At 40.8% G+C, this 143,399-nt stretch overlaps 4 protein-coding genes across 10 annotated transcripts; 1 reads left to right on the top strand and 3 right to left on the bottom strand.

Annotated features, from left to right (window-relative positions):
• Window positions 1-2,919: 2,919 nt before the first annotated feature.
• EBAG9 (estrogen receptor binding site associated antigen 9) lies at window positions 2,920-21,915 on the bottom strand. Of its 4 annotated transcripts, none has more exons than XM_048068723.2 (8): window positions 21,760-21,909; window positions 19,781-19,832; window positions 15,304-15,401; window positions 11,581-11,659; window positions 11,294-11,452; window positions 9,335-9,442; window positions 8,260-8,351; window positions 2,920-3,474 (listed from the first exon to the last, which is right to left on the bottom strand). In XM_048068723.2, the coding sequence occupies exons 1-8, from the start codon at window positions 21,822-21,824 to the stop codon at window positions 3,354-3,356; spliced, it is 774 nt and encodes a 257-aa protein (XP_047924680.1). In that variant the 5' UTR covers window positions 21,825-21,909; the 3' UTR covers window positions 2,920-3,353. The 4 variants fall into 4 exon arrangements, with proteins under 4 accessions (XP_047924680.1, XP_047924682.1, XP_047924681.1 ...); XM_048068725.2 differs by lacking the exon at window positions 19,781-19,832 and adding an exon at window positions 16,310-16,485 and having other exon boundaries at window positions 21,760-21,904; XM_048068724.2 differs by lacking the exon at window positions 19,781-19,832 and having other exon boundaries at window positions 21,760-21,915.
• Window positions 21,916-35,041: 13,126 nt separating this feature from the next.
• Window positions 35,042-41,253, bottom strand: ENY2 (ENY2 transcription and export complex 2 subunit). Of its 2 annotated transcripts, none has more exons than XM_048068746.2 (5): window positions 41,100-41,253; window positions 40,732-40,813; window positions 38,699-38,769; window positions 36,734-36,808; window positions 35,042-35,294 (listed from the first exon to the last, which is right to left on the bottom strand). In XM_048068746.2, the coding sequence occupies exons 2-5, from the start codon at window positions 40,797-40,799 to the stop codon at window positions 35,218-35,220; spliced, it is 291 nt and encodes a 96-aa protein (XP_047924703.1). In that variant the 5' UTR covers window positions 40,800-40,813; window positions 41,100-41,253; the 3' UTR covers window positions 35,042-35,217. The 2 variants fall into 2 exon arrangements, with proteins under 2 accessions (XP_047924703.1, XP_066846765.1); XM_066990664.1 differs by having other exon boundaries at window positions 41,161-41,184.
• A 64-nt stretch (window positions 41,254-41,317) lies between these two features.
• NUDCD1 (NudC domain containing 1) lies at window positions 41,318-78,156 on the top strand. 3 transcript variants are annotated; one of them, XM_048068744.2, is made up of 11 exons: window positions 41,349-41,477; window positions 44,074-44,160; window positions 49,590-49,744; window positions 56,514-56,699; window positions 59,682-59,865; window positions 61,476-61,661; window positions 65,732-65,939; window positions 69,212-69,356; window positions 70,623-70,748; window positions 72,715-72,874; window positions 75,250-78,156. In XM_048068744.2, the coding sequence occupies exons 3-11, from the start codon at window positions 49,637-49,639 to the stop codon at window positions 75,540-75,542; spliced, it is 1,596 nt and encodes a 531-aa protein (XP_047924701.1). In that variant the 5' UTR covers window positions 41,349-41,477; window positions 44,074-44,160; window positions 49,590-49,636; the 3' UTR covers window positions 75,543-78,156. The 3 variants fall into 3 exon arrangements, with proteins under 3 accessions (XP_047924700.1, XP_047924701.1, XP_047924702.1); XM_048068743.2 differs by lacking the exon at window positions 44,074-44,160 and having other exon boundaries at window positions 41,318-41,477; XM_048068745.2 differs by lacking the exons at window positions 41,349-41,477; window positions 44,074-44,160 and adding an exon at window positions 46,969-46,985.
• A 44,311-nt stretch (window positions 78,157-122,467) lies between these two features.
• On the bottom strand, window positions 122,468-136,927 carry TRHR (thyrotropin releasing hormone receptor). Its single transcript, XM_013179937.3, has 3 exons — window positions 135,661-136,927; window positions 123,427-123,840; window positions 122,468-122,628 (listed from the first exon to the last, which is right to left on the bottom strand). The coding sequence occupies exons 1-2, from the start codon at window positions 136,459-136,461 to the stop codon at window positions 123,433-123,435; spliced, it is 1,209 nt and encodes a 402-aa protein (XP_013035391.2). The 5' UTR covers window positions 136,462-136,927; the 3' UTR covers window positions 122,468-122,628; window positions 123,427-123,432.
• Between the last annotated feature and the right edge of the window lie 6,472 nt (window positions 136,928-143,399).

Here is a 143,399-nt window from a genome sequence, read left to right as displayed (position 1 = left end):
TTTTGGGCAGGCTCCATATAGCAGCAGTGTTTTAAAACAGGTTGTTTAAAAGGTAGGAGGCACGAACATTAGAATAATATCAAAGTTGCTTCCTGCCCTTAAAAAAGTCTTTGCTCAGCTCAGAAAGCATTCAGCTATGCTCAGCGAGAGGCTGCAGAGTTCCCATCACCTACCTGAAGAAAATCCTTGCTGCGCTCTCCGCCCAAAATTCAGCTCGCTTCCAAGTCTCCATCTTTCCTCTGCCGTGCCACCAGGAGATGAACAGCTCATGGTGCCTTTTGTAAGAGGCCTGCAGTACCAAGATAAATGCTGTAATCCCAGACCGGGGAAATGGCCATTGTTACCCTATCCACAGGGGACAGGGCAGCTGAGCTGCAGACATGCCGTCTTCATTTGCTTTCCCCTCTAATACTCGGCTTTGATCTTTGACATGTCTGAGCTGCGTTCCCCTGGTGCTGCACAGAGCAGCTAGGAGGACCATCAGCCTGCAGACAGGTCACTGCAAACTCCTTTTGTCCTCAGTTAGAAAGAATTCGCGCCCATACCAGTACAGCAAAGGGCTGTTAGGCAGTGCAATGGGCTGCCCAGGGAAGTGGTTGAGTCACTGTCCCTGGAGGTCTTTAAAAGACGTTTAGATTTAGAGCTTAGCGATATGGTTTAGTGGAGGACTTGTTAGTGTTAGGTCAGAGGTTGGACTGGGTGATCTTGGAGGTCTCTTCCGACGTCGACGATTCTGTGATCTTTGCCTCAAATCACACACCTGGGGAGGACAAGCAGCTCACCAGCAAGAGGTAAAGCAGCAGGGGGCTGCCCAGCTTCAGGCTCTCAGGATAGCACGGGAACAGCAGCTCCTTCTCAGGCTGAAGGGACACCTGCTGATAACCCCATCACACACTTTCCTTCCTAACCCAAGAAGAGGTAAGCCTTTCTTTAACGTCCAGCTGAGAGGCACCTGCCCTGCCCCTAAACTGCACTCTTACTGTGCCTGCACTCACGAGGCTGTTCTTAGCTCCTGACCATCCAGTTGTTTCTCTCCTTCCCCCCCCAAGCAGCCACCTCCTCCAAATTCCAGACTGCAGCAATACACTCAAATCAAAGTCCTGCTTTAGTTGTGTCGTGTCCCACACGAGCAAACAAGTATTTTGTTCCAAAACCCTTCAGGCAAACGAACACGTGGCATTTCAGATACGAACACTACAGCAGAGCCAAGGAAAGGAGGATTTTCCAGCCCTCCCAGCAGGTCAGTCCTCCAGAGTCAACAGTAACAGGGAAAGCTCGGCTCCCAGCGACAGGAAAATAAAGGGCATGGCCAAGAGGCTGCGTGGAGGGGAAGGAGGAGCCTATGGCAGCCAGAGGGAAAGAAACCGAGCACATCTAGAGGGCGTCTCACAGCTCCGTTCTGGGAGGTGTGAAAAAGTTACGACACTTACGGCCTCGCTTCACCAGCGTGGTTAAAAGTACAGACACGGGGTTTTTATTAAATCTTATTCCCAGCCGTTCCCGTTATCTCCCATTCGCCAGCCAGGTGCTTTACCAGTGCTTGCTCTAAGATTTACTTGCCACGCGGCTGTTTAGTCTGCGGAGCACGTAGCCGTCTGTTCTGCTCCAGCCAGAGCACTTGTACAGAAAAAATGAGCATGAAAGTGAATATTGTTGCCTTCTAAAATGCATTTTGAAATTGGACAGTTCCCAAGGACTTACTTCACATTTGAGATTTCTGTCAAATCAGTCAACTTGTGCAAGACTTTAAGGAACACAACAAGCAGAATAAACATTTTTGTAAAGAACTTTCCAGTCACTAAGGCCTTACCACCTTGCTATCTTAATTATCTTTCAAGCAAAACCCGTGTCAGAACCTGCAACTTAGTTAGAAATTCTGTTTTTCTGAGCACACCATAGGCAAACCCCCAACCAGTCCCATTCTTTTACAACTTCCTTGTTCCCTGTATGTGTGGGGAACAAGCCTCAGGCACGGAAGTGAGAATTCACTTACCTGTCACAAGATAAAAACCCATACACCTGAACCATGAGTTCAGAGATAACAGCGTAGGATCACAGAACGGTTTGGGTTGGAAGGGACCATAAAGATCAATCCAGTTCCACCCCCCTGCCATGGGCAGGGACACCTCCCACCAGACCAGGCTGCCCAAAGCCCCATCCAGCCTGGCCCTGAGCACCTCCAGGGATGGGGCAGCCACAGCTTCTCTGGGCAGCCTGTGCCAGGGCCACCTACCACTGAAGTCTACCTGTACATAAATGGAATCCAAGGAGTGCTGGTAACTGAACTGAGGATTTCTAAACTAAATTTATTAATATGAAGATTTTTTTTCAACTATACTATACTACCTATGCAATGGATAGGAAATGTCAGGATTTTTTTCCTAACTGTAGGAAGTAACAGTTTATGCAAGAAATACAAATTTACCAATACAAAGAAACAATTAAATCACTCCCCTGCACTCAGTAAGCAGAACACGCCCCTGTTGTGCAGCGATACGGTTGCCTGTAGCCACCGCAGTGTTGTAAATGGGTGCGGTAACCCAGGAAGCTGCAAGAGACGAAGTGATGAGAAACCCAGCGAAGCGTTCAGCTGTAAGCTGTCCTCTACCACAGCACACCAGGAGTACACGTAGAGCCACAGGTCGCCCATAACAAGTCATCTTCTTCTGCATGATGTTGTGCTGGGTCTGGCTGGGATGGAGTCACCTTTCCCTGCAGCAGCCCGTACAGTGCTGTGCTCTGCACGTGTAGCTAGAACAGCAGTGGTATCACAGCGGGGTTGTGTCTGCTGCTGCACAATACTGGCACCGCATCAGGACTCCCTCCAAAACCTCTCCAACGGAAAACTCTGAGGTATTTATAGATACTTTTATAAAAAGGCAAAAGCAGACATTTTGATATCAGGTAGGAAGCAAAGGGTTATTTAAAACTGTTTAATTACATGTTTCAGGTAAGCACAGACAATACAGTAGGTTCCCCACCACTGAATATTTACATTCTTTTTGCTAGGCTTGAGCTGTTCATTAGGAGTCTCTCTCAATCAACATCTTGCTCAATCACTTTTGCTGCAAAGAAGGGTACTGGAATAGAACTATTGTAGGAAACTTCATTTCACCAAGGCATGATTTTGTGTGTGTTTTGTTTTTTGTGATTTTTTTTCCTCCTTAAAGAATCATCTACTAGCAGTTCAAGATACTTTGGGAGAATTCTGGCTTCCAAGAATGACCTGAAGAATGCATTGAAATTGAGCAGTGTGTTGAAGTCCTGGAAATACTTAAATCAATACCAATACGCATGTTGTAGAGCTGGAATTCTCTTTTCCCACTGGCACTGCCATCGATGCGTCGTTTCTGTTAGGACAGTTTTACACCAATTTTGTTTTGTTCTTTTTTCATTAGCCTTTGGGCCTCTTTCTCCATCTTCTTTCGCTGTTGTTCTGCTGCTCTTTTTTCCCTTTCTGCTATCTTCTGTTGCCTGTAATTAGAGAAAAAATGAACTGCTTAAAAAAACAGGAGTCCAATTTTCAGCATAGTCAATAACTAGCTTATTATAACTAACAGAAAACAGAGCCTCAGTCGACTGTAGTTAGGTTCAGAACAGTTACTCTTTGGTCATGCTAAAGGTCTTTTCTCAGGTTAATCTAGTCTTAGGCAGTAATATTCCTTCAAATATCAGAGATTCATAAAGGTTGGAAAAGACCTCCAAGATCATCTGGTCCAACCACCCCCTAAGATTTACAATCTGAAAGTCACTCAGTTCTCAAAGATTCAGGATAATTAGTGCAAGTATTGGGCAATTGTAAGGCCCAACACTAATTAGAAAAAAAAATAATCTAGTGCTACAACAACAAGATGACCTGTCTGTTCAAATTCAGACCAACACAATTTGACTCATCTAGAACACGGAGTTCTGCCCCTCCTTTTCCTCAGCAGAGGCATCAGTAGCTGTCCTCCTTATAATGCAAGTGCTCTGAACATTTTCCATGTAACCAAGTGAGATGGTAACTTTTAACATTCCTTTTCACTTGCTCAGGATCCGTGCTGTACTCTATTGCTCAGGGACACATTATAGTGCTCATATTCCAAGTGACACATGGCAGCTCGCTCCTGTACTTCATAATCAGCAATAGAAAAGTGTTCAGAGGCCACTCCTGCTTTGCATTCAGCTTACTAGGTATTTAAAAAAAAATTGCCATGCTGCCTGCAAGCTGACTTAAAAATAAAAAATGGAGCCTCATTAATTTGAAAAGGAGAAATTTAACAGGTTCAGTAAGAATAAAGAATAGCTCATTATAAGAGAATAAAGAAGTCTAATTGGCAAGAGAATAAGGAGTTAACTTTCAACACATGTTATTTGTGCATGTCCACTCGAGTCTGTAAAACATTCAGAATTAAAAACTATCATAGAATCATAAAGGTTGGAAAAGACCTCCAAGATCACCTGGTCCAACCATCCCCCTACCACCAACATCACCCACCAAACCACGTCCCTAAGCACCACGTCCAACCTTTCCTTGAACACCCCCAGGGACGGTGACTCCACCACCACCCTGGGCAACCTGTCCCAATGCCTGACTGCTCTTTCTGAGAAGAAATGTCTCCTCATTTCCACCTGAACCTCCCCTGAAAAAGAATCCTCACCTGAGGCAACTTTCTTTGGTAAATTGTCAACTATGGGCAAACTGTGCACATAAAGCAAAATATTTGAGGTACAAGACTACACATTATCTTTGTATTGGACGGTGGTAGGAGATGAACTGTACTTAATACCTCCACAGTTTCATTTGACAGATTATTAATGGCTAGAAGTTTCGCTATCCTCTAATACACCGCTCTGCTGTCATGGAAGAATGAAATCAATCATTTACATCAGAATCTACCTCCCATTTCTACTGAAGTTAATGGAAGCCCAAATTTATTTTATTTTGTACTTTTTTTTTTTTCCCATACCTCTGAACTGACGCAGAAGAGGGTAAAAAGCACAGAGAGACAGTGCAGTTCCAAAAAGATTCAGTGGAGTTAAAAAAAAAAAAAGGCCACAAGAGGTGTTAAGCAATTTTGCTATTCACTTGCTATTGTGAAATAAGGAAATTTATAGCAGATCATGTTTCTTCCCCCTGTATAAGCTGTACAACACAGAACACTGCACAGTGAAGATTCCTGTAAGTGGTTTCCATGCCCTCTACTGGCTGAGTGATTTTATTGGACATAAGTCCAAATGAGAAGAGATCTTTGTGTCATCTCAGACAGAGGTACTGAAGTCACCAGAAAATACATACAAGTAGCTCACCACAGAAGTGATTACCTTTTACTGCTCTTTTACTTGGTCATTCTTCAAAACACTGGTATCTATTCCAAACTTTTTACTTATTTTCAATATAAAGTTACTACAACCTTTCGAGCTCAGAAAGGTTCAATTTCTCAATAAAGAGCCTATGACAAACTACAGCCACATCTGACTCACTTATTCTGGGCTCCAACGCAAGGAGTTCAGCAGAGTTTGGATGGAACGATACCAGTCATTTAAACCAGAAAAGTATTCATTATTGATGCCAGTCTTGCTTTGCACTGCTAACACTAGTTACGTCCAAAAAAACCTAAACCTCTCTCATTGGTTAGCAGAACACTAATTATAACCAGAACAGTTAGCAGACATTCCACTGGTTGTGTGTGTTTGTTTTTTTCTTACTGTATGCATTTTGAAAAACTATGAAGAATGATTTCATTTCACTTTTTTTTTTTAATTTCCTTCAACACAGTTAAAGAGTACAAAAAATACTCTCACACACTGGATATTTTACACTTAGCTACTTACTAAAGCAAGGACCATTTATGTTAACTGTTCCCATTGGGGAAAAAAAAAAAACCCGAACACTTCATTGGTATTAGAAAGTCTAAAGGTACATACAGGTATCTACAATTTGCAGCAGCGAAGTTCTACCTAACTTCAATTAATTGTAAAGAAAAATGAAAATCCAGCTTTCATCCACCAGGCTGATTTGTCACTGACTGGAAGATTTCAGCGCTACCAGCCCAGAACTTGCTGGGGAGCGGGCAAGAAACAGACTCCAGGAACTGCTCAGACAACGGTGGCTTACTCCTCAGCACTGTCTTCCAGCACGCTTGGATTTCCAGGAAGCATTTGGCTTACTACACATGCTTATTTCAACTGTTGTGGTGAACATTAAGTCACCAGGGAGAACACAGGATACAGTCTGCCCTGCTATTAAGAGGCCACAGCCCGTTTTTGCATGATTGAGCAGCACTCCATTGCTACAGAAAAATTATTCCAGTCTGAGACACTGCTGAATACTGACTGAGCACCAACAGGTACCCAGACACAGCTGGCTGAGGGAGATTCTTACTTTTTCTACACACACCATCCTCAGTAAGCGCTGCTGGAGCAGAATCAGCATCAGCATTCTGGAGAATCAGGGAGGCTGCCCACCAACTAGCATCTGAAATCTTCAGATTATTTTGTAGATCATGCTGCAGTCTCTACAGCACTAAGAACAGACACCAGATCACTCCCTTACTACACAATCTGCTGAAAAAACAGAGCCAGGCCTATCAAGTACTATACTGAAGTTTTATGTCAAAAGTTAGATGTTAATCCCACCACAGATACCTACTGCAAGAGAGACTGTAAGCCCGGAAGGCGTTTCCTACCAATCTTGCTAAGTATCAGCCAGCATTTTCCACAGTTAAAGAAAACCACTGTAATTTGATGCGTCCTGAATAAAACAAAGGTTTTACTTCACACAGCTGGGGTACAACTCAGACAATGATCAGTTGTGCTGAGGTTGCCATTCATAGTAGGCCAAGAGATATGTAATACAGACAGTTACAGTTCTAACCGTGCTCTGTTCACTTGAAATATTTGGACACATTCATCCCTACTAAAGCAAGTAAAGTTCAACACTTTTTAGTGGGGCAGAGGAGGAAGCCTCTGAAAATTAACCGCTTGAGCTGAAGTCTTTCCATAGTAAAAATATGTCAGGCCAAAAGCTTCAGAACAGCTTCTACCAAATAAGATAATTTGAAAAACAGAGCTGAAGGAAAACTCCACTGCTATTCCTATGTAAGTGACTCCTCTCACTAAGTATTCTAAAGCACAAAACTGACAATTGGCAGAAAATATACCTTTGACCATCCCAAGAAAATCCACTGCACAGGCAATTTCACACTCCAGAAATAAACATACATGCACTCCCTAGATTACTACTACCTAATTTCTGTAAGACAAGTCCACGCTCGGGAAAGCTTCAGTACTTGTTTTTATAGTCTTAAAAACAAGATCTTTAATGGAATGTGGTAAGGGTTCAGTAAAACACAATGCAGCCTCTGCAGTTAGCAAAAGCAGTGGCATTTCCCAATTCAAAATAAGCAGGATTTTTCATTGTCTTTCATTTTCTTTGTCTGGTGCATCACAGGTTGAATCTCAATAGATTGCACTTCTGAGATTAAAGATCTTACTGAGTCTACTGATGTTCTTTAAAGGCACTATCCTTGGAACAAAAACAACCCAAAGAAACAACATTCAGATATATCACATAGCTTCTGTGATACAGACTTGAAACAGTTTCAGTAATAACGCTAAAAACAAAAAACAACTAATCAGATATTAACCAGAATGTCAATGTAAGTTTGACAGCATTAGTATTGGTTGAATTTATCATCCACCACTAACGCATCAAAATTATGCTTCTGATGTATGACTTCCCTCTTGTCTTACTCTACTGTTGGAAAGTACATTTTCCCAAATAATGGTACAATAAATAGCTCTACAGAATCTCCTTTCTGGAAAAAAATACCTTTTTTCTTTAAAGAATTCACAGGCTTAGAATGATTTTTAAAAACGTCATGTCTTTATTTCCCACTGTCACTATTGTCTCACTGAAGCCATAGATTTGTGATTTTCTGAGTAGAATGAGAGCAGGTTAGGAAGCTGGAGCAATCTGAGGCAGGTTATCTGATCATGCAGCAAGCACCTAAAGTTTGATAAAACCTTGAAATGAAACAGGTTAACGTAAGTCACTGCCAACTCAAATCATTGCATGCAATTAGCTTCAACTCAACCAGCACCTTGCTACCATTTGTACTTCTTCAACTTCTTAAAATGAAAAAGAAGAACAAAACAGATGAGGTATTCACACTAATTTTGTGAGGCACTGAGAATGACAGAAGTGCTACAGGAAACAAACCTGCACTTGATTCTTTTGCATAAAAGTTTTTGTAGTGCTACGTTATTTTCATTTACCTAAGAACTTCTTCTGCCTGCCAGGCAGCATCTTCTTCTTCTTCCCAGGCATTAGTATTTTCTTGCCAAGTATCCAAGTCTCCCAGTTCAGGCTGGAACAAAACAAGAAAAACTCTACTCATGTGGAAAAAAAAAATAGATAAAAACACTTATTTTTAACCCTGGTACTTCAGACTTCCAGAAACATCTGAGATATGACAGTACTTCTCAGTTTATTGTTCATGTTCTAATACTGACTTTTTGCCTTTATATTGTTAGTATAGATTTTCAAATCCTGTTGCTGGAGAACAAAGGAAAGAAGGAAGTACTACAGTGCATTTTTAGGAAGGAGAAGACAAGCCGAGCAGGTGAACTGAGTAGACTGTATTAAAAATTTCTGGAAGTAGCATGGACAGACCAACGTTATTCCCTGAATGCTGTTTTTACTCACTAGAGCCCTTTCCCAAATTATTTTCATTATGACAGTCTAAGGAAGTGTTATGACCATTCTGTACTGCTCTCTGCCTAGACCACTTTGTGCAGTACATTAAACAAAGCACCGTTAAAGAAGGCAAAAAGGAAGAAAAAATTAGCATCTCCCTCTAACAGCCAGGCTGTTGCATAGCCAGGCAATTTAGCAAGGACTAAAGAGCAAAAATTAGGAGACTCTTAGAAGACAAGCTCTATGCAAAGAGGAGGGAGAAGCAGAAAGTTAAATATGGGTTCAAGATTACAAAGCAAAGAAAACCCACAGACTTCCTAGAAAAAAAACAAAAAAAAACTTTTGTTAGGAACTTACTGTGTAGAGTCCAAAACACATGTAAGCCATTGGCTTACAAGATTTGCTAGTATACAGGTGCTTGGAAGCTTCCTACCTTTTAACCACTGATCTGTTAAGCTTCACAGTCAAATAAATAAACTAGAATTAGATCAATTACTTCATTACTTTGAACCACACACTCAATTTTAAAATAATTTATGTTATTCCACAACTATTGCTCTTGCTCTCCACAACATATATCTTAGGCAGATTATTCCTTCTCCTAAGGAACTCATTTATCTGTCAAATAAAGATCAATACTTAGAGCATACTTACAGACTGATGAATAAAAGGAATATCTTGTGTAGCTGCTAATCTGCTAGAGAATCCCGTGTTTCCCTCTGGAATCCCAAAATTTAAAGGTTCTCGTTTTTTAATAACTATCTGAAAATATTCAAAAAAGGAACAAAAAGAGAGGTCAAAGCACTGTGACAACCTATGACTGTATCAAAACACAGAAAGGGCACAAAAAATGAGAGATCCAATAGCCACATCTCCCAGTATTCACCTGAGCTACCAATTACATGAGGTATTCCTTGGAGAAACCCTGCTTCCATGAGAGGAAAGTAAGATACTACTCCTGAAGGTAGCGCTGTCTGGACAGCTGTACTGCTTTGGAACACGAGCTATTCCAGGTACTTCAACAGCACAGCTGTGCAGATAACCTAAGCTTCAGTAGTTGAAATGCAACTCACTGTCACATCAACTGATAAAGCTCTGTGCTAATTTGGCTGAAAAACGTGCACTAATACTTCTCCTGAAAGGCAAGTTAACAGGCTTAACACAGTAGCTAAGATCGTGTATCCCTTATCTGTCTTGACCTCAAGACATGAGCTTACTCAGTTGTTTTGTTTAGCCTACTTTAAGCCCCTGCTGCTTCCAAAAGACGTAGATCCCCCATTTCACTGACTGTATGAACACTAGCAGCAATGCAAAACAGCAAACAGGACTAGACCGTCTCGTTTGGCAATGGCAGGTGTGGTTATTTGACTGAAATTCCATTTGCACACACTGTAGATATGAGCAGGAACACAAAAGGATTCCACCTCAGATCTTGGAGTTCATATTGAGCCCCGACACTGTGGAACTGCAAATACAAATTTGTATTTACAGGTTGGTAACACGGCCAAGTTAGCAGCAATGGTCTTTATGGTGCCTGCAGTCAACCCTAGAGTTGTGTTTACACTAAACCAGTACAGCAGTATTCAAGCAGCACGGATTCTTCCTGAGTGTTATGCTATACCAGAAGCTCAATCCATTAAGAGAAAACGCCATTAGAAACAAAGGAGAAATCCACCTCTCCCCCAGTCCTCCTCTGCCCCCCAGATTTTGTGAGACTCTAATCCACACAATCTTGCAGACCCCAAATTTACACAAAATTGAACCCACTAACATCTCCAGTTCATAGGAGCACCAGAGAATTAAGGTTGGAAGGGGCCTCAAGGGTGTCCAGATGAATCTCTGGCTCAAAGCACAGTCAGCTCTGAGGCTGACAAAGGTACGCAGGGGTCTTGATGGAGACTGGACTACTCTGGGCAACCTGTTCCAGTCCTTGACTACTTTCATGGTGCAAAAGGTTTTCCAATCGACTCAAAGCCCTGTAGGTATCCAACTGGAATATTTCCACATGGAAACAAAACTTGCAATTACCAGAAGTTTAATTAGAAAAAGTTCACGGATTTAAAACTACTGTGGAGATACCCATCTGTTTTTTCTCCAAATATCTGATCTTTGAAAAGCAAGCTATTTTGAAATATCAGCTCCCTAATACCACTCACCCCAACACAGCTTGGTAAAACAAGTACCCACTGCTTTCTGAGGCAGCAGTGTTGCTACATCAAACATCAGTACGGGCAGGACAACGAATGTCTCTGTTCAAATAACAAAGAGGTACGAGCACAAGTGTCTTAGTGCAATGGTTCTATTTTCAGAATTAAAAGTGAGGTGAGGGTTCTCACATTTATACTTCCTAGAACATTTAGACTATGAAGTTCACCATAAATTTCCAAGAACTGTAAGACTAACGATGTAAACACGAACCAGTATCACATTTGGTAAGGTCTGAAAGTCACCATTTTAATCAGCCAGGTTAGACTAGACATCAGCATCTATTCTCATTTCAACAGGACAGCATAATTTTGCCTGAAGCACTATCTGTAGGTTGCCAATTTACTTATAACCTATATTAAAGCATAGAAAGCCCTCAGTAAGTATAGTTGAAAGCTCAATACCTACTTTTTGAGTTTTTCTTATAGTTGGTGTCATATCTTTGAAATAATCAGGTTCCATTTGTTCCAAAGGGTTTTGCTGAGCTGCCACATTACCATTGCCACCTTCAATCTTTACACTGGTGGGCGCATCCTCATCCCATGAAGACCAGTCTTCTACTTCTGGCTATAGAAGTGAATGGTACAAATTAATTTCACATAAAAATGTGTCTTACTGTATCTTGCTACGACAAGATAACTGGTATGATCACTCTGTTAAGTAATTATTAAGTTACCTACCACTGAAGCAATTACCTGTTTGGGAACAGATGAATAATCCACTGTGGTTGGCAAAGTTATTTGGTCTCCACTTAACTTTCGCCCTCTTCCAGACCTGAAAGAAAAACGTAGGATTCCTCCAAGCTCTGAAAACATGACCACTAAGTTTAAAAAAAAAAAAAAAAAGGAAGTCTGAGAACAGCACTGCTGCAAGTAGTCTGGCTAAAACATTAAGTGCTTAAACTACCTCAGCACTGTCTACTGCTAGTAAGAGAGCCTGCTAAACAAAGGACTCTCATCATGAATTTAAAGCGGGGTTCACACGAATTTCAAAGCACCATTTACTGTTCACGTTTCTTAAAGAGTTGCTCCTCCTCGGTTTCTATGCCAGTTTGAAAAGCATGAATTAAATCAGCTATTTGCATATAGTCAGTTACAGTTTTTAGATTCTCAATTCTAAAGAAGCAAACACTACCGATCTCTATTAGCTCAAAGATAACCATTTCCACTGGAAACCGAGAAATTCTGCTATTGGCCTGAGGCGTTAAGCTGCGTTTAACAAATCGTTTGTTGAGCTGTTCGATTTGAAAGCCCCTCAAAGCATTTTTCCTTTGAAGTCTAAAGAGAGGTAGCACAAGATTATGCAAGTCAACAGCTTCTGCTCAATACATGCTTCTACTTAAAGAACAGTGTTGCAGTGAAAGTGTTCCAGCAACTGTATCAATTTTAATTGAAGACAAACACTATTGCATTGCTAATAATGCAAATATTTACTTAATGACATTAAAAAAAATCACAATAACAATTAAAATATTTTTAGCTGACATTTGCTGTATCTTAAAAGCTTTTAACACAAGAGAATGAATTTGAGACTGACACTCGTGTTCTCCCCACGTCAGCTCCTATATCAAGACAGTCACCTAACTGACCTTGGACCTTGATAGCTTGGAAGAACAAAGACATGTTTATTGATACTGATGAGAATGCCACAGGGAACTGCCACTTGGAGTTCACGTCCATTATTTTTATTATTATAGAACATTCCACCACCACATCAGAACAGCTGAATTGCTTGTAATACAAGGTCCATTGCACACTGGTGAGTGACTAGGTTATTTTTTTCCTACTTTTGGCCCAAATGATACCTCCTTAGGAAAGATCAGGTGCTATCATCAAATTTTCACTTCATATAATCAACTCTAGCCCATTTAGAAACTGTTCCTTTAAAAACAACATAGTTTAGTTCACTTGCAAGAAGTCTTCAAGAGAAAGCAAATCTTAGTTGCTTCAGATTTTTAAGACTGAAACTTACAGCTGTCTAAGTCTGGAAGTCTCTACAATGTTAAGAAATTAAAATAAATGTAGCTCAGAAAAAGCTATTACTAAGTACAAGGTAACCAAGATAGGGGACAGAATTCTAAATTCTATCCTATGTAGTACATATGCATAGGTGCAATCTTCAAGCAGGTTCCGTTATAAAAGACTACTTAGGCAACCAAATTTAAGCACAATTTTCAGATTATATCCTTGAAAAAAATGAAGTCTTCATACAAAAGGTAATCTACTACTGCGGTGTCAACAATGACAAAAATGTCATTGTTGTAGGCCTGTTTGACTTACATATGCAGTCATATGAGACCTGTTTTAATCTTCCCTTCACATAAAAATATTTAACGAACTTGACGCTAGGTTCTGTAACAGGCAAAAAGAAAAACAAAGCCCCCTCAAACACATTAGAAACTTCTGATACTTGGGCTGACTAGATTTTGTTGATGTCTCTAACAGAAACCCAAGCCTGGAAACAGCTGCTTCCCAACCATCATTAGACAGACACTGATCACTGCTCTGAAGGCCAAATGTCTCAATGCTTCTTGGTTTTGTTTATCTATAATAATTAGCAGCATCCAGATTTGTCAGCAGGATGAAGGTTGTAAACGGAATGAAATTTCACCTTATTTTGTATTTATACCTGTTGTTTGCTGGAAACAGTGGATTCAAGCAGGCTGCTGTTCATCAAAAAAGAAACTTAACTGAAAAATGCCAAGTGCTATGCATAGGCTTTATGCTGACTGGAGAGATGCACAGTCTCTACAGGCACTTGTTTAAATTAAAAACTGAAATGTGTAATCCAAATAAGTACCAGCTCATATCCATCAAATTAAAATGCACATTTAATTAAATCACATTTGCTGGTTACCAAGCTTACTCATATGCAGGGGTGCATTATAAGAAAACAAAATTTATTAAACTATGCTTTGCAGCTGACATTAAAATGAAGAACTCTCTGTGGTTAACGGACCGAACTAACTTGATCAACTCACTTGCTTATGTGAAAGTTTTAAAATTTTCATTCCTTCGACTAACTGTTATTAAGAGAAGAAAAATTCTCCTACTTTTTGCTCCCAACCAGTTCCTCGCCTGTTCACTGCAATGATTTAGTTCATTCAGAAATTGAAAAAGAAGAAAATTGTTTATTAGGTGCAGTGACAGTACTGTTTATAAAAGATACCTTAACACTTTGATTAAGGGTCCACATATTACAGAAACTTATATAAAAATATATATTACAGAAATCATACCAACTCAGTGTTTTGACTTCTTTAAGAACTTGAATGGCAAGTATTCTTAATTTAATTTAGTATTCAAATCACAAAACTAAAGCTGACAGCTATTAAGTTGTATGCAGCATTAAAATGCATCTTTTTAAAACTTCAACAAATGTGGAGTGAATTTACCAACAACGAACTGAAAGCTTCCTCTTATTCATACAATGAGCAAAGGTGAACAGGACAAAAAACAATTCAGATGCTATTTTGTGTCTACCACATACTCTGCATATGCTTTAATCTCAGTGGCAAGGTAGTAGTTATCATACACAAAAGAAGAATACATTTCTTCAGACTGCTAATTGTTTAAATAAAACAACATCCTGTAAGGGTGATGAGAAGAAAAAGTAGTCCAGAAGATGGCACAGTATCTGAGAAGATCAGCATCAGGTACTGTTGAATCCTACTAATATATAACCATAAATCTGGATATATAGATAGATAGATACAGATGTGTGGGGTTTTTTTGTCCTTTTTTTTTTGTAATGCTTCTGGATACTACCCCTGTGTTCATGAATTTACAACTCAAAAGAACACTGAGTGTTTTTGCTTTCTCTTGTAAGTTGTACGATGTTCATTAAAAAAAAAAAGGGAAAAAAAAGCAGTTCTCTGAAACTAATCACTGTCCTCTAAACATTTGTATGAACCTTTAGCAGGCAGAAGAACCTAGTCTCAAGCATCTCAAGCAACTGTTTCTTGACCAAGCAGGACGAGAATGAGTTATATTTACAATGAAAGCCTACTGACTGATGACTGGGTGGATGCTGCCATTAAGTGAACCTCTTAAAAACAAAATATCACTTGCCAAATCCTTTTTAAAAAAATCGTGAACAGTTTTTAGTCACTTGACAGAGGATAACGTTAAAAGGCAATTTTTAAACCCTGTCATAGCTGTTCAGAAAACAATCCCCACTAGAGCTATCATAACACAAAAATACACGGACTCACAATTGCACTACACAGACTTTTGAACTCCGCAGGAATATGCAGATTAAAGAGTGAATTTGACTTATTTTGTATCCTTCTTGATTGTTTTGCAATCAGTAGCAAAACCAGAATTAGGAAAAGAGGTGGGTATGTGTTGGGGAGAAAGAAAAAAGAGAAAAAACTTGTAATTAAACCAGAAAAGGTAACCAAATTAAGACATGTTTACCTGCATATTAACTTTTTAATAAAAGAAAGCACAGCTGCCAGGCAAGTACAGATTTTAAACAGCCGAAACTGTGTTATGGCCATGATGAGAAACCCTTCCTGCAAAAGAAAAAAAAAAAAGTTAGATGTAGAGCATCATATATCTTTATAGCCCTTAAGGCCAATTTCCTTAGTTGCTCATAAACAGGGAGCATTCTGTGAAGCTACATTCATGCAAGAAAAGAGAAGAGGTACCTGGAGCAGAGACTCTACCTGCCTACTATCTGGACATTTCACTGATGTAAAAAATGCAAGCACCTCATGTGTACAGCCTTTAAAAAAAAACAGCACATAATCATAGATAAAGACACAATTAAAAGCACTTTTAAAGTGCCAATCAGTTGTGGTGACTGATCTATTTTAGACGCTAACAATGCAAGGAGAAAGGAATTATGACCGGTAAGAAGCTCACACCTCCTTGCGCAAACCTTGCATATGCAAATTATCAATGTACATGAAATCAGCATTAAGTCAAAACCTAAAAGTGGTTGTTTGAAGTTTCCAGTGATTTTAATTGGAGATGTGTGATGAGAACCAACATTTTATTTTAGTGACCAATGTCACTGAAAGATCATCAGGGAAGAAGGATCCTGTTCACACTACGTGCGCTACAGGACAAGTTAATCCCCTGGATACATCAATGCTCCTGTGACAGCCCAGATCATGCTAACAAACCCAGATAAGCAAAAATTGATCTTCAGCTGAAACCACCAATGCTGGTTGCTATTTTTCAGCGTCAGTTAGAGAATTTAGGTAATTCATATTCAACATATCACATTTATTCCAACAGGTCCCCTCAAATAGGTACAGACCCAGTTTGAATAATAAACTGTAATTCAAGGATCCCTTTTCTTTCTTCTATAGGTGAACATCTCAGAGTAAGGAAGAAGAGGTTAGGCTTCACAACTAGCTTTTAATTATATACAGCTACACTTGTAACAACATTTTCTGATGCCAGTTTAACATACCTCCTGGTGAGAAGAGAAGGCAGCCCTGTGACATTTTCCTCAGGCCATGAGTATTCCATGGAAGGACAGCTTGATTTCAAATATGCTATGGCATTTAAATCACTTTTTATATTCCAGGCTTTAAGTTAGGAAGAGTCAGGAAGGTGGGTCATTAGGTAGGCTGCTCCAATACTGCCCTGAGGATTTTATTAAAAAGTACATCATGGGATTTGTGAGCTTCACGGAGCTTAGATTTACTTTACTGGTGCTCATTTACTAGATAACTAGTATTAAACATAGTAACATGGTGCTGGAAATACTACTTCACGTACAGTCCAGAAAAGGAATTTTTGCTACTGAAAAGTTGTGCAGGGTTACTACTAAGCAAGTGGGTCCTTTTATTGAAAAAAAAAAAAAAAAAAAAGGAAGGCTTAAGCCTTTGCATAACCACCAAAATAATTACACCAAATATATAATATAACCACCAAATTACAGGCCATGCTACCAAGCTGTAGCTCAGGAGAAAGGCCCTGTGGGACACACTTCACCTCTACCTCGATGCTGGCCTTGTCTTAATCTCATTTCACAGGAGACTCTTTGTAGAAGAGTGGGTATCAAACGGGCTTTTTACCTAACAGGAACAGGAAACAGTCAAACTTCCCACAAAAAGTAGTGACATCAGACACCAGCCAACACACTTAGCTTTCCGATTTAAAAACAGAACTATCATTTGGTATTGTACTCATGCACTTCCTCACCTTCTGGCATAAGCGATTTGGACAATATCTATGTGACAGGATAATACATCAGTCAAAAATGTGAAGGATTTAGGAACAGTGGAAGCTAGTGAAAAAAACAGCAGACGGCAACTGGATGGATAGCTCTCTATTCTAAAGGTAAAGATTACTGCAAAGGAGCACTTAATTGGCAAAAGAAATTGTTACATTAAAGAGATGCAGCTAAAAGCCATCTACCTGGGATTTCAGGAATGAAGAGCAGGTGACCTGCTGAAATAAGAATAAAGGTATGTCTTTTCTGAAAGGAAGGTTATTTAGAAGCTCATTCCATTCTTCTCCATCAGAATTCACTCTTTTATTGGCTTAGGGGTCAGAGGGAGTTAGTAGAAAGATACTCAACACTTCAAAGAATAAAGCAACTTTCCTACTTTCCTACTGTTTAGCCTACTGAACTGCCAAACCAGACAGTCCAGGCAGATCCTAAATTTAAAAACAAAACAAAACACCCTACTGATTGAAAAGATTGTTTTAGGAAGCACTATTACTCAAAAATTTCTAGACTCAATATTATTTTTCCCTAAGTTTTAAGAAAAAAGAAAAAAAACCACAATCCACAAGGACAGTCTAGCTCACAATTTCTTGAAGTTCACTGCTGACAAGTGTTTGTTAGTCACCAGAAATTATTGCATTTTCCCCAGGGCATTCCTATACCTGGCAGCACACACTTCCAATATCACCCACACGCCTGTTCAGCAGGGTTCAACAGCTCCCTTCATTCCCCACACCGCTCAGGTGACTCCTTGCTCCACTTCCTATGTGCCACGCAGGAACTGCAGCGTTATATTGAAGGAGGGCGAGACACAGCCACATGCTGCACGCGTGTGTTTGAGCTGCGTTCCACTTTAACTACGGCAGCATCAAGCCCTTCAAGACAGCAAGTATCATTTTGCTTTCTTCTGCTCTAAGCTTTGATTGTGACCTCCCCAATTAAGTTAAGCCCTGTGCTCAAAGTCGTCAGATCCGCAGCCAGAGTTTTGGCAACAGCAAGGAATCACTAGACATTGTACTGCCAGCAATCATCCAGCTTTAAAAGGTACTTTTATCAGTGTATCTAGTTTTTCTACAGCTAATTAAGATGTGAAGCAATGCATATGCATTAATTTTGGCAATATGCTAAATGTTAGGTAAAAAGAATCTTAAACCAAGTACTTGGTTCAAGATTAGGGCACGTCAAGCATTCCCTGCCAGACATCTAAAACAGCACTTGGAGCATTTGTGTTACTGCATTTTCTGAGTTTAGTGCAAACTGAATTCACCTGACAACATGACACGAGACTTGTTAGGTAAAACAAGGTGTCCCTTCTATTTCTGTTGTCAGTCCTTTTCCAGCCGAGGGAAGAAGAGATGCACAGCCACGTAGAGCACTGAGACAGAACACAGAGTGGCAGTGCTCCAGCAAGAATACTCGAACATTTCTTAACAGATGGAGGCAGAGGTGAAACACTGGACTAGAATTCAAAAAATCTGATAACCTGTCAGCCTGACACAGCTTTGCATGTATCATGCCCCATGCCTCAGCTTCCCATTTGCAACATGTAATAGTTTTCCTTCTCCCATTAACACTGCCTCAAATGTATAACATTTATCAGACTTTCTGTCAACTAACTTTTAAGCTCCATTGCAATAGATAGAAGTAAGTGAATCAGGACATGAACCCTAATTAATCTAATTTTAGCAGTCAGTGCAACAATTTTGTAAAAGTTACCACATCTAGCAAGAGTTTGACTCATGTAGCTCATCCTGCTTTCTACTGGTAAGAAGTTACGGCAATTGCTCACATGGAAGTTGTGTACCAAAAAGATTAGAGCATGGTAGCAGCAAGACATTGAACACAGAGACAAGTGAGAAGCCCAAGGCAACTTAGCCCTGGAAACATTTTATGGATCAATAAAGGAAATATAGGGAAGGCAGGGAAAGTTCAGAAATGTATTGAAACACTTTTACACTGCGCTCAGCTTGCAGCGGCGTTAGAGCTCCTGGCAACTCGGACCTCGCTGGCACCAGCCTGCAGCACACACCGACCAGCTGAGTATGTGAACTAAGGTGCAAGAGACAAAATGCTCACTGGCCATCACCGTGCAACGAGCACCTCGTCGTCTGCAGGAGCACTTCCTCTTTTATACCTAATTGCACACACAAACACTACTTAAGCAATATCTCAAGAGACAGAGCCAATTCTAAAACAAAGTCACTTTCTGGCACTCAAATGGTTTTAAAGACTTAAGTTTTTTTTCCTCTTACTGAACTCACGTCCTTCCAACAGTTAAAACGATGTCAGAAGATTAATATTAAAGGACACCTATCCTCTCCTCTGTTGCTCCCATGTTCTACTTGTAATGCTGACTGATTTGTGCTGTGTCGTTTTCTTCAGATATCATCACCTTCTGAATGGAATTTCTGTCTTGAATTACCACTGCTTTGTGAGTTGATTGCACATTCTTTCACATCAGCTCATCTGTGACTCTGCAATGAATACATGAAGACACCTTGGAAACAGTGGCTTTTCCTTGCATTAAATACAGCTAATTAAATAGCCAAGGGAAGAAGTCTAAATCAAAATTAAAAATAACTTGACTGAAACTGATCGTTTCCCCACCAACAACATGTTTACATGAGTAACCACAAAAAACCTCCTAAGGCAAAATGAGACATCCATTTCCTGGTACAGAAGACTACCGTGCCCTTTGGTACTCACACGTGTCAGCCCCAAAACTCCACAAGAGCACCAGCGAACCAGCATGTCTGCGCTAGAACAAACAGATGATAAAAATCAAAAAGCACCATATGATTAGTCCGAAGTTTAAGTGGCAACGATAAGGTTTCTTAGAAGTTCATTTTACATAAAATTTTAAACAAGCAGTGCTACCACATTAGTCTGAAGATGACCAGAGATTTACAGGGAGATGGAACCTTATGAAGATTAGTAAAAAGAGATAAAAAAAAGTGTTTCTTTACAAGCACAAAACCCCTCCTCCAAATCGTGTACATTAAAAGATGTACAAAGACATTGACTTTTTAAAACAGCAACGTAATGATTCAGGAGCAGCATTCAGCCAGGTACTGAAAGCCAAAACCAGCATCTCCTGCACTTCAGAGAGTAACCGTGATTCTGTAACCTAATGAAGATGTTCCACTCCCCTCTTCCAGTATGATTTGATCCTTCTTTATTTTTTTTAATTGCTTTACGTAGAAACATAATATTGGGAGCACTGAGGCAGGAGGAAAAAAACAACTAGGCCAACATCTTTACCATTGATTTTGATAAATGGATAGATGAAATGGCAGCATTACGACATTTTGTAGTAGCCATGCTACTACGGCATTAGAAGAGTAGAATCTGTCTACATGCGGGTGGTTACGGGGATGTCCTTAAGGAACTGTAGTTTCAACACTGATGTTCTAAGTTTCAGTGTAAGAACCCTAAATAAGACGTTACGAGGCAGCTGGGAGAAAAGACTACTTTGCCTATGACTTGCGGGAGTGAGACAAGTCATCCAAGGTGTTCAAATGCAAGAAGAGATTTTAAGACAATCTTTTGCAGAGGATGCCAAAATTTAAGAAAGAATGTATTTGTCTCTATAAGTAAACACAGAAACTAGCCCTACCTAAATCATTCCTAGACACCTAACTGTTTACAGACTGGAGCTTAAACTTTTCCTTTTTAAACCTACTATCCTGGAGTTGTAAAACTTCTAGACTAGTATCACCTCATCTCACCCCTTCCTCTCAAAGAAGCTGAGTATAGTTCCAATCTTGTTAACGCAAGCTCTTGAAGCTTTCTGTTCTGAACTAGAATGCATCCTGTCTTTTGAGGTAGTATTAGTGAAAACAGAAAATATAAGCCCACTGACTAGGTACAGTCATTCTTTGATAATTTGTTATCTATATGTGCTACTGTCTTCTAAAAACAGACACAGAATATAAAGATGGAATCTGTGCAATCCCATGATACTACACTGGTCATATAGGAAGTAACTTTGGTCATATAGGAAACCTTTGACACAGTGCACTACTTCACATATCTCCCTATGCAGCACTGGAGTTCTCAGACACAGACTTCATGATATCCCAGTTGTGCCACAGTCTTTACTGGTCATCCTGGACTTAAGTTATCTGTATTCACACTGAAAGCCATAAACATAAATTAATGTACTCTTGTTACTACCACAAAATCATCTTGCAAAATCTGGTGTCTCAACAAGCCGCAATACTTCACAGTCGTGATACACTATAGGTTGTGTTGTGTCGAGACAGCTTGAAGAAGTCCCTACACAGCTCGCCAGTATTCCCAGAGTAGCCAGGAGGACCATAAAGCAGAACGCTGTGCTATTTTTCATTAGACGTGCCACGGAGGCAGCACGAATCGCTGACCACGAAGCAGCACCCCAGCACCCCAGCACCGGCCCAGGGCTGAGCTTTCCGAGGACCGCACAGACACCAGAGGAAGCCGTCCACCTTTGGACTACAGGATCCGGACCCTTTAGAGCTGCACTGCCCAACTTCCACACGGCTCGTTATGCACGCCTGCTGTCAGCACGACCCAAGACTGCGCCCCCGACTCCTCCCGTTTGTCCCAGCCTCTAGGACCCCCCCCCCGGCCCCTTTCCCCGGCCCGGCGGTGCCCGAGGTGGAAGCGGGCACCCCTCCGCCAAATGGCGGCCCCCTCCCGCTCACCTGCCCCGGCCGGGGGGCCGCCGGGCGCCGAAGCGGCCAAAGCGCAGCCTCCGGCCGCCCCTCATTCAAAGCCTGGCGCTCGCCGCCGCCTCCCGCGCCGCCATCTCGGCCTCCTGTCACCGGGGCGACTGGGCCGCCCCTTCCGGCCGCGCCGCTTCCCCCGGCCCCGCCAACCAGCGCCGCCCGGGCCGCCCGGCTCACGCCGCCCGCGGCTGCTGGAGGAGCGGGGCGGGGCGGGGCGGGTTGACGTGGCCGCCCTGCGGCGCGGAGCCGTGGGGTTGTCCCGGCAGCCGCCCGACCTCGCGGGGTCTGCAGCCCCCTCAGGAGTTTTAGCGGGGTTTTTGTGGCGTCAGGAAGTGTGATAAATAACCCTTATCTGCGTGCCGCCTGTGTGGTCCTAGAGATAGTCCTAGGCGGTTGGCTAGGCTGCTGTAAATGTGGAAGGTGCTAAAAATTTGGCTGAAGTAGCTTCCCGCTGGGTGTTTCTTCAGCTGGCGTTAGCTCAGCTGGGTTGCTCACCTAGAGCTTCAAAAACGGTGTGTGTCTGCCAGCCTGACCCAGATGCAGTTAGTGGTTCGCTGTTGATGTGCAGGATTTGGGTGGAGGAAGATGTTGAGTAACGTAATGGGAGGTTTTCCAGAGCTCTGTGCACCTCTGGTTGTGTTATATTTGGTAGGACCAGCAGACCAGGTGAAGGGAGGCCTTGGCCCTTCTCACCAGTACAGTGTCCTTCTGGGAACACACCGCTACAAAGCACCTCCAGCCCTGAACCACACCACCCGCTTTCTTCTGCTCCCATTAAATGTCTTTCCTCACAGCCTTCCTGTTCTGCAAATAGACATAACCTGCATTTTTGCCTTTCCTTACAGCATAGGAAACACTTCAGTGATCTCTAACTAAATGCCTTCTTTGCTTCAGTCTTTACTACCAAGGCCAGCTCTCAGGAATCCTAAATGCTGGAGACGAGAGAAAGTCTGGAGAAAGAAAGACTTTGCCTTAGTTGAGGAGGATCATGTTAGAGATCATTTACACAAACTCACAGATCCGTGGGTCTACATGAGATGCACCCACGAGTGCTGAGGGAGCTGGTGGATGATATTGCTAAGACACTCTCCATCATCTTTGAAAGGTCACAGAGAGGTGCCTGAGGACTGGAAGAAAGCCAATGTCACTCCAGTCTTCAAAAAGGGTGAAAAAGAGGACCCAGGAAACTACAGGCCAGTCAGCCTCACCTCCATCCCTGGAAAGATGATGGAACAGTGCATCCTGGATGTCATCTAAGCATGTGGAGGAAAAGAAGGTGACCAGTAGTAGTCAGCATGGTTTCACCAAGGGGAAATCGTGCTTCACCAATCTGATATCCTTCTATGTTGGGATGACTGGCTGGATAGATGAGGGGAGAGCAGTGGATGTTGTCTACCTGGACTTCAGCAAGGCTTTTGACACTGCCTTCCCCCAAATCCTCATAGCTAATCTCAGGAATTGTGAGTTACTTTTGAGAACTGACTGGATGGCAGAGCTCAGAGGGTTGTGATCAGCAGCACAGTCTATTTGGAAGCCTTTAGCTAACGATGTCCCTCAGGGGTAAGTACTGGACCCAATCTTGTTCAACTTACTCATTGATGACCTGGATGAAGGGACAAAGCGCACTCTCAGCAAGTTTGCTGGTGGCACAAAATGAGGAGGGGTGGCTGATCCGCCAGAAAGCTGTGCTGCCATTCAGAGAGACCTGGACAGGCTGGGGAGTTGGGCCGAGAGGAACCTCATGAAGTTCAACAAGGGCAAGTGCAGGGTCCTGCACGTAGGGAGGAATAACCTCGTGCACCAGTACAGGCTGGGGGCTGACCTGCTGGAGAGCAGATCTGCAGAGAGGGACCTGGGAATCCTGGTGGACAGCAGGCTGACTGTGAGCCAGCAGTGTGCCCTTGTGGCCAAGAAAGCCAATGGGATCCTGGGGAGCATTAGGAAGAGTGTGGCCAGCAGGCCGAGGGAGGCGATCTTGTCCCTCTTCTCAGCCCTGGAGAGATCTTACCTGCAGTGCTGTGTCCAGGTCTGGGCTCCCCAGTACTGGAGCTCCTGGAGTGAGTCCAGTGTAGGACTGTGAAGATGGTCAGAGAATTGGAGCATCTCTTTTTGTGAGGAGAGGCTGAGAGGGCTGGGCCTGTTTAGCATGGAGAAGAGATGGCTGAGAGGGGATGTTTCCATTGTGTATATAAATATCTTAAGAGAGGGTGTTGAGATGATGGGACTGGATTTTTTTTTGGTGGTGCCCAGTGATAGGACAAGAAGCAATGGACACAAACTGAAACAAAGGTATTTCCATTTGAATATGAGGAAAAACTTCTTTACTCTGTGGGTGACAGAGCACTGGAACATGTTGCCCAGAGAGGTTGTGGAGACTGCTTCTCTGGAGATATTCAAAACCCACCTGGATGTGATCCTGTGCAACATGCTCTAGGTGACCCTGCTTGAGCAGGGCTGTTGGACTAGATGATGTCTAGAGGTCTCTTCCAATCACTGTGATTCTGTGATCTTATGCCTAACTTAGCTGACCCTGGTCAACATGCTCATTGTTATACAGACATTCAGGGATTTATCTGTCACAACCACCAGGATACCCCGCTCACCATGTGACAGTGGTTTTCACTCTTTGGCGAAGTGATTAGATTTTCAAATACTCTTTTTGAGGCATGTGGGACTAACATTTACATCACTTATCATTCTAAGCTTTTTTACCAACTCACTGTTCTCATTTGTTTACCTGAGCTCACATTTAACTTTGTAATTCTGTAGTCCAGGAGAATGTACCAAAATTGTTCTGACTCCATTCTTACAATTTTTTCATTCCAAGAACTGAATAAGTGTTCTTTTGAATGGAAAAGATCAGCTTTAAAGTTAAGAAACACTTTTATGAATCCCTGAAGCGGAGCTTGCATGAGATTGCAGAAAGACCATTCCATCAAAAAGGCTAGTTGCTGTAACATTGAGTGTTGTAACATTTAGTTGCTATCTAATCAAATCGCCGTTATTATACAGTTCTGGTGAAAATTTGGGTACTAACGAACAGGATCTTTAAAATCCTGCTAAACGTGTAATATATCAGGAAACACTGAAGCATAGTGCACTTAGAGGAAGCATTGCATCTCTTCACATTTCTTGGTCATTTGGATGATCTTGCTTTTAAAGGTAAATGAGTTCAATTCCTCATTCTGCTTGAATTTGTGTTTCCTACTTTCTGGCTAATAGCTGCAAGGCTTCAAAACATGTTCAGACCCATCTCCATGTTCTCCATATTTTCCTTTGTATGGTGTAGATCAAGACTTAGGCCAAAGAAAAAGAACGGCAGAGTATCCTAGTGTATCACTGGGGATCAGGGAGATGTGGTATTTAGTTCTTGCTGCAATCTATTTTAAACCACTCAGTAGAACTATAAAGTTATTTTCACTCACATCCTTCACCAGTAAATGTTAAAGTTTTATATTCAGAGAGGAACAGCTTCAACAGAAGTACCTGACAAGTGCTTAGTGATCAGAGGGGGAGCTACCATTTTGGTACTGCAAGGCAAAGGACAAAATTAAGTGCTCCTCTGCTGTGTACTGAGTATGTTCTCTGGTAACAGAGGTCCTCAGCAAACATGCAGCATCTCCTCTTAGTTGTTTTGTGCACTGAGGGAGGATTTATTTGCTAGATCCATGATGAGGGAGGTGTTGACCCACGCGTTGCTTGGGGAGGGGTGGATGCGTGCCCTGCTGGTTGCTTTTTCTATGCCATTGCTTCAGACAGCAAGGAGCTGGATGCAAGTGGGATGGCCTTTGTTAGGCTCCTTCATCTCCCTCCTCCCACATCGTGGCAGACATTGGAACTCCATTTCCCCAACCTTCCATCAGGGAGCAGCTCCCTGGGGGCTGAGGAGCCAAGCACAATGTGGCTGGGCAAGGCCAGCCGGGGCCCGAGCAGGGCAGGCCGGGGCCAGCACCCAGTCCTGGCTGTTGGGCAGGGTCCTGATGATGAGACCGATTCGAGGACAATCTGGGGAGTCAGTCCACTGGTCCAGGATCAGTAGAGCCTGTAGCAAGGCCTGGCACAGTGGTGGCCAAGCTGAAGAGCAGCGCTCCTGTGATAGGGACTGGGGTCATGGGCAGGGGGCTGGTGGAGGCCCCAGGTGAGGCTGGTCAGGGCCACTAAGGCCAGTTGGTGTCCTCAGGGGCCCATAACCCTTACGCCTGTAGCACCTGCATTCAGTAAAAGGTACTTAATATATGCAACACTGTGTTTAATTTAAGCACCATTTCAAAACCATTTATGTGGCAAAGATTACATCTTTCAGTATAAATTTCTGTCTAAAGAAGTAGAAGTTGGAAAGCAATCATCACCTGTGTTTACACATAAAAGCAAAACCACCAGCATGGCACACTGGGAGAGGCCAGGTTATGAAAATAGCCAATGACATTTCCTTAGAGAATATGTTCCATTTTTGAGCATTACAATTTATATACTCAATAGTGAATAAGCCACACTGAGAATGAAACATTTTGAAATATGCATATAAACGCCCACACTTAATATTAAACTGCCAGAATGGCTCACCCACACTATCCTCCTAAATGCACAACAGACCTATGTGTGACTGTTGCATTAATGGGAAAAAAAATCCCAGAAATTGGCAGACTGCTAACGAAGAATAACTGTCTTCATAAAAACATAATTATGCAACTTCAAATTCAAGAAAAATATAAACAAAACTTCATTTCTAGAATAAATGTTTGCTGGGATTAATACTTCTCAGTTCAAAAATGTCATTGACCCTTAGCTCTTTAAGTTTTTAACTAAGAAAATTCCTCTCGGTCCATTAGTTTTCCCAAAGAGATCTTGAATTTTACATATTTCATTGCCACAGCAATGTAGTATGGCTGCAGTAAACATAAAGTTTTTAAGGGAATTCAAATTAATGCTTTAATTTTATTTTTTTTAGATACTAGAGATTAAATGTACCAATCGCATCACCTGACAGTTTGCAAGATTGCTAGTGTCTCTTCTTTACATCTAAAAAGATTTCCATCACTTCATGGATGGTTGTTCCACAGCCTCTTGATAGATGCCATCCTGATACTCAACATTCATATTTACATTTAGTAGGCTCATTCTGTCTATAAAAGAGATATAGCCTCTCTTTTGGTATGAATTCTCTTTTGTATGGTGTATATGCTTTATGTACTTGTGTGCCCTCTCTCGCTCTTCAGTCATCTATTAAAGCTATGAATAGCTAGTTTTTTTTATCTCAGTGTACCTTTCCACAGTTACAGTACTGTTGAACTATGCGGTAACTCAAATTTTAAATTTGTGGAAGAGATTTTACCCTCAACAAATGCTTGATTCTAATTAGAGTTTTTATAGTTTCAAACACAGAAAATTGCAGATTTTTGCTATCAAATTCAGAAGTAAATTTCTGTACTGCTGCTATAAAATTCTGTTCTACTCTTTGAAAATTCATCATTAACTGTCTTGAAACTCTAGATGAGAAGGAGCAGTTCCATCATTACATACATTTTCCATTCCTTCGTACTACTCCTGAGCATATATTTTTGGTAAAATCTAAGTACTGTCCAAGGATTTTGCCTACGTTTAGGCAAGGGCATATTCTACTGTATTTGAAAATCAGTCCCTTTTCCGAGGCAAGTAGGCAAGTAATCATGAAAGCCTCTTTTCTTTCCTAGAGCTGAACTCTTCACTCCCTCTGCCAGCATATCTTAAATTCCTTCCGTTGTGCCTGTTAAAGCTTGATATGCCTTGTAAAGGAAATTTCTATCTTGGTAAGAGGCCTTGTTGGGAAAATTCAACAAACTTTTAACAAGCATGTGGTGTATATAAAATCATAGTTAAAACTGTAAAAAGGCACACGCACCCAAAGTTTTATTTGGAAGCAGTGGCCAAGAGAGGCCAAAGAGATGCAGTGTCTGCCCGGGTCTTCCTGAGGTTAGAGCAGGCAGGAGAAGATTAGTCTTCTGCTGAACTGGGTAGTTTTATTTGCTTCCCTGAGAAAGATCCAGGGGGTTGACTCCTTTTGGCATCTCTCTTCTTGGCCTTCAAACTGGAGCTTGACCAGCCAGCAGGACCTTCCTGGTTTTAAAGGAATATGCCCTTCAGGTTGAAAACTGTTGGTTGGTTTCAGTGCTATAAAGATCTTAAAGATTCTTTAAAGATAAAGAATGTGTGACTTTAGCCTGATGCTTAGAAATTTCCTGGAAAAAAAGATCCTGAGTTTTCTCTGTGGGTGGCACAAGCTCCTCCTTTCTTAGGATAATTCACACTTGCTGGTTTAATATACAGAATAAACGCTGGGAGTAGGTACCAGAATCCAGTTTTCTCTCTCCCTGCCAGGCAAGTGAGATAATCACTGGGCTACAGAGCCAGGCTTCCTCTTGCTCTTTCAATTAGTATTTTTTTATGGTAGTGCAGGCGAACACAAGTAACAAGTTCCACATCTCCTTCTCATGAGTTTTGACAGAAAAGACTGTAGCCTGTTGATAAGACCATTCTCCCAGAAGTTAGATTTAAAATGAGGCATTACTCACATTTTGGAGTGTCAGGAAGGGGGTGATCAATCAACCCATCTCTTCTCTTTCTCAAATAACGAATCCACCTGCTATGTAGATCTCAACCGTCATCTAATTATTAGACTCCCTGTATAAGTTATCTCAGAGGGGAGTTATTTCCTCTTCATTCTGCCACATCACAAAAGAAGCAGTGGCTGCTGCTGCTCTTTTGGCAGGAAGCAAATCTCATCAATAAATACTCCGTGTGCTGTGCTTGGGATTCAGATCTCGTGGGGATTTAAGCATTCTGTTCTGTCATCTAGGTGCCAGCTACCTCTAGGTGCCGGTTGGATGCTTCTGCATACATTTAGCTGCAGACAATGGGGTAACTCCAGCATGTACAGAGACAAAATTAGGAATAGATTTAACTCTAGAATCCATAAATGTATCTACAGTTACAATACCTAAGAAGTTCTGTAACTGCCACTTGGCTGCAGTTGAGCAGCTTTTAAATACCAAATGTGGATATTGGCGCTTAAATTCCACTTAAAATGTATTGTAGATGATTATGCTGTATATTGGCTCTAGTTTTCACTGCTGATTTTAATAGAGAAAACAGGTACATAGATCAAACTAGAAAAGAACATTAGGATTGTCAAGAAAAAAAATAATTCACTAGCTTTTTTATATTGAAAGAAAACTTATGCTTTGTATTCTTTATGGTTCTCCTATTCAACAACTGCAAATTAGGGAGAGGTTAATAGGACCTTTATACAACCAATATATCACCTCATTACTAAATAGAAACACTTTCTTTCTGTCCTGTAGTATTTAGCCATTAAGTAGCCTTGCTTGACTTACATGCACAGCCTGCCTTGCGTTTCTCGTTAAGGAAAAAAATAATTCTGTGCACACTATTCAAGTTATTTGAAGATGGATCCTAGGCATAGTGTTTGCATTTGAATTCATATCCTCTAAACACGTAATACCTAGCATGTTGCTTTATAAAGTTAGCTATGTACATGGGTACATGGGTGTGCAGGCCTGCGTGAGTATGTATGTTCCACTGATTTGCGTGTAGGGAAATAGAAGAGATATTGCATAGCATGGAAAGACAAGGTTGCAAAGCTTTCTTGGGGAGAGCAGTTAGGAAAGCAAAATATTTTAATTCTAGGGTTTGGGTTTGGGTTTTGGTTTGGGGGGGCGGTTCATGAAGGTGTTCTTTTTTTCTTCATACTTCAACATTTGGTATAAGAATTTGTACCTATTGATCAGATGCAAGTTTCTCTTCTTTTTATAAAAAATGAAACAATATTTTACTGTAATAGTAAGGAAGAGAGAATTTTACACTTTGCATACACTGGAATAGATTCATTATGACACTGGATAGTGGCAGATTATGGAAATGGGGATTTTTCCTCATGAAAATGCTGGGAAAAGTTTATGCCCTCTGCCAGATGTAATTGCATCTTTTCAATAAGAATTATTCTAGAGCTGGGGAAAGAAGTTAGCAGAAAAAAAATAATCATGAATCCTCCCTTTTCCCATTTTAAAACAAAACAATGCCATAAAAAGACCTGTGCTCATAGATCAGAAACTTCAAAACTCAGGTTCTTACCTGAGCACCAGCGTGCCAAGCCTAAGCAGCTGTTGGAAGTGTTGCGCTCCCAAAATCTGGCTAAAATCAAGGTGAGCTTCAGAAAAACTTCACTGTGTCAGTTAAATTTGAGTTGCGCTAACTAGTCCGCAGTTCTGGTGGTGGTGAGGAAACAAGTGGATTTGAATGTAACTGTGTGATCTCGTAGATGCAGGCTAGGGGAGACAGCAATCAAAGAGAGGAAAATAGGAAATGAAATAAATACATTTTTCAGTCTTTATCAAGTTTTTCTGTTTACCTCATGACAGTGAGGAAGTATTTTAAGCTATCTGTATCATTGCAGCAGTCAACGGCCAAAAACTAGGCATAGATAATACTTCTCTTTCTGATCTTTACTCAGTGGAGGGAGAAGAGACCTCTTCCATCCATTGACTATTTGCTTAACACCCTCTTGCAAAAAATATGTCAACTGGTATTTTGAAACCTAATCTGAACTACTCAAATATTAGCAATCTGATCTAGGATTGGGGCAGAAACTTATCTCAGAATGAAATGCGCTTGAAAAAGTTAACAAACAGGTTAGCTAGATGAGCGAATATTTCAATCTAAGTTAACAGAAAGATTTTGCAATGCCCAACTGCTACTGACAGTTCCGTTGTAGATTCCTAGGTCATTACATTCTACCCAATTACACCTGTATTGTGACTAACTAATTCTGCTTGTGTTCAGCTAGAGCAGTATTTCTCATTATGGAAACTGCAGTCCTTAGGATTCATTAAAGTCTGATCCTGGAAAGTGCTAGAAAATAACATTGGAGGTGCTGCTCAGCTTTTCCAGAACAGAAGAGTTGAAAAGTGAGGAAGACAAGTGAGTCTTGTCTACAAGTGAGCGAACTGCTCTGGACTTTAACTTTTTGGGGATACCTCTGTTTCTTTTGCAGGGAAGAATGAGTGTAAACATGGAATATTTCAGCTGGTTTTCCTTTCTCAGCTGAAAGAAACTGAGCTGCTGCTGGCCGCTCCAGGGAACACTCCTAGGTGAGTCCTGAACTTGCAGAAAGTTTGAGTAACTGTGGGCTAAAGCAGCTCTTCCAGAAAGGCATCTAGTATCCAGGAAAGCACTGAAAAATGAAAGCCCCACCATCTTTCTTCATAGTTTGTTCCAGTGATTAAGCAGTTGTAATTCTGCATATGCCATCTTCTTATTTTAAATTGGAATTTGTCTGACTTCTATTTCCATTTACTACCTTCTCTGTGAGATTAAAGTACCCTTTGTTTCGTATTTTCTCCCTATGGAGGTTCTGATACACCACAATGGTATTTTCTATTGGTTTTCTTTTCAACAAACTAATACTGGAAGATGTAAAAAGCTTAACTAGCAGTGCATGCCCTCAATAATTCCCTTTTCCCTTCTCAGCACTCCATTTTTTCTACTTCCTTTCAAAAATGAGAATCGTACATCATGAGTGTCAGTCTCATCCATACAGCACACAAAGATAACGTGATGTGATGCTCATCTTTGCTCAAATGTATTGAAAGATCACACAGAAGCAGATGATGAGTTTTTCACTATGATTTCCAGTATCATTGCTTTCCAGGGAATTAAGTGCTGCTTTCGCCCTCTGCAGCTAGATGTAAAAACTCAGCACCGAGTCGAATTTGTATGCAGATACTTGAGCAGAGCCAGCCAGCGGAACAGGACAGGGTGCTCTGCCCTTGTCAGCACTCCCCGACAGGTGTGCCAACTGCAGATTTTATCAGCAGCAGCTTGATACTTTACCTCCAAATCAATAATTGAATGAATGAATAACCTCTCTCCTAGTAACTCCAACAAACAGAAATCAGCAGGGATTCCCTACAGGGACTTGTTTTTGTTATGATCTACTAGTAAATCACTTAATTACTTATAAGGTAAGCGTGAAGAACATTTTGAGAGTACAGTTCAGATGCAAAATGCCACAGTAAATGTGAAATACACTAAAGTGAGTCTAGACCTTTTCTTATCCCAAGCAGAATGCTGATTAACCTATTCATTACACTAAAGCAGTGAACTATAAATTATTTATGAGGAAAGGATTTTTTTTTCTTCCTCATTTTGGGCTCCAGTCATTGCAGATTTGTCTCTGTAGCCACAGCTGTTTCTTTCAGAAACTGAATAGCTGAGAAAAACAGGCCAAGTAGAAAACAACTCTGATTTCAATTGCAAATGTTTAGAAATTTAAAGAGAGACAACAGGTAAAAGCATTGCATTCCTCATTGCTGCAGTGAAAACTCAATCACTAAATAAGTTAGAGCCAAGCAGGAAGGTGCCGCAATCACTGCAATTAAACACATTCAGCTATGTGAAAGAAAGGACGAAGGCACAGGCTAAGCAGCGTGGAGCTGTCACCCCAAAGGATCTGCCGGAAAGATCATTCTTAGCTGTCTAGTCCTGGGTGCTGCCAAAAACCTTGGTAAGGAACAGATACATTTCATGACACTGGAAATGCAGAAATTTGGGGGTAAAGAAGTTAACATATCTGTCTGTGTGTGTTATAGGCACAGAATCTTCAGCAGTGCAGGACATCTTATTTTTCAGTGAGTAAAAAAAAAAAATACAAAAAAAAACAAAAACACACATCAGGACAATAATTTTCTGTCTGAATCCTGAATGTTACCAACTGTTTTCAATATTCAACCAAATGAGTAGAAACAGATTGTGCATACAACAGTTTGCAAAACAAAGCCATCCTGTGCATCTGAGAATGAAACCTGCAATTAAAACAAAAACGGGAGGTCACTAAGGGGGGCTATTTATTTCTCAAGAAAACATCTCCCATTATCAATAGCAACCTAAACCTAACCTCATTCTTTGAAGGTCTATCAAGAAGGTATCTGACCAGTCCACTCTGGTGTGTTTTGGATTTGTACATGCAGTCAAACATGCTTTTTACCTAGGTAAGCCATAGAGGCTGCACTGTCCTGATGAACAGACCTCACTGCCGCTCTCAGTTTTGGCACCCGACAGCAGCCCCGGGGCCACCCTGAGATGAGCTGTTGATGTGTGTCTGGTCGGCAGCACTTCTCTCTTCTTCCTTCTGAATGCTCTTACATTTAAAGCCAGTCTGGGCAAAACATTACAACTTATTTTTGGAAGCATGTGAGAGAGTTATTTGTCCAGCTTTTAAGTTCAGATTGGTCAGCACAATTTTCTGAAAATTCATAGGGCGCTCAGTCTTTATTCTCTGCCAAGCGTGAGCTGCTTACAGAAGAGAACTACAGAGCACTCACAGCAGCTTACTGATGTATTTACAGAACTGCCATGTTCTAGATGAAATCTCAAATGGTTATTAATCAGACAACAAGCCTTACACAGTTGGGTAGATGAATACTTTAAGTCTGGCTCTCTCCCACTGCTGGAGATGTAAAATGAGGGAAATCAGTGGAAGCTCTGGAGCAAGTTCGAGACACACTACAGCCATTCATCAAGCAAAGACCTGTAAAGTCATGCGGAAAATATTGCAGAGCATCAGGAAAGACCTCCAAGAACAAGAGAGTAAGAATATGGAAGATATTTTACAGCCTTGCCATATATTAAACAGACACTTAGGTAGCCTGCATTCTGCTGGATTATGTAGAGAAACATTCTGTATTCTACCAGTTACCCTTGGGTAAATCAAACCTAGAATGAAAAGCTCAGAATGAATGTCCATAGATGCAATTCAAACAGAACACACTCATTGCAAATAAGCTTTTTACCAAATAAGTCCATGGACCTTTAAATAGAAGAAAGAATTTTCTTCTTTCCAGCATCTACCATTATTTAATAGTGTAGAGACAACAACCTACAGCAAGTATAATCAAGCTGGCATGATTTAAAGCAGCACAGCCCAGGGGCTTGAAAGGAGCATCTGTATCATGCAGCAGATCCCTGATCTTGGCTCATGCCACGCTCCAGTCTTGGCAGGAACGTGGTTTCATATGGAGAAAAGGCGTTTGTGGTCAGATAGATCTTGTCTCACTGAGCATCAGTATCGCCTAGCCCATACCGATTTGTGTCTAGCGCCATACTTAACCTGCAGTTTCTGGTCGATGCTGCTCTCCTGTTCACCAGTTGGTAGCTGGAGCAGGTAATTTCACTGAACACTCACACTCCAGCATTGACTGAGCCCAAACTGGGGACGCGGGTGCCACCTCCTGGGCTTCTCCTGCAACCTCTCCTCGCCAATCACTCGGAAAGAGAGGCAAAAACCCCTCTGCAAGAAGCACACTCGTCTAAGCAACTGCATGTCTAAGTAACAGCGCTGTGTGACAGCTTTCTGAGTATTCTAATCAGGAGTATCAAGATTTAGGATCAGTCAATTCATTTTTCATCGTAGCCAAGTCAGTAGCATGCAATCGCTGTTTCTGCTTATGCTTTTCTACAATTCATAACCTGTTAAGACACTTACCTCACGTTGAGGTTCCCTAGAAATAAACATTCTCACTTCAAAGCCACTTTCCAGATCCTCTATTCATTATTCTTTCCATTATTTATAGACTTGGCTGATGCTGCAGTTGCAGATATAATAGTTTAAAATCTATCATCTTGAGGCTTATGTTGCCATATTATTGTATCGCACTTAAATTTCAAAAGGCCCAAACATCCACAAAATTCCGTTACCAGTGATGTGGGCAAAGCTAGACGACATTTTTGTTGATCAGAATAGTGACTCTTTCTAATTGAAGTAAATGGGAGAAGAATTACTGATGAAAGATACAGTTGCCTTTGTTTGAATAATTCAACCTTTGACCAGTTACTGAGGGTTTGCAACACAAGTTAGAGACTTCTAACCACTCGCTCCCCAGCAACAAAGCACTACAGAGGAAGGGCACCAGGAGCTTCATACAGGCTTTTAATTTCTTCAACCTATCAGGGTACTTAGGGAAAATGAGAAAGACTATGCTCAGTAGTATGTCATATTCCGCCTTCCACCAAATTCTTTCCCTTCTGCATTTCTAGTTAACATACTTGTTGGTGGTTTTTTTTGTTTGTTTTGTTGTGTGTGTGTATGTGAGAAGAATCTGAACAGCTCAACACAACCGTATAGAATTGGATTATTAAAAACCAAAAAAACATTGAAATAGATGATACCATGTTACAGTATATTGATAAAGAGCCATAGAACCACAAGTCCACGTTTTTTTTTTTTTATTAAAATAACACCAAGAAATTGATGCAGTGCAAGGAAATTTCAACTCACACATAAAAAAAATGAATTTCAATCATTAAGCATGGAAACTGCGTTCCAATCCTGACACGACCGACATGATGCAGAAACAAATACTGTATCCAAGACGACTGCTGAAGTTAAAGGTTGGCATGCTGGGCGAGGAAGGTTCTTATTCTTTGTAAGAGTTCTTTCTTCACACTGTCTGGTACCAAGGCTGAAACACATAAAGCAAGAAGTGAAAAAGACAAAAGGGAAAATATGCTAATACCAAGCAGGTTTCTGCATGACCATAGTCGAGAAAATTGGAGAATTTGAGCAAAATGATTATTCAACAGTAAAAAGGATATAATGACCAGAAACTGCTTTGATCATCCTGGGTACTTCTTTCATTCACAAATTTAAGAGCAAAGATCTCAGCCATGATGACTGAGTGAAGGTATTAAGCACGTTATTTTGAATATCTACTTTTTAAGACTGAATGAAGTTTCACCCATTAACACCAAAGCTTATTAGAGAGTCCAAGAAAAACTATATAAACAAACATGTTTCCTGGATCTACGTCCCAGTGGAGGCTGGTGATGACTATTTGCTGTTAGCTGGTGTCCCTCAGGGGTCTGTCCTGGGACCAGTATTGATTAATATCTATCAGTGACATAGACAGTGGGATTGAGTGCACCCTCAGCAACTTTGCAGATGACACCAAGCTGAGTGGTGCAGCTGATCCACCAGAAGGAAGGGATGCCATCCAAAGGGACCTGGGCAAACTTGAGAATTGGGCCCATGAGAGACTAATGAGGTTCAACAAGGCCAAGTGCAAGGTACTGCACCTGGCTCAGGGCAATCCCAGACATAGCACAGACTGGGAGAAGAACTCATTGAGAGTTCTCATTGCAGCCTTTCAGAACTTAAACGGGACTTACACAAAAGACGAAGAGTGACTTACATTTACATAGGCAGATAGGGATAGCACAAGGGGGAATGGCTTTTAACTAAAAGAGGGGAGATTTAGATTAGATGTTACGAGAAAATTCTTTACTACGAGGGTGGTGAGACACTGGAACAGGTTGCCTTATGAAGTTGTGGATCCCCCATCTCTGGGGGTGTTCAAGGTCAAGATGGATGGGCTTTTGGGAAACCTGATCTAGTTGAAGGTGGCAGGGGGTTGGAACTAGATGATCTTTCAAGTCCCTTCCACCCTAGGCCGTTTGATGATTCCATGAAAAAAGACTGCCTTGTTTCTTTACAAGATTCCATTTGTTCTATATTTATATGCTCTGTTCTTTGCTCTCCCTACTTTCCTTTATGTTAGAACTGTTAATCCACATTTTACATCTAAGAGAGAAATTAATTTTAAAATATTTCTGCCTCATGCCCAAAGTTTTGTTGGGAGCATCAAACCAATCATAAAGATGAATACAGACTCATGACTAAATAACAATCTGCAGAAGCAGCATAAACACACAGCTCTTTACAGATTTTGAGTGGCTATTACCTCATACCCATTTATTATATGTCTTATTCATAGTTAATATCAATATATTAACATTTTTCTGTGCATCCAACCTAGACAAGTTCATAGTTTCAAAATATTCTTGCAATACAGGTAGGTATGTTCATTAACGTATTATCACATCCATTTTTGTATTTTCTTACCTCTACCTTTGGGAGTGATTTCTGCCACCAGGTCGTCAACGGTGACATGCTCTAATCCTTTTTCTTTGATGACATCTGGGGAAGACCAAGACAGACATTTGAAGTCTTAATTCTTTCAGTAGAAGACAAAACCTCTGTCAATGATTAAGATACAAAACCTGCAGGCATCGGAGAAGCCTACAGATTCTGATCTAGATGCACTACCTACTGCATTGCTCAGTGAATTTAGTCTCCAATTTGTGCCATAGGCTTCAGGATGGAAACTTACTACTACTGATGTATCTCAGTCAGCTCATAGTTTAAAATCAAATATCAGAAAGTTTATCTGAGCATTACCAGATGATGTGCATATTACTGGAGCATTTTGTAGTTTGCAAGCTAGCCTAAACATCTCTTCAAAATCATTATTTACATAATAGCGAGAAAAAGATGCAACTGGAAGAAGATTTTTACTGCACAGAGGCAGTAAACACAACTCTTCCTAAGTAGATTAAGCAACATAGCTCTATAAACTCCAGCACAGTAAAAAAGCAAGTTTGAAAGGTATAAATCTACCGCAAAATAAAAGCGGTGCTTAAGATATCCCATATACTTACCTGCATTTTAACAAATTGCCTACTTATACTGCCCATAAGGCTTCTGAAAAAATGCAAAGTCAATGCTGAAAAGCCTCAATTCAGAAGCATAAACCCAACTTATTTTGTTTAAACATATATGTTTTAACTGTATGTCAGTACATATAAGAATTGGGGAGTCCTAGTCTCCAAGGTACCAAATATGTTTTCTGAATTGACAACGCAGGAACTATTTGTCAACTAATTTTTGGGGTTAAATTCCTGTAGAAATTTATCTTGGATTGCTCAATTATTGGCCCTTATCCACAAGGGTGAGAGGTTGTGGATGCCCCCTCCCTGAAAGTATTCCAGGCCAGGTTGGACGGGACTTTGAGCAACCTGGTCTGGTGGGAGGTTCCCCTGCCTGTGGCAGGGGGGTTGGAACTGGATTGTCTTTAAGGTCACTTCCAACCCAAACCATTCCATGATCTAGATCAAGCTACCAAAACAAACAAAAACCCTCTGTCTCTTCTGTTGGAGGTTATTATGCCCTTAGTAAGGACAACTGAACTTATGTTTGCCTTCTCAGCAGCTGCAGTTACAGTTCAAAATACAAACGTAAATTCAACAATTCCAAATAACTTTACTACAGCAGATTATAAAATGTATAGTCAAAAAGGCAGATATACATTCCCTTTATTAACTGTACTATTGAAATGGGTAATCTCTGGCAGTGGCATCAGGCAGACAGTCATTTCAGCCTTCTCTGCGAATTCATCTATGAAAACAATGTCATCCATAGCCCCATAAAAACTTTGATTGATAGACTAAAATAAAAGCCCAAAGGATGTTATTTACACTAAGCAAATTTGATCATATAATAATACTTCTGGAGGCTGAAATACTATTTATAAAATAACAGTTTCATACAAGTCAGTAAATTGTAGTAACGATAGTTAATTCAACACTAGAAACGTGGGTATATAGAGGTTCATCAGCTTGTTTTCTCTCAGTTAGGCAGGTGATCTTATTGTCACAAACTGTATTCAAAAGTAGTAAAAATTCATGTTTTTCTCTCCTGTATGCAAGTGACACAATTCTTCTATATTAAGTTGTGTAAGAATTCATCTTTCTCAACACAAAAAGCCGTATGGTCATGAATATTTAAGGAACCAATCCCAATACTTTTCTCAGGAGCTTACTGAGTTTCAGATCAGAGAAGTTTCAAGATTTTTTTTTGGCAAAGATTGCAAGATGCTTTCTTGCACATGAAAACAACTGCCAGGGACATTTTCGCTTCCCTAAATACAATTTAAATTGACTGTTAGACAGTACAAGTTTTCATATGGGACCTTTATTTGGCCACAACCTCAGTTGACTACAAAGGATTATTTATTTGACCACCAATTACCTTTGCAATGTGCCTTCAACTGATCCTTCCAGCCACATTCAATTAACTTGGCTCTCAGCAAATCTTTAAGGCTATTAAGACAATAAACAAACTTATTAGGAACAGCAAACATTCCCAGCAAGCTCAAATATGCTTCAGCACGAAAAGTAAGCCCATGGCTACTACTCATAGCAGAATTTCCAGACCAGCAACAGAAATAGCTGAATGGCATGTGAATCCCATCCTGATTGAGTACCAATTTCAGTGTACAATGTTTGGACTAGGTGAAGGAGTTGGCTCAGAAGCTAATTCAATCTTTCTTAAGGTAGCACTGATGCTGCAGCCACAGAAAAGAGGTAGAAGCCCATGAGTCACATGAACTACCTGAGACTATTCTGTTCCAAATGTATGCTGACATTCAAAGCTGGAATATTTAGTTTGAAACAAGGCTTTCAACATAAATAAAGCCTTCTCCCCTCCTTTCTGAAACAAGAATTTGGTGCTACTTTTGGCTTCAGCTGTCTCCCCAGTTATGCTTTGTTTTGGGTATGTTTACTTTGTTTTGGGTGAAGAATAAGGGGAAGGAATCTTACATCTTGTAGTAGCATAGTAAGAATAAAAGAAATTTCGATGTATATAATGCAATTGCAGAAGTAGCATCTGCTTCTTTTATTTGAGAAAAGTGTTTTGGCACTTCAAATTCAAATTGGAACTGAGAAACCTGACCAATTAAACAACAGAAATCTACTTGTTATATATATATATATAAGGAATCTTTTCTACTTAATTTTATCAATTAAACTAAAACAAGCCCTGTACTGCTTCCTAAGTGTGGCTAGGAACTATATGAGTAAGAAACAATGATACACTTACTACATATATTGAAAGAGAATACTGAAGGGAAACTAAACAAGTGAAGGTTATTAATGAAAAACAGAAGATGTGAAAATGAAAGTAATAACTTCACCTTTTATTTCATCAACTAGCAAGCTGTCTTACCTTGTACCATCCTAAACTACCCTAGCAAAGCTCTTTTTTTCTGAATAAATAGACTGCAGCAAGAAGCTGAACTTGGTACTTCTAATCCTTTTTACTCCATGAATTGTGTAGAGGGAATGCAAACTGCTAAGAAAAAGCAAAATAACAATACAGGTGAAATTCACTGCTTTTGGGTATTTCTTAAGTCAAGAAATCTGAGTGCATTGTCTCTGGTCAAGTTTGTTGACAACACAGCTTTTGACATTCCATCAAAACTCTGCTTACTCTTTTCCTAGAATAAAATTGGTCCCAGCACCATCTCAAGAAAGGGGCTGGTCACAGCCAGGTGGGAAGGAGAGCACAGGCACCGTGTCAGTCTACACGAGGTTACGGTAGGTACGTGGCTGTGTAATGAATGACCTAGGAAAAAGGCTCCTTCTTATACAGGCCTAGACAATGAAGGAAATTGAGCTTTCGGGGTATGGTGTTACACCTACGCTGAAGTGAGGCGTGGAACATTAAAAGCATGCTGATGTTGCATGAATACAATGGAAACAGAACAGAGTGAGGAGACAACAAAAGGCTGAAAACCAGCTGCCACAATACACCGCATAGTTTACTTGTTGGCCTTTATTGGGCTCTGTATTATGAATTCTACGGGTGCTGTTTTATTCTACTATATATTTCTTTCCCTGGCAAAGGAAGACATAGGAACACAGAAGAAGACTCCACAAGCAGAAAAGAAAGGGTTGTCTCATAGTCTTTATCAGGAAATAAAAAGATTTTACTGCAAAAAAATGTATATTAACAAGTTGTGCATGAGCCAAGAGTTCTCCAACACAACCTACTGGACAAAGAAGCTTTGGAGTTCTCAGGCCAGCCACCCCATCCTTTATTTGAAGGGTAAAATTAGAACAGCATTCAGACGATAATGTTTTTATATAGCTTTACATACTAGATAAGACCTTCACATTGAGCCATTTAAAAAAATTGGCATTTTCTTGGTGTCCTGACTGAGGCACTGCTCACGCTTGGCAGTGCTTGAAGCCTGGCAGCAGCACCCAACGCCCACTTACCGCTCCCGCTCCCCCGTTTCTATCAGCTTCTGGTTGATGGTGGCTCTCATCTGGGCGTCCTTATTCATCTTGCAAAGCTGACCTACGAGGGGAAGAAGAAAGTTACGAGGCCACCGACAGGAACAGGGCTGAAAGAAGACACCAGAGAAGCTGTGGGCGCCCCATCCCTGAGGTACCCAAGGCCAGGCTGGATGGGGCTGGGGGCACCCTGGGCTGGCAGGAGGCGTCCCTGCCCATGGCAGGGCTGGAATTAGGGTTCAGGTCCCTTCCCACCAGGCCGTTGCGTGGCTCCACGCCCTCCCCCTGCCACCGCTCGCCCCGCGCCCCCCAGCTCCCCCCTCAGCCCTGCCGCATCCCCCCCACCCCACCTCCCCGGGCCGAGCCGAGCCGAGCCGAGCCGGGCCGGGCCGAGCCGAGCCGGGCGCTCACAACCCGCTCCCTCCTCGCAATGCCCGCCGGGAAATGTAGTTGGTGTGACCGCGCCGGGCTGGGCGCCCGCAGCTCCCAGCGTGCTCTAGGACCGAGGGCTCCTCCCGGCGGCGGCTTTTGGGGCGGAACTACAGCTCCCAGCGTGCCCCGCGGCGGCGGCGTTGGCGGGCGGTGCTGAGGGGCCCCGCGCAGCCCCGACATGGCGGCCGCCACCAGCTGCTCGCTGCGCGCCAAGCGGCTGCTGCTGGAGCCCCGCTTCGAGGGCTACAAGCTGTCCCTGGAGCCGCTGGCCTGCTACCGCCTCGGGCTGGCCGACGGTGAGCGGCAGCGCTGCGGGCGGGCATCCCTTCCCCTCCCCTCGCCTTCCCTCCCCTCCGCACTGTGACAGGGCCCCGGCATGGCGGCGGCCCCGGTCCCGCTCGCTTGGCGGACACGGAGCCTCCCAAACCCACTGGGGGCTGCGGGGAGGGCCGGTGGTGGGTGAGGCGGCTCGGGGCGGTGTGAGTCGGAGGGATCGGGGGTATTGCGTCCGGTTCTGGTTCAAGAAGGACAGGGAGCTGCTGGAGAGAGCCCAGCGCAGGGGCACGAGGGTGGTTAACGGAGTGGAGCATCTCCCTCACGGGGAGAGGCTGAGGGGGCTGGGTCTTGTAGTTTGGGGAGGAGGACACCGAGGGGTGACCTTATTAACATTTATAAATACTTAAAGGGTGACTGGCAGGAGAACAGAGCCAGGCTCTTCTCAGTGACATCCAATGACAGGACAAGGGGCAATGGGTGCAGTATAGCTGAACCTATATATAAGATGAAATGTCAGAAGGTTCTGCTTAAACGTGAGAAGAAACCTTTTCACAGTGAGGGTGACAGAGCACTGGAACAGGCTGCCCAGGGGCGCTGTGGATTCTCCTTCTCTGGAGACATTCAAAACCCACCTGGACGCGTTCCTCTGTGACCTGATCCGGGTGTTCCTGCTCTGGCAGGGGATTTGGACTAGATGGTCCTTCGAGGTCCATTCCAATCCCTAACATTCTGTGATTCAATTAGCGTAGTATTACACAATTTCCAGCAAACTGCTATTTTTCTTTGCTTGTTGTTCACAGGTGGATGTTCAGGCTGTTCACTCCACGCTCTGTTTTTTCTGCTAAGCGATATTAGCGTTTGAGGTGCTGCTCTGTTAGTGGGTTAATCACCTGAGTTCTCAAGTCACTGAGCAGTACATTAACACAGAGCCATGTGGGGTCTGGGTCCACATCCATACCCGTGCCCCCTGAAATCTCAGCATTCTAGCTTTATTGATGTGTGAAATTAGGGTCTGTTGTAAGCTAGATAAAGTAGCTGCTTTTTTTTTTCCTCTCTCTCTTTTTTTTTTTTATTAAAAGACCAGACAGCGATTATAGTATTTGGGCAAGCTGATCTATGTCTATATATGTACCAGACGATATACCTGTCTTCTGAGTTATCCGTTATTAAGCAATTCTGCTTTTACTTTTGTGTTGAGTACATTATATTAATAGCAGGGCAAAAGATGTGTTGTATATGAATTGTGTATCAAAGTATAAGGGAATGAAAGTTAGGCAATACTATATGTAGACCTATGACAGGACTGGAAAACTTAATGAGAGTGCCATTTTTGTTATGTAGCTTAGCATTTCCACTCTAAGACTTTACTGTAAGGTGGAGGTGCTGTCTTTTAAAACACCATCCAAACGTAAGACAGTGTGTGTGTGTGTTAGGAGCGTGCTACAGCTCTGTCAAAAGTAGCAACAACTAATGTAACGTAAGTACAACTTCTTAGTTTTCTGTCTTGGTTTTGAGATTAAAGTTTTGCAAAGCTGGTTTTTAAGATATTTTTGGACTGTCTCACTAAGATATGAATGTTCTTTTTGAACAAGTGAGGTGTTTCATGTAGGAATTAACTTGTCCATTTTAATTCTACGCAGCTTTATCCTTACTATGATGTTCTGTCAGTAAAAAGGTCAAGCAAGCTTTGTGGTTCTCAGATAAGTCTACTGCATACCTCTTCTAAACAGATGAGGATTACAGAATTTGATTAGAATATTTGGCTGATGTGAGTTCCTAACGGATCTCTTCACTGAGATATTTTCCATAATAGTTGCAGTAACCTGTGTGACAGAAGTCGGTGTGTCCGTGTTCTTTTCTTTATCTGCTTCCCACAGCACAAATACCCTGACTCATTTTCAGTCCAACTTATTTGGCTGTCCTACTAAATCATTAATACTAAATTGCCGTCATTAATCATTAATAATACATTCTGTTGTGTGCACATATATATAGCTATCGGTGTACTGGAGGGTAGAAAGCCATTTTCCTTCCCCCCCCCCCCCCCCCCCCCCCCCCCTTTAATTAGTAATCTGAAATCTAAACCAATCCAGGTCCTATATCTGTCTTCTAGATGTTTTGTTCATCTCTTTCAGCTTGTCCTTGGGCCATGCAGCTGGCTCTTTCTCCCTGTTGTTTTTTTCTGCTTACTTCAAGGCAGTTTTCTTATACTACAGAGGTGGCCTGTACCTGAACTTTGTATTTCCTGTTCTCTGTGGTCTCCATTTGTGTTACACTGAAGGCATCTTCCTGTAACTGGGCTTGCATGTTGGGCAGAAGTAATGGGTTGAGTTGTAGAGACCACGGGTGGCCTGTAGGCCCTGGCTTTTTCGAATCACTGCACAGGAAATTAACGCACAAATTAACGTTGTGTGAGAGGGCCAGGGAGTTTGCTTTTATTTCCTCGAATTGGGAGTGAATAATAAAAGATAACAGCTGAAGAAAATGTCAAATAATTAAGAACGCTGTCAGCATGACTAATTTATGATTTAATTTACATCTGTGCGCAAAAATGTGGCGGTAGAATCTGGAAGATTAATGGAAAAATGGATGCTGAATTTTGTCTTTGTTTTCCAGGAAACTGCTTCAGCTTGCCTCAAATGACCAGGGATTTGGAGTTCTGCCTGTGTGGCATCCCAAATTTTGTGGCAGTGAGATGAGCACGTAGGTTTCGGAGTACTTGGAATATGTGACAATAAATAGGTCTTGTTCTTAAGTAGAACTGAATTACCCCTGCTGTAGCTGACATATGTGCAATGTTATGACAAACTTGAGCATTAAACGTTACCTTCTTTGCTCATTAAAAGAAGTATTTTTTTTTATTTCTTTGCTCATAAAAAGAATGGCACATTTGTTGGTTTTTAAGTTGATCCGTTTTTGTGAATTTCACTGCCACCTTTACAATCAAATGAGAAAAAAACTTGGTGCGTGGAATCGATGCAGACTTGTACTCTTGGAACAGGTGGCCAGCAGCATGTGGTATGGCTGGGCACCTTGTAGTGTTGTCGTGCTCGTGGCTACAGCAAGCCTCAGTGTCTGACCATCGTGTCAAACTGAGTTGCAGGCAGACTGGCAGTGAATACTCTCAGGCTCTGGTTGCCATGAATGTGCTGGTCAGGTGTGCAGCTGAAGCTGAAAGAAATGTGAAAGCCCTGTTAATTTGTTGGATCTAATGGGAGAGGGCAATTTCAAAGTGAATTTCTTAAATATATGCTAACAGTGGGAAAGAATGGTGAAATTCTGTTACAGGATTTTCGCTTTTAAATACTGTGATCAGTTTGTTCTTTGTCTTCCTTACTGGCCACCCCTTCTGGCCTAGTTCATCTCAACTTTCACTGGCTGTTCTCTTTTCTCACCTCACCCTGGTAATATGTTTCAACTAGGAATGAGTCACGCAGTGGTATGCCTTTAATGCCCAACTCTTCATCCTAAATTTTGTATATTTTTCTCCTTATTCTCCTTAGTTTGTGTCCATAACTTTTATTCAGGTGCTACCCTTGCACTGAGTTTTGTAATGGCCTTCTTTTTCACTCTTCAGAAAAGGTGTTAATAAGGTACTGCCCTGCTCGCAGTCTGCTTAGACTAGAAGTTCTGTGCTTCAGTGAAAAGTAGTTCCCCATTCACTGCATTTCACTGGAAAGTACCTGCCCCTTAGTAATGCTACAAGGAAAAATGCATTTTTGTCTTCTTAAGAAGCCAAGGACAATGAGAGGTTTAAAACGTTTATAGAGATTTCCTTTTGCAGTATACTAGAAAACTGAAAAATTACATGTAGAAAGAAAAGCATCTTTTAAGTTATGTTTGGGAAATATTAAGAAAGTGCGAGGCATGACTTTTCAGGCTTTTGACAACTGTAGATCAGAAATCTAGGTTTAGATCTCAGGGACATGTAACTGTTCTTACATTGTACTTCAACTTGTTGAGACAGAGCTCACCTGTACATTATTTTTTTTTTCTGCTGTACAACTGCTGTTAATGAAAATGGCAACACCTCAATTTATAAGCTGACTTGTGCCCATTGTGAGAACCAAAGTGACACTTTGACATTTGCCTTGCTAGTTTTTGCAGCTTCTTCGGTTTTTATGTTCACTTTAGTGTGCAATAGAGCACGTACATTTCATACCTGTGTAAGCAATTTGATCTGACGAAAATACCTCCTGACATGATGCCTATAATGAAAGCATGCGTGTTTGCAGCAAGCTGTGTGTGTGTTAAACATTAAACGTGTGTGTTCTGACTCTTAGTATTTACTGCAGTAGACAAAGCAAGCCTTTTACTCAGCAACAACACAACGATGCTGCCATTAACAATAAAAACAGATTTTTTAATCTTAAAAGAAAAATAACTGATGCTGGGTTAGAAAGATCTCTGCATGCTGACCACTGATACTAGAAAATAAATTAATGGAGTATTTTCCACTAGTGTGAAGCATATATGAAATACTAAATTGCTTCCACTGGGTGGCACTGCAAAACAAAGAATGACATGGAAGCATGTAGCATTTGATGCCCCCAAAGAATATGTTAGTATAATTATTTTACATATTTTCCAGTATTTTAAAGTCATTGTGATATATTCAACAATGAACAGTGTGGATTTTTTATTTCACACATTTTCTTCACTTTTTTTCCAATTTTGCTTTATGGTGTTTGATGACAGATGCAAGACTCAAGTATTCAGATAAAGAATAAATCCTTGCTAGTGTTTTTTATTCAGAGGAGATGTTTTGCAGTGCAGAGGAATAATTATAAGGTGATTCCATTAGGTTAGGAACATCTTGCTTCTTTTGATTCTTACGAGTTGCTTTGTGTTAGTGCTTCTACTTTTAGGTAAATTAAGCCAAGATTATCATTAATATCTAATTAGTTTGGACATATTTTGAGTGAAATTACTTTTTTTAAGCATAGCGCTGGAAACATACAATGCTAGACAAGTGGTGTAATTTTCTTCATGCCAGCCCAAAGTGTCACACCTCCCTGCAGTTGTATAGTAATATTGAAAGCTGAGATTTAACGTATACATTCTGTACATTCTTTCTCATTACTGGTGTGACAATTTGAATCAATGTTCTTGGGTTTCAGCAGTGCAGATTTGTCTATCAGAAACTTGAGTAAGACTGTGTGTCATTCTGGGAATAGCTGTCATAAACTGCTGCTTGGTATTGAACCCCAAAGGCTGGAGCTACTGAACTAGTCTGTGTTCTAGATCCAGTTCCTTAGGGCTGTCTTTTTCCTATGTGACTGAATCATATGATGATCTGATTGAAATATTTATTTTCCCTTTATATTAGCTTCTATTTTGCCAGATTTTTTTTTTTTTTTAATTCTTAGTTTCTTCATTTTGTTCTTTCCTTTTGCACTCAGCTCTGTTGGCTTTCTCCTCACTTTTTCCAAGGACCATCAAGAAAAGTTGAACTTGGAAGGCCATAGAAAGGAAAGAATGTAACTTCATCCTAGTGTAAAATCTCCTATAAACTGCCTGAGCACATGGTATGTGATAGCAGATGGCATTTGTGTGCAGATTGCGCTTGATCACAGAATGAGTTTCAATTAATTAAGGGCAGGATAGTTGCTCTAATTATTTCTTCTTGGCGTAGGGATGTATACACAGGGTACATGCTGTGAGCATTTGGTAACTGTATTTGAAGCGTTACATGACAGTACAGTACACGCTTGATTTCCTGGTTTAAAATCACACATTGTATAGTTTCTGACTTGTATTTATGAAGAATTAATTACATAATGCATCTTAAGGGATTTGGATCTCATTTAACTGACGCCTTTATTCAGGGCTTGTCAGAACTGCAGCTGGAAAACTTCATCTTCTTTCAGCTTTTACAAAGCTTCTCACTTACCATCAGCTAATCAATGGTACATTGTTCCAAATTTTTTTTGAAAGTTACACATTTGTTTAGGAAGCTTCCAGTTTGGACTGTCTTCAACATTAGTGTATATTTTAGTTAAAATTCTGCCCATAGCAATGTGCTAAGGGGGGTGGAGGGGAGAAGCGGGGAAACATTTTCTGTAAAGTTCTTTACAAAGTGAGCCAATTTTAGTTTTTCTGCTAAACACGCTGAACGCTTTACATGCTTCAGCGTGTGAATTGTAATTTCAGAAGATCAGGAAATGGATCTACATAGAAAGTAGATGATACCTACTTGGCTTCACCGAAAATAATTGTCTTGGGTTAGGTTTGTTTTTGTCTTTAATTGTTTACAGAATATTCACGTCACCTCTCGTCGTGCTGGGAAAAATATCTCTGTGATAAAGCTTGATTGTCCAAACAGCTTTAAAACGCATTTTCAAAATGCAGCCTTTTAATTTCTTTTACTGTGTAATTTACGGTGAAATATTCTAATTAGTTAAAGTAGAAATCGGAATGGGTAACATCTTCCCCATTATGACGGGTATGTTTTCTTCCCGCTCCTTTTTTGCTATTCTGGCTCTTTGTGGAGGGCCGTGCTTCGTGGAACAGCAATCTATTAATTGCAGAGGTGCTGAAATCTCTCTGGCATGCTGGATGTGAATAACGATGTGAGCTGAGTGGAATTAATGCTGTCGGTTTGCAAATATCAGCAGTGATTAGGAAACTAATTTTAGGAAACGTCATTTTACAAACGTTTTATATGCTATGACTGGATTTTTTTTTTTTTTTAATCAAGCAGGATATCTTGCATGGTTTCCTATGAAAAGAATACTGCTTCTTCAGTAGGTTTTAAATAGATGCTAAAGAATAGTGTAAGAAATCATAGTGTAAAAAGTGTAAGATGAGGACTGCTGGATGGAGTTGTGAATGGTCCTTGCTATGGTAAAGAAACACTTTACCATAGCAACGATAAATTTACAATTGCCAGAAACACTGGCAATTTCTTTGGTCTGTTTCTGAGCAGAAAAGAAGAAAGTATGGAAGCTGGAAAAGTAGAAACTAGAATAACTATTGGGATGAGAAGGTCGCTTTGTTAGCCTTGAGGTGCTCTTCCCGTGCTGGGGGTTTGAAGCCATCTCATCAGGTTGACAGAGTTTCCTTCTCCTAACTTTCTGAAGGACTTTTCTTTGCTTATGCAGTGTGAGAGAAACTTCCCGCAGGGAAATGGAGGATCCTGGGCTGACTCTGGGGGTGGCTGAGTAGCTGCAATCTGTCTGAGACTATTTGAGAAGGATGGGCTAGACGCTTGCTGATGTCTTTGCTAGAACTTGAAGATTTTCTGCACTTGGATACAATGGGACCAGAGCTGTTCAGTTTCTGTATAGTCGTGGGATAGCAGGAAGGAGCTGCAGCTAGTTTAAACAACTTGTTTAGTCTTGCAAAGATAATTCCAGCTGAGATTACTCTCAGCTGAGGGGAGGTTTCTAGTTGGAAACATTTTGATCAAGGATGATTTAAAGTAGCACAATTCCTGTCCGGAAGGAGGCATTGTCATTAGTGAGCAGCCGTTCTTTGCAGCCTCCTTCAGACAAAACTTACACCGTAATTTTGGTGGTGGTATCCTGGAGATTTCTGAAGATTTCTTCAACCTCAGTGGAAGTGCTAGAAACATATTTTTTCAGTAATGACCATGTACTAATTCTGCTTTGTACTGTCCTAATCTTTTGCTTTGCAACTGTTGATAGCGTGGTTCAGAATTTGAGATTATAAAATTCACATAGGTGGATGGGTTTTATGTTCAGTGATTTCTTTGAGTTACAGTAGAGCAGAATTGTTTTACTTTACTGTAATACCACGTGTTCATCAAGAATGATTTTTCCTCTTTACAAGTAGACTTAAAAGTGAGTTTCACTTGGTTTCTTGCGTGTTTCCATGTTGTGAAGGTTATTGACAAATTGGAGAGGTCTCAACACATGTTGGAATAGGCAGTATGGGACACCTTGAGTGGTGGTAGTTGATCCATTATCACGGTGAGTGATTGTGGTGACCTTCGGTGTGGAAGGCTTGCTTTCCAAATTTATGGTGAAATTTTAAACTATGTCTACATAATGTATTTGTCTTCCAATAAACCAGGCCTGTGGGCTAAGGATGGACAAATTATTTTAAAATTCTTAATTTGAACTTTATTAAATTATAAATTTAAAAATATTGTTGTTCTTTTTTCTCAGCTGTAGCAGAAGTGAAACTCCGTGATGATCAATATACCCTTGACCACATGCGTGCTTTTGGCATGTATAATTACCTTCACCTTGACTCCTGGTCCCAGGATAATGTCTACTATGTTGATCAGTCTGGAAGGGTTATGAATTTGTCAGTGACTCTGGTAAGAACAAACTTCTTTTTAAAATAACTGAATTTGAAAAGGTAGGGGTAGAAAAATAAAGTAGAAAATAGGTCGAGGAGGATCTGGATGCAAAATCAGAGGGGAAGCTATTGCCAGAAAGAAGTAGATTTGACAAGAATGGTGTTTACCAGGGAGGATGAAGGGGTTTAAGTGAAATGTCTGACATCTTTCATTAACGGTACTTTACTAGCACTGCGCTGCGTTGATATTGCAGTCGTACGGCATCTTACTCCGTGATGGGGAAGGCAGACATATGGTGACAAGCTGAAGAAGAGAGCAGACGCTGCTTTTCCAGTTGCCAGCTGTTCTTCCTCTATTTTGTTTGATGTTTGTCTGTCTGCTAATTTGAAAATCCAATCGTTGTAGATATAATTCTAAACTGCACAGCTTCTTTCTCCCGTTATAAATGAAAGCGTGCATAGGCTAATAACTTGATCTGGGCATCACTTGTTGCAAGCAAAAAGATGCCAGTGGCTCTGGGTAAACTTGAAATAGAGTGTAAGCTAGACCAAGTCTGGAAAACATGACAGTTCTCTGTTCTTATACTGATGTTCTTACACAGTTGTAAGTTGTTTTCTATTTCTTTTGAGGCATTTTGATGCATAGATGTGCTAATTGCTACTGCAAAGCCATTCTTTATTCTGAAGGGGAAGGAACATGGATGTATGGACACTAGGTTTCTGGTATGTGCAGTTGTAGTACTTGTTTGTGAAGGAATAAGAGACTTACTGGTGGTAATTTTGCAGCTATCACAAGGTCTCCTTAGCTTTGAGTGTATAATTTAGAGTAAGATTGTATCTCTGATAATTATGACTTGTACCCCGTTGAGAAATAAAGGTGTGCTTACAGTTTTTCACTACAAAGTAGGGTTTTGTTTGGTTTTGTGATGACTTTGACTCAATCCTTCTGACTCATCAAGTATAGTTTCTTAAATGTTCATCTATGCAGAAAGGGAAGTAAGAAGTCCATAATTGTAGACACTTGTTAGCCAATTTAAATAACAATATTTCATTCATCACCAGTTATTTGGTTAACATTTTATGTTGAGAAAGCTCATAACATGTAGGTACTTCATTCTCATCCTAAGATGTGTTCTGGCACTAATTGATTCAGAGCTGCTGTTTGATTTTTTTTTTTTTTTTTAAAAAAAGCTAATTTTATATAACAAGTCAGTTGAGATCTGCTGTGGGTTTAATATAATTCTAGAAAATACAGCATGCATCACATTAGTACTCCCCTCCTTCGTACAGCTGTTCCTGTTCCATTCATGTACGTTGGCGTGGCAGCCTCTTCCAGTTTCTGTATTCTGACTTTTGGAATCACGTTAGTTGACATAAAGTTAAATAGATTGAGAGAGTGTCAAATAGAAGGTATCTTTGCATTAGTTAGGAGGAAGAGAACACATTTAACCTCTTGTTAATCAAATTACTCGTGGTAGCTGTATACTGCTGTGTTATTTAAAGTTTGTGGAGTCTGTTCATGTGGTTCTCTCTAGACTCTACAGAACAGTTTGCTTTGAGTCCTGGCCTAAGCTTACTTCCTTGCTGTAGTTGGCTATATGTAATTTTCACATTTGAAAAAATATCCATTGTCATGCTACCAAGGAGTTTGAGTGTAACTCTGTGGGACAAAAGAAAACACATGGTGCTGCCTGGTTTTTAAGAGAACGGGGCTTGTTCTGTGCAGGGTTCTAGGGGAAGAATGACAAGGTCAAGGCTAAGCTGAGAGAAATCCTGAAATGGTGGTTGTAGAGTTGCTGGGAAATACAGATCTCCGGAATATGGTAGGCTGAGAACTGGAGCTGCAAAATAGCTCCTTCACTTTTCAGAGAATGTACAAGCAGTTTGTGTGTTTGGCAGACTCTCATTGAGATAAAATAATCTGTGACTTTTTCCAAATCTTTGGAAATCATCTGGATTCCCAGCAGGAACATCCAAAAGAAAGAAGCTTATCAGGGAAAGCCTCCTGTGATCGGTGCCTTATCACAATCTCATTTTTCCTGCTTTTTTCCATGTGGTTGGCTAACCTTGTCTGCCTGCCATGTGCCCACTGCACTACCCTCTCACTTCTCAGCAGGTCAGGGGGAGAAAGTAAGGTGGAAAAGCTCATCGGTTGTTGGGCTTCACGGGCTGCAGGGGGAGAGCCTGCTTCACCGTGGTCTCCTCCACGGGCTGCGTGGGCATCTGTGCTCTGGTGCCTGGAGCACCTGCTCTCCCTTCCTCAGTGACCTGCAGGGCTGTTTCACGATGTTCTCACTCCTCTCTCACTGCTGCTGTGCAACACTTTTTACCAATTCCTAAGTATGTTTTCCCAGAGATGCCCCCAGCCTGGGTGATGGGCTCAGCTGTGTCCTGTGGGGGTCTGTTACAGAGGCAGCTGGAACCCGCTGTCCCTGACATGGGGCAGCCACTGGCCTCTTCTCACAGAGACCACTCCTCGTGCTGCCAACACCTGCACGTATAAACCCAACACATCCCGTTATTAGGAGGGAACTGCATCTGTGCATTTCATTCTTAGCACATAAAACCAGGTAAAGGATTTTACAACAGGCAACAACTTGCATTTCTTTGTGTAATACCTTTAAATAGACATTCTTGCAGCTAGAAATCCCTTGGACTGGAGGGTCCCTTGAAGTCTTCAAGAAAATGGCGTTTTGTTAATGTACTATTGCAGGTTTTAGTTATAGCAGACTGTCAAATAAATTGCCACTGTCTTTTGTCCTAATATGCAGCGAAGTGCTGTTTTGCAGAGGATATGTATCTGCGTATGTATAAAGAGGAACTTGTGTTCAGAAACATCAACAAGGTCTCTCATTACAAATGTGCCTGCCCATATATTAGTCAAATGTGTATCATAAATATCGTTACAGCCAAGCGTAGCTTACAAGTTAGCGAAGGCCACAATTCAACTGAATTTCAGTATTCTCTTTAACAGAAGATTCACCGTGTTAGCACGCTTATCCTAAATCCTAACCCAAAGAACGCGTGGGCTCTTTTAACAAGTAATTATTTATAGTTCTGATTGCTATTTCTGTTGCAACTTCGGTTTTTGTTTGGAGGCGTGTTGCAGTTACCCTTAGATGACAAATTATCCCTGCAACTGAAGTATTTAGAAAGATGTCATCCCTGAATGCAGGAGGTACAGATAAGACTGTCACTTGCTCAGAATCAAACATAAATTGAAAAAGAAAAGTGAGGAACATGAGCAGATTTCGTAAGTTGATGAATGAGTATTCAGATGTTATTTATATCAAGTTGAGAAAGTTGTTACCCTAACTCAGCTAGAAATGTATTGCTAGCGTTAACGCTCATCTGTTCCAGCTATCAGACTTTCACTCAGTAAGCCAGTATTGATGCTTTGATTTAAAGACCTAATGGCTAGTGCAGTGACAGAATTATTGGGCTTGGGGAGGTTTGTTCGTTTTTGTTAGCTTTTTTGTTTGTTTTTGCATCTGACTTTGCAAACATCACACAACTTAAAAAGTAATACTGGAATTGAACTGGAAAATAATTCAGAGTTTTCTCCTATAGCAGGCAAATATTTGGAGTTGTTTTCTTGACTGTCAGGTCTTCTTGCAAAGAAGACTTTCTTTCTATATCAATATAATGGAATTGAGATATTGTAGCAACAGTAACTCGTAATGGCACCATTAATCATAGGATCACAGAATGGTTTGGGTTGGAAGGCACCTTAAAACCCACCCAGTTCCAACCCCTTGCCATGGGCAGGGACACCTCCCACCAGACCAGGTTGCCCAAAGCCCCATCCAGCCTGGCCTTGAGCACCTCCAGGGATGGGGCATCCACAGCTTCTCTGCGCAGCCTGTGCCACTGCCTCACCACCCTCTGAGTGAAGAATTTCCACCTAATATCTATTCCCCCTTCTCTTGTCACTCCACCCCCTGACATAGAGTCCCTCCCCAGCTTTCCTCTAGCTCCGTTTAGGTACTGGAAGGCCGCTGCAAGGTCTACCTGGAGCCTTCTCTTCACGCTGAACAGCCCCAACTCCCTCAGCCTGTCTTCATAAGAGAGGTGCTCCAGCCCCTTGATCATCTTCATGGCCTCTTCTGGACCCACTCCAACAGGCCCATGTCCTTCTTGTGCTGGGGGCCCCAGAGCTGAGCGCAGCACGCCAGGCGGGGTCTCACAAGAGCAGAGCAGAGGGGGAGAATCGCAATATAACTCATGGCTGATTTTTTTTCACTTTTTTTTTATGTCTTGTCTCTTCTCATTCCTGTTCTACTCCTTGGAAAAAAACATTCTTATTTTAAATTTCTTATGTAATATTGTTTATTTTTACATTACGGAAACTGTTGGTAACAATGCAACTTCTTCATAAAACTTACAGAATTTAAATCTTACAGGCACGCTGAAGAACGTACGTAAAATTTCACTGCGTGACTGTATGAGCTGGCATATGCTCACTTAAGCGGAGACTGGGTGGGGAGGTGTCAGGAAGAGTAGAGGGAATTTTTAAGCTTTTATTTTATAGTTCTTTCTTAAAGGAACTGTGGTTTTTTTTTTGTTTTTGTCATTTAAATCTAATTCCAGTGAGTACATCTGACTGTAGTATCTCAGCATCCCCTTGTACTTCTGAAGCAGGGAATCGCTGTTAGTCCCTGTTGGTCACTTGGTGCACAGAGAAACAGCGAGGCAGAAGGCAAAGCTGATACCGAAAGGCTTTAAGGACGGGTTTTGATTCAACTTCAAACAAGGCAATTCAATTCATTGTCAGACTAAAGTTAGAGGCTCTTCTAATAAATTGCTAAATTTAAATTGCTGAACAGCAAATGAAGAATATTCTAAGAGCATTTGCTTTCATGCCTTCTGAGGGGAGGCTTTGTGATTTAGATTTTTTTAATATTTTTTTTTATTTTCCAGATATATTGAGTCCTGACATTCTTCCTCAGTGCTGATAACCTAACGTGGGCTTTAGAGGATTAAATGGCTGATAGCCAATAGTTTTTAAAAACAGAATTGCATCCAGAACTATTTGAAGCTTATTGTCCTGATTCCCTTGAAGGCTGACAAAAGCATGGTCCTCTGTAATGTTATATAGTACAGCCCTGTAAATCACTGTCCAGGGCTGATGCTTTTTCTTTCTCTGATTTAAGTTTCTTTTTCCTAGACGCAGTAGTCATACAACTTGTTAGTTACAGTGGAACACTTCTATTGCAGAAAATACTGCCTTTCAGTAAAACCTTTAAGAAATTGAGTAAAAGATGAGGACGCCAAGAGGCTTTGTTCCTAGTGTTTGGGTTTGGGGTAGCTTTTGTTTGTTTATTTTTAATTTTCATCCTCTCCTCCTGAATGTGTTCTAAATTAGTCAAATAATTGAAGGAGTATTGTGATGCAACTGAATCCAGAGGGTGAACCTGAATGCTTCTGGTCATTAAAAATCTAATTTGCATCTTTTCCATTGCAGGTTTCATAATTGCCCTTGTGCCTTCTTGTAGTGCAACTGTAATCTCTAATATGAATTCAAGTAGGCGCAAAAGGCAAGCAGGCTATCGGTTTGTCATCTGGTCTTTTTTGCTCTTGCTTATTAAAGTGGTACTTACCCAAATCTAATTTATCTTGCCTACTTTTGGACATGTTCTAAATGCACATCTGATTTTAAATACACCTGGAAAAATATGAAGGATTTGAAGTTGTCTTAAATACAGTATTATCAAAAAATGAGGCTGTGTCGTGATTGTACATGCAAATGTGCTCTTTCTGTGTTACATATACACGCACAAGTGCAAAGAACTATTCTAAAGATGTTGCTTTGTATTTTTCCGTGCCTTATTTCATGTACCAGGAGTGGGTTTCTTTTACTAGAAGTAGACATGTATATGCATGATCTCCCCCCCACCTCTATTGTGTGCTGCCCATTGCTTGAGTGAACATTTTGTGGCTGAAATGCCAGGGTCTGTAACGAGACAACGTTTTAATCTGATGCTTTTACACTGCTATTTCTTAGTCCCGTTCTCACACTTACTCTAATAGAAGGTGCATTTGGTATGGCACATAATAGGTAGGTAGTTGGTTCCCTTCCCAGGTTTTCAATATTGGCATAAAAGACAAAAATAAGGTTTCAGTGTGCCACTGACATGGTATGCTAAATAAATGTATCTATCCTGATACATAGTGTAATCATAATGCGATAGAAAAGTTATTTGCAAATATGATGTGAATACAGCTTTTTAGGATTTTTTGCTAGCTAATCACAGTCATTATATCCCTAATTTTCTGAGTGAACTAACCACTCTAGGAAAGCTTAGAAATGTTTTATCAACTTGAATGTGCCAGTTGAGTAAGAGAGTGGGGTAAAATTTGTTTTAATTAGAAGTGAGTGTAAATGAACAATTCTCTGGTTTTCATTTCACTTACAGTCTTCAGGATTTGAATGGGGCTGGAATTGAGGTAAACGTTTGATTATACAGGAATGCTTGGGGAGAAGAAGTGAAAAATCTTTTTTAATGCAAAACATAACTAGTGCTATAAAATTGAAGGAAAAAAATGGAATGCTGAAATATCAATTACAAAACACTTCTGTTTTCAGTAAACAAACTAAATCAGTACGGAAATTCCCTTACGTTTTCCACATATGTGGATGTGGTTCTTGCTACCCACTGATTTTGAAATACGCTCAACTGCACAAAGAAATAGGTGAATTGCCATTGAGATTTGTTAGGCTTAACTTGTAATACTTACTAGAATTAATAAGTACTTCCTAAAGTCTTGATACATGACTTTGCTTGTAGGACACTGCTCTACAAAAGCCACGAGAAGTTTTCAGGCTCCCTGCAGACTTGACAGCTTGTGATAATCGCCTTTGTGCCTCCATATACTTCCCATCTTCCACGTGGGTTACCCTTTCTGATGGAACAGGAAGACTCTATTTAATCAAAACAGGCAAGCGTGGAGACAGTGCATCAGAAAAGTGGGAGGTAAGTCTTACAGTAACATTTTTTGAATTGTACATATACAAAATAATTCTTATTCCTGCCTTTCTTATGGTAATTGCACATATATGCAATTATGAAAAATTAAGCTTTAAATCTGAACTCTGTTATGTTGATATATGGTTGTGCCAAGCATAAAATGATTTTAATGATTTCTTTATGTGTAAAATATCTATAAAATTCAAATGGTTGAATGGAAATAGCTTCTTGATTGAAAGAGAATCTGTCTAAATAAAAGTGAGTGTTTCTAAATTGGTGGCTAAGCTCTTGTCAAGCTGAACTTCCAAGAACTGTTTCCCCTTTGCAGTTTGTATGGATCTGCCTAGGTTTTTTTTCCCACCATCATTTATTGTTTGTTCTTTCAACTGACTTGTGGAATAATATATATTTTTTTAAAAGTCCAAAATTATCATCAGTCAAGCTAATAGCTGCTTTTGTTTTTAAGTTAAGAGACTTCTGAATTGCTTGTGCTGATGTAATTCTGCTTGAAATATTCACCATTTAATTTGCCCCATCTTAAAAGTGTGTCCAGGGAGACTAGAATAAACCTTAAACAAAATTGCTCATTAAAAAGCTTTGATAAGTAGCCCTGAGGGTTACCTGCAGAGTAGACAGAGTGTAAACAGTAGTATTTCCACATCTCTGGTAGAGAAAATCTTCACATTGTGCACTTAGTTCTGGCAAATATCGGTGCTTAATATTTTTTACTTAAAATTGTTGGTTGTAACTGAAGTTTGTTTTTGTGTTTCTCATGATGAAATAGTTTACAAAACAGATTATTTTAAACAGCCTTGATAAGAACCCTTTTTGGTATCCACATCACTGTGGTGTTACAATACTAATATTGGTATCGGTTATCTTGCTTGGACACCACAAACGTAGTTGTTAAATTTCTACCTCAGCTGCTGTGAGCTTATTAGTCTGTCTTCTCTTAGTGTGAGAATATTGATCCATAAATAAGTTACATCAGAGTTGTCAGTGTACCAAAACATCCAATTTCTATGCTGAGAGTTTGCCACCATTTAAATTCACCTTTTGAGTGTTTAGACCACCCTGTGGTTTACAGTGACTTTAACATCTCAACCTTACAAATCCTCAAACATTATCAGGTTTCAGTAACAGCGAGAGTGAGCCTATGCTCATTTATCCACTGCAGCATAAATTCATTTTCCTTTATTCTCTGTGGCTGGCTGAATGGCAGAGCTCAGAAGGTTGTGATCAGCGGCGCAGTCTGTTTGGAAGTCTTTAGCTAGTGGTGTCCCTCAGGGGTCAGTAGTGGGCCCAGTCTTGTTCAACTTACTCTTCAGTGACCTGTTTGAAAGGGCACAGCGCACCCTCAGCAAGTTTGCTGACGACACTAAACCGGGAGGAGTGGCTGATCCACCAGAAAGCTGTGCTGCCATTCAGAGAGACCTGGACAGGCTGGGAAGTTGGGCCAAGAGGAACCTCATGAAGTTCAACAAGGGCAAGTGCAGGGTCCTGCACGTAGGGAGGAATAACCTCGTGCACCAGTACAGGCTGGGGGCTGACCTGCTGGAGAGCAGATCTGCAGAGAGGGACCTGGGAATCCTGGTGGACAGCAGGCTGACCATGAGCCAGCAATGTGCCATTGTGGCCAAGAAGGCCAATGAGATCCTGGGGAGCATTAGGAAGAGTGTGGCCAGCAGGTTGAGGGAGGCGATCTTGTCCCTCTTCTCAGCCCTGGAGAAATCTTACCTGCAGTGCTGCGTCCAGGTCTGGGCTCCCCAGTGCAAGACAGACCTGGAGCTCCTGGGGCGAGTCCAGTGTGGGGCTGCGAAGATGATCAGGGGACTGGAGCATCTCTTTTTGTGAGCAGAGGCTGAGAGGGCTGGGTGTGTTTAGGTGATCCTGCTTGAGCAGGGCGGTTGGACTAGATGATCCCTAGAGGTCTCTTCTAATGTCAACCACTCTGTGACTATGACTTTGATTTTAATGTATTAATGTTCTAGAAAATAATGTTTTATTTCTTATTTGTTGTTTGGATTTATTTTGTTTTTCACCTTCTTATGATTTATGCTGAATAAGCACCTTTTTATGAAAAGCTGTAACACACAGTCTCTAGAATTAAAACTTCCCGCTGTAGGTAGCTACTTCTATATGTCTCAACTTTCAAGATACACAGGCTTTCGGTATGGCATTATTTCATGTTTACAGTGATCCTGCCTAGTCACATAAAAATATGGATGGACTTTGCCAAACCCTATATACAAAAAGTCAGAAGGTTCTGACCCAACCTCCTCCTAAATGTGAATTTAATACTCCTTCATTTAAGCGTAGATTCTCTGTTTCTTAATTCCTATTAGAGAATATTCCTATTAGAGAATATGAAGTGAGTCTCTTGTAAAGATAGTAGTCAAATAAAGAGAACCCCCTCTCTCTCAGCTTGGGTTGATGATGCAACGCTGATAGCAATGTACTGGATCTTTTATCTTCTTGTTTGCATGTGCCAAGGTCCACAGTGATTTTTGGGATCTTGGGTTGCCTCAGAGAGTAGTGAGGGTATTGGTGAAATGCCTTCATTTTCATCTTGTGTGAGACTCTCTTCCCCAGTTGGTGTGCGGTGCTTATGGATCCTGTTCTGTATGCGTATTTACTTTAGTACTAAACAGCTACAGTGTAGACATTTTTGTAGATCTTTGTGCTTTGTCTAATGGGCCATTTCTGTGATCCTGTAATAGAAACAATAATAATTAAAAACATTTCAGAATGGTTTCTTGATAGCCAAAGAAGGAAAGCCAGAAATATAACAGAATAGAATAGTTCAGTTGGAAGGGACCTTCAAGGATCATCTAGTCCAACTGCCTGACCGCTTCAGGGCTAACCAAAAGTTAAAGCAGTTTGTGGCAAGCAAAAATTAACTGATTTGACATTCGCTGTAGCCTTTCACTGCTTTCTGAGACTTTGAGTTTTAACTGACTGACTTTTTGCCAACATTGTGTCTTCTAGATTGTGTTTAATGAAGAACTAGGCAGTCCATTTATTGTAGCACACAGTGTTTCATTTGTAAAATCTGGTACTCATTCAGTAGCTGTGCTGCTGCTTAGGGTAGAAAAAGATGAATTGGACACAAAAGGAAGTGGATTTCATGTTACCTTGGAATGGGTTACAATTGCAGAGATGAGCAAAGAGGGTAAGTGTTTTACATTTATGTTACTAGTGGGTAAGGAAAACTAAAACAAACAAAATCTATATATATATATAAAAAAAAGGCAAAACCAGCTATCATGCTTTTATTCTTTGTCTTAGAAGTTTATTTTTCCTCAGTTTCTGATATTTCCTTCCCACAAAAACTCTACTCAGATTTTACATAGGTCATTTTCTTCCATTTTCAGATCAAGTTCTCAGTTGTAGACCTTAATTATGACAAATATTTGGAAGATAGGAAGAAGTAAACTTCTACATGTGTGGTTAAAGTGATTAGAAAACAAGCTAAGAACTTTGTGTCATTATGAAATGAAGTTCCTTTAGCTTGGTCCAGTAAAATCAAGGTTCAAGATATCTATTTCTAATAAATATCTGTTGTACTTTTCATAAAGTTGTATGAGTGATTACCTTCCCGGTACAGCACTCTCTTTGGTCATCTGTATAGTCTGAGGTGATCTGTTAAAGCATGCTCCCTAGTTGCCTGGGGTTTTCTGACTGTGTAGGTCTCTGACTCTGCTTCTGATTTAAATGGCTATGTCTCTTCTATTAATACCCCTCTGCCCACGCTCAAAAAAGGAGGGAGGGGGGCTTTAATTAACACGCCCAAGTACCAGAATTACATTGTAGTCTGGTTATTTTTCTTTATTCCACTTCTGAACTAACTTTTAGCAAGTATGATAACTAGTTAAGGGGATCCAAATTCGATTCCAAAATCTGTTACTCTCTGTATTCTGTGACTGTGTTTCCCTAAACTTAGCACTGATGTCAACCAGGAACACGTTACACTGGAGTGGTATAGATGATTTTTACCTTCATGATCTGGTCTTGTCTAACATCTCTGCTAATAAGTTCTCTTTTTTTTTGGCTTGTTTCAAGTAAAGTTGTAGTTGCAAATACACCGATTTCTTTTAATGAAGAGGTGAAGCATAGATGTGAAAAACTAAACAATTCTTGAGGATAATTTTATCAACTGTGAGAATTTTATTAAGTTACTGGTAAATTCCTAAAAATCCACTTGCACTATCTGTTATTATTCAGAAGTCAATCAAATACTTAGGCATCTGAGTCCAGGTAGATTTAAATGGAGGAAGAACACTCTAGAATGTATCACCTTACCTGTATTTTAATTCATCATTACTCATGTGTTTGGGAATGGCGTGTTCCTTGATGCCAGTAGTTAACAACTAGGACCTCCTCAACTCGTGTAAAACTCTGGCCTTCAAAAGGGAAGGTAGGCATTTTCCATTATGAATTGTTATCGCAAGCTATTTCATTGTTACTCAAACTTTTTTAGCACCTCAGAAATGTTTGGAAGATTTATTTGTACGGAGACTGAGAGTGGTTTTCTGAATTGGCAGGCTAGCTTTGATCAAAGAAATCATCATAAGGAAAAAAGAGCAATGTTAGATTAATTTTAGGATCTACGTGTGTAATAAAATCATTGAAAAACAAAAGAGAAATTTCCTTTTAATCCACAGTACTGTTATTTAACCAGTAGGATTGTGTAGTATTTTTAAATGTAATGAGGTTCTTGAATGAGATTTTGTGCTCTAGAAAAATAGTACTGCTCAGATTTTTTTTTTTTTCATTTTACAGGTGATCATCAATATGAAATCTGCAGAAAGAGAGTTTTACAAGGAAAATCAGTCCCCCATTATGCAGCAATAGAGCCGAATGGGGATGGTCTAATGATTCTTTCCTACAAACCATTCAAATCTGTACAAGAAGAAGAAAAAAAGTTAGCAGGAAATGATGATGCAAAAACAGCAAATGAAAAGAAAGGTAAAACTTAACTGTCAGGTCATGACAGACTGCTCTTTGTTTTGTCAAAGAAAAGAACTTGTCAGTTTAGAATCTGTTTGGAAACTCCAGCAGTAAATGTTGGTCTTAATATCTACCATCAGATTTTTTTTTATAAGGCCAGATATGCTTTTTTTTTTTTTTTAACATATTTGTTTTCTTCCTAGGAAGTTGTGTTGGGCATAAACCTATATGACAAGTCTTTTTAGATAGGAAGCACTTAAAGAATTTCCTTGTCTCAAGGAAAAGAATATTCTGCAAACAGAACTGTACTCATTATTTGCTAACGGTTGAGTTAAGACAACAGTTGCCTAAATGCAGGCATCTAGCTGAAGTGTTCAAACTGAGAAGCTAGTCTTAGGTGAGAGAAGGGAGCATGGCACCCAAACAGTTGTTCAGCAGAAAGATCTCTCTGATATGGAAATCACTCCTGCCTTTCAAACAACAAAGGTTTTGTTTTTTTTTTTTTTTTTTTTTTTTTAAGAATGAGAATCTAGTAAAAGACTCCCCTAAGAAAGTAGTTTAGAGGAAAAAGAATCAACTTCATCAAAAGACACTCATACTTTTCTTCTAGGAGATCAAAGCAAAATGAAGTATATGAACCCCTACTAAGTATTAATCCTAAATGTCACCGAGTTCATAATATGTATATTTATGTAGCTATATTGTGTTATTTCAGATTTGATTTTTGCTTCTGCATATGAGAGAGATGTTAATGAGCCTATCTTAACTGAATGATACTAACACAATTTTTTCAGTTGTGCAGAAATCTATTAGCCTAACCTAGGCTATAATTTTGGTTGCATGGCTATATAAAATTGCAGGCGTAGCAGATACCAAATAGCAAAACAAGATGTGCTGGCAGTAATACTCTAATTTTTATAGAGATTACAACAATACATGAGGAAATATTAAGGTGGTTATGTTGCTTATTGGTATTTTGGCTTTTTCTTTGTCCTTTCAGATTCTGCTCCATACATACTTGACAGCTAATAAGGTAGTCTAGAAGATAGTGTAGAAAAGAAGGGCCTAAGGTATTTTTTGGTCTCTTTCTGTTATCTTACAAATTAAGACTTTAATATCAGATACAGTCTGTGTCAAAATTTAGAATTTTGATGGCTGTTGCATCTCATATAATAATAGTTTCTGGGAAGTGTATTTGTAGTATCTGTGACTGATCCTGTAGCAAACAGGAAACTCATGGTACTAGGCAACAGTGTAAGAGTCCTTCCAGAGTTGCAGTTGCTGAGATGATCAGCTAAGTCTTGTACTACGACACCTTGAGAGCTTTCAAAACGTTCCAGAGAATGAGTCAGTCCATGCTTTGCTTTCCCTCTAACTAGGAAGGTAACATGTAAAAGAAAATGAATACATCTGTAGTTATGTTTTCTGTGACCAACTGTGAACGACCCAGTCTTCCTGTCATAGCCTTTAGAATGTTTTAGCTTTATATTCTCTCCTTTTAGAGTAGAATAGTTTCAGTTGGAAGGGACCTACAAAGATCAAGTCCAACTGTCAAGACTACCTTGGGTCCGACACAAAGTTAGAACATACAGTAAAGAGCATTATCCAAATGCCTCTTAAACACTAACAGATGTGGGCCACCAACTACCTCTACGAAGCTCTGGTGGTTTTATCCTGCTGGGCAACCAAACTCTACCACAACGGTTCTCTCACTCCCTCTCCTCAAAGGTAAAAGGGGAGAAAATGTGATGAAAAGGGCTCAAGGGTTGAGATAAGGACAGGGAGATCACAACAGTTACTGGCACAGGCAAAACAGACTCAGCATAGGGAGATTAAAATAATTCATTGCCTATCACTAGCAGACTAGACCAGTGAGAAACTAAAAGCAAACCAAAACCACCTTCCCCCCCATCGACCCTCTTCTGCTGCCTCCCCTCAAGCGGTGCTGGGCAATGGGGGCTGCGGTCAGTCCCTGATGCTTCATCTCCGCCGCTCCCTCACGGTCCCTCTCTGCCCCTGCTCCCCGTGGGGTCCCTCCCACAGGATGCCGTCCTTCCCGAACTGAGCCTGGGGGGCTGCCCACAGGCAGCAGCTCTTCAAGCACCGCTCCCACACGGCTCCGTACCACGGGGTCCATCCCCCAGGAGCAAACTGCTCCAGCACGGGTCCCCCACGGGCGGCAGCTCCCCCCAGACCCCCTGCTCCTGCGTGGGCTCCTCTCCACGGGCTGCAGCTCCGGCCCGGGGCCTGCTCCTGCGGGGGCTCTCCATGGGCCGCAGCCTCCTCCAGGCCACATCCACCTGCTCCACCGGGGGCTCCTCCACGGGCTGCAGCGTGGAGATCTGCTCCGTGTGGGACCCGTGGGCTGCAGGGGGACAGCCTGCTCCACCTGGGCCCTCTCCACAGGCCGCAGGGGAACTGCTGCTCTGTGCCTGGAGCACCTCCTGCTGCATGGACCTGGGGGTCTGCAGGGCTGCTTCTCACTCCTCTCTCTCCCAGTTGCTGCTGCACAGTGGTTTTCCCTTTCTTCAGAGGCCCAACCAGTATCACTCACTGGCTCGGCTCTGGCCAGCAGCAGGTCCCTTTTGGAGCTGACTCTGCTCTGACATGGGGCTGCTGCTGGGTTCTGCTCACAGAGTCCACAACTGCAGGCCCTGCTACTAAAACCTTTCCATGTAAAGCCGGTACAGAAGCTTGTCCGAAGGTTTAACTACCATCTCAGTAACAAGCTTATTCTGATGTCCAGTCTGAACTTACCCTGTCACAGATTTGAGCCGCTCCCACATGTCCTGTCACAAGATGAACACCTCACTCCCAGCTTGTCATCCTCAGATAGCTTGTAGAGAGCAGTAAGGTCACCCCTCAACCTCCTTTTCTCCAAGTTTAACAAACTTATTGTCCTCATCTGCTCCTCACAGGACATGCCTTCTAGCCCTTTAACCAGCTTTGTTGCCATCCTCTGTATAAGTATTTCTTATGGAAGGACAGCAGTTTAATAGAGATCGGTATGAGGAAGATTCTAGGCCCAGGAGCAAAAGTCAAATGTTACCCCTTGGCAGGCAGTTTTATTTCATCTCTGTCATCTAAGGCAGATGAAGACTACTTGGTCTTTTAAAACCGTTTCTGTTGAATAGTCAGTGTAAGTGCTAACAAAATAGATTAGGGGAAAATGTTCACTTTTCTGAACGGCATATAGTTCAGAGTATGGAGTTGCTTATCATAACCACTGTACCTGGTGTCTGTTTAACCAAGTTACTGATCATTAATGGTTCAGTGCATTTGAATGTCCTGGAGCATGCCCAGAGAAGGGCTACAAAGCTGGTGAAGGGCCTGGAGCACAAGTCCTGTGAGGAGCGGCTGAGGGAACTGAGGGTTTTTAGTATGGAGAAGAGGAGGCTCAGGGGAGACCTTATTGCTCTCTACGACTACCTGAAAGGAAGGTGTGGGGAGCTGGGGGTCGGCCTCTTCTCACAGATAACTAGTGATAGGACTAGAGGGAATGGCCTCAAGTTGCACCAGGGGAGGTTCAGGTTGGAAATTAGGAGACATTTCTTCTCAAGAAGAGCAGTCAGGCATTGGGACGGGCTGCCCAGGGAGGTGGTGGAGTCACCGTCCCTGGGGGTGTTCAAGGAAAGGTTGGACGTGGTGCTTAGGGACATGGTTTAGTGGATGACGTTGGTGGTAGGGCGACGGTTGGACCAGATGATCTTGGAGGTCTTTTCCAACCTTAATGATTCTATGATTAATACATTTTGGCTATCCATTCCATAATATCTTTCACAATAAGTTTCCCAATTAACTTTAGAGTACTATTTAATGCCCATTGGATAACTCCATCAGCATATTTGAGTATAGATATGAATATAAGATGTTTTCCAACAGAGGGACACAAAATCAACTTAATTGCTTAAAAAAAAAAAAATGTTTCTCTATTTTGTGATCAGAATATATTTTAAGTAAGTTGTTTAGAGTAGAAGCTTATTTTCACCTTCCCCCAGCCCTGACTCCCAGCAGCATTACATACCGTGGAATCCAGGACAGCTTTTTTAAAATCTAGTTGATATTTTTCTGTACGTTTTCAATTGTAGACCCTCTCTATTACTGGCAGCAGACTGAAGATGATGTGACAATAACAATTCACATTCCTCAAGACATCACTAAGGATGACATAAAAGTACACTTTTCCCCTGAGAACATATGTGTTACACTGAAAGACCAGCCTCCTTTGATGGAAGGAAAACTACATTCTTCTGTGGACCATGAAAGCTGCACATGGATAATTAAAGAGAACAAAAGGTGTTGTATATGGTTTTTAGATTTACTACTGCTGGGAATTGATTTCAAATGCGTATTATATCTGACTTTTGGGCCCTCTGGGAATGCACTCCTCCTTACAAGGTTGTATCTCCTCTGCTGAAAAGAGCTCACTGGCTTCTGCAATTCTGTCTTACAGTACTGTTTCTTTAACTAATTGCGAAAGTAGTTCCCTCTTCTTACAGTTACTTGCTTATGAGGTTACATGGCAAGCTATTTTCTACAATGACATAGAACAGCCTTTTCAAGCTAAAAATTACTTTTTCACAAAAAAAAAAAAAAAAAAAAATGTACTGACAGATATACCTGTGTCAGACCAGGAAATTCAAGGTTTTCCACTACTGTGCTGTGAAGCAGAATTCTTCACAGTGTTAGAATACATCGATGCTCATAATGTTAGCCTTCTCACTATTTTCGTGTGCTTTGCCTGTGCTTATTGGCAACCATAGATAAAGTGATGTTTTAAAATCTTTGGTTGCCTTTCTATACTGAAATGTAACCCATGCATGGCTGCGTTTTTTTTATTCTCTTTGAGAATAATCTTGTCCGTTCACTTCTAGTTGATCACAATGCAAAAGTGAAAAGGTAAACTATTAAATGATTCTCACAAAGACTGTTTATAATAAAATTGTGAAACTTTTGGTGATAAATTCAGTAAGGAAATTTAGAAGTACTAAAATGTCCAGGAAAAAAAAAAGTATTAAAATATAAAAAATTACCTTGTGAGCAAAGTAAGCTTAATTGATTCAACATTTTTTTTTTCTTCTCATGACAATTCAGGATTGATTAACTTGACTCTGTTTTTCACAAACAGAAACTTACTTTTTTTTGTAATAACAAGGAATTCTTCAGTCTAGTTTGATTTATAAGTTCTTTATTGCATTTTTCTAATCCATTATACATCATGTATACTATGCTAGTAGAGCCTTTGGAGGGTCCTTCAGAGCAGAGCCCTAAACTGATCTCCAAGTCTCCTTGACGGAATGTGTTTGTTCCATCATTGGTTTAGGTTTTTTGGTGGGTGCATATTGGCTATGATATTTGCATTTGCACCAGCAAAATGTACTTCATAACTGGAAGCTGACACGAGTATTCAGATTTATTTCCACATGTGTTTCTGCACATGTAAAAGTAAGCCTGAAATCCCTGTGTATTTGGAAGTGTACCCTTTTGCATTTTCTGTTTGAGACTCCAAGCTGACTGCTCATGTTATAGGTCGCTTTCTTTGTTGCAGTTAACACGTGCAGCGGACCCTTATATACACCATTTTGCCCTGCCACGTATGGTAGGACATGAACTGAAAGATTTGGATGCTTAAATACTGTTAGACGTACTACAGGTTCTTCCAGTATTCTTTTTGCATTATTTGTGAATCTAGGGGGGGGGCGAGGGAATGCCAGAAAGTGAGTCAATAAGTAAAACTGTTTTAAATTTCATTGCTCAGATGTGGTTCATAATAGAATTTGTCTTGGATCTTCAACAAGTATAAGAAAAGTAACGAACTCTGACAGTATATCGTATATATTTGGACATTTATTACTTTTGCTCTTAGGATAAAGTAATGAGCCACTATGTATTGAAACGAGCAGGTTTGGTTTAATGGTTTCTTAAAGAGTAATTTCCATGTATGGTATCATCAGGTGAAAAAGAAAAAAAAAAAAAGAAAGTTGTTTCGAGGAAAACAGTTCTTTCCTTTAAATAAGGCAAAATGAAGTTTTTTCACTGGAACGGTTTTGCAAGTAAGGTTCCCAGACTTGATGATACAGAAAATAGGAACTGATGTTTGAGAAGACTGAATTCTTGCCATTATAATGCTTTAAAATACTAAATGAAAGATGATATGCTAGGAACAATAATGCCTTCTAGGTGCTTGGACAAGCTTGACGTTAATCTTGATGCATTGTGTGAATTTGTGTGTGTAGTATATAGGTCTCTACTGTGTGAGAATTGGTTGTAATAGGAAAAGTAGAATGATGTTTTCTGCAAGACATTCCCAGTTAGTTTTTTTTTTTTCAGTTTCATTTGATAAGTGTGTTTTCCTTGAGTTTTCTCTCATAAAAATCTTTGCTTTTTTCCCAAAAGGTAGCTATGAAAGTTTATTTAATTCTTCTGGAGAATAACTAAAGGACTAATATTTGTATGCAGATTATGCTAATGCTGTATACTAAAATGTGAGTTTGCAGCTGTTGATTATTAGGCAAATAGCTAAATGACTCAAGTTTGAGTTAATTATCAAGTGGTTAATATTGCATGACTCTCAGGTTTCTGTTTTAATAAGAAATAGTATTTACACATTTGAATGTCATAAGTTGCACTTGATTTTTAATAGTGACACTACAATACCACTTGAAATTTTTTGATTTAAAAACCTCACTCCCAATTATCTTGTGCAAAATAATTGTGTTTCTGATAACCAGTGTAGTGGTTTCAGTTGTAAAATGAAGATAATTCAGGGGTCACCAAATACTTCTTGCTCTGATGCAGTACTTAGTAACTTAGAAAGTTTTCTTGTTGTGTCATGTAAACAAATGACATTCTAGACCTTGTAGGTGTGTCTAAAAAGCATGTTTATTGAAACTGTTTTTGTTGTTCTACCCATGTATAATTAAATAGAAATGCGCTGCTGATGCATCAGGCTCTCGTAATTATTTACTTATATATTTATTCATTCCTTATGCCAAGTTCTTTTTTTTTTTTCCTCACAAGTTACAGTAATTGTATCTTTTGACATAGAATTTTATATAGACAGTGTAGGTAACTGTGTTGTACTGTTTCTGAGGCTTATAAAATACAAATATTTTTGTTCTACATGTTATACAAAGGTAGTGTGTGCTTAAGTGGTGGTATTTAGCACGTGTTAGGTTTCAGATAAACTTCTGTAGTGAAATTTTCTCTCTCTGAATTGATTTATTTATAGGTGATCTCCTGCAGTATTTAAAAACTTTTATAAAACTACTTCAGAGGAAACCACATTTGAATTGAAAACTCTGAGGACACTTCCATGAATACATTTTATTCATTCTTAGGCTTTTAGAAATCACTTGTCTTTCATCTGATTTTCTTTGGGATATTTTCCATTAGAATAGTTTATTTTATAAGTTGATTCCTAATGGTTTCTGTTATGAGGTTTTCATTATCACTTCAGTTTAGAGAGGAGAAGCTCTCAAATCTATATTTAGAGCTTTCTGACTATCATCTTAAAAAAGGATGCAGTGTATTCATCTATTACTCGTTGTCTTCTATTTGCATTTTAGCTTGGAAATTTCTCTAATTAAGAAAAATGAGGGACTCCGGTGGCCAGAGCTAATAATTGGCGACACAAACGGGGAACTCATTATGGACCCTTCCCAAGCCACTGAAATAAGTGAATGTCTGATGCATCTGACCTCTGAAGAAATGGTAAGAAGTTGAAAAATAAAATATTTAACATTCTTGCACATTTGTATGTTGTCTTTTCTTGATACGCTAATTCACACATCATTGACAGACGTCTTCAGTTCATTTACTGTTCAGAATCCTAACACCAAACTCAGTGTTGTCTGAAATTGATGACAAACTAATGGCATTAGAGTTCTGAACATGTTTTGAACTGTACTATCTTCATGTGGGACTGAATTTAGCTTACATGATAGTGTCTGTGCAACAAAACAGAAATCTGATTAATTTGAAAAATAGATTTTGTTCCCATGATGGGCCAATTTTAAAGCAGTTGATTGAAGTGAATTTTTAGTATGTCCATTGCTTGTTTATCAGTAGGTTAGCAACAATTTTATGCTGTCTTTTTAGGGTTGCTGTACTTGGCTTCTATTGGCTGTGAGTGTTAATGAAATGGTTTCCTAGGCTTGCCTTTTAAAATAAGCATGACTCATGAACTTTCTGGCATTATTGTTATACAGGGAGTCTTTACTTGAAATGTAATTTTAAAGTACTGTTTGCTTGATACTTCACCTTTTGGTTTGATTAGAAAGTGGTATCTCATCTAAAACTTGTGAAATATGACTCCCTATGGATCTTAATATATTAGTTGTGGCTTACTACTTTTTTGAAGAGCGCTGAAGAAAGTTATACTGAAATAAATTCTGGTTAGTGCTTAAAATTGATTTCACTCCTCTCTTCCCCCACTGTTCATGGGCAAGATATTGTAGTCCATCTTCTAAACATACTTTCATTGGGAACTTCAAATGTCTTTGCTTTTGCAACTCATACTGAGGATAAGGTGATTTTTTGTCACAAGTTTTCAGTTCTTGTGCAGTAATTATCATGATGATAATTAGGGCTACTTAGACAATAAGTTAATCCATTTTTTTCTAGCATTTTCAATAGCAATCTGAAAGAATTTCACAGTGATGTAAATTTACTTTTACCTACTTAGGTTTTCAGGATCATATACTCTTGCTACTTATGGAGGGGAAATATTGTCCGTGTTTTACTGGCTTATGTACCTTTCCTTAAACTGAAATATATTTTGTTGTATCTGCCACCCATGCTGTCTTCCACAACAGAATTGGTGGCTTTCATTTTGATCAGGTACATAATAATTTGATCTTTAAGTATAAAAGAATATGCAAATGATTCTTACAGTTTTTGTTTTAGAAAGGGATTGATATATATACAGTTGTATATAAAGCTCAGTTCTTCAGAGGTTTCATTGTCTTTCTGTTTCAGAATCCAAACCCTGAAAAGGAAAACCCACCTTGTAATGCACAAGAATTAGAAGAATGTGATGCTTTTCTTGAAGATAGTGCAACTTTATGCAGATTTGATGGCGATACCCTACAGGTCACTCACATAGTAAGTGCTGTAACTTATTACAGAAATATTTTTAAATATTCTTTTTCTGATATGAAAGTTGAATTCTGTTATCAGAACAAAAATCTGTACAAGTCCTTGAAACCACATACATTTCTTCCATAACATAAAATCATGGTAACAATAAACATCTGCATGTGTCCTTCAGTAGCATTTTGATGTAAAAGTAATGCTGCTCTTATCTTGATTTTACATGTATATGTGTGTGTGTGTGTATATGCATTTAAATCTGTATATATCTCTATAGATCTATGTAGATACATAGATACATACACTCGCTCAAAGTGAGACGTTTGAAAAAGTGAAGGTATGTCAGAATAATGACATGAAGGGAGTCTTCTTCAGGGACATAACATTTTTGTAGGTTCCGTAGCTTTTATTTTTTTTCAGTAACTTTTCAGATAGCCTGGTAGGAAGTTGCACCTTTTTTACTACAAAAATAGAGCATAGATCCATTTTTTTATGATCACTCTTGGTCAGTCACGCTGGAAATAACAGTGAGCAGAATGCTTAATCTAGATTTTGAGCAATGTCCTCCACTAGCAGTAAGTTAGAACTTGATCTGGTCTATTCCCTACAGGAACAAACAAACAAAATAATCATCTGAGAGCATCACAGATTGTTGTTGTCTTTTTTTTTATTATTATTTATGCATTTTTTTTCAAGATGTCTCTACTAAGCTTGTAATAAATGTTGGTGTTCTACCTGATCAGTACTTTGTGTCACTCAGAGCACATTTAGAACAACCTTTGTTGTGCAGAAAAATGTTGTGGTTACAGAGTAAGATTCTGGATCCTAATTTCCCATTTCCTTAGAAAAGCTCTAGAAAAAGTCTTGAGGATATATCTTTCAGATTGTGGTTTATTGTCTGTTTAGGTAGTGTTCATCCACTTCTAGACCTCAAAAAGATATGTGCTCACTACTTTATTATATATGAGAATGTATAAAGTTCAACACGCTAGTACATTGTAGAGCTTTTATTTTCACTTGCAAAACCAGTTATTGCAGCAAGCTCAGTATCTTTTAAAACTAGTTTTACTCTTTCATGATAGCAAATTCCAAAATTTCTACATGCTTGGAAAGCAATTTATTTTTATTAATTAATAACATTAAATGCAAAAGCTGTTTTTTTTTTTTTTTTTTTAAATAATTTGCTTCTGTACATGTAAGAGATTTTGAATTGTGGGCTGGGAAGGCAGAATATCGTGGTATTCAGGCTGAACGTGGGGTCTCCCAAATCTGCTTTTTGGTAAGCAGTTTACTATAAAGGTTGTCTGTGTCACAGAGATGGAACTTTTGTTTCTTTGATCATTCACTGATATAAGTTTTTATTTATTCTGAAGGTAATTGGGATAGGCAGGATATGCCTGTCTCACTTTTCTTAAGATCATTCCTGGTGAATAGAAGTGGTCATTGAATGTTTTTGGTGATCTAGACATATTTGATGAATAGAGTGCTGGTCTGGAACTTAGTAATTACTTCATTGTGAGAAAATACAAAACTGCTGACATTTCATCATTTTAGTATTCTAAATAATCCTTTTCCCAGTGCTTACCAACTTTTTTTTTGCATATGGACAGTATTTCCTTCCCTATTGGCACGGCAGAAAAACAGCTGTAATTTTTTAAGTAGAGAGAATCTTTTCCTAACATCAGACATTGTAGATTAGGATCCTCCATCCTAGAAAGTCATTTCTATACAAAAGCATTTATTCCTGTGTGCTCATGTAATGGGCATAATCTTTCCCTAAATATTATCCCAAGAAACTAAATTGCACGTGTTTGAAATGTGTAAGCCACCTGTTGCGTATTGAGCTGTTCATCATCATAATGTGTTCAAATATTTTATCACCTAACATTAATCTGTTAAACATCTAACTGTGGCAGCATGTGACAGAGTCTGCTATTTGTGCTTTGTATCAATATTTTGTATTTCTTTTTGATTTCAGATTAATCTTGGAAGCAACCAGTATCTTTTCTCGGTTGTAGTGGATCCCAGAGAAATGCCTTGCTTCTGCCTGAGGCATGATGTTGATGCTCTTCTTTGGCAGCCCCACCCTGACCAGCCAGAAAACATGTGGGAACACATTGCAACTTTTAATGCTTTAGGTAGGAAATAGACTTCTGTGTCACACTTCTGAGACATTCCTGCCTGAATACTTTCAGTATGGCTTCTGTTGATATTTCACTTAAATAAATTTGAATTGAAAGGCACTATAGTTCTGTTGGTAACAGAATGCCAGTTTAATTCTAGAAATACTAGAACATGAGAGATAAGATGTTTACACCTTGAGAAAAATGAACCTGTTCAGACTATATACATGACGCAAGCACAGTATTGCACAGTAAAAAGGAGAGTTCATTGGATAAGTGAACTAGATTTAAAGACTTCTAAAAGCACAGTAAACACCTTAAGAGACAGAAAAAAAGCAGGGCAACTGATGACGTTCGTGTCTAATTTTGTATGTGCTTATGGTAAGATATTTTAGTAAGAGACAATATTAAAAATATTTTAGTAAGAGACCATTAAACTTTTCCTATCTTGTTGTCCCAGGTGGCAGGTCTGAGGAACTGGAAATGATTGTTCAATACTTATTCTGTTATAAGAGCTAGCAACATCAAATTACGTTGGGACATAATAGGTTCAAAAGAAACTAAAAGAAATACTTAGCATAGGCATATTTGTGCTGTGGAACCTTCTTGCATAAAATCTTGTGGATGGGAAAAGTTTTAATGAATTTACAATAAAGAAACAAACATGACAGGAAAAATAAAGAGCATAACTGTGCCAGCTCTGGCTACAGAAGCCCCTTTACCTCTGAGATTAGACTGCCAGAAATGTAGGAAAATGTGACCCTTAGTTACTGCTGTATTCTTGCACTGAAGTGTAGGATTTTTTTTAGTGAAAGTTGGGAGCAGAATTCATAAGCTCAGAAGCAGAAAATACTTCAAATAAACAGATACAAGAGTAAGTAAGAATCGCTATATCAGATAAAGCAGAATGGTCTACATAGCACAGTGTTGTACCTGTTACTTAATAAAGATAAATCAGGTTTCGTTTAATCTAGTGCAATATTTACTTCTGCTCTGGCAACTGTAGTGTTCATGTTCTCTAAGTGTGGTCCGGACCCACTCCTTTAATAGTGCCATGTGACAATTTATTCCCTCTGTTCCCTAAATACATTTGTTTGACCATACCACTCTGTCTGCATACGAAATGAAAGAGAAGGTATAAGCTGTTTTATAGAGCTCACGTAGGTTTCCATAATGCATAATTGATTTTGGTCTGGATTTTTGCAGTTTATTTGGTTTTGTATGTGAATGCTCTTTTTTTATAGCCTGTTATTTTCACTTATAGTCATATTAAGCTGTAAGTATCTTAAAGTTCTCTAACAAAAGAGATTAATTCCACAATTTGTTCTTTACTCGTTTCAAATTTCATTATACCAGGAAAAAAATGGATGATGAGGATTAAGGCGATTTTTTCAAATTATTGCTAATTTCAGTTTCTATGCTGACTTTGTAGTACTGTTTTTATAATGTGTTTCAATTGTTTTGAAAATAACAGGAAGGAAATTGGGATATCTTTGAGCTTTTTGTACCTATGGTGATAAAACAAAATGTTTCTCCAATTCTTTCTCCCTATAGTCCTATAATTTTACAATATTATATGGAAGTCTGTACATCTGTACTAACCTAGTTCACCTTTTTTGTGCCAGCTATGATGTAAGACCTCAGCTTGCTCATCTGTAACCAAATCTTGAAGTATTGTACAAGAGCTAGTACTAAAAATGAGTATTTTCTTGGTTAACAAGCTAAATTTCCCAAACCTGCAGTATTTATTACATTGGCCAATACAGTGATATTAGTGCTAATTCTCTCTTTCTTTGCTTGAACTTCTGGGATTACTTTTTAACAAGCAATACAAAGATGATGACTGCAATATTGTTACTTTTCAGTCCAAGTTTTAGACTGAAACCTAAGGAAGGAATCAAAAGGAAACTGAAGTGACCAAGAGTTTTCTTGCTCTGTGTATCTTTCCTAACAGCTTTCTTTTTAAAAGGGGGATAATTTTGAATAAACACTGGTCAGATTACAAGTAAATTCTAATGTTTTGCTGCTGGTTAAAGGAGCAATACTTGATCTTGCCCCTTCTTACTGCAGTTTTGTGAAGGAGCCTCTCCATCCCTCTGATCAGTTTGGTCAGCTGTCTCCTTCCAAGTTCTTGAGCGTTCTCAACCTATTGGCTGTGTGGGTGGGGCAAAGAGTTGGAAAAAGAGAAAGCCTTGACACTGTGCAAGTAATGCCTGGCAATAGACAAACCATTTGTGTCTTATCAACCCTGTTTTAGTCACAAATTCAAAATTTTGTTAGTAATTGCTTATTATTTTTGAAGATAAGCTTGATTTTGACTTAGCCATTTAAAGTGCTATTGAAGCTGATATATCGTATCTTCTTTATGTGTATCTATCTGGGCTGTGCAGGTTACGTACAAGCATCAAAACAAGACAAGAAGTTCATGGCTTGCGCCCCAGACTACTCCTATTCTGCTCTTTGTGAGTGCTTGCGGCGAGTTTTCATCTACCGCCAGCCAGCTCCTCTGTCCACAGTTCTCTACAACAGGAAGGAAGGAAGACAAGTAGGACAGGTTGCCAAGCAGCTGGTAGCAACCCTGGAAGCCAACGATCCCATCCTAGGCTTTCAAGCTACAAATGAGAGATTATTTGTTCTCACAACAAAAACCTTGTTTTTAATAAAGGTGAACACTGGAAATTAATTACTGAGTATATTCTGCTGCAGTTATGTTTATGTTTAAGGAATTGGTAGCTAAATGATCTGAAGAGTTCGGTGTGTTTTGCTGAGGCTTAAAGGGATTTTACAGGGGAATCAATTTTTTTTTTGTTAGAACTTGTCTGTAAGTCAGTGAGAAAGTTTTTCAACTTTGCTGTCACTGAACTAAGCTTTTTCAGAGACACAGAAAAATGCCTTTTGTGCTAGCAGCTTACTCAAAGCAATTTTCAGAGGCTGCTGTTTGCATAGGTGAAATAGATTTATGCATTGTTTTTTCCAAATGACTCTTTGCCGCACTTCTAAAATTAGAGAATTCACTTCTGTTTTTAATGGACACTGTTTACCTCTGAAAGAAGTAATCAGGTATAGAAAATAAACCCTTGAGTTACAAATGTATGGTGTGCGAAATAAAGAAGTGTGTATCATAAAGAAAAAACTACAAATTCAAATACTATTGGCCAAAAAATGATTGAATATTTTGGTATTCAATAACATTGAATGGAATGTGAGTGGAATGAATGGAGTATTGTTCCTTATACAGTTATTTAATTCAAGTGGAATGATTTCATTGTATATCCAATACGTAAAGTCTGTGACTTAGTCATGCTTGCAGTGGAATCTAGTCACATTTTAAGAGATGTTGGATAGCTTTTGGTAGATTTTTCTTGAAAGAGAATCAGGGTGACTGCATAACTGGTGACAACATAGTGAAAGGTACAAGTCAAACTCTCATACTCTCAATTGTTATTTTCATTTGAAGAACTTAAGTGACTAATTTGCAATTAGAAAACTGCTAACAGGAAATGTACCTGTATTGTAAAACGAGATGGAAACTCAAAGGTTCTGCTTCTGCCTTAAATAATGTGATACCATCCTAAATAATGTGTTACTTGATAACTATTTTGTCCCTGATGTACAAGTCCAAATGTGGTATGTTTCCAATGTAAGAGTACGAATATGGGTGCTTTAAAGTTGCTGTTTACCAAACAGGCATGGTTGATTTTGTTGAAAAGCTGTATTTAAAGATTTTTGTTTCTTAATTTAAGGTGACCATGTCAATACAGTTAAACCAAAAAGGGTCAGTTGTGACAGTTCTACTCCCCAACTTTTTTTTTTCTCCATAATTTGTTTATAACTCCATAGCAAAGAATGCCTAATGAATATATTGTGTACTAAAGCTGCCATGACCTGTGGTACCAGAGTACTGAGACAAACACAGTGTGTCCCATAGTAGTTTGCATCTCTGTCAGTATTATTTCGGACCTCTGTAAGAATCTACTGAGAAGAAAACGTGTTCCTTTTTTATGGACTATCAAGTTTTTGGCTGTGGTTGTTTTGGCTATCCCATAAATTCTGCAGACTTGTATCAGTGAAATGATTAAATGATATGGTGGGAACTTAAGAGGGAGACAAGCAGTTGTCTTCCAAAAAAAGAAAAAATCCAAACTCAGCAGCTTTTCCTCAAAAGCAAGTTCAGCCTGATTTTCTTCCTTTTCGTCATTTTTATGTTGTGTATCCATTAATGGAAAGTTTTTCTTTGCCTAGGTAAGTTAAAACAGACTCCAACTGCAAGCCTTCACTTCTTTTATTTTTTAAACTGTCTTGAAAATACTTTTAAAAAAGTCTCAATGAATGTATTACTATTTCATGGCTTTGCTTCTAAATTTCCATATTGGGCAATAATGCCGAACAGCATGGTGGAAATCATGTAGTGGCCCATGCAGTCGATTACTTTCCAGCATAAAGTAAGTGCACTGAGATTTATATGAATATTACTTAGTAACCTGAATATAGATGAGACTTCCAGCTCTTTTTCAAATTCCCCCTTGATGTGGCATGCACATCTGGGAACATACTTCCGTTGTTTTCTGGAACAGATAAAAACCAAAGTCAAGTAAAATGGCCACCTTTTCAGAGACTGTATTATCATATGTAATGACTAAAAATATTCTGCCCAAATGTGTGTCTGTTTCAAGGGAGTCATTGTTTTCTCATGGGAACAACTGAACATGGTGAAGAGGTTCATCCACGTTCTGTGTTACTCGCCTATCTCCAATCATGGTGTTCTCAGAAAGGATATGTCAGTTTCTCTTTTATTTTGCTTTCTCTGTGAGTTAAGGACACTGTATTATTTAAAATATTTGCTGCCTTGAGGAACCTTGCATGCTGTCGCACAGCAAGCTACTATAATTAAATGGCTGCAAGCCGCAGGGAGGCACTTATTAGCAGCGTTTCCAATTCTGTGTTCAGTTAATTGTAAGGCTTATTTGTTTAGTGTATTATTGCGGGCTTATACAAAGTATAAGAATGGGTATATTTAAGAGGTGGTTTTCTGAGAACCACACTTCAATTTTTCTAGAATTTTACTGCCTGAAATCTAACATTGTAAGACAGTACTTCCTGAAAAGTCCCAATCACAATCTGTTTACAGAATTTCTGAGAAACTACTTGGCTATTACAGACTTGCATTATTTATTTCAAATGTCCTTTTTAGTGTTTCCCTTGGTTGGCTGCCTATTTGGAATGTATCATGTATTCTTCTACAAGTTTAAATAAATGGAATCAAAATGTTACGTTTATTAATAAAGTTTTTTTAATTATGTTAACGGATTTTTATTCCTTTCAAATGTACATCCTTCCTACGTTACTGAAACAAAATAAAAACATAGAAATAAGCCATTCCTTAGAATAAGAGTGGTTATGTTAAGGACTTTTCTGTTGAGGCAAAGTTCTGGTGGTTGTCAGCACAGCAAGGTCATGTGTGGGTCAAGGACATACTCTGTATGTCAAAAACTGGCTCTTCATTAATGAAACAGCAGATGCTGAGAGAGTAACAGATAATATTGCAGGTTATAATTCATTTCAGTTTGCTGTGCTTTGTTTCAATAGTGGCCATTATTCCCACTAACTTTTGAATTTCCTTGCTTTCTGTCAATTTATAATTTCTGTTCTCATGATGCAGATTAGATGGACTTCAAACCTGCAGCCAATCACACATTAGCAAGTAATAATCTTTACTTATTGCTGTCTGATTCTGCCACGTAAAATACATTGGATGTAGTACTTAGTACTATTTTGTTTGGAGAAGTATCTGTTGAGATATTTTTTGGCCTTTAAAAGTGGCTTAAATCACTTCTGAAAAAAAAAAAAAGAAACATTTTAAAAATATTTACCATGATGTGGTAGTTGGTTTCAATATAAAAATATAATGGTAGATAAAATTAACAAGTTCGGATTTAGACTTGGAAAACCACAATCATTACTGGTCTAACGCTATAGGCAAAATATTGTTTAAAAACTATTCCAGCGTGGTTTTGTAATCTATAATTGGCACTTGCAAGGAATTGCCAAGATCAATGCAAGGAACCCAGATTTTAAAAATGAATTATTTTAGGGTGTGTGGAGAATAGTCAGACTTGTTAGTGTCACTGATAAGAACGGGCTTTGTGCAAAGGGGAGTTAAGCAGCTTGCTGCTGCTCATCTCTTACACCAACTTTGTGCGTGGAGGTCTGCAAGCTTGGCATGAGGGGCTGCTGAAAGGGGGAGTCTTGTGGTGGCAGGATGGCCTTGTTTTGGGGCAGAACAGAATCTTGAAGGCCATGGTGCCCAGAAAACATCTCTGAACATGAGCTTAATGAAGTACATCCTAAACATACATGACTATAGTTCTCAACTCTCCATCCAAGTCATGCTAAATGTCACCTCAGGGAGGGAATGGATAAGGTTAGGATATGAGTGTTATGAGTTGGTTAAGAGTAATAATAAAAAAAGTGTTAGGGGGAAATAAAAGTTAGTGTTAGGAAAAAGAAGAGTTGGACAGAGAAAGAAGAGACTGGACATCTGGAAGAGGCAGTCGACGGGCAGTGTTCCTTCTCCTCCAAGAAACAGACACCTTCTTGGTAAGCTCTGCGCCTCACCTTTTGGTGAGGAATACCCAGGATAGCATTTTGCTAGCGCTATTACCATGTGTTAGCACTACTGCAGTAAGTGTATTTATCAACGGCAATTCTGATTATCTGTCACCTTATTAAATGCATTCAAACTTTGTGAAATTTTCTCAGCGTCAGCCCTTAGCAGGACTCTGAAACAGGCAAACATGAGACTCCAGTAAGTCCCCTTTAACATGACAGGGTGTCACTTTTGTTATGCTATCATGGATATGCATTATCCGTTAGCTCTTCTTAATACACTACTTGCATTCTGAATGTGAGAGTTGTGTATGTATATGTGTTTGTATTTTTATATACATCTATATTTGCAAATGCATACATATGTTGCCTGAATGTATTGGGTAAGATATGGATTCTGGAGAAGAGAATCGTTAACATTACTGAGAGCAAAGCAGGTTTTTCATTAATCTGAAGCTTTTCCAAAAATGCATGGTCTATTTATGAGTCCACATTCCTTGTGGAGCCAGCAGTATAATCTTAAAAGGAAATAATGTGCTATACGGTAAAACATGGTAGGAAGTAAGTTATTGAATGTGAAGAAATTTTGATTATTAACTCAAAGACCCCTTGGAATGTTTTCTTGTTTATTATTTTAACTGTGTTACTGTCAAGCTTTACAGTTTGTGTTGTCCCACATCAAAACACAAGGGGTGGCCTATGTGGGAAGAGCCCAGCAGCAGCCCCATGTCAGAGCAGAGTCAGCTCCAGCTGGCTCCAAAAGGGACCTGCTGCTGGCCAGAGCTGAGCCAGTGAGTGATACTGGTTGGGCCTCTGGGAGAGCACACTGAAGAAAGGGAAAACCACTGTGCAGCAGCAACTGGGAGAGAGAGGAGTGAGAAGCAGCCCTGCAGCCCAAAGCTTATGGCCTTCTCCTAGCAGTTACAGTACCCTATTACAGTCCTTTATGGTTACATTCTTCATTAAGGAATGTTCTTCATCTACAAGAATTTATAAGGAAATGCTTCAGTCCCTTCTATGTTCCTTCATTTTACCCCTTTTGGGGGTTTTGATACTAAGCTTTGGCTACAGCTCTTTCAGATGGTCTTTAATGTTTGTGACCACAGCTCTACAGCAGGGTGCAGATTTGCTGTGGTCAGGTTGGGTATGCCAGTCAGTGCTGGGTGGGCAAGCAGGGATTCTTTCCTCTAGACATTTTCCATTGTGTTGATATCTAGGACTGCTAGCTGTTGCTACTTATAAGCTACACTTGATAACAAAGCACCTTGCAGCAGAACATTTCATGTCACAGTCTTGGCAAAGTAATGCTGAAGTGCACATTTGGCAAAGGGAGGGTAAAACAAAAGTGCCTGGATGGTAGTGTGAGCCGCATTACTCCTTTTGTACTATTTCTAGCCTGACAAAGACACAGATGCTTGCTGCTGTATGAAAAATTCACAAATAATGACTAACCAGAAACTTAAAAGGCATTGGCTGCTGTTAGCGGTGCAGTTTGGAACCTCTCTGTGTCCCGTGTGACATCTGTGATAAAATCTGTATTCTCACATGCTCTGTCTGTGTCTCAGAGAAATATTGGCATGCAGGTTGTTTGAGCTGCTCGCCATTCCATCAGGAAGTAAAAAATATAAATTCAGCTTATTTTTAATAGGTTCACTGTGCCTGTTTACATGGCAGCAGCCCCTGATCTCCATGTTATTCAGCACACTGGAAGATCTTGTGCCCAGGCAAAGGGAGCTGTGGGACAATTAACACAAAATTTAACTGCGTGAACACATTTGACATGTCTATATAGATTTTAGTGCCTCTGCTAAGTTACCTAATGTTATATATCTCTCTGTTCTATGACAGGGAAGATAAATCGACTTGCTAACTGACTGCAGTATTGACTTTTCAAGGACAGAGCATAAAAAATGTAAGATTCTTTGAGATACATTTCTATACCAGATGTGGTTTATACCATAACAAATTGTTTATGTTTTCAACTTTGAGTTGATTAATGTTTACAATTAATGAATTCCCACAACTCAGATTTCCTCTTGGAATTATTCTCAGAACTTTATGTAAACATATGAGAACATTAATTCAGAGCTGGTGATAATTAGCACTTCCCATTAGTATTTCATTTTCAGTCAGTTACTCAATCTTCATTATGTAAGCCAAATTTCTTGAAACCTATAAAAAAATAGAGATTAGTGAGTACTTTATGATGCTTTAGAAGCACACTGTTAAAAGCACACTGCCAATGCAAAGGGAGAACAACAGCTTAAATCCTACCCCTTCTGAATGTTCCCTGAGCTTGGTAGCCCTCATTTATTTCTAAATAAGACTATAGTCTAGGAAGAAGCAACTCCCTGTGAATCACGTCCTCTTTTTCTATTTAAGCCAAGCTCATCTCGAATAGTGATCCCAGTTTCTGAACTTTCTGGTTCCCGGCACAGGACCCATCTGGCAGTTTTAGCCACAGACCCTGGAAACCCAGCTCCCGCTGCCATGCAGCGCTGCAAAGACTCTCACTGTGCAAAACTGAAACGATAACATATGTGGAGCTTCGGAATACCACCGATGTCCAGCTGTGCCCATCTGCACAGGGCTTTCCTCTGAAATGCACTGCATATGTGTGGTTGAGTTTGAAATAAAAATCTACAACCAGGTGGTCAGATCAAAGAATCACAGAATAATAGAATATCCTGAGTTGGAAAGGACCTACAAGGATCTTCACGTCCAACGCCTGGCTCCACACAGGACCACCCAAAAATCAGACCACATGTCTGAGAGCGTTGTCCAAACACTTATTGAACTCCGGCAGGCTCAGTGCTGTGACCACTGCCCTGGGGAGCCTGTCCCAGTCCCTGAACACCCTCTCGGTGAAGAGCCTTTCCGTATCACCCAGCCTGACCCTCCCCTGTCCCAGCTCCATGCCGTTCCCTCGGGTCCTGTCGCTGTCCCCAGAGAGCAGAGCTCAGCGCCTGCCCCTCCGCTCCCCTCGTGAGGGAGCTGCAGGCCGCCATGAGGCCTCCCCTCAGCCTGCTCTGCTCTGGGCTGAGCAAACCAAGGGACCTCAGCCGCTCCTCTTATATCTTCTCTAGACCCTCCACCATCTTTGTAGCCCTCCTTTGGACACTTTCTAATAGTTTTATGTGCTTTTTATTCTGTGGCGCCCAAAACTGCACACAGTACTCAAGGTGAGGCCACACCAGCACAGAGCAGAATGGGGCAGTCATTTCGGAAGCGCAGCCTGTCCCTCTCGTGGCCCTGCAGAACTTCTCACATGTCCCTTCATGGGGACATTGCTCAGTCCCTTCATGGGACTGAAGAGTTGTCAGAAGCCGAGTCTAGCAGTTGTGTGAAAGGGGATGTGCAGGCCTGATCCCAAGGGCTCCCGGAGTTTGGTCTGTGTCTTTTCCTCAGCTAAAGTGTCTTCTCGCCCTGCACTCCTCAAGGCTTGCACTCTCCTCTCCCTGTTTTAACTGAGGCCACTTCTGTGCCTTTCATTGTGGCATGAGTTAGTGTGCCTTCAGTGACAGGACAGAAATAAATTCAGAGGAACTATTCCAAAGCAAGCTAAGGGAGGGTGCATTGCTTTTTATACCATTTTGATACCCCTCCACCCCCAATAAAATACTTGAGAGAAAACAGGATATATGATTGCTGCCAATTGAGAAAAACATTCACAGGAAGCTGAGGGTATATTTTAAATAAATTGAGTATCATATGTGTTTATATGTATGAAAGCGTGCACAGAAGATGAGGAGAGAAATGAGCCATATGGCAGTGGGTTACCAACGGCTGCACTGCTTAGGGAAATTAATAACTCTAAGCATTGATATATATGAGCCTGCTGGGGTTCAGATGTTCGTGTTCTGGTGCTTCAAGAAACTAGGTGAATCAATAAATAAATATTTGAAAGACAAAAAACAAGCCGGCATCCAGCTGAAAACATCTGAAAATAAACCCTTAAAAAAGACTTTAAAAAAAAAAAAAAAGTCTGCACATCTAAGATTCTGAAATATGCTGCCTTTAGCTACTTAGAAAGCATCTGTTTTCTGATGTTTACAGGTATTTTCTCACTCTAAAAATATTCTATTAGCATCAATATAACTTCTGTAATTACTGAAGCAGAGTTGAAGGTTCCTTTAAAGCCAGCACTCTTAACCATGAACTCCAAAATACATGCTTTCTCCCTTCATAAAGGATAAAAATGTATTTATACAATACTCCACTTGTATATACTTCCTCTTCCTTCCTCTGTCTTTTATTTGGCAGAAATACAATCCTTTAGAAAGTAAATATACTGTAAGCCTTATAAAAACTTTAAGTTCGAAGCAAAGCTGTCAGCAGCTTTCTCTTCACCTATCTACAGCAGCAGTGGGGTGTGAAAAGACCATTTAGGTTGGATTTGGGTGTTCTTCTAACAACACTTTTGTCTCCTCTTTGAGCCTGAAGAAGTAGATTAAAAACTTGATTCTCCCTTTGACCGAAAGGACTCCATGTTGTCCGCTTTCCCCAGAATCCTGTGAAGAGTTAGCCTCACCATGCACCTTATGAGGGATATGGCTGTTGGGGCTTATATTCTCCCCGGGGTAAAAGTTGAAATTCTTTGTTACAGCACCAGGATGGGAGCTGTATGGGGAATGTCCTTGCTATCTTCATAACAGATCATAAATGTCCTGGCAAAAGTGTGATAGCATGCTGGTTTTCTCTTCAACCAAGGCCTGCTTGCCCTAACCTGTATGAATTGGACTTTTTAATGTTGTAATTTCCTAGGAAGAAAATAAATATAAATAGTTAACAGTGCCACATTGTTTATTTAGATTTATTTTGAGGCAATATAAAAATCACATTGTATTCATATGAGAATAGTATCACTTGATTTATAAGGAAATACAATCAGATCGTAGTTAAATAAAATTAACTGACAACCAGCAGCATTCAGTGTCTCCATTAACTCAAACAAGCAGCTTTAGTAAGTGCATTGGTGGGCTATCAGTGAAATTAGTTTTCACATGTAGCATAAGCCAAGTGGATGGAGTGACACAGCAGAGGTCTCCCCGGCCACGGGCTGCCCTGCAAGGTGACGCAGAGGCAGCCTGAGGCTGTCTGAGGGCTGGCACCTGGTTTGAAAGCCAACCCAGAGGCACCTCAACCAGCTTCTGTTGTACCTCTGAAAGCAAAACAGACTACGATTTATAAACTCTTGTCTCTGCCTATCAGCATCTCTCTTCAAAAAATTAAATGTAGTTTACATAGCTTGTAGTTCCTAACTTATAGTTCATTTAAATTTTAGTTACAGAAGGATTTTAGGAAAGAAACCAGTGTTTTGTTCATGTGTGCCTCGACTTTTTTTATTTTTATTTTTATTTTTATTTTTATTTTTATTTTTATTTTTATTTATTTTTATTTTTATTTTTATTTTTATTTATTTTTATTTTTATTTATTTTTATTTTTATTTTTATTTTTATTTATTTTTATTTTTATTTTTATTTTTATTTATTTTTATTTTTATTTTTATTTTTATTTTTATTTTTATTTATTTATTTTTTTTTTTAGCGTGTTTCCCATTTTCTGTGAATCTGTGCGCTTAAATCCTGGGAATGGTTCTCCAGCTTTTGCTACTGCTTCTAAGGTTGCTCTGTGTCTGTTCAAACTGGGCACCAGAACATTAAGGTTTTACATTTTCACACTGTTTTCATGAGAGAATGGATTACTTTCTATGACTCTTATCTTTATCTTTTAGGAGGAAATGTTTTTATTTTCAGAAAAATTTTGCCCTAGCAAACAGAGCTACTGGTGTGACTGTAATGAAATGCACAGGAAGGGAGCAAAAGGCCATAGATTTGTGGTGTCAAACTGCAGGTCCGTCTGGGCTGATGTGCTCTGCAGTGGCAGGAACTAGTAAATCTTTGAAACAGGAATGAATGCTGACTTCTTAATGAAAAAAGCTATAGAGTGAAGCAGCTGTTGTTGGGTTTAGTACTCCACCCGTTCGGACAGTGTCGGTGGAAGGCATTGTCTCAAGTGCTTTAGGAGCTGCTAGTTGCTAGATTTTACATGCATTGCTCTTTCAACCCTGGTTATCCCTTTTCATTCTCTTACCTTGGCACACCTAACATATAAAGTGTCCAGGAACATACTCTTACAGAAGATGGTTGTGTTGTCCTGTTGATGCTTTTCTGGAGTCATTAGAATTTGTTTAGGCTCTTACAACAGGGACTCTCTGCTAAAGGGTATTTTAGAGTTATCTTCTCTTTCAGGATCTGTGCTCTTTCCTCTTACTTTCCTTTCTCCATGATTCTGAGCATAGTTACTCTTTTTTTTTTTTTTTTCATTTCCTTGTATTGCTGTTGAAACAATAGTCTCTGATGCAGAAATCATTGGGGTGTGCTCTTTTTTTTTTTTTTTTTTCCCATCAGCTTTTCAGTATCTTTCTGTGTAAAATTTTGCTCCAGTTTTACTATAAATTAAAGTATCCCGGTCTCCAGAAAATCTCATATTGTGAACCAGAGCTGTGACCACGATATAATATATTTCAAGCTTAAAAACCCGTTGCCTAAGTGAGATTATGGCAATGGCCTTCTGGTTTGAAAGCTAGAACAACTGATGCATATTAGAAGCAGCCTGCTGGTCCTGCTTGCTGCTTTTACTCAACACACCCTGACTGTATATACTAATACGTATAATTTCCCTACCCCTCCATTCCAGGCTGGGTAAGAAAAGCTTAGCTTAGTGGATGAAGGCTATGTACTAATTCCTACAAATTCCTAATTGTTTCAGGTAATTGTGAAACGCCTTCTTTTGGTCATATTCATTGCAGAGAATCTCCCTAAATTTCCCTAAGCCTTTGATGTACAAGATGAGCACTTATTACAAGAACAGGTCTGTGTTTACTAAGCACATTGTGTTGGCTGAGGTACTCTCTGGTACCCCACAGACCTAAGAAAGCAGAAGACACCCACGTGAAGCCTTGGGCTGAACAAAATGTGTTTCTTCTAGTACAAACACATTGCTCCAAGAAATGGCAGATGCGATCGTCACCTCCTCATCTTGCGTGTTTCTCCTTTGACTGCCAAACAATCTGTTATTCTGCACATACTGCTCATCCCACAAGCCTTTCACCTTCAGCTGGCCAGTTGGCTCAGCTCAGTTGCCTTCTTGCCTCTCTCCTGTATCTCCAAACCAGTTTATTTCTTTCCAATTCACTCCTATTCTTCCCTACAGCCGCTGTGCCCTCTGAAGCACAATTCTCCTGGGCCTCAAGGCTCTCACTGCACTCCCCCAGTCCTTGTGTGACAAATGGGATAAATGACCGCTAAAGCTTGTTCACTAGGTGAATACTGGGTCTAAGTTTACATTAGAATAACTTGCGTCCACAAGTGCTTTTTTACACATGTAAATAATCTGGCTTTTTAATTTTTTGGTTTCCCTCTTGGGAAGAGGATATGGGATGCATTTATCTGCAGATGAAATAGCTATGCATATCCATCATGATTCTACTTGTATTCTTTTCTATCAACTTCTTACTTGTCCTGTCTGCAATCAGCATTTTCAGTAATCACCCTGTCCAGATGTAATTTCCTGGATTATGGTTGGGACCTTAATTTTTCTGCCCATGACATTACTGGCCAGCTTCATTTTTTTGAACTGCTTTGTTGACCCTAAAGCTCAGGATTTAATAACCCAGTTATCTCCACAACAAACTGTAAAGACTCAAAATCCATTAGGAATCTGTCCGGTTAGCAGTGTGAAAATACAGGTCAAGATTCAAATTGGGATGAGAGTTTTATCAGTTGTGTGGTTAAACTACAGGATTTATTGGTTTGTATTTACACATAGCTGTTTATTTATGATACTTACTGATAAATAAGAAATGGGCATGTTACTTGACAGTTTTTTTCTTTTTCCTTTTTTTTTTCCCCTCTTTTTTCAGGCTTTAAACAGAGGCACATGGAACCATGACAAGTTTTCAGTGCTGGCATAGGTGGAAAGAAGGGGAAAAAAAAGCCATATACCTGTTTGGCCGTATCTCTCATATTAAATTGTATTGGGCAGGATTTTTCCCTTGGGCTCAGATATGACTGACACAAGATTACAAAATGGTCCCAAGGGGGTTTGCTGATGTTTCCTCTCTTTCAGGTTGCTCTGGCATTGACTTAGATGAGCAATATTTAGGTGCTAGTGAGTCAGCTTGTGAAATGGTAGGAGTTGCCGCTTCCCTGACATATGCTGGCTCAGACATACCTGGCACAGATTTTTGTACCAGATTATGGCACTTTGCAGCTGCTAAAATTTCTCCTTCCTGGAAAGGGTTCAACCTTATTTATTTATAGATGGATTTAGTCTTTCTAGGACAAGGCAAAAGGAGAACTGAGGAACTGGTTACAAGCCAGCATCATTAACAGATGAGCTCTGGAGTTCATCACTGCAGGCATATATGAAAGAAACAGGAAGGGCTGTTTGACAAATGCCATGAAAAGTACATTAGTGGTTTGCTTTCTCAGTAAATTACATTTAAAAAGCCATTTGATTTACAGTATTAAACATTTCTTAGTGAAACTGTTGTTCTTGTGGAGAATACCCAATTCCACCATAACTGAAGATATACTAAATTTAGGTTATGCACATGGGCTGGAGACTTTCTACCCCATCTGGCTCTCCTTTCGGGGTTTAGAGTTAATTAGGTGTTTCTTTCTGGTAACTCCTCTCGTTCAGTAGCTGAAAAGAGAAGTTGGTGTTCTACTAAAAAGACCTGGAACCTCCCATCTAAGGTCTGAATAGTGCTTTAAAACTTTCTTGCGTTTAGTTTCAAAGCTGAAAATACAATTCTTCCAGAAGGGTTTCTCTTTCAGCACATAGGGCTCCACACACACATCTGGCCCGTGCGTGTTAGGTCGCTGTGGATCCTGGGACATCCCTGTCTTCTCCACTCTATCCTCTGGCACCCTCACCTCTGGGACCAGCAAGTGGATTCACTCAGAGGGAAAATTCTCAGGTAAGAGATTTTTCCTTTTCTGCTGTCAGAGCAAAACAAAATATTAAAAATAGTCAAAAGTGAGGTATAACTTTTCATCCATCTTTACTGCACAAACCAACTCGCTGGAGCTCACTGAGTTACTAGAAGGACTTGAGGGGAGAAAGAAAAAAGATCAATCCAAACCTAAGAAGAAGCACAAAAGAGAGAAGACCTTTTATGTCCTAGAAGTATCACAACTGTAGGGATAAAACCCATCAGTCTTGTTTTTGTGACTCTTGGAAAGGTTCAAGTTGACAGTTTTTCTCGTTACATCAAAAAATATGGATCTTAGCAAGCTGGTTTATTCTCTCCTTTCTTTTCATCTTTTTCTCCCAAAAAGAAAATTGGCTTGTTTTCTGTGGTGTGCTCAGTGACACAAAGACTACACCTAGTGCTGTGCATACTAGCTATTCGTTTTCCATAGGAGAAATCTTTGATCCTGTGACATGACATGGCTTTTGAGTACCATTTGCAATTATTGCTCATTGAATTTTTGGGAGATAAATATTTTTCTGGAAGAGTAGAGGACACATTCAGTTGAATTTAAAGATGTGCATTCTTACTGAATGAAAACTTAGTTTACTTTTTGCCTGTTTTTTTGGTTGTGGTTTTATCCTGCTGGGCAGCTGAACTCCACCATAGCAACTCTCTCACTGCCCCCCCTCAGAGGAAGAGGGGGAAAAATACAAAGGAACAGGCTCAAGGGTTGAGATAAGGACAGGGAGATCACTCACTAATTATTGTCACGGGCAAAACAGATGCAGCATAGGGAGATTAATATAATTTATTGCCTATGATCAGCGGACTAGAACAGTAGAAACTGAAAACAAACTAAAAACACCTTCCCCCATCTACCCTCTTCTGTATCCTCCTCCCAAGTGGTGCAGGGGAACGGGGAATGGGGGCTGTGGTTGTCTCTGCCCCTCCCTCACGGTCCCTCTCTGCCCCTGCTCCCCGTGGGGTCCCTCCCACGGGATGCCGTCCTGCCCGAACTGAGCCTGCGGGGGCTGCCCACAGGCAGCAGCTCTTCGAGAACTGCTCCCACACGGCTCCGTCCCACGGGGTCCATCCCCCAGGAGCAAACTGCTCCAGCACGGGTCCCCCACGGGCGGCAGCTCCCCCCAGACCCCCTGCTCCTGCGTGGGCTCCTCTCCACGGGCTGCAGCTCCGGCCCGGGGCCTGCTCCTGCGGGGGCTCTCCATGGGCCGCAGCCTCCTCCAGGCCACATCCACCTGCTCCACCGGGGGCTCCTCCACGGGCTGCAGCGTGGAGATCTGCTCCGTGTGGGACCCACGGGCTGCAGGGGGACAGCCTGCTCCACCAGGGGCCTCTCCACAGGCCGCAGGGGAACTGCTGCTGCGTGCCTGGAGCACCTCCTGCCCTCCTGCTGCACTGACCTTGGGGTCTGCAGGGCTGCTTCGCACTCCTCTCTCTCCAAGCTGCTGTGGCACAGCAGGCACAGCAGGTTTTTTTTTCTTTCCTTTTTTTTTTTTTTTTTCCTCTTTCTTAACTCTGCTCTCCCAGAGGCCCAAGTAGCATAACTCATGGCTCAGCTCTGGCCAGCAGCGGGTCCCTTTGGAGTCAGCTGGAGCTGGCTCTGATCTGACGTGGGGCAGATGCTGGGCTGTGCTCACCGAAGCCACAACTGCATCCTCCCTGCTATAGCAAGTCCTTGACATGTAAACTCAGTACAGTTTTCAATAGTGACGGATTTCTACCCAGTTCAGCTGAGATGTTGAGATTCCACAAAATAAGATTTCTGTAAATTTCATTAAAATAATCTGCTGGAAAGAGGAAAGAAACCTTAAAAATGTCACAGCTGAGGCAAAGGCATCAGTCAGAGCTTCTTTTCTTTCATACTGGTATCAGGAAGTCCCTGAAATAATTTTTTTAGGAAACAGGACTAATTTTCTTGTCCACAATACCTGTGGAACAACTTGTTTCCAGGAGTGTGCATATCATTGATTAAATCCTTAAAAGCAAAGAGGCACAGTTTGAGTCCAGTGTTGAATATGACCAAATTGCAGAGACAGCATGAAAATGCCTGAGGATAGAAAGGATGCTGGGCTATTGAACAATATGGATTTATACTGGAGGCAAGTTTCTAAAAAGGATGATGGTGCAGATTAGCTGTAACTGGCCTTGAATATCAGCCTGTAATGTGGAAATCTTAGAAACTCCACATTTCATAGAATAGCCTGAGGCCCTGTCTATCCTGGGAAGCTGATCTCACTGCGTGAAATATGCGCCTCCTGTGTCCTTATGCTGCAGCCCAGGAGGGACAGGTACAGGTTCTGTAACACTGGGTGCAAGAAGGGGAATAACATGAGCAGAAGCACCATTATACAGATGTAACTCTGTGTTGTCCCCCTCCGTATATACCAGCATGTGTGAAATGCAAGAGGATTTTCAGACTAGATACGGACTAGAGAATAGCAGTGTCTCTGCTCTGGTTAATGGCTTGGCTAAACCTAATGAAGTGGAAAAGCATACTGAAGCACTTGAGCATTCTTTGTTTGTTTAGATAGCTTGCCTTTATTTACTGGCTGAGAGAGTGGTTTTGTTCAGGCTCACTTTCAGCAGTGATGACAGGAAGACATCACAAATTACACTCTAAATTATCATGGCTAAAAATCTAGCCAATTATCTAGGTCTGAAGTTAATTAAACTTCTGCCTTTTCAGGTCCTGACTCAGTTGCCTGCTATTTTTTTGGTTTCCTTCCCTGCTGTTCATGTCTGTTTTCTGTCACTGCAATTCTGGATATTGTGTGCTTTGTCCTGCAGGTCTTTGATGACAGGCTGGTGCCCAGCTGTTTAAGCCTGGTCTTTCCTGGAGCTTCACTTCCCTATGCATCTCCACTCTGTCTGGCAAATGTTTGGAGTTTGAAGTGCATATTTGCAGGCCAATTGCAATTCACAAAGTTGTCTCAACACTTCCAGAGGTGGCAGGAAGTCTTTCAGGAATATTTCCCCAGAGCCCAGTACACTGTTAACTACCATGGCCCACGCAGTGTGACTTGTACTGTGTCTTGAAATGCTAACCTTGCTTCACTCCTCTGCTTTCATTCTGACCCGTGAAGGAATGCAGTGGTGAAATCAGTACAGATATGGTGCTATACATTCAGTATTAGTGCTCTCCAAGGCAGAGCTCACCCCTCCTATAGTGTGCTGCTTACTGGAAAAGCTTGGTGCCCTTCTGCTCCCAAGCCAACCACCCAGGGAATTGGCACCCAGGGATGGGCACCAGGGCTGCAGCTTCTTTCGGCTGCCCAAAATGTGGGATCCAGCTGCTCTGCCTAACATACATGTTTGAAGGGACTTGAGAGGCAGTTCAACTTAAAGGGAATTAAGGCTGAAGAGTAATTGTGCTACATCAGTTCTAAAACATAGCTTCCCATTTTTGTTAGATATTCCTATCTATAATATAAAGAGAATAAATGCAGTTGCTACTCTTTTTTCTTTTTTTTTCTGGCTAATGTTTTTACTTTCCTTGTGTAATACGTAGGAAAGGAAGAGAAATCATTTTGAGGAGAGAAGAGAGAACAGACATTTGATAACAAAGTCCTTCTTGAAAGGAAGCTACCAGGGAAGCAATTTTCATAAATAGTAGCACCAGATAACAGAATTTATTTTGAACTAAAAGTTATTAAGAGCATGTGGTTTTTTTTTCTCTTCCGAAGTTAAGATGTGGTGCCGCCTGTCTTAGAAAATATAAGATTGCTAGGTGGCAAATGAGAGTTTTATAAAGAGGTTTATCAGTAGAGGCACTTCTATGCAGTTAGCACTGTTAATGCCTTCCAGAGCTAAAAGACAGGGAAGCATGCCAAATAGCCGATTGTCATGCACAAATTTAACTTTAAGGCAAACAGACAGCAAAGTCCACCTTCTGAGAAGCAAATGGCAATTGAATTAGGAAATCTGAAGAACAATCATGCACCTGTTTAGAAATGTTCCTACTGCTTTCAATTGGAAGTGTTTCAAAGAATAAATACTCCAGTTTTCTTAATACTGCAAGATTTATTTTCAAGCCTCATTTTGCTTTGTTAAAACCACACAGAATAGGTTTCCTTAAAGCATAACATTGATATGAATTTTTAAGCATTTAGGGTTTTCCTTGCAGTGCCAGATGGGATATCTGGCAGAAAATAGCTGGAAATTGTTGACTTCCTTTTCTGGGTGTTTAATTCAGAATCCATGGGGCTTCTAATCTTTCTATTTTATGAACTACCAATTGTTTGGGTTGCTTACTATGGTAGTAGATCTGGGACGACTTTATCCAACTTTGGGGTGTAAAGGAGAACCCAAGAATGCAGAACACTCAGGTGCAATGTACTAGGCAGATGAATGTGACTCATGTAATAAAGGGCTTTGTAGAGCACGCTTCATGTTAAGATGCTAACTGAAATGGTTAAACTTAGTGTGAATTGGATTGATCTTCGATCCCTGGAAGTGCTCAAGGCCAAGTTGGATGGGGTTTCGGCCAACCTGGTCTGGTGGGAGGTGTCCCTGCCCATGGCAGGGGGGTGGAACTAGATGGTCTTTCCCAACCCAAACCATTCTGTGATACTATGATTTCAATTAGATTTGCAGAAGTGTTGTCTTAGGATTCTTTCTGCTGAACTATGAGGTTCTTTTTATATTGATGGATAAAATGACTGTTCATGAACCTGACACTGGGATCCCACAGCACAGGTGGTACAGACTGGGAGATAAAATAGTTGGTGCTGAGGACCTGAAATTCATACTATATTGTTTTTGTTTTATCTTTTTGGACTAGCATTGTTTGCAGCCGTGGATCAGCCCGAGTAGTGGCTGCAGTTCATTATGAGTTCTACTGGTCACATTTTCTAGGTTAGTTTTATGCAAAAGGATTTAGATTGCATGGTCCAAAACCTCCAGGATTGCAACCGCTTGTGAAGACAATTGGGAGATTTGTCTCTAAAGGAATTTCTAATCCAAATTAAAACTTTCTAAGGGACTACATTTGTTGTCTAAAGTGCCTGAATTAACATCTACATTTGAGTTAAGTTCCTGTGCTTTTCTCTACCTTTTTACAGTGTAAGTGAAATGAGTAATTTACTGAAAAATCATTTATATTCACTCACAGATTTTTCACTCCTTATTTTCTCTCTGTGCGAAGAGATCAAATAATTGTTTGTCAACTGCATTTTGAACCCAAAGGAATAAACCTGAACTTGCCAGATTTCCTGGTAGTTTAAATTTTGGTTAGCAGATCATCTGTTCTTATAATGCTTTGTCTTTGAAAACAGTGTCATCAACTGAGGGAAAAAAGAGGATCATTCAGTTCAAAAGCTAATATAAGGGCACTTCTCCACGGCTATAGTTGGTGAAAGTTTCATTTCCAGCCATGTGAAAATGACTTGTACTTTCAGCTGAGCTATTATGGTCCTACTTGTGGTCATAGTATTAATAGAAATGATGTGGGGAATCACCTACTATAAACATGTCAAATATGCGGGTCATGCTGCATGCTATGTTTTAAAGCTCTTATCTTTGCTAATTGTCCACTTCAGGTTCTTGTCTGCATTTTTCTTAAAGTTCAGCATCCAAAATCAGACAGAGTGATTTAGCTGAGGCATTCCTAATGTCACTGGATGCTGAAAATTACTCACTAGGGAAGAAGCTATTCGACAAAGTTTGTATCATAGTCTGTTATTTTTTCTAGAATCCAGTTCCTTGGCTGACTGATAAGGATATCATTCCAGGCAGTGTCAAAAGCTCTTCTGAATTTTAGAAATAAATTTAACTCTTTTTTTTTTTTTCCTCATGACTGAATTTTAACAAACATATTTTGACTCCTGTTTTGTTAACCTGCTTAATTTAAAATTTCCAATGCTGCCTTCTTCCCCTACTAAGAGATAGGCATTGTGTCTCGTTTTCCCTGTTCCTCTTAGACCTTCTTACAATAGAAATTCTCAAAGATATTCAGCAATGGTTGAAACAGAGAGAAGAAGACATAAAAATGCTGTCTTTTAAAAATGTTAAACTGTTCCAAAGTAACCAACAACTATTCTCTGTAGAGGGATCCTTATAACTGCATTAGATTGAAATTTTTATTCATAATTGGTAGTTCTGCTACTTTTGTATTCATTCACAAAGCCATTCCCTAGTCTGTTTTCTGAGGTTAGTGAAAGTCAAATGACACTGCCATGGGAAAAATCCTGATCCCAGCAGCATCTGTAGGAATTCTGCCACATCAGTACTTTACTCCTTCTGCTTAAGATACACGCAGCATGTACCTTTCTTCTTGTACCTAAAGCTCCATATATTTAGCTTTGACAAGTCTTGGTCTGAAATCAGCTTTGCATACCTTTCAGAAATGCTCATTGATGGGGCACTCTTCCCACAAGGGTGTAAAATCTAAGGGGAAGTGCCTTAATTAAGCTTGCTCCAGCAAACTGACTTGGAAATCTTTGGAACTTCAGCTTACTGCATACAACAAAGGGATAAGGGATATGGGATTAGAACTGTGTTAGGATAAGAACATGTAGTTCATCACCTACAAATCTGAGAGAAAGTTTCTTTTTTATTATTTTTTTATTCTAATTCTAATCACTGTGTTTCTGTCAACACAATGACTAGTGCCAGGCATAGATTGCCAAGCTAACTTCAAACGACTAGTTCTTGAACTAAAGATACGATGGTGTGCATGTTAACCTACATGCAATTCTACAATAACAAGCTACCCAAAACCCAGACTACTGTTTGGGTAATGTCTGAATGTCATTTTCCACCATTTTGGATATTTTAGCACTGTATTCTAGTATTATTTGACTCCATGAAGCCTATGAAGTTGCTTAAGTGATATGGAAATGTTAAATGTTAGCTGCAGAAAATCCTCCATGCAGGCTTGGGAGTCAGACATTTAGGATATGTTCTGATATAAATCTCACTGCCTGCTCAAATCCGAACATGTCACTCAAAATCCTTCTACTTTCAGGTGGAAAATCAGAGGGGGGTTGTGGTGGAGTCATCTATGTTCAGACTCTAAAAGGAAGCCACGTTAAGAGCCCTGTCTATAACATAACCTTAACACCTGCCTTTATTCCTAGGATAAATTAATACTTGCAAAAGACTTTGAAATGAAAAGCACTCCACAAGTACTATGCATCAATGATAAAATGTACCGAGTCCTCCATTACGCTGCTATTTACTGTGACTGAACCAGGTGCACCTGTTCTTATAGATTTATTTTTAATCTTTCCTGGCTGACACAGACGGGATCTCTAAGGAGCAAAGTCGGTGTTTAAGAGACATCTTATCCCAACTTTGATTAATTTGAAAAGCTAAACTTCTGATAGAGGAAAACAAACCTAATTCAAAGTGTAGATACTTATGGGGCTCTTTAGTTCTTATTGGTTTCTATCTTGACAGAGTCTTCAAGCTGCTAATACTTAAATATTTTGCAAATGAGGACCTGAGTATCTTGTTTTCCTCAGGAAAACATTGAATTCTAATTATTCAGCTGAACATGAAAGTGTGTCTAGCTCTAAGCAACGAGATAGATAGTCTGCAACTCTGATTAGCCATCCAAGCATAAGCATTTTGCAACTTTGATTACTCATCCAGTTAGGAAGAGTTTCTAGTTCTAATACAACAAGACGATATTTCACAGTAAAACTAAGGCAAAACTGATGGAGATGGAGGCTTGTTTTCTCAAGAGACCTGATGCTACATCATGAAGAATTAAATACATTGACTCTGTCATAAAGAAATCTACAGTAGTTTTTTCGTGTATGAGATTAATCTGTTAAGGTTAAATTTGTTATAGACAACCTCAACATAGCTCTAAAAGCTCTAGAAAAAGGTCTACAGCAAAATACAACGTGCCTTCTTTTTCAGGGAATTCGGTATCTTCCCTGGCTCAGTGAGACTGCCTTTTTTGAATCGGAGGTTTCGTCCAAGATGAGGCTACTAAGCAGATGACAAACTGAGGACATTTTACATTATAACTGTGTTGAATTAAGAACCATAATATTTGTCTAAAAAGCATTTTACTCTAGGACAAAAAACAGATAATGTAAAATATAAAGAAAATTGTGATCATGAAACAAGGAAAGAACAGGATAGTAAACAAATGAAGAATGGACAAACAGCTAGATACAGGATGAAATCTTGGGAATATTGACATTAATTGTTAGAATACTATGTTAAACACTGCCTTCATCAAGAAAATGTTACCCCTTGGCTGTTACTACTGTTTCTAGACAGCACTGTTACAAGTAAGGTAGAGTTCTGTCTCTGGTTTGGCTTTAATTTGAACCTTTTTAAAAAATATATTTGATGTTTCCTATAGTCAAATAATTCCTTGCTTTCTATTGGTAGTTTTCTGCTTCTAGCAGCACATGTGGCAATATTGTTGAGTGTTATCTTCAGCCTACCTAAAGTATAGGAAACAACTTTCTCTTGTCTGTACCCTTACTTCACAGACCTTGAAGTCATGGCAGAGCTGTCTGAACACATGTGGAGGGAGGTGCTGAGAACTTCAGTCAGGACTTGCACCTTCAGTCACCGAAACATATATAGAGTTTGCCTTTGTACCAAACAAGGAGGCTGGGTTGTGTCTCAATAAAGTACATTAACCGCTTGAAAAATTAGTTTCAAAATTAAAGCAATCTTCAGTTTCCTCTGAATTTAGGAAAGACTGTCTTTTTTCCAAGTACCTGGCCACATAGTTTTGAGCATAAATATCAACAACTGTTCATCTAGAAAATATATGAAACAACCACTGAAGAACATCAGTTGCTATTGGCATCAGTTTTGTGTGATTTATGATTCCTTTGACCATGTCAGAGGGTACACCTTCAACAGCCATAGAATCAAAATTAATCGTCATACTCTTCTATGAGAAACTTGATTTGCTGTTGAGATGGTACCAGTTGCAGTTATCAAATCCAGCATCTTCCCAGCCTCTGAAAGTTGATCAATGAAACAAAATCAGCCTAAATCCCTTTTGGCAAGACCACTTGCTATTGGTATCTCACCAAAGTGAGCTGCCACTCATTTGAACTGGGTAGTATGGCTCTCCATAATAATATGTTCACTTTTTGTGTGTGTGTGTGTGTGTGTGTGTGTGTGTGTGTGTATACTTAGAGGGTTATCAAATTAGTGCAGACATTCAAGAGCATTATCATTGGCATATGAATTTTCAACCAGTGAAAAGAATCGTATAACAGATAAACACTGATGTCTTCATACTTATGGAATGTGCTCCTCAAAACTTAAAAAGTCAAGGCTTCTTTTTTCCCTTTATAAAACCTCATGTGTCAGAGAGAGACTGAGATGTGTCTGGGACTCCTTGTTAGCTCTCCACATTACAGCAGGATGTGCTTCTCTACCACTGGGAAGGTGCTGATGTAGTTGACAGCTTCCATCTCCTCTATTCTTAAATTACTATTCTTACTATTACTTATTCTTAAATAAAACTCTGGAAATCCTTTGCAATTTCCAAAAGTCCTCCTTGAAGAAGTTTTTTTGAGCCTGCTTGAACATCTCGTTTTCTCCACGCTGGGATGCAGCAGGGGAGTGCATGCAGCTCCACTTGCTGGCCCCCTGGCCCAGCAGAAACATGCAGGTGGGTCACAGGATACATTTAACTTTGTCTTTGACAACATATCTTCTCTGAGAGCTTCCTTGGAAGGCAAGCATCATAACCACACAGCACTTCAGTACCTCTGCTGCATGGCTCCATGTTCTGGATCAAGCTTATCAGCTGCAAATGACTGTGAATCACTGAAGTTGGAAAAAGTCAAAGGACCCTGGGGGTTGAGAGTGGATAAGAAAGAAAGATGATCTGAACGAATTTCATACATAATATGTAAGACTTCATATAGCTTTATTGCATCCTCAGGGCTTGCAGTACTAGTAGGTGACTGTTTCAAATGAGACATTCTCTTTATATTCATAATATATATACATTTTTCTCCCCCCTCACTCCCCCCCCCCCCCCCCCCCCCCCCCCCCCCCCCCCCCCCCCCCCCCCCCCCCCATGCTCTTTAAAAGCTAAATGCTTACGTAGCTAAGGAATAACATTAACTCACAGGAATAAGCAACTCACAGGTCTTTATCCTCAACACCTTTTCCTAAATGAGATTGCAATGTCTAATTAACACATGAAGTGCCATGTACAGCATACAACAACCCCTTCTACAATATTGTCACAAAACACAGAACTACTGCAAGTACTCGATGGCTTTCCCTATGGACGTAGTCTTTATTTGATTACTCACTGGTAGTTATTGTTTAGTAGTTAGAAATGCTATTAGGTCCTGATCCTAAAACCAACTGCAATTGTGTCTAATGTTTACCCCCTATCTATGTCTGTTGAGTTGCATGGGAGAATGCACCGCTGCACTGCGCTTGAAGGCAAGTACAGGACTGGCATTGCAGATGGTAATAACACTGATGTTTTTGAGATACTGGAAAGTGTTACATGAAGAAAGCAATTTCAGATCTAACCAGATGTTCTGCTCAGAGCGCTTCTGCTGTTTACCTGTTTTTGAAAGAACCTGCAGCAGAAACAGCCTGTGTATAATCAAGGACGCTGCTTGGCCAGTCCTCATGTTGAGCTATTAAAGGAGCACTGGGAGCTGAAGGGAGGGAAAGGGAGCTGGAAGTGATGCATGTTGTGGAGGACTCTGGTATCTGTAAGGCCCTGGGGAGCGAGGTCCAGAGACTTGTTTTCTCAGAGTAAGTTTGCAAGTTGTGAACCGCATTATTGATACAACATTCAGACATAAAACATTTCTTATCAAGCTTTATCCTTTGGTTTGATTGTTAAAGACGACATATTTTAGTGCAATCTTCATGTTTTCCTTGTTCAACCCCTTGCATTTGTGAAAGTTCTTATCCTGATAGGCAAATGCTATGCTACACAAACCTTTCACTACTTTGTTTCATTTCAGCCACCAGGAAGATCAACTGGAGGAATAATTGTTCCATACATGAGTAACTAATACTGTAACTTTCAATCAAGTTCTTAAACTCAGAAATTCTCAAACCAGTTTTTGGTCTTCTAGTTATTGATGGGATTGATGGTAACAGGTATAGATGCAGAAGGTGGTTTTGCCTTGCCCTTCCGTTCGCTATAAGTAAAACATGACTCTAATTTTTAATTAATTTCCAGTATGGCCTGAAATGGTGGACTATGACAAATCACATTCTGAAGCTTGTTGTAATGAAGGATTAGATGGGTACAGCACCTAGTCATGCTGGCAGGGAATGATTCATGTGACATTCTCCTTTCATATTACAATCCTTGTCACAAAAATTGGGTTTTAAATCCCTTAGTCATCCTGCAAAAGATGACAAAGTAATACACCACTTTGACCTTTACAGTGTTTTATAATTTAATTAGAGAGAAAACTCTTCCCTTTCTCTCACAATTCTTCTTTCTCTTTTTAAGACCCGCTACCTGGGGAGAATAAGCAGTGGAGATAACTTTACATTCAGCATTTCTATTTCTCTTTCCCAAAGGAGCTTTAAGTACTCAAACCTCATAAAGGCATAGTCCCTGTTCAGGCGAAAAGCCTACCATATATTTCGCAATTCACTGAAAAGTCAGAAAAGCAATATCTTCATCATCATATCTTTTCGAGTTCAAAGTAAAGCACGACGGACTTATCAATGAAGGCAATAAGGCCACAGGAAAAAGAAGTGTGAATGCTCAGCTTTGCACACTTATGGGCAGTCACCTGGAAGGAAGCTCCTGGGTCACCAGCCCTGTCTAAAAAGAATTTTTTTCCTTTTTCACCTGTGTCGCTCCTGTTGGAAGGCTGTTCTAGGACTTTGTTATTCTAGTAAGAAGGAAACTCTTCCTCATTTGCAGCTTGAAATTGAGAGTTGATATCCCTTTGTTCCTCTGAAAAGCGTACTGTGAATACAAGTGAAGGTTCAGTTTCTCAGAAGACTTCTGAATGACTAAATGAGAGCTCCATTTCCACAGGTGTTTCATTTCTCCATGCAAACTTAATGATCTCAAAGAGCATTTTTTTTTTTTTGCAGCATCTTAAAAATCAAAAGCTTTCAAATTTATGTACAAACTTTACTCACATTTTACTTCATCCAACCACCAGTGAAAAGTCAATATAATAGAATAGCTCTGATATATATCATATAGATGGATAGATCCTATATATTTAGTCTGTACAAAATTGTGATTGCAGAGGGCCTATTTTGTGAAGTCTATCTGATTTGTAGGTCTGGGATGCCACCATGCAGTGAATCCATGATTTAAAGCTCAGTCCAGGTACTACAACATTCATGTATTACGAGTTGGTTACATCTCACCTGAATTACAATCACAATTCTTCTCTGTGCTGACAAACCTAACCATTCACATGCAGATGAAGATTGATCTTCCAGAGAAGCAAAGGTATCAAATGTCCAGAATGAGCTGATAAATTATTTAACAGTGATGAATAATAGTAGGAAAAAAAAAAGTTTTCAGTGAATGATGCAGAATAAGCTTCTTAACTGTGCATGGTCTTGCAAAGACTGAGCAAACCACAAAGATATTTCTAAGAATAGCATCTAATGGTGAAGATGTAGGAACTTTTTTTTTTTTTCTGAAAGGCATAAAGTTTAAAAATATATATAAGGCATGAAAATATACTGTAACATTATACAGAGATTTTGTATACTCACCTGATTGTAATGGAAAATTGAATAGATTTGTTTCTACACTTCTTTTACAACTTGGTTATACATCTTGGAGAAAGACAATCTTTGTGTATTGCCAACAAAATATTACCTCCCGTTTCAATTGAAGAAAAAATAAAAGAAGAATATTTTCTTTGTGGCCACAAGTGCCTTAAAAACAATGACATTACCAAAACGTTTGAAGCTGTTTGCTACATAATGCAGAGTCGGTGGATCATTTTCCAGATTGACAGTTATGACATGGTAGAAGTATTTCATAATGTAAGATTTTTATGATTATCAGATGGTTTGATTTTTCAGCTGATAAATGCTTCTGTTAATTTTGGATGAAGGCACCACTGTACTTGCTAAGGAAACAGTAATGAAAATTAATATTTACATTATCTAATTGCCTAACTCATAAAATCCATTATTTAAGAATGCATTCCATAAATTCATCCTAATTTTATATTGATTTGTTCGTAATAGCAATTTTAAAACATTTTTGTTCATCTACCAAAAATCTTCTAGAATTATTGACATGTATTGATATAACACATCAGTGCTGTCATTTTTGGTCCTGAACACATGGAAATGCATAGGAATACCCTTTTGCAATGAGCTAAAACAAGAATAATCTGATCATGTACGTCTGAAATTTTTGTTGTGTTCACTGAAGTGCAAATTGAAACAAAAGCTAGCAAAGTCTTGTCTTCAGTGTGGCTCTAATTAAAACCAAACCAAACCAAAACAACAAGAATAAAAAACATATTGTGCCGAAGCAATGAGTTGGAAAAGTATTTTTTTCATTAGGTCTTAAATATATGAAATAACATTTTTGTTTCAGCAAACAAAGTTATCTTAGCCTGTTCCAGCTACATTACTGGGGAAACAACAAATACACAACAAAAGAAAAGAAGTGAAATAAAAACCAGAACATAAATAAATACTCAACACAGACTCTTTAAATGTTGAAAACTTTCCTGAAAATGAATGTACAAACTGGGAGAAATTTTCTGCTGGGTGTGATCCAAAAGAATTAAAACTTAAACTGGAAAAAGGAATTTGTGTGCAAATACAGCCACCCCATCCAATGTCAGAAAAATCCACCGAGGAGCTCATTTCTGCAGTACCTTTTTTCAGACAGAGCTCCCCCTGCTTCATCCAGCCCTCAGGAGTGTGTGGTGATGCCTCGGAGGAGTGGGGCCAAGCCCGCTGGGACCATGGGGCATGGGCGGCTCAGCCACCGCAACCCGCTTTGTGGGTGAGAGACGATGCACCAAGCTGCTCACCCACCTCGTGTGTCTGGTTCAAAATGCATTGCGTGCCTTCATCGTGGGCATAGCCCCTGCCTCTCTCTGCCTCAGTTTCTCATCTCAGAGACGTGCTGTGGCAGTAGGTGCAATAGAGACCAGGAGATGCTCAGAGACAGGGATGAAAACCAACAGAGAGATAAGAGACACTCCTGGAAATAAATGTTCAGAGTGTTTTGGTGTGGAGGTTCCCATAAAGAGTTACTGATTCCTGCAGCTGTACTGGTAGAGAGCACACGCCATGGGATACTGCCCTTAAAATATCCTTATTGATTCTGAAATCTAAAAAGTAATCTTTCATAAAAATGAGGCGTAAGATATGCCAGAGGTATCTTCCAGCCAAATCTAAGCCTTGTACAAAGCCAGTCTCTTAAAACAGCAATTTCACAAAGGAGTGATGTTCTGGAGAGCAGAAGTGACACTTGGCTTGCGGGGACCTGCTAGTTTTTACATGCTCTAAATGTCTCATTATTTTATCTTAGCGAACTAAGGAAGCCAAATGAATTTAGAAATCAAACTCCAACTCCTTCCCAGCCCCAAACCATCAAACTGGATATGCGGCTTGAACAGCACAGCGAGGGAAATAAATAGCCTGGAGCACAAGGGAAAGGATGCATTAAAAAGCACCCTTCTGCAAAAGCAATACAATCCTTCTGACAACAGACTGAAGAAAAAAAAAAAAAAAAGCATTTTCACTCAGAAGTCTGGAGCTTGAATCCATGTGGCAGAGCTCAGAGGTTACTTGTTAATTGCTGTTACAGATGTCAGTGTATGTGGATTAAAACCGCTGTTAATAAACATAGGTTTTAGTGGCTAGCCTGACAAGATGCGCATTATGAATTTGCTTTTAGCTGCCTCCTTGGTGGCAGCTCTCCTGCATATCCAGTCTGTTCACGTGGGTTTGCTGAAGGATATCACTTTGAAGAAGAGTCTCTGTAGTACTAACACAGAAGGAATTAAAAGAATTTATTTCCCATTTGAGATTTTTTTGATGCAGTGTTTTATTTCCCACTGTGTGTCTAATACGTTCAAGTAGACTTGTTGCTTCTGGCACAGTCTTAGAGTGGTAATCTGAAATACTGACAGAGGTCCAAAACCACAATCAGAAAAATCCGATTTCTGACAACTCTCATTAAGTGGAAAGAGAGAGTTCATGGCAGCATCTTCTCTTACTGTGATATTTGTCCCCAGAATGAGATTAGTATTTAGGATACCATCCGGCTTGAAAATTCTGTGAGGGGAAAATTCTGTTTCTGGGGTAAAAATCCCTCTGTTCAGGATTTAGTTTTACATTTTAACGTAGCACTGAGTTCTCTCTCTCATCTATTGTTTGCTGTAGGCACCTCACCAATGGTGCCGTGGTTTCTACCAGTAATGCTATCCCTCTTTTGTCCAGTTACGTTGCAGCACGTTCATGGCACGCAACACGGCGCACTGGGAGGACGGGGACACGCTCTGTGCAGGGCTTTGTTTCCGTGTAGGTGGTGGTGACACCCCTGTGCAGCGACAGTGGCATCTGCTTGAGGTCACGGTCCTGAGAGCTGCAGCAAATGGGATAGCAGTGGTAGGGGTTGGTGCTGCAGGCAGCCCCTGGAGCTGTGCATGGGGGAAGGAGATCAGGGCCCTGAAATGGCAGGCTGGGGAATTCCCATGCAAGCTGATTTCTTCCCGTCATTATGTCCTGGATTTTGATAACTACCTCACTCCACAGAGTATCTGCATATTTATACTTTCTTATTTAAAAGCAAAGTTCCAGTTCTTTAGCTATTGCTGTTCTGCAAAGCCTTCGAGCACACAGCGGTTACCAAGTAAATGCTTGTGTCTGATGAATTTGGTGGCATGAAGGATTTCGATAGCACTTCAGCACAAACTTGGAATCTTTGAGAAAGGCACTTCTCAGACTGTAATTAGTTATTGGCATAATTAGATGGCTTTTTACCCCTCTTTTTTTTTTTTTTTTAATTGTAATGCTCATTTCTCTTGTCCCTTTGTTAGTTTCTGATGAGCAATCTGCAAACAATATAAAGCACTCTATGAAAAATTGTATTCTGTTTGTTTATGATAGCAGATGGATATTTGTATGGGGAAATAATATCCTTTTTAGACCTGCTACTACCATTCTAGAAAGCAGAGAAGCTTTCTAGTACCAAAGTCCAATTTCATATCTGGATGTAGAGGAGCAAATTACAGGAATGGAAGAACTGCTGTGAGTCTAATTTCCTTATGAAGATTAGTAGAAAGGAGAACTAATATCTTTGGAGGAGTCTATTGGTAAAGGACAGGAGAAAGGTCATTAGTTCCTGGAGAACAGAGGTCTGTGCCACTCTCACAAACTAGACCAGCAGCTGCTTGCAAACTTCAGACCCAAGGGGCACCGTATATCCTGTGTCCATACCATGTCAACACATGGCAACACCCAAAGTGCTCGTGGGACTACTACTTGCTGTGGGGCAGGGTGTGCTCTAGGGGCTGTACTGCCTCACAGCTTCACCGTGGTGATGGAGCAGAAGCTGCCACTTAATTCGCAGCTACCCACTACGTGCAATTGCCTCCTGCAGTGGCACAGTTCTCCTTAACACCAAAATATTAATTTAAGAAGTCAAAATAAGGAGCAGCATATTGAACTTTATTCTGACACTCACAGATGTCATGTCACTGAAATTAAGCTACAGTTTGTAATTTAGAAAAATATTATTTAATATCTAAGCTCACTCCAGGCTTCTTCATGTCTTTTAGCACATCAGACAGAGCATTCTCTTTCAAGCGTCTTGTCTCATCCTATTTGAGTGTAACAGCAACAGCCTTTGAAGAATCTTTGATGTGCAACTTGTTACTAGACAGGACTTCTAAAAAATGAGGCTAACCAGGTGTCACTGCAGTAGAGACATTGCCATTTGCCTCTTCTGCACCTCTGTTGTATACTCTCACAGTGCTTGCTCCCTGTTTTAATTGCTGCTTTGCATAAGCAGGATAGGGCCCAGCACTAGATTTAACTATTTCTTGTTTAAAATATTGAAAGTCAATTTCTGAAGAAGTTTTCACACAATAGAGCTGTATTTTCCCATTGCATTTTAAACATGAATCCCATGTGCTGGCCCTTTGTAATTCCTGCTTCCTATCCTCCTGTATGACAATGTCCACCCAAACACAGCCTTTCAAGAAATCATAAATCATTCCATAATTTTCTTCTAAGTGTGCTTTGCTATATTTCAAATATAACTCAGTAGCATAGCACAGGGATCTGTTATCCCAAATTGCTTTCTGTAGTTCCTCCAGACACTGGGAGCTGTCTCATGTCATTATTTATTTGCTTTCATATAGTTACTGTTCAGAACTTAAAAGAGAAATGTCTTTGTGGACAGGATAGTTTTATTTCGTTGTCACAGAACCTCTTTCTTCTGTGCAGCTGGCAGGAGACCTGCATCATGGTGTTCTGAAATTGGTATAAACTCAAGGTATGCCATCATAGACAGGAGTTCTCATGCCTCACAAATCATCCCCGTTGGATGGACGGCACTTATTTTAGATGTTACCTATGACCTGTGACCTGTGTTCTTTTTCTTTTTTTTTTTTTTTTTTTTTTTTCTTTTCCCACCCATTGGAAACTATGAAATAAGTGAAACTATTGTGTAAAAATCTCTTATTGTAATCTTATTTTCATGACTCCCTATTTGGATATATATATAAATTATTGGATATAAATGGTGGTTAGAAATGAAAAGGAGCATTTGGGTAACCTTCACTTACTAGAAATTTATTCCATGTGATTTACATAAGCAGATAGTGATGGGACAAGAAGTAATGCCTTAAACTAACAGAGGGCAGATTTAGATTAGATATAAAGAAGAAATTCTTTACCCAGAAGGTGGTGAGGCCCTGGCACAGGCTGCCCAGAGAAGCTGTAGCTGCCCCATCCCTGGAGGTGCTCAAGGCCAGGCTGGATGGGGCTTTGGGGAACCTGGTCTAGTGGGAGGTGTCCCTGCCCATGGCAGGAGGTTGGAATTATGTGATCTTTAAGGGTCTCTTCCGACCCAAACAATTCTGTGATTCAATGACTGCTGTTATTTTCTGTTTCTTGCATTCTGTCTTCTTGCCCTTCCTTTGGCTTTGGCAGACCGAGAGGACACTTGCCGAGGCGACCGGCTCCGGGGCAGACGCGTGCTGCAGCGGAGCGCGGGATCGGGACAGGCAGGGCTATTTTTCGGGCATCGAGCCTACGTGAGGGAGCCGCCAGGCACCGGCAGCCCTCGTGAGGGAGGCTGCCGAAGCGTAGGCGGGGCCAGCAGCGACAGCGTCAGCTCCTCCCCCCGGCCGTTCAAAGGCAGTCCTTAGGGAGCGCGAGCGACCAGGAGCGCGGCGAACAGGGCCGGCAAACAGGGAGTGACGCGGTGGGAGTGACGCGGCAGTTAGCGAGGCAGTTGGCGCAGGCAGGGCGGAGCGCTCACACCCGCCCTTAGGGACAATTCCTCTAACGGCACTCTCCTGTCAGCTGGGCTACAATGGTCTCCACCAGGCACGGTGCCTTCTCTAGGAAGTCAGTGCACACCCAGACCGACTGCCCGTCCAAACATGCGGCAGTTCAGGTCTCAGGATGCGGGGAGTGCCTGAGCCTTTTGCTGCCATCGGCGGGAGGCAGGGAGACTGCTTGCGTGAGGTGCGAGCAGGTGGACGACCTGGTCCGCATGGTGGCGGAACTCAAGGAAGAGGTGCAGAGACTGAGGGATATCAGGGAGTGCGAGCGGGAGATAGACTGGTGGAGCAACTCCCTGCAGGAGCGGAGGGAGAGGGACCAGGGTGAGACGCCCCAAAGGGGGGTGGACCCCCTGCCCTGTTGCCATCGGGCAGAGGGAGGGGACCTGCGAGTTGAGGAGGAATGGAGACAGGTCCCTGCTCGACCTCGCAGGAGATGCCCTCCCCTGCCGGCACCGCCTTCCCAGGTGCCCTTGAACAATAGGTTTGAGGCCCTGGGGCTCGAGAGACCCGTGGGTGAGGATGAGGTAGGAAGCCTACCCGGGAGGATGCCTGAGGTGAGGAAGTTGACTCCACGCCTCAGGACTGCCTCCACCAAGAAAGAAAGAAGGGTGATTGTTGTGGGCGGCTCCCTCCTCAGGGGAACGGAGGGCCCTATTTGTCGGCCTGACCCCACACATAGGGAAGTCTGCTGCCTCCCTGGGGCCAGGGTCAGAGACGTTACCAGGAAGCTTCCAAACCTGGTTCGCCCCTCTGACTATTACCCGCTTTTGATAGTCCAGGCTGGCAGCGATGATGTTGAAAAGAGAAGCCTCAGGGCCATCAAACAGGACTATAGGGGGCTGGGACGATTGGTGGAGGGAGCGGGAGTGCAGGTGGTGTTTTCGTCTATCCCTACGGGGGAAGGGAGAGGCACGGAGAGGACGCGGAAAGCTCATGTGGTTAATAGGTGGCTCAGAGGCTGGTGCCAGCATAGAAATTTTGGGTTTTTTCACCATGGGGAGCTTTACTCGGCACCCGGCCTGATGGCCCCAGACGGGTCTCTATCTCCAAGGGGAAAACGGATCCTAGGCCAGGAGCTGGCGGGGCTCATAGAGAGAGCTTTAAACTAGGTAAGAAGGGGGACGGGGCTCAAACAAGGCCTGTTGGAGCTGTGCCGGGGGAAACAATGGCTAGGCCGGGGAAGAAGGCGATGGCCCAGCTGAAGTGCATCTACACTAATGCACGCAGCATGGGTAACAAACAGGAGGAGCTGGAAGCCATCGTGCAGCAGGCAGGCTACGACTTGGTTGCCATCACGGAGACGTGGTGGGACCGCTCCCACGACTGGAGTGCTGCAATGCCTGGCTATCGGCTCTTCAGGAGGGACAGGCAGCACAAAAGAGGTGGTGGCGTGGCTCTCTACATTAGAGAATCTTTTGATGTTGTGGAACTCCAGGCTGGGAATGATAAGGTTGAATCCCTGTGGGTTAGGATCCGTGGGAAGGCCGGCAAGGCTAGCATCCTGGTGGGGGTCTGCTATAGACCGCCGAACCAGGATGCGGAGACGGATGAGGAGTTTTATAGGCAACTGACAGAAGTTGCAAAATCGTCGGCGCTTGTCCTCGTGGGGGACTTCAACTTCCCGGACATATCCTGGAAACACAACACGGCACAGAGAAAGCAGTCTAGGAGGTTTCTGGAGAGCGTGGGAGATAGCTTCCTGACGCAGCTGGTCAGTGAACCTACCAGGGGTGGTGCCCCGCTAGACCTTCTCTTCACAAACAGAGAAGGACTGGTGGGAGATGTGGTGGTCGGAAGCTGTCTGGGGCAGAGTGACCACGAAATGGTAGAGTTCTCTATTCTTGGCGAGGCCAGGAAGGGGACCAGTAAAACTGCTGTCTTGGACTTCCGGAGGGCTGACTTTGAGCTGCTCAGGACGCTGGTTGGCCGAGTCCCTTGGGAGGCGGTTCTGAAGGGCAGAGGAGTCCAGGAAGGCTGGGCGCTCCTCAAGAAGGAAATCGTGATGGCACAGGAGCGGTCCGTCCCCACGTGCCCAAAGATGAGCCGGCGTGGAAGAAGACCGGCCTGGCTCAACAGAGAGTTGCGGCTGGAGCTTAGCAGAAAAAAGAGGGTTTATAATCTTTGGAAAAAAGGGCGGGCCACTGAGGAGGACTACAAGGATGTAGCGAGGCTGTGCAGGGAGAAAATTAGAAAGGCCAAAGCTCATCTGGAGCTCAATCTGGCTACTGCCGTTAAAGACAACAAAAAATCCTTTTACAAATACATCAACGCGAAACGGAGGACTAGGGAGAATCTCCATCCTTTACTGGATGCGAGGGGAAACCTAGTTACTAAGGATGAGGAAAAGGCTGAGGTGCTTAATGCCGCCTTTGCCTCAGTCTTTAGCGGCAATACCGGTTGTTCTCCGGACACCCAGTGCCCTGAGCTGGTGGAAGGGGATGGGGAGCAGGATGTGGCCTTCGCTATCCATGAGGAAATGGTTGGCGACCTGCTACGGAGCTTGGATGTGCGCAAGTCGATGGGGCCTGATGGGATCCACCCGAGGGTACTGCGAGAACTGGCGGAGGAGCTGGCCGAGCCGCTTTCCATCATTTATCGGCAGTCCTGGCTATCGGGGGAGGTCCCGGTTGACTGGCGGCTAGCCAATGTGACGCCCATCTATAAGAAGGGCCGGAGGGCAGACCCGGGGAACTATAGGCCTGTCAGTTTGACCTCAGTGCCGGGGAAGCTCATGGAGCAGATTATCTTGAGGGTCATCACGCGGCACTTGCAGGGCAAGCAGGCGATCAGGCCCAGTCAGCATGGGTTTATGAAAGGCAGGTCCTGCTTGACGAACCTGATCTCCTTCTATGACCAAGTGACGCGCTTGGTGGATGAGGGAAAGGCTGTGGACGTGGTCTACCTTGACCTCAGTAAGGCTTTTGACACCGTTCCCCACAACATTCTCCTCAAGAAACTGGCTGCTCGTGGCTTGGACTGGCGTACGCTTCGCTGGGTTAGAAACTGGCTGGATGGCCGGGCCCAGAGAGTTGTGGTGAATGGAGTCAAATCTGGTTGGAGGCCGGTCACTAGTGGAGTCCCCCAGGGCTCGGTACTGGGGCCGGTCCTCTTTAATATCTTTATCGATGATCTGGATGAGGGCGTCCAGTGCACCCTCAGTAAGTTTGCAGATGACACCAAGCTAAGTGCGTGTGTCGATCTGCTCGAGGGCAGGAAGGCTCTGCAGGAGGATCTGGATAGGCTGGAGCGATGGGCTGAGGTCAACTGCATGAAGTTCAACAAGGCCAAGTGCCGGGTCCTGCACCTGGGCTGCAACAACCCCAAGCAGAGCTACAGGCTGGGAGATGAGTGGCTGGAAAGCTGCCTGGCCGAGAAGGACCTGGGAGTATTGGTGGATAGTCGGCTGAATATGAGCCAGCAGTGTGCTCAGGTGGCCAAGAAGGCCAACGGCATCCTGGCCTGTATAAGAAGCAGTGTGGCCAGCAGGTCGAGGGAAGTGATTGTGCCCCTGTACTCGGCTCTGGTGAGGCCGCACCTCGAGTACTGTGTTCAGTTTTGGGCCCCTCGCTACAGAAAGGACATGGACGTGCTCGAGCGAGTCCAGAGAAGGGCGACCAAGCTGGTGAGGGGTCTGGAGAACAAGTCTTACGAGGAGCGGCTGAGGGAGCTGGGCTTGTTCAGCCTGGAGAAGAGGAGGCTCAGGGGCGACCTCATCGCTCTCTACAGTTACCTGAAAGGAGGCTGTAGAGAGGTGGGGGTTGGTCTATTCTCCCACGTGCCTAGTGACAGGACGAGGGGGAATGGGCTAAAGTTGCGACAGGGGAGTTTTAGGTTGGATGTTAGGAAGTACTTCTTTACCGAAAGGGTTATTAAGCATTGGAACGGGCTGCCCAGGGAGGTGGTGGAGTCACCATCCCTGGAGGTCTTTAAAAGACGTTTAGATGTAGAGCTTAGGGATATGGTTTAGTGGAGTACTTAGTGTTAGGTCGGAGGTTGGACTCGATGATCTTGAGGTCTCTTCCAACCTAGAGAAATCTGTGAATCTGTGAATCTGTGAGAGCTTTTCTACTCTGCCCCTTTGGATTACAAATGTGTACAGAGCAGAAATATCTCACCGTCTCAAGGAATTCAATGCACACAGGATACAGAATTGTCAACACAGAAGCAGCTTTGCTTTCCCTTTATTTATTTATTTGCTTTAAATTCAAGCTCTGAAAGAGACTGCAAATGCCAATGTAAGCCCGAGAGCTTGCTGGTCAAGGGATGAGCTCCTCTCCATGATGGAAAGCTCCATCAGGCAGGTTTAATCTGCATAGGTCAGTGCCTTTGCGTGAGTGTATTTCTGTAGTGTTTTGTGTTGTGATATGTCACAGTATGACTTTTGGGTATTTTTCCAAGAATTTTCCCAAACTCTTCCTTTATGACTTTTAAACTAATAATTCTCTGTTCATTCCAGTGTCAATGAATTCTGTTTACCTGGTAAATTATTCAATCATTGTTAACAGGTCAGATTATTAGAGAAGCATGCCATAAACTAAAAGATATTTATGCTCTGTTTCTTGTTATATAGAAAAATTGTTACTGACCTACCAAGAACAGAGACTGTGTATGTATCTTCTGTTGCTTCTCTTTCTTTATAGCTGAATGTTTTTCTGATATTTTGACATTTTGTTGCTAAAAAAAAAAAAAGGAAAGAAAAAAGTAGCATTTCATTTCTGTTATACTAAATCTCTAAGTGAATTGATTTTGCCAGTGAACAATTAATTGTATGTCTGGGAATTAAATGTACTCTTGCTCTTTCCCTCTGGTCTTCTGTCAGTCTTGAGAAGCCACCAAAAATCTCAGAAAAATCTTTGTATTTTACCTCCATAGTCACACACCAACACGCATTTAGTAATAGTGTAGTAAGCCTATTTGAGAGGAAGATACAGTTTCGTATTAAGCTGTGGTAAATACAGGCATATATATGTGTATGTGGGGGTGTAAATGTACGTGTATATGTATATGTAAAGTATGCATGTATACAATCGAGAACTGCAGTTTAAAGAATCTTCTATTTGTATTCAAATATTTCAGTTTCGGGTTTTTCTTTCCTGAAATATCACTAATGCAAGAGTTGCCATATTCAGTCAGAGCTCAGTATCCTGCCTCCAGCAGTGGCCAGCACTGACTGTAACACAGATCTTTCTTTCAAAGTAGAAGCACATTCTGGTTTTAGATTGAATTAAAATTTAAAATTATTTTAGATTTAAAAGAATTTTAATGCAATTTGAAATTTAAACTCATTTTACATTTAAATTTCCTTTACTTTCATGGTTGTATGTGCTTTCAGTTTAGTTTAAGATTGTGATGTGCTGGTATGCAGTAAACATAAAAGTAATTCAGAATTTTTAATAAACCCCATTGTAGTAAAAGAATGAAGTGATAAGTTTTTTGATAGATTTGGGTGAATGCTGGTGAAGCTAATTACCATTAATATTCTTTACGTACGTTTGTTTGTATTCATCTCCTCCCAGATGGTCCATCCAGCAGCATTTTTCTGACACTGACCATTTCTCACTGCAGGGCAGGAGACCTGCACTAGGAGCAAAGAAATCAACAAACAAATAAAAAGAAGAAACAACATCTTTTATATTTCATGCTTCGTGTCTCTTGTGGAACCAGTACATGATCCATTTGTACACAAAAGGAGAAAATCTATAGAAAAACCTGATTCACTGACAGTTCTTCTGTGTTTTTCAGATGTGCACCGCAAACACTGCAAGCTGACTATTAACTCTAGTTTTCCAGGTGATCTGAGACAGGGTTTAAGAGGTTTTCCCAAGGCAAGGTAACAAATCTCTGACAGAATTTGTTGTGTTAAGAGGATCAGAGGTGTTTTGTGCATTGAGCTTGTTTCCAGCCAAGTGGATTTGCCCATCAGAACGACTGTGAGAAACAGAACCACTGTTTCCATGCCTGTAACATGCCCTGTAGGTAAAATGACTTTCCCAAAGCTTCTTGAAGCCCAGGCATATTTGCTCCTGAAGCTCACCTTGGGGTGGCTTGGGGTGGTGCTAGCCATCCCAATGACTCTAATATTTTGATGATACAAATAGTGGAGTTCAGGTGTCTCTTCCTGGTGCTTCTTTACTAGTATATAGAAACCCTTTCCTCCAAGCCCCAAGCCCTACCTCCACGTTGGTCCTCAGAGTCAGGTCCTGCTCGTCATGCTGTCCCGTCCTTGGATTTTCCTCTTCTCACCCCATTCCCCAAGCCTGCCCTCCTTACAGCGCTCCTTTCTCCAGCACCTCTGTTAGAGGGCTGCTCTATGGATACCTTCTCTTGCTGGGGCTCACAGCAGTGCTCTGCATCCTGCCCCACACGTGCCCTGTTGGCTTCCTTCTGCTGCTGCCCCACCTCCTAGCAGAGGGGAACTGGCTGCAGAGGGCACAGGCAGGTGGCCTGATCCTGTGCCTGTCCCCAGCCCAGGTGGTACGTCTCCCCACCACCAAGCACACCTCCTAGCACTGACACAAGGAGTGGTGGGGGACAGCACCCACGGCCCTGTGGGTGGGACACCATTTGGCAGAGAAGAGAAAGCTCAGGGAAGACCTTATTGCTCTCTGCAACTACCTGAAAAGAAGCTGTAGGGAGCTGGGGGTTGGCCTCTTCTTACAGGTAACTAGTGATAGGACTAGAAGGAATGGCTTCAAGTTGTGCCAGGGGAGGTCCAGGTTGGACACGAGGAGACATTTCTTCTAACAAAGAGAAGTCAGGCATTGGGACGAGTTGCCCAGGGAGGTGGTGGAGTCACCGTCCCTGGGGGTGTTCAAGGAAAGGTTGGACGTGGTGCTTGGGGACATGATTTAGTGGGTGATAGTGGTGATGGGGAGTGGTTGGACCGGATGATCTTGGAGGTCTTTTCCAACCTTTGATTCTATGATAAATACATTTTAGCTATCCATTTCATAATATCTTTCATATTCATTTAATCTCATTCAATTTTTATGCAGAATTTGTGACATAAACTCCTTGATGAAGTAGCAAAGACCCTTAACTACTATTATTTATTGCTATTAGTGATTAATTATTAATATTTATTAATATTTAACTATTTGTTCTTTCTGAGAAGAACAATGAAGAAGGGGTTGCAGTTGAGGATCCGTTCGCTGTGCACATAAGCACATTTCTAATTCTAAATTTTAGGGACTTTAAATACAAGTGATGGCTGGAGAGAGGAGAAGCAAGCTAGAAATATGGTCTCACCTGGCTGAGGCTGGGCGCAGTATTGGAGGGGTTTGAGTGCCCCACGAGGACGCACGTCCCCAGCCCCAGTAGCTCAGCTGAGGGGCACAAGGGTGGCCACCCCTAAGTGGGACCATCAGGAGCCCCGAGGCCCTGCAGAGGGATGTGGCCAGGTGCCCTGGGTGTCATAAAAGGGAAGCTCGGCTTCCCTCTGGTGTGGCTGCTGGACCAGCCAGGTCCAGTATGAGTGTAACTCTGCCGGCTGTCTCTGAAATTTCCCTGGTGGAGTTTATTCTCCTCGTCAGCTACACTGAGTAAAACTGCACAGAACTTCACTTGCATCTGGTAGTTTCTCCTTGGGGAAATATCTCCCCAGCTGTTGCTTCCTTCCAGAGAATCTATGTCAGAAATTTCTGCTGCTGGCTCTACTCGAAGCAGCAAATTTCCCTGGAGACTTGTCTCTGCTCAAGGGCTGTTCATCCCCAGGGACCTCACTGCCTGGGAGCTTGGCAGGAGTGACCACCCCCTGGGTGCTAAAACCTTATCATCTTGTGCTAAATTTGTCTTTGTACCACAGCACTAAACAAGTTACGTACTACAGAATCACATCGTCAGGATGGCAGAGGCTGGCAGGGACCTCTGGAGGCCATCTGGGCCAACCCCCCGCTCAGGCAGGGCCACGTGCAGCAGGTTGCCCAGGGCCATGCACAGATGGCTTCTGAAATATCTCAGACACTGAATATTATCAAAGGAAATTCTTAGCACGTTAGGCATTACTAACTAATAACTGTTTAAATGCATATACTGAGTCTGTCTGGGATGGAGCTAATTTTCTTCATAGCAGTCCATATGGTGCTGTGCTTTGGGCCCGTGGCTACAAGAGCGCTAATAGCACACCAGTGCTTTGGCTATTGCTTTCTCTTTATTCCCACTCTTTCCCCACAGGAGGCAGGCCAGGTGGGCAAGAAGTTGGGAGGGGGCACAGCTGGGACAGCTGACCCGAACTGGCCAAAGGGGTACCCTCTACCATGTAACATCATGCTCAGCAAGAGTAGCTGGGGGTTAGAGAAGGAGAGGGTTGGGTTTGGGGCATGCGGGGTGGCTGTTTCTCACAGACAGACAGAGCATCAGTCTGCTTGTGGGAGGTCAGGAGTGGTTGCCTTTGCATTGTTTGTATTTTCCCCCCTCTTTCTTTACCTCCTGAACTGTGGGCTATCCCAACCCACAAGTTTTCCCACTTTTGCTCCTCCTATTCCCTCCCCATCCCACTGGGGTTGTGGGGGAGAGTGAGCAAGAGGCTATATGGGATCTGAGATGCTGGCTGGGGTCAACCCACCACAAGCTGTACAGGGCAGAAGTAAGGCCTCAGGGATTCAATTCGTCTTTATGGCCAAGCCAGAGAAAATGGCTACAGTAGAAGTTTACTTTGCGTAATTTAGGCATCTATCTCTGGGTAAAATTACTTTTTCAGAGTCTGCCAATCTCCACAGATGATGTGAATGCAGTTCAGCCCAGCTCTAAGTCCATGTTGTGGGCCTCTACATTTCCTCAGAAACATGCCACCCCAGATTAATCTCTCAAACTACACAGCCATTCTTTTCCAATGGCTGCTCACTTAGACCTTCACTGAAATGATCGTGCTCACTGCAGTCTTATCCACCATGTGATTTTGGTTAGAGCACATTTGCAGTTTGCACATCTCTATATCCTTTACAAGACCTTCCACGCTCATTGACTGCTCTGCTCTGAATAAAAAGTATCTGACATTTCATGAGGTTATTTAAGCAGGACATATCTATGATCTTGAGGCATCTGAAGGGACTTGCCTATAGAGACATATTTACAGACTTATTTCTTTATCTGTTTGAGCAGGGGTTATGGTAGTATTTGGATTTTTCTCTCAACCAAGTATTTGATGAGACATGGGCTGGTGATAGGGTTGTTTAAGTTTTTTTCCCCAGTGTTGGATCGTGTGAACTGAAGCTTCTTTCTTGCACTTGTGCCACTTTCTTGAAAGAGATGTCAAGTCTATCAAAATCTCCCCAGCTTCCTGCGCTTTCATCTAGTGCACAGTACACAAGTTCCAGAAGATCTTGCAAACGTTTTTTCTTCAAACGAGACTCATCTTAGGAATAATACAGACCTGTGGCCAGCAGGTAGTTCCTGTAACCACATCCTTTTCCTTATAGCTGGCTTTTCTTTTTTTTTTCTGTTCTTTTTTTTCTGTTTGTGTGTATGTTTATTTGTTTGTTAGTGCATGTGTTGTGAGGGCAGCTGTTTGGTTTGGTTTTGTTTTGTCTTATTCTTTTTGTAGTGGTCCATTTCTGTAAATCATATGCTTTTATTAAGGCATGACAAATTCCAGCTGGCTAGCTGACCTGTCACCAGCCTTTTAAGGTCTATCTGATTATTCTTCAGGAGGTTTACGCAGTTATAAAACTTCCCTAGCAAGGATCCAATTTATTGTCCTTCCTTAAATACTAGCTTCAAACTGAGATCTCAGAAACTCTACCATGTTCATACAAATATGTGCAATAACTGCAGATTTGAAAAGAGATAATTGCTGATGACTGCAACTAACTGCTGACAGTGGTGTTTTCTATTTTGGAACATTTGGGAGCGACACCACAAGTCTCTCAGTCTTCTGTGCTCATGTCTGCACAAGCAGTAACAGCCTGCAGGCACAGCCTGTGTGTGTTGTCACTCATGTGTCCTTGCAGCCCTTCACCCTGGTGTGTTGGCAAGGTCCTTGGCAAGGTCCTGTCGCCAGGACTATATCTTTTTGAGCACTGTTTTCAGCTTGAGAGATCCCTGCACAGGTGTTATTCATCCGTCCAGGGGGGGTCCATCTCAATGACTTGTTAGATGTCTCGGAGCCATGTTGGCATGTTCTTTTGACACAGTGGCAGACAAATGCAAGCTGTGATATCAAATATTGTGATACTTCCCTCCCACTCAAAATTATGGTAACATCTAATACTGGAATAAGACGTAAGCAACTCCAGGAAAAAATATTTTATAGATTTCTGTCCCAAAAGTGACAATAAATTGGAATGAATCTTCTGAAGTTGCACAAATCACTGTGCCTTCAATACTAATGAAGTGTACCAAATGCCTTTTTCTTCCCTGTTTAGCTCTATATACCAAATCAGCAACAAAAATACATGCATGGTAAACTTCCAAAAAAATTCCTCAGTATCACGTAGTGACATTACCATTTCGAGAATGCATTTCTCGGCTTAGTGATCATCAAGAAAAAATGTCTGTGTGGAGAGAGTACACACATAAAATGAGCAACATTTTATGCACAACTCATGCAACAGGAACCCTCTGGCCTGAGATTTTGCCATCCCGTTTGGTACTAGCCGGTACCGTGAGCCAGGCTGCCACACTCCATTAGATGGAAAAAAAGCATAGATGACCAATAAATATTCTTAAGTATTTTTAAGCATTGCTGCATTGGTATTTTTTTAGCAGAACATTTATGCTTCCAGATAGGGCATACTTCTAACGCTTTTTTAGAAGGATATTCAGTCTGACTGGGTAGAAGTGACTGCTAAAAACATACCCAGAGCCCATTTGCCAGAAGCTGCCTCTGGCCAGCCTTACTACACTTATTTCCCCAGGGGCTCGGGGACTTCAGCTGCCACTGCGGTCTCCTGGGATCTTGGGGCCTGGACCTAAAGCACCCCACCAGCAACCTGCAGGGCCACTGTCACTGCAGGTTGATGCCAGGATGTGAGTGAACAAGAAATACCACACTGTTTTCCTACTAGGCAGACTTGGGGGTCCTGCTGACCAGGGCTGAAGGATCACCTCCCTTGACCTGCTTGCAGTGCTCTACCTAATGCAGCCCAGTAGGCTGGTGGCTTTCGTTGCTTCAAGGTCTCGTTCCTGCCTCATGGTCAGCTTGTTGACCTTTCCAGCAGGTCAGCCCCCACTGCGTACTAATGCATGGGGTGATTCACCCCCATGTACAACTTGAGTTGGGCAGCAGGTTTCTTAATCGATACATGAAAGGGTTAAGGAACCTCCTACCTGGGCTTCAGAAAAGTCAGCAAGATCTGACAGGAGAATGAGCGCCCTGTCTTTAGCACTAGTGATAGAGCTTCAGTTAAGCCCATAGGGAATTCAGCCCAGTGTAAATGTAAACGTGCTTCCCAGGAGCGTGAGTTTTCTGTGTGCTACATGGAGAAAAATCAGAGCAGACCAAGTACTTCTACTCATCCTTTTGAGGTTAGGTCAACACACAAGTGGCTGACACCACCAGAAAATCAAAGCAGTACCCAGTGAGGAGGGGAATCAACTCACAATCAACTCAGTTGAGCGTGGGGACCAAAGAGCAAAGTGGCTTGTTGTCTCCACCCAAACTCCCAGGATGATTTCTTTCCTTTTTATTTTTATTTTTTTAATTATTTTTTTTTATTAGAATATTTTATAATTCTTGTTGCAGGGACATGGATTCACGTGAATTCCTTCTGATTTTAGTTCTGTAACTGCTAGATGGCAAACTGCTTTTCCTTCAGGAAGCAAAGCTTCATTTTTCAGAGTGCTTATTCTCCTGCAGGTGACAAAGGATCGTGTTAAATTATCTGTTCATAGGCAAGTTAAAAAAAAAAAAAAAGGTATGCACTCAAGTGCTTGTTAAAAAGCAAAGTTGCAGTATAATTGTCTTGCTTGATACTTTATTAGAATAACAACAAAAGTCCATCACAAATTAATCTCCACAGTCGCATGCATCAAATAATTACAAAATGCTTCTTTTGACCAAAAATTGTTCTTCCTTTTTTTGGGAGGACAACATTTATCAGTGGTATATTTCTCAGAATATGCACTGAACAATTTCACGATCATATTAATAAACAACTTTATAAGCCGCATGCAGTAACAGAATGAGATCAGAATTACTCTGGGTAGGAGGAAAAGAGAATCCTTCTAAATCAGCGAGACTTCCATAGATCGTGTGAATTCAGATTTCCAGAATTCACCTACAAAATGAAGGAATTCTTGCATCTGAGTCACATAAACTGAACCTATGTATTCACTGGTGTTTACTGTATCAGTGTATCTGAGTAGTAATGAAGGAATCAGGAGAAAACAATCATTTATTGAAAACAACAAAACATCAGAGAAATAATTCCATCTCAAAAAGTAGAAACTAAATGGTGAAAGATCATTTTGAATTTTCACTGCAGTTTGAAACAAATAACTATACACAATAGAATTCATACAATGATGGAGAAACAAATAAGTATATGCAGCATTGTTGAAAGGAGAGTTTAGCTTTGCACACTCTTGAAACAATTTTGTTTGTTTGTTTGTGTGTTTTTTTTTTTTTTTTCCCCTGGTGAAAATGAGAGATTGATGTTGTTTTGCTTTGTTTGCTTTGTTTGTTTTTTTTTTGCATTGTAGAAAGGCTTTTCAAAAACAAGTGAGAAATGCCTGTCTTTCTGCAAAGGCTGAGTGACTGATCCTGTGTAGCAAAAGACTAAGGCAGCAGCTCCTGAAGCAGTATCAGTCTCTCAGTCAGTCATTGGACATCTTTTTGAAGTGAAGCTAGTGATAGCTTTATCATTAGACTTGTGCCATTCATTTCCACAGCAGCATCATAAACACCTTCACGGTATTGGAGCTGCTTGGACACATCCTTAACTCTGACCTCAAAGAGGCCATGCACTAATTTCAACTGAAGTGTGCTTTAAATACACAAAACCTCTCTCAGCTGCACGATTTACCAACACTGAAGCTTGCAACATCTCACTATGTCACACTGGAAACAGTAGAGCTCCAAAAACAAGATACTACAACAATATCTCTTCTGTCAATTGTTGGGTAAAGTTCCAAAAAAAAAAAACCACCAAAACTCTAAAAGCCCCATCTCTTACATCAAAGTCATTATATGAGGATACAGACATGGATTTCAATAGTGCTACCATTCAGACAATTCTTTCAAGCTAAATGTTACAGAGGAATTTTTTAAGCACAAAATATGTATATAAATAGTTACATTACTTCAGTCAGTAGTTGACATCCAGCCACTTTCACATCTAGCAAAAAAATATGCTATAATATTATCAATAAAGTTAAAATTACACAAGTTTTTAAATAAAGACAGTCCCACATATCTAATCTATTATGCCCAGATACAAGAAAAAATGTTGGTTGCTGTTATAAACAGAACAAACATAGAACTAGACCTCAAATCACATTAGCATGTTATTTAGCAAAGTTTCATAGCACTAGATGTGGAAATCAGTGTAAAATTAGTAGATATTTCATGAATAACATCCATAAAGACATAGTCACAATAAATTATGAGTTAAAACTGCACCTGAACTTACATCTGCAATTTTATATATTGTCTTTGTGCACACAATTTTGTATGCATAATCATTTCTGTTTGTACAAATATCAGCATAAAATCATTCATTTTTACTTGTTATTCCAAGTGAAGGTGTATACAAAATTGTCCACGTAAATTTTAGCCTTTAGTTGAAACCTTGCTAAAATATGGGTGTAAAAAAGGACCGTAGATGCACAGACTGAGAAAGCAGAGCTACTTTTGGATCTAGATGGCAAATGAAGGACAGAATTTAATTCTGATTTTGTCAAGTTATAAGAGTTTTGGTTCAAGCCGTGGTGCTCTGACAGAGGTGGGGATAAACCTGTAAGCCTGTGTTAGCTAGCACACAGCTGCCTGGCTGATGAACATCACCTGCCCACCCCATGGGTGGCCGCCTCCACACGCGTGTCCTCCAGCAGCATCCTGTGGGTCAGCTGTGAGCTGTTCTGCCTGACTGCACGATCAGGCTCTGCTGATCTAGGTAGGGAAACTGGCTCTTGTCTTGGATGTGTCTCTTGGTTAAGTAAATACAAATGTCTGTATAATGTTTCCCAGGTAATTTAGTTTTACTGTGGCAGTTGCTTTGGAGGAAGTGTTATATGGGTGGTGGTAGCTCTCTCTGACTGCCCTTATGATAGGATACTGTAGTTTTAGTCAAGAGTGAGCAGTGAAATGCCACAGAACTCAAATTTCACATTGATCTCTGAACAAGGAAAGGCTTGCTCAAAGCCTACACCCCTACTATATTGTATTTATGAAATATGATTGCTAGGTACTCTTGCTAGACTAACATCTATATTCTTCCCTTGTGACTATTGAGCCTCAGCCAGCTTTGCCTACTTCTCTGCTGAGTGACTTTATTATACCTTTTCCTTGTTATTTTAAAAGCAGAAGAATCCTGACACCCACCTTCCAGCTGTGTGGGTGTTCAGGCACTACACTGATGGCCCATCGGCCCGTTGCGTGCAGCTGGTGCTGCTCATGCAGCCGAGGAGTGGCCCCAGTGGAGAGGACACAGCAAAGGCTGCGGGACAGGGAAAGGGAAAGGGAAACATGACAAAGAACTTGGAAAATTAAGAAAAGGTAGAAATGCTTTCACAGCATTTTCTCTTTCCAGACAAATATACAACCAATCAACCTTTCAAGACACTTTTTACATCCTGGAATATTATAATGGATACCCTTTGAAAAGAAAAATGAAGAGAACTCTGACTTTTTTTCTCATCGTTTTCCTCTTTTCTTTAGGCATTATCTAAACTGAAGCTGTAAATCTCTTGTAGCAGCCTGAGAGACAATTGCTATTGAACAAAGATAAAATTAACTAGTAAAAACCTGTCCAATACTCTCCAATATATGTCAGGTTTAGAGAGGATTCAGTTTTAGCTGAGATTTATATTTCAAGTGGTCCATCTCTAAACTAGCTGGCTGAACAAAATTAAGTTTTTTGAAAGCTTCCTACTGATTTTTTAATTTATTCCCTGCTGTGAATTGATTGAAGAGCCTTCATATTTCAAGCTGTTAAAGGTAAAAAAAAAAAAAAAAAAAGGAAAGAAAGAAAAAAAATAGAAAAGATTAAAAGATTTCATGCTCTTTGCTATCAGATATCTGTTTTTTGAAGCGTGTTATGATATCTACTACTAGATCTGCATTTCTGTGGGAGGCCCCACAGAAAGTAATGGAGGATCATTCCTGCATAGGCAGCAGTTCTGGCTGTTGTTGGACACTCAGTGCAGTGCGAGCCCTCCCAGGACACGCAGCAGCATGTAAGAAGGCTCTGTCCTGCTCTGTGTCCATAGAGATGTCCCAGGCAGCCTTGCTCTTTTGAGAAGCATGGACTACTGTTTGGCAGTCTCCAAGTTTCTTCACCTCTTATACGTGAGGTGTAGGACTTGTGTATTCCACTGAAGTCAACTCACTTGCTTGAAGTTACATTAAGTGCTTCATTCAATTAGACTTGGCAGTATATTGCTTTAATTCCCCCCAGAATTGTGTTTTCTTGTAGGAAGCAGACAGGTGTGTAGCGATATATGGTAACTCCTGCAGTTCTGTGAGCAGAAATGCCTTTCTTTGTATTTCATACAGGTTGGTGGAACAGAGGATTTGTATGGCTGCATACTCAGAACAAGGTGGGTCTCAGGCCTGAAAGTTAGGAGAGAAGAAACAAAGTGAGAAAGAAATACCTTTCATCCTCATAACATCTACAAAAATAAATTTAAAAAGTAACTCCTTCTGTGCATCATCTCTATTGTAAGAGCTTAGGTATACAGGCTTATGAACAGTAGTTAAGGATTGTTGCATAAAAAGGTATCTTGAAAACAGTAATGTGCGTTATCACACAGAAGAAATCTGGTTTAGAGAAATGTGCTACTTATGGGGACGGCACATCTAGCATGGAAATGGATGTGGCTTTTCTGGACTGGAGTGCTGCTGTGTGAGAGATCTGTGTCTTCTCTTTGTGCCAGCTGCATGGTGGCACTGGGCTAGTTGCCCCCAACCTGGAAGGGGTAACCCACAAGAAAACACCCCATTACCCTCCTGCAGGCAGTCAGAGCATGGCCCAGGAGGAATTGCTGAGCTCCACCCCTCTGCCAGACACCATACATGAGGCACTGTGCCTGAGCACCATGCCCTGGTGCCCCACGACTGCCCTCTGCTTCTCAGGGAGTAAGGCTTAACCTACACATTTCTTCTCATTGTTCCCCATGCCCCAGACCCTCCTGGTCACATCATGGTCAGCGCAAGGCACCCTGAGCACCGATTTCCCGACCTGAGCAGTTCTCCCTCCCCACAGTGCAGTGACAGTGCCCCGTTTTGTGGTGCATCATTCGTCACCACCAACCTTACCCCGCTAGGCCTTAGCTGCCCTGCCCCACCTGAAAGCTATCCCAGCACCACCTACTGCACATCAACACGCTCTGCTTCATGAGGAATACATACCAAATATCAAAAGGCATTATCTGTTACCCCAGACGACAAACACGTGTCACCAATAGATGTTTTCGCAGAGGAGAGATAGGTATTGGTGACAGTAATATCTTCTAGTTCAGTGCTGAAGTGATCAGACTCTTTGATGACATTATAATTTAGGGCCACGCTGTAACTGGCAGGTTTTTTGTCCCGCTTCTGCTGGCAGTTGCAGAGTTTCCTGAAGGCTGCTCTGAATTTCTGGGACATGAGATTGTAAATTACAGGATTGATGGCACTGTTTAAATAAATACAGATTCTGCAAAATAGCAGGAACCAGTTTTCTTGGAAGGGGCTAGAGAGAAAGGAGTTGACAACCACCAGTGTTCGGTAGGGCATCCACAGAAATGCAAATAGGACGACCACCACAGCCAGCATCTTGGTGACCTGGGGGAACACGGAGAGACCCAAGTTAGGCAGGAAGTTAGTACTCACAGCTTGGAAGGAACGTGTATGTTCCTGCGTCTCTATGGCCAGTGCAAAACTACTGACAGACTTTTCAGCTGTGAATTTCAGACCCATGTTTGATTCAGAAAGTTATTATGTAGTAGTAGAAGAAGAAGAACAACAAACCTGGCTTCAGATTTCTCCCAGTTTTTGTTAAATGACTCTTTGTAGACTTTGCAACTCCTCAGACTGGAAGAAAGTGTTTTAGGTGGAAAAAAGGGATCCTCCTTTTTTTTTTTTTTTTTTTTAGAAGCCTATTTACATAATCCACTTTAACAACTACCTTAAAAAGGTTTCCAAAAGCCAAAAGTATTATATTTTTTAAAGTAACTAGATTTATACCTAATCCTTAAATCCTAATATTTAATTAGATCTTCATTAGTTTTTTTTTTTTTTTTTTTGTCTGAAATGGCAGTTACAGTTTACGGAAACAGAAATATAAGGGATTACGATAAAACCTTGTTATAAGAGCTTGTATCTGTTGTGTAAGTTTGTTTTGAAAAAATAAAAAACAAACCTTGGGAAAACCCAGGACATCTGAAATGAAGTGAATAAGAAATATTTTTAAAGTTATTAAAAAAAAAATGTAGAGTCTTTCTGTTGTAAACAATTTTCTTTTAGTAGATACTGTATATATATACTATATATATAGTAATAGTAATCCTGACATATATAATATATTGTAATCTCTTGTCTCCACATTAAAGAAAGCTCAAAAAGTATTAATAAACAAGGTAGAAAGTACAGTGAAATGGGAAACACTGGGATAATACAGTGGGATGGCCTCACATAGGTTAGGAGATGGTTTGCTTAACTGTGTGCACATGAACTGGAGAGCAGTTGCACTGAGTTTGGTGAGCTATAGCTGCTACTTGTGTCTTTATTATTATTATTATTTTTACTATTTGCCTTACTTCTTGACATAAAAATGTTGCTATCTATTGACAGAGTATTTTGAAGAATTTCTTTTTACCTTTGCTTCAGTCATATTATACTTTATTCTTTTTACCTTGGGTACCCGAAGTTATACTTCAATGAAATAGCAACTTCTGTAGCCACAGAACACATGCTGGCTGTCTGGGTTATAATTTCATTGTTTGCAGAACCAATAGACGTAGATCGATTAGAGATGAGTTTCAGCTGATGCCCAAGGGGGACAGATAACTCCACTAAAATCACTTACATAGAGATGTTAGGTTTAGTTGTGGTTCCTTTGTTTGAAGTTATAGTATATAATTTATCTTCTGATCAGATAGTTCATTATACAGAAAACATGCAATCTCATTATCTAAAGGTGATTTTTTTTTCTATCTATAAAGACACATACTAATATTCCCAATTTTGTTGTTTTTTGTTACAGATACAATAAAGAATGGGATGAAGAGACAACTTACTCTACATATGTATCTATCTAACTTTATATGCACATATTCAAGGATTACAGCTTGATACTACAGTTCTCCTCCCCTTACCCCCACTTTTGATTTCCCTACATTTCTGTTCAGTAGGAGACAAAAATCAGACTGAGAAATTTTATCTCCCTGTTTTCTCAGTTGACCAATACATCTTTTCATGACTTCTACATAGCTTTTCTTGTTTGCTGTGCAAAAGCCATCACTGGAACAGAGCAAATCACAAATGCGAATGTCTCAAGTACCTAAAAGATGATTTTTGCCTTATATCTGAGTCATTTCTAGAACAAACAGTACTGTGAGCAGGGCTGCAAGGAGCGAGGTGATTCAGTGCTGACCTGCTCTGGCTCGCAAAGATTGGGGACTCCTTATCTCCTTCCTTTCCTTCCTCCAGTTTGGCCCCAGTGTGCGGCTCGAAACTGAGCAAATCCATTCAACTGAGAATAATCATTCAAAATAATCCACATTTAGAGGAAGAAAGTAACCCTTTGTAGAGCTTGGATTAACAATGAGAGTCCAATTAACAGATGTGTTGCAACAGCTCAGGCATTCAGAGGGAGTGTGGGTAATAGTCTACACAGGCATCAGGATACTTTGCTACCAGAAGCTCAGCAGGGGACCGTGTTAAAATACCCACTGATCAGTGGCAACTTAAATTTCTTCTGAGTACATCTTTAAAGAACAATTGCTCAGAGAATCATTTACAATGAGGCAGCTGTCAGTTTGAATCCCAGATTGTACGAGAAGCAAATTGATCATAATTATTATCAGGAAATGGGAAGATATTCACTCATGAAATTTTAAGCCATGTAATTGATACAGTACCTCAACGAAAAAAATGCTGTTACCCTTCAAGTCCTATATGACAGAAATACATATACATACGTGCTGTGCTGTATATTAACTAACTTTATTTGTACTTGTGGCTTTGCGTCCATTTTTCTTCTATCTAACATCACGAGCTTGTACTCAGCGTACTGATTTTACAATATTTTAGAACCGGTTCTTTGCACCAGATAAAAAATATCATGGCCACTGCAGAAAGTGCCCTGACCTGAGATTGATTCAGTCTTCGGGTTTGAGTGTGTTTACAAGAGCCAAGTTAGCTAGGCACTGCCAAGCTTTATGCCAGAGAAGACATTGTCTAGTCATAACCTTTCTCAAATAACTTCATATGAAACATAACTAAATATTCTTTTTTTGGAGGGGCTAATTATTTTGTCAGTGGAGTGGGACATTAACATAAAGGGGGTAAATTTTTTTAAGAACCTTCTTTTTAATACCTATTCTATCTAACCATACATCAAAACTCTCTGAAAGCAGGGGCAAAGGCCTTTAGATCAGTCTGCAGAGCACTAACATGCCCACTAATTACTCAGGTGAAGACAAACATTCACTGATTGCTCTTTGCTCGTGGATATGCACTGCATATTCTATACTCAGAGTACAAATTATTCTCAGTTAAGGAAATTGAAAACACAATTAAAAAGCTTTGAGACAAATCAATTTTAGTCCAAATTTCAAGTGTACTTTGAATGATAGCGAAGTGTTTGAGATTGAATATGCTGCTGGCTGCATGCAACCACTCTTCAAATCTAATCTCTTGTTTCTGGTAATGTTTTGAAAAAAAAAAACTTAAAATGTTTTTATTTATTTATTTATGTAATCAGATTCCCAATATTTTTATTCAGAATTGATTTTTCCTCCTTTCCTTCCTGCTCTAAAACCTTGTAATTCTAAGGGAGTGCTTTTACAAGGCATTTTCATTACCACGGTATCCGCTGTTTAGTAGTTGCTTCCTTCTCCTTTGACTGTTAATCTTTCTTACATTGATAGGTAAAAGTCATAGTCATACTTACGAAGTCACTGTGCAATATAATCACTGGTGTTTTAAAAGCATGCAATAGTATCTCCCTTTCTTGTGCTCGGCTGTGTTCATTGATATCCCTTTCTCATGCTTGGTGGTGTTCACAGCAATGCAGAGATCGTATATGCCAGTCTGTGGTTTTGTAATCCAAAATAAGTATTGCAAGTTGTACAGTGAAGTGAGGAAGAGGACTAAATAAATGAATGTAAGGTTTTGGTATAATAAAACTGCAAGTGAAACTAAGTGATATGATTGAGATTTCGTGTAGCCATACAAAATTTCATCTTTCACTGCTAGCTGGAATCCAAGTCTGCTCTGCTGTGAGTGAACAGAGAAGTTTTTCTAGAGGGCAGTTCATCACATAGCACATCCAAATAGAGAAGAGTTTCACTGGAAGATAACCTACGTTTTCTAATCAGGCATGGAGGGACATCAGCCAAAGTATGGGCTCTTAGCTGCCACTCAAGGGAAGTAGGTTGCTTCCTTGTCTTTCTATCTGTTTCCCCTGGCTTCTTGCTCTCTTTTCAAAGGTAATGAGCTGCTTGCCAAGGTAGCTCACAGAATAGGTACAGGTACTCTTAGAACAAAAGAGGATTTAATTTCCCCCAAGTTATGGTGTGTGTGCATGTGCGTGTGCGTGTGCACGTGTGTGTGGCAGGCATATCCCTTTTCTGTCCTTAAGTTAGAAGTTCTCTCACTCTCTTCTTCCTTCCCGCAATGCCTGGGTCTTCAAGATATTTTCCCACTTCTGTTTTCTGAACAGAACAAAATGACTCAAATCTTCAGAAAAATCAGCATTAACATTTTAGGAATGCTGAGAGATCCTAGTACCTGTGCTACTAGACACAGAAACACAGGTAGAAAAAGTAAAGTATCCATAGCCAAAAAAAGAAGAGAAAAAAAAAAGTAGACGTAGCATTTCTCATACTGTAGAGCATAAAGAAGCATTGATAGCTTTGTTGGTTAGTGTTACTTGTTAGTGAACCTCTATTTACTTGAGAAAACTGCTCTGATATACTTTGAACAAAACATTTTCTATTCATGAAACGAAGTTTTTCTTTATCTCTGGTCTTTTTAATAAAAGACTTGTGAACAGAATGCATAAAATGTGCAGTGGCCCTGAATTTTAGAAAAGAAGGGAAACTGGAGTTGTCCTTCAGCTTTCTCTGAATGATTTTTTTCTGAATTCATTGTCCTAAATGGCAACTTTAAAATAAGCCGCTAAACACCTTCTAAAGTCCAAATAAGAACCACTATCTTTTATTTCTGCAAGCAAATGGTGCTTAAGGTTACTGAAATTGTGGTGGTGCTGTGCATGGAAAAAAAAAAAAAAGTGTTTATTTTGAAACTTACAGCCACGTGCATAATTGTTTTTAAATAAATAAACTGAAAAAGTAGTTTGGCCTTTTTTGTCTTCTGCTCTACAATACTCATAATTCATTCAGAACCATATCAATAAACATTTTTGCAAGTACAAATATATCTCGGTAGCTCATCTGTCTCCTCTAATATGCACCCAGCATTTACAGGGAAACTTTCATTCTTGCTGATATTTTGATGTCTTTCCAGAATGCAGACTCGAGAATACTCTCAAACACCTGCCATGGGAGACACATACAATGGTGCTTGCAGTCAGTGAGGCTTCTGTAAACATTCAGCTCCTACAACACCTGGATTTGGTGTCATGTGTGTGTTATACTGCAAAACCTGTTTATTCCACCTGCCCTTTGGAGTGAGTTAAGCAGGGCTACTTTTTATGCTGGTGCAAAGACTATGAAAAGGATGGCTATGATTAAAGACTAAAGAATTATTACCTTGAATTTCAGGCATGTGTAAAGATGAAGCCATAATAGGTATGTGAATATAAATATAAGTTGAATATGAACTTCTTGATAAAGGCAATGAACTGACTATATTGAATTTAGTTTCTCTGCAATTTTCAGTAATGGACTATACAGTCAAACCCTAGGTACAGGCACTTGTGCTTTTTCCAGATTGAATTTAGGCACACACATTACTATTTACATGCTATCAATGCCTGTAACTGCAGTTAATAAGATTCCTCAATTGCTATTCATTTTGATTAGGACACACTCTGTGAATGAGTTTTCTGGAAGATTTAACAATATGTATGGTTTGCAAGTACCAATAACAGGCTATTTTGGAATAACAAAGACGAAAATTGGTAGGCTAAAGCCATCATATGCATACTTGAAAAATCAGAGATTAACTATTGCAGTTACCTTTGCAGTTGCTTCACAGCATTTTAAAGCCTGATAAAGGAAAAAATACACTAAAAATTGCTCCAGTTCCTCTGCTTTTTGAGAAATAAGACTTCTCAAAGTCTAAAGGAAAAGTCTGTAGAACCCTCTTATGAAGTGCATAGCTAACAGGAAGCAGAGGTAGGAATGTTTCTTTCTTGGGCAGGTTTACGTTGGTTGTTGTGGTGAAATCTTAATAACTTTTTTCTTCTCTGGACTCTTGAGAAGTTATTAGAGACTATGAAACAGCTTAACGAATAATTGCACTAAAATATTGGTTGTTTGAAATCAGTGAAGAATCGTTTACTGATGAAATAGACCAGGATGTTATACTTCCGCTTGCTTATAAAATTACTTGAAATATCCACCTTTAATCTTTGTTGCCACTAAAGGCAGTGCTTACCCTAGTCTTATAGCATTACATTTTCACAGTGCTTCAGGAGGACCAGGCTACTTTACAAATTTGAATTATATGTTTAATTGGACACCCCCAAATTCATAGTCTGCATTTTTTGGTGAGTGAGTAAGAATGAACTTCAGTCCACTTCCCTGGGACTTGTGATCATCTGTCCACAAGATCATATAGCTGTTAAATAAATCTTAACATTGAATTTGCATTGAAGTTCCTTCTTTGGCTCTCAATAAAGTAAAAGGGACTTTGAACTATCTCGCCTTAAGAGATAACTCTTTGTCAAGATATCATCTTGTAATCATATTGATCTTTCCTCTGTTAAGCTTTGAAGTTTCAGCTACTGTGAAGTGAGATTAAGTGAAAAATGTTTAAAAAATTTGCTCTCCTGTTTAACTTGAGGAAATATGTACACCAGGACTATTTCATCCTGTTTTCCCAGGTTCAGATTGGGAAAATCACTCAGCAAAAATATTCTATACAGTTTATTTTTGGTCAGAGAGGTCTCACCTTACTTTTAGTCACCTTTTCATTTTCTCCTATTTTTCTGTTGCAGCAAACATTATGTCACTGTTTCTTCACCACTGAAACTCCCCTATTGGCAGTCAAATGCTTTCCCACATAGGGATCCCGTGTTCAACTCTATATGAATTTCAGTCTAGCAAGGTTATTTCCTTTGTAGAGCACAGCTGAAACGCTGCTCAACACAGTCATCACCAGCTCCATTAGACCTAACAGGAGTTTAAGTTGTTTCTTTAAGTGACAAACTAAGCACATTCTTAAAGTTTTACCTGCTTGTTTCAGTACTAAAAACAAGCTTAACACTAGTTGATGCCATGTAGCATTAAGCACAAACTAATTCTCTGAAAATTGAACGCATCAATGCTGCACCTTTTTCTGGCAGAGATCTTCCCTCAGGAGACAGTCAGGTGTTGCCTGCTGACTTGTAGTGGCTGACCAAAAGCTCTGCAATGGTGATAAATGACTCATTGTTTTCCATAAGGAGCGGAGTATTTAGCTTCTGACAAAGAAGAGGTAGAATGAACTGCTCCTTCTGGGACACGGAAAGGCTGATGGAAAATACAAAATGAATTGGAAATGGACTCCGGTGAAGAAGGAGTGCTTCACTATCAAATAAGAGTAGTTTTATTTTTGAAAACTTTTAAAATAGGTTTATCTAACCCTGCTATCCCATACAGTTCTGTAAAACAGGATAAATAATGCACAAATAGGGTTGATTTAGCTCTTCACAAGTGGATACAAGAATGGAGTTTGACATGTTCTATAAGTATGTGTTTGTGCTTCTTTCCCTGGCAGAACTTCAGCTGCAGTATAAATAAATAACTCCCAATTTAGGTTATTGTCCAATATCAGCAGTAATGTATGCTGTTTTGTGAAAGAAAAAAAATGTATTAGAAATGGAGGTATTTTATGAGAAAAAAAAACTTATTTTGTGCCTTTCCCTCTCTTCTGATTTTTTTTTTTAAAAGGACTGATTTTTTTATACATTTTTTTTATTTGTCTTCCCCGTTAAGTTTTGTCTTGCAGTGCTTTGAGGGAACAACTCCTCAGGGGACCCTGAATAGTACTTTGAAGACTTTGTCCTTCATTAGTTATTGATATGAGGGTATTGATCATTTAGTGAATAGATTTTGGGTTTGTCAGCTTTTCAAACATTCAAAGGAAGTATTTCCTTGAACTAATATAGTTCAGTGACTTTTAAATCATGTGGGTGGGATGGTGAAAGCAGGGAATGGAATGAGTAAGCAGAGAATCACTTTCTACCTGGAAGAGCTGATTTTCATTCCTTGGAGATATCATATAGTCTGAGCTCATTCATTCTGAGCTCATCCCTAGAGATCTCTGAGGAAAAATATGTTAAAATAAGCTTGACTCACCATTCTAAAATAAATTTCAGGACTTCTTTCTAAATCATAGAATAATATAAAACAAAGTTCCTGACCACCTGACCTCTTTTTTTCCCCTTCAGTTGTGGCATTGTGTCTGGTTATGTTAGAAATTGGAAATATTTGTTCTAACAAAACTGAGCATGGTCCATCCATCCTTCTGCAGTAGCCAACTCCCTCATTCCTGTTTACCTCATTGTTGATCTTCCATACACCCCCCCAGCTTCAGCTCAGGCAGCTGTCATCCACAGTTGTGAGAAAATTATTATTTTACTCTGTATTTTCTTCCTCCTTGAGCGTGGAGCTATTCTAGATGCCGTGCAAGAGTTGTTCCACTCTTGTCCTGTTATTTTCCTTTGGTGTCAAGAGTGAAGAAGCATCCCAGGTGTGGAATTTAGGGTGATTTCCAAGTTACTCTTCACGTTTTTAATTAGTCACCTTCTAACTTTGAGCTAACACTCATACCAGAAACCTAAGTGATGTACTGCCATTTTTTGAAGAAAACAAATGAAATTACATATCTGTATGACTCACAGTAAAAAAGTATTGAATGTATATAGAAGCCTGACATTAATTTTTGGAAGCTGACATCAAAACACAAAGTTGACAGTACATGTTAAATGCTAACACAATAATATATGTTAAAAATGTCTAAAAAACAACAGGATGACAAAATCTATTTCTGCCATGAGTTTGAAACAGCTTCAGATACTCCTCTTCAAATGAAATACAGCTACTGTATGACAAGGTAGGCTATGAAGCCTTCTATTTTACAGCTACATAGCAACTTTTGACCACTTTTAACAAAGGAAGATTTTTCAAAACATAGATGAGGTAATGGGAAGAAAATTAAATAAAATGTTACGACCTGGCAGTCCAGGTCAAGCTAAATCCATGTTAGTTGAGCAACCCACACCAGACTAAGTGGGTAAATTAATTCAGCTACTGCTATGTTGGATTAATCATTATCAAAAATGGTTATGAAAATCATTGGGTTAAGCCTGCATGAAGGCTGAGGACACCTATCTAACCTCCCATCATTGTATATGATATAAATGCAAGCTCACAGCTGGTTACTTATAATAATTAATTGTAACAATGCAATGGAGCTGCAGTTGGTATCCATGCCCAGGTGCAGGTTGGGGCCTGCAGGGATCTCTGTGAGGAGAGGCCTGGGCTGCCCCGTGACAGACACAGGTGGCTTCAGCTAGTTCCAGCCAGTTCCAGCCAGCTCCAGCTGGTTCCAGCTGGTTTCAGCTGGCTCCAGCCAGTTCCAGCCAGTTCCAGCCAGCTCCAGTTGGTTCCAGCTGGTTTCAGCTGGCTCCAGCCAGTTCCAGCCAGTTCCAGCCAGTTCCAGCCAGCTCCAGCTGGTTCCAGCTGGTTTCAGCTGGCTCCAGCCAGTTCCAGCCAGTTCCAGCCAGCTCCAGCTGGTTCCAGCTGGTTTCAGCTGGCTCCAGCCAGTTCCAGCCAGCTCCAGCCAGCTCCAGTTGGTTCCAGCTGGTTTCAGCTGGCTCCAGCCAGTTCCAGCCAGTTCCAGCCAGCTCCAGCTGGTTCCAGCTGGTTTCAGCTGGCTCCAGCCAGTTCCAGCCAGTTCCAGCCAGCTCCAGTTGGTTCCAGCTGGTTTCAGCTGGCTCCAGCCAGTTCCAGCCAGTTCCAGCCAGCTCCAGCTGGTTCCAGCTGGTTTCAGCTGGCTCCAGCCAGTTCCAGCCAGTTCCAGTTGGTTCCAGCTGGTTCCATCTGGCTCCAAGGGCCCCGCCACAGGGCACTGCTGAGGGACCGAGTGTACCTTGGGGCTATAACAAGGGGACATAAGTTGGCAGTAGATGAAGTTAACTTTCCCCGAGTCCAGTCTTTTTTATTCACAATAATAACTGATAAGCGGTCTCCCTGTCTTTATCTCGACCCACAAGGACTCTCACTCCTGTTCTTTCCATTTTCTCCCCCGTTTGTTTTTTTTTTTTTTTTTTTTTCTGCAGGGGGAGTAACCGAGCGGCTGGGTTAGGGTTTGGCTGCCATTTGGAGCCAACCCGTCACAGGATCATGGGCTGATTATGTTGTGTTGCAATGTTCCTGTACATCACATTTTCAGCCACTTTCTCTACAGATCACAGGTTGGATATCATATGCAACTCTATCACCCTAGAAGAAGGCACGTATACAACTTCACAGGACAGCAGAAGTCATATACTGACTGTCAGCTCTACATGTCTTTCTTTTACTTCGTGTCTTAGTAGTTTTTGAGATTTTAGATTATTTGAATATGGACTTGCGTTTTTCCATTTTACATCACTGGGTATATTTTGTATGCTGCTATTATACAAATGTTACTAAAACTGCCACACTATCCTTGCTTTGCTTCCTACATTGTACCATGCAAAAATGCTAGCTTTACTCATAATGATGCAAGTCTAATCCACCAGGTTATTTAGGATTTTAGAAAACATCTCATTGTCTTTATAAGAGACCAAAAAAAAGGCATTACACTATAATCCTCGCTTCCTGATTTTGTAATATAACAGCATCCACTGTCTGCAAAGCTTAATTTAAAAAACTTGTGTGCTTTTCAAGTGATGCTAAGCATAAGTTATCAAGTATGCATGCTGAAGTGATATTAAGAACTTGAAAAGTGTATTATCTTTTTCTCCTACTAATTAATGGATAAAGGAAAACAAAATTAGACTTCTAATCTGAATATTAAATATAATTGGAGACATAATTAATTATAACCTAGCCCACATGTTTCAGTTGTGCATTTCAAGGCACAGCTCCAATACTCTGTGAGCTCTCAGTGCTCTAGCAGGCAGCTCAGTTAACTTTTGAGGTCATTTCCTTGTCTGTACTAAGGGAAACCATCTCTCTCATAAAACAGTAGCAACTGTTGTAAAATAATAAGAACATAAAGCTATACTTATCAGCTGGGTGTTCACTCAGCTTGTTTGAAAAGGTGCACAGTTCAACTTCCCGAGGGACTTGTACAGTGCAGGAGGCAGAAGCATCTCGCCTGATGAAGTGGCACCCTGTACAGATCCCTGCAGCAGCTGCTGAGGGACATGAGTTGGGCTGCTCAGTGCAGAGCCACACTCCTCTGCGCCCACATCAAGCTGCAGGGCACAGCTGGAGCCTGTGCCTGAGAACTGACCGCAAAGTGATGCTCCTGAATTTGTCGGGACTGGACCCAACCGTGCTGAGTGCTGCACGAGTGTGAGGTAGTAAGCTTCATTGCAAATAGCCATAAATCATTCTACTAACTATATTCTAGCTATACAAGCACACATATATTTAATGATATACAAAGAAACTAGTCAAACCTATGCCTCAATTTTGAACCATCACAAAAGAATACTTTCTGAGACAGAACAGCACAGATGCTTAGCATTTACAAGGCATTTTTATACACAGTCTTGTTTGAGTAGGCTTCTCACAGGGGCATCAGAGACAGAAAAAGTAAGAACTCAGCTATGTTTGCAGAGCCACACAGTGCCTGAGCTGGGATTAAACTCAAGTCTCCTAAACTGCCAGGCTAGTTCCTTCTTCTCAGATCTCAAAAGTAACTCAAGAGTCACTTTATATATTTGACTGGATTACTAACAGGCTGCAATATAAAGAAGCTACAGTTTAAAATGTTTTATTCTTTTTTGACACTTCCCATTTTTTAATTATTATTATTATTTTTTTTTATACAGGAAATAAAATACTATTTTTTTTCTAGTCCTAGCAGTAGGTGATAATGAACAGGCAAGAAAAATACATATTTATGTATACATATATAAATACCAGAATATAAATTTCAGCTTGACAACATAGCAAAAGAGATAATATGTTTTACTCCCACATATTTAGACTAGTATTCTCTGAAAGAAGAATTTTTAAGTTTCAGAAAACCATTCTAAACTGCTGTTCCTACCTGCCTTCTAGAAGCAATAGTGCTATTGAAACTCCTGTTAGTCGTCTTGGAATTCACAGGCTTGTTTTGGTGAGCCACGTCATTCCTCCATGCCTTAGAGTGTTCTTTTGGGTCCGAAGGGATGGGGTTCAGGAACAGTATTCTAGCAATCAGGCCATAGAGGACAGTCGCCAATACCATTGGCAAAACATAAAATATACCAAAGTCCATCATGTAGATAGGAGAGTAATAGCTCCTGGACACCTTGTAGCCGCAAGACACAACAGTGGTGTCTTTGTAGACTACTGTATTGAGGTCTAGCAGGAAAAACCAGAGCATACAGTATATGGAGGTGAAAGCCCAGACAAAAATAATGATCTTTTTGGCTCTTGAAAAAGTGCATAGGAACTGAGCTTTGATTGGGTGGCAGATAGCTATGTATCTCTCGACAGTGAAAGCAGTGATGGAAAAAGAAGAAGCATTGATCCCTAGGTACTGGAGATAAGTGATGCAGAGACACCCCACGTAGCCATATACCCAGGATCTGTACAGACTTTCTGTGATATTGGGGAGTCCTGCAGCCACAAGCACCATGAGATCTGCCACAGCCAGACTCACCAGGTAGCAGTTAGTGGGAGTTCTCATGTGTTTGGTTCTGAGGACCACCAAAACCACCATGATGTTGCCCACGATGCCCAGTCCGCAAATGAGGAGCACCAAGAGGATGGTAACCACTTGGTATTCAGCTGTAATGATCTCCTGGCTTGACAGCGGAAGCCCAGTGTGGTTCTGCTCGTCCCCTGTGTCATTCTCCATCTTCATTAGCCCACTGCTGCTCCTGCCTGGCACTTGATCTCAGCACACGTTCTCCATGGTCCCCTGCAACAGGGGGAGTGGAGCAGAGCGTGGATGAGCTGTAGCCCCAGAGCACATTCTCCATGTAGTCACAGTCCCATTGCTGTCCTGTCCTCCACTCACCTGAAAGTACCTGGACTTTCAGCCTTTGTAAATGCAGTTACCAGACAGGTGAATCCTTCCCAGACTCCAGCTCACTCACACAGGTTAGAAAGCTGTGCTCTCACAGCTGCTTTGAGGCTTTCATGAAAACACAGCATGTGGAGGTTTCCACGCTGCAGAGGAGGAGGATGAGGAGGCAGGGAAAGCAGAGCTCTTCTGCACTGCCAGCTGGCAGAAGCACTGCACGGGACTGAGCTGATCCAGCCCTGGCAGATTTCAGCATCGCTGCTTTCCAGGAGGAGTCACAATGTACCGAGGGTGGAGACAGCAGCGGGAGGTAAAGAGAGAGTGATTTGTAAAGCTCCCAGGTTTTCTGCTTCACGCTGCTTTTCCTCTCTGCTCTCAGATGGCTAGCTCACATATCGATCATATTGATCCGCCCTGGCAAACAAAGGGGAGATTGACTGGCAATAAAAAACCACTGATTTCTAAAACTCTGATTTCCCCCGTGTGCTTGTGGAAGTGCAGGTAATTTACACTTCCCTCCTGCTTTGCAGGGAGCTGTCAGCCCTTCAGAGCTGACAGAAATATATCACAGCTTTTGAAAGCAGCAGGAAAAATTCATTTACTTTTACTTTACTTTACTGTACTTTACTTTACTGTACTTTACCTTACTTTACTTTACCTTACTTTACAGGCAATTCTCTATGAAACCTCTATTGATATTGTCGTCACTCCTGAGGCCTTTCAGCTCTTCTCTAGATTGTAGCACAGCAACAATAAAACTCTCGGAGCACAAATTGCTTCTTAATGAGATCAGTCCCCACCCCCCTCAAGTTTATTAATCCACCACTGTTTTCTCAATGAAGATTCTCCTCTCCTTGAATGAACTCCTCCTTGCTCAGTCAAATTGTGTAAAAACACAGACAAATAAATAAACAAAAGGCAGAAATAATGCTTTCAGATGCATGTATGAAAAATCAGTGCATGCTGTAGCAGTGTTCAGTAGCCAAACTACGACTGGAAATGTATGTAGAGCTTTTCTGTCCAACCTGCTGCAAATCTGAATGCCTCCAGGCATTTGCAATAGCAAACCCTTCTCCAGTGGTCTGTGAAAGCCATTGTCAACTCCCCATCACAGTGCTTCAACCCATTGTTTCTGTTTATACTATTATGTTAACAGGTTGAAGATTAAATCTGCCTTAAAGTTGTCGTGTCCCCCCCCCCCCCCCCCCCCCCCTTTTTTTTTTTTTCCATTTAGGGCAATTGTTTTTGCTCTTTGTGCTCTTTGCTCAGGAAGGGTTCCAATAATAAAATGTTGCACAACTGGAGATAGGCAACTTGGATTTCAAAACAGATTTTAGCATCAAGAGAAAAGGATTAGCAGGGGCACATGATGTAATGTTTGCAGAACTAGGATTTTAAATAGACTGAAACAATATGTTGTGACAAAAAGAGGATATCATTTGAGTGGGAGTTGGAAATGAGACTCAAACCATTTCAGAAGTTTGACGCCACTTGGTTAAGCTTTCCAGACACTTTTTTGACCATTTCTCACTTCTATATTGATCAGATGTTTTTCATCTGTAGAACTCAAATAAAGCAAGTACCATTCTTCCTTTTTAACAGATGAAGAAATGGGGGGGAAGAACCAGATTCACTGGCGGTGTCTATGGGAAAATCCAGGCTACTGGTTACCTGACCAGTGTTTTGTCCACAGAATGATATCATGGATCTCATCAGAGATCCTGCTCCATACGCTCTGCAGACCCCCTTGTTCTGGGTACAACTGAATGAAGGCCAGTGCTATCGTAACGCTTGGGTGACAGAAACATGATTCCTCCCCACAGCCCTTCACATTCAACATTTTACTCTTCATACTGAGGACTTTCCCCGTTACCAAGCAATCTATGTTTCTAAAGTTATGTGGCTGTAGAGTGTGTAGTATGAACCACAAAGCATTAAAGCACACCAGGGGGAGCTGAGGAGTGAACTAGCACATATTTAGTGGCAGCAAGCAGGGACCCAGCAGGGATCAAACTCAGCAGGGAGCTGGACAAGAGTTCAAAGCAGGAAAACGAACTAACCCCTTAGCCCTCAGTGACTTCAGCTGAATCCAAAATTTTCAGCACCTCCACAGACTGATTTCTCTTTCAGTGGTGACTGATGTCTTTCTGCCGCACTGTCCTGCTGTAAAGGCTTGTTCGTCATGTTTCCATCTATTCTGCTAGCTCTTGTAGGCAGGTCTGAGCTGAGGTTGCAGAACAAGTGTCTCTGAGAGCACGTACATTTTTGCAGTTCTAGAAGGCATGGCAGAGGACATGGAACGCAGAAAGCCTGGAATATATTTAAAAGCCCACATGACATGGAAGAGACTATGCGAAGTCTGGAAGATGTGCAAGAAACGTATTATCTCATGCTAGCCTGGCTAGTCTTCTGCATCTGCTACTGGTTTATATCAGAGACGGGAGAGACCCCCTTGTCTCAGCCAGCAGCTTACTTTCCATGGCTCTTTTCCAAGTGTTGTATTCTGGTAATGAAAAAAGTACAGAGCTGTCACTGTATGACTGGCTGTAGGATATGGGAAATAGATGGCTTGGCTTATCGTGCAAAGGTGCAATGGTAAGTATATCTACAGGAGGTGTGCAGAGGATTTTGATAGTATTGATCAACAGCACTTCCCTTTTCTTTCCATGTAGTACTTCCCTGACTTATAATGTTCGTGTAAAACCTGCAGTTATTACAGAAATAATTTCGAGACAGTGTAAATATATGTTCTATGTAATTAAAGCATTTGGTGTCACGGACTTGACTCAAACACCATGTGATGTGCATTGTCTGATACATTCAAATCATTGTAACACAACCATCAGTCAGAGATCATGTGCTGAATCTGGAAAACAGTAAAAGATCAGCTTTTTCTTCACTTAATGCTGTGTGAATTTTGCTGGCAGCGGTGTTGGTGGGTGCAATATTGCAGCCTTCAAAATACACTGGCTAGTTTCAAAACAATTCAGCATTAATACATGCAAGCCCAGCAGCTGTGCCAGAGAAATTTTGAGAGCATATGGACCACGGATCACTGTGAAACTTTTAAAACCTGTGCTACTCCGTTTTATACACATACCTGTTGGTCCAGGCATCAAGTGACACTACATGTACAAATGAGCACAGATGCCATTAGCAAGTCCGAGCAACAGGCAGAAAAACAAGCCCCTGAAATGCGCTGACTCTTGCTATTAAGTTTCTGTTGGTACAACCCATTGGGTGGGAGGGAGAGGGGAAGCATAGTGTCAATACACCCTGTGCTGTACAGCGCTTAGCTAACAGCATTCTCGTGCAATTTTTTTCCCATTTGTCTCAATTAAAATGTGTTTATGCTCACTTGGGGAACAACAAAGCTGTAACAAACCGTCTCGTAACATTAAGCACACACTGAGATGGAACAGTGAATCACTATAAACACTTTCTCCCACTAGCTATAAATTATTCTTAATTCTGTTTCTCTAAGATCACTTCCCCAGCTGGCCTTTTCTGTTCTGAAAAACGACAAGGCAAAAATGGCAATTTCATACCCTATTACCTGTCTGTACTCAGAGTTCATAAACCAACATAAGTAACTTGGATTCTTCACTCTGTGTGCACCTCTGAGGGACTGTCAAGCGCTCACTGCTGTGCAAATGTTTCCAGGTCTGCAGTTTGTAGAGAACATAAGCTACAGTCCATGTTCTAACTCCAGTGCCATCCAAAGGCTGGCTTTTTAAAGTTGGTATCTAGCTACTGATACGATCAGCTCTAAATGTGTTTTGGATTTGCACTTGACATGGCTAAATGTTTAAGTAACCGCGGTCAAGCAGAATTTATTCTCCTACATCAGCTGCACCACAGAGCTGCACTTTTGTGCTAACACAGTGAGCCTGTGGTATAATGTTTGGTTGGAGGGACAAATTGGCATCTGGAAAAACCCTCTTATGAGTGAAGATTTGGTGTGAAACAAGCACATTTTCTTCAAGATAAATCTCACCACCCACCAGCAGTAACCCTTCTTCCTAACAATTCTTTTTGACGACTGTCACCAAAGAACACCTCTACTGAAGTACTGCTAAAATCCTGGATGGGTTTTCCAGAAATGCCCATGTGTTTTAGGACTTATGATGACACGAGGTTTCCTATCTGCACCTCAGAAATTCTGTTTGCTTTGGGGGGATTGTAACCTGCATATCTGCAGGAGAGTGCAAATCCTATTTCAATGGTGAGTTTTGTTTTTTTTTTTTTTTTTTTTTTAATTTTAATATTGGACTGGTCTTGACTGTTATCTCAAGGCTAGTAATAACAAAAATTTAACTTAATTGTTCTGAATTGTTCTTGTCACAAAAAGTAAGAAAAATGGGTATAAGCACTCAGTTGGCTCACATGGGAAATTCAGTTTGTCTACTGCCTGGCTACAAGGTCACTGTGTACCGTGATCTGCTGGTACAGATCTGGGGTCATGGAGCAAAGGAGACCGAAGGACTTAAAGGGGCCTGCTCTTTTCTTCACTAATTTCTATCAACACAGATGGAGAGAAACTGTTACAAGAGCCTGATGAAGCAGAGGGAACTTTACCAGAATAAATGCAGAAAGATCATACCACAGAAGGGGTGAGGAAGCCTTGTCATGAAGTTTTTGATTTTCTGAATTATCTGCATTCACTGGAACTTCACTTTTTAAGAGACTATGGGATAAGTCAGAGTGACCACAGAAAAGTGATCTGAAGAAAGAGGGGGTACAGTTCAATAGGAACAAACACAAAGTGGTAAATGTCAGCAGAAACGAGCAGGTACTCAAGCTCAGTGTGGAAAAGCTGGCAAGAGAACAATTCCGTAGAAGCAATTCATCTGATCTCACCCCATCCATCCATCAGCACAAAGGGCTGATGAGAAGCTGTTGTAAAATCAGGTTTTCATCCCAGAGTGGGCCAGCATATCCGATATGATGAACTCATCCCTCACTGGGCTGTGTTCAGTTCTGGGAGGCACCTTCTGAGATGTGGATACACCTCAGAGAAGAGACAGAAGAAAGATCTCTGACGGCAAGACCTATGAGAAAATAATGAACAAATCTAAGTCATCTGCTCCACAGAAGAGAAGATTGTGGCTGTAAAACAAAAATGAATAATGTGTTTTCCAAGCCCACTGTGGAAATAATCATCTGAAACAGCAACAGGAACAATTCAGGTTGGCAAAACCTTTTACCAGTAAGACTGTGAGGCTTTTGAATAGACTGCCTGAGGAAGCAAGAGTCTTCAGAACTGGAGATAAGTACATGCCATCTGTCATAGACGTGGCAGGTTCTGCCTAGGGGTACTAGGAAGGGCTGGATGTCTTCATAAGGCCGGTTCTAGCCCTGTTGCCCTTCCATCACTGTAAATCTTGGGCATCTGTGTTCACTTTCTTCCTCCCTTGTGCACTCCTAAAGAATGAGAGTGTGATCCAGACACTTAGACTTCCAAAGGGATTTGGAAGGTCCTCAGTTGAAGAGTGGCAAAGACAGACTACCCTCAGTACTCCAGTAACTAGAAAAAGGTCCCTGGTATCTGGTGAAAAGTCCAGTCATGATATTTGTGCCTCACCGTTCAAAGCAAGGAGAAATGCCACCACTCTGCCAACCTTGGAAAATTACATGTATGTGCTCTACAAACTGAGGTTATCTGTGCTGAGAATTTCAGTCTTGAGAAATTCAGTCCCTTTCCTAGCAAGCTGAAAAACATTCAAAATCAGGGGATTAGAGAGGCTCTGACAAGAAGCACTGGGCCTCTGTGGAGCAATCTGCTCTGCCACTGCACTGTGGGACGGGCATCCGGACTCCAGTGGCACAGATATAAGCCACAGCAGTTGAAGAGCAGCCAAAGAATTGTGGTATTTTTACAAATTCATCATTACCTTAATGGATTAATGTTTTTCTGACTTTCCTACAATGATCTGAGTGCAGTGAGGTTGAATGCAAATTACAAATGAATTTTATAATCAGGGATAATTGGTTTTTGTACATCACGTTTGTTTTCCTGACTTTTCCAGCCCAAACCTCTTGAAAGAGTAAGGTTATTAAAATAACTCTTGCTGTCTAAGAAAGAAGTCTCCAAAATAATAAAAAAAATTGTGATTTTTACTTGAATTCTGGCCACTCTGCTCTATGATCAAATTTAAAAATGGTGGAGAGATAATCCACCAGTTGATTTTAATTAGGCTACATTCATTTGAGCAGTTTAAGGATCTGAAACTCTTTATTTTACCATTTCATAAAGTGGGAAAGAAACAGAGGTTTCTTTTCTGCAAAGAAAGAGACAATAGGTATCAAAATTATATAGTGATCTCCAATGACAAGTTCTCTAGAAACAGAGAACCTGCCATTTTATGACAATGAAAAGGAAAAAATAATACCCCAGGACACCAATTATATAAAGGACTATAACTTAAAATGTAACAGAAAATATTTCCTTTTAATATCTTTAATATATTGAGCACTGTATAGATCATAATTTTTCACTAGAAAAAGTTAAAGACGAGTGATAAATATTCTACAAATGCGTTCAGTTATGCTTTGCATGAAAATAAGAGCTGGACACACCAATGGTCATTTATTTCTATTTTAGATTAAAGAGGATGCTTAGAATTTCACTAATATACTCAAATTTGCCAGGTGTGAGCTATTAGCTGTGCAGGGTCAGCATAATGAACATTGATAAATAGGTTTATGACACTACTAAATGAGCTCTGCACATTTGGCATTCACATTCAGGTGACCTGAGCACTACAAAACAATAT

This window comes from Anser cygnoides, chromosome 2, assembly GCF_040182565.1.
Source record: "Anser cygnoides isolate HZ-2024a breed goose chromosome 2, Taihu_goose_T2T_genome, whole genome shotgun sequence".
Lineage (NCBI taxonomy): Eukaryota > Metazoa > Chordata > Aves > Anseriformes > Anatidae > Anser > Anser cygnoides.
Note: the sequence above shows the minus strand (reverse complement) of the source record. Positions and strands in the feature narration are given on the sequence as shown.

Coding starts and splice junctions, on each gene's coding strand:
- EBAG9 (XM_048068723.2), bottom strand. CDS start 21,824: ATGAGGGGCGGCCGGAGGCTGCGCTTTGGCCGCTTCGGCGCCCGGCGG. Junction 15,402..19,780: donor GAGTTTTGGGGCTGACACGT/GTGAGTACCAAA, acceptor TTTCTTTTGCAG/GAAGGGTTTCTCATCATGGC. Junction 3,475..8,259: donor CAGGCAGAAGAAGTTCTTAG/GTAAATGAAAAT, acceptor CTCTAATTACAG/GCAACAGAAGATAGCAGAAA.
- ENY2 (XM_048068746.2), bottom strand. CDS start 40,799: ATGAATAAGGACGCCCAGATGAGAGCCACCATCAACCAGAAGCTGATA. Junction 38,770..40,731: donor GAAACGGGGGAGCGGGAGCG/GTAAGTGGGCGT, acceptor TTGTCTTAATAG/CCTTAAAGATTTGCTGAGAG. Junction 36,809..38,698: donor GTTGAAGGCACATTGCAAAG/GTAATTGGTGGT, acceptor GGTCTTCCCCAG/ATGTCATCAAAGAAAAAGGA.
- NUDCD1 (XM_048068743.2), top strand. CDS start 41,360: ATGGCGGCCGCCACCAGCTGCTCGCTGCGCGCCAAGCGGCTGCTGCTG. Junction 41,478..49,589: donor CCGCCTCGGGCTGGCCGACG/GTGAGCGGCAGC, acceptor CTTTTTTCTCAG/CTGTAGCAGAAGTGAAACTC. Junction 72,875..75,249: donor TGCAACTTTTAATGCTTTAG/GTAGGAAATAGA, acceptor TGGGCTGTGCAG/GTTACGTACAAGCATCAAAA.
- TRHR (XM_013179937.3), bottom strand. CDS start 136,461: ATGAAGATGGAGAATGACACAGGGGACGAGCAGAACCACACTGGGCTT. Junction 123,841..135,660: donor CTATTGCTTCTAGAAGGCAG/GTAGGAACAGCA, acceptor GTGTTCCCCCAG/GTCACCAAGATGCTGGCTGT.